This window comes from Rhinopithecus roxellana, chromosome 2 (genome assembly GCF_007565055.1).
Source record: "Rhinopithecus roxellana isolate Shanxi Qingling chromosome 2, ASM756505v1, whole genome shotgun sequence".
In the NCBI taxonomy this organism is placed as follows: domain Eukaryota; kingdom Metazoa; phylum Chordata; class Mammalia; order Primates; family Cercopithecidae; genus Rhinopithecus; species Rhinopithecus roxellana.
The window spans coordinates 132,772,609-132,916,787 of NC_044550.1; the positions used below are offsets into that span (position 1 = coordinate 132,772,609).

The following is a 144,179-nucleotide window of genomic DNA, read 5'->3' on the forward strand; positions in this document are numbered from 1 at the left end:
ATTTTATTCTGGCCAGAAATGTGTCTGGCCAAAGACTATATTTCCCAGTCTCCCTTGCAGCCAGATGTGGCATGTGACTGTGTTCTAATCAATGAGACATGGGAGAAGTTGATGAGGGTGTCTTGTGGAAAGCTCAGTAAAAAGAGGACACAGCTCTTCTTCCTCCTGCTTTCCACCTGGGATGAAGATATGATTGATGGTTGGTGCTCCAGCAGTTATTTTGGGCTATGAGGTGGTTTCCAGGTTAGAGGCCAGAACTTAGGTAAGGCAGATCAAAGATAGGTTAGTCGCTCCTGATCCTAGTCCAGTGATCAGTAGCCCAAGGATGTCTGGTAGACCGAAGCAGAAATGCATTTAGCCTTTCACATGCCATTCGGAGCTATCGTCTGATACCTATCCCCCCTACATCCTCCCCATCTGGCAATGTGCCACTATGCTCTAGTTTCTTAGACCAGAAACATGAGTGTCATCCTCCATTGCCAGCTTTCTCATCTGAAAATCCCACCAGTTGTGCCTCTAGTTCACCCACTTCTGTTTATTCCTGTCACTGGCAGTCTGGCCCAGGCCACCCTCCCCTCCCACCTGGGACACTGCACCCACATCTTACCCGCTCTCCTGGCCTCCACCCTCCTCACAGCAGCCTGATGTTATAGAATGGTAATCCACTCCTGTCTTTGCCTTGTAGCTTCCTCCTGAACTTAGAAAAGAATCTGCACTCCCTGCCTTGACCTTCCAGGACTACCTTCCCTTCCTAACCCGCTCCCACTCTCTCCACTTTTCAGATAAGAAAACTCACCTGTGATGAGCCCGAGGTCACAGAGTGTACTCGGCACAGCAGACACAGAGATGAGCAAGACATGTGTCCCCTCCACAAGCCCCCAGCCAGGTGCTGGACACAGCAGACAGAGAGATGAGCAAGATATATGTCCCCCTCCATGAGCCCCGAGTTGGGTGCTGGGCACAGCAGACAGAGATGAACAAGACACGGGTTCCCCTCCATGAGCCCCTGATTGCATGAGAAACCCAGACAAGTGAGATGGTAGCAAAACAACAGGGCTCCTTCTCTCCTTAGGGTCTCCCCACATGCTGTTCTCTCTGCCTGCTGCCTTCCTCTTCTCGCCCATCTAGCTAAGGCCTGGTTAGTCTTTTCTTTTTCTTGAGGATGGTCTCACTCTGTCACCTAGGCTGGAGTGCAGTGGTGCAATCATGGCTCACTGCAGCCTGCCCCTCCTGGGCTCAAGCGATCCTTCCACCTCAGCCTCCCCGAATAGCTAGGACTACAAACACACCTCACCACGACCACCTAATTTTTGTTTTTGTTTTTTAAATAGAGACATCTCGCTGTGTTGCCCAGGCTGGTCTTGAACTCCTGGCCTCATGCAATCCTCTCACCTCACCCTCCCAAAGTGCTGGGATTATAGGCATGAGCCATTGTGCCTGGCCCTGCTTAGCCTTTGGACCTCACTCAGAAGCCTTCGCTGGTTCCTCCAGCCCCCGAGTCTAAGTTGGTTCCTTGTTATATTCTTGTAGCCAATGGTGTGCTGCCACTGGGGGGGAAGCAATGATTTGCTGTTTGCCAATTTCCAAGGTGTAACTACTCCCACCACAGCTGATTTCAACCTGCCAATATGACGTGAACGTGGAGTCAGGAAGAGTAGTTCGTGATCCGGTCCCATAAATCAGTGAGCGCCAATTCCTTGTTATAGTACACCATGAACGCACGAATCCCCATTCCTAGTCATTTTTGTTTAAGGTCAGTGTTTCCCACTGCTCTGCAAGGTGACCCTTCCTAGGGTCCAGCACAGTGTCTGGGTCAACACAGGCTCCAGGTCAGCACTCAGAGAATGAATGAAAGGGAGAGGTATGGACATCCACTTCCTCCTGGGGTCAGCAGTGTCCTGTCAGGAAAACAGACTAATTTCTGTTTTTTTTTTTTTTTTTTTTTTTTTTTTTTTTTTCTCTGTTGCCCAGGCTGGAGTGCAGGGTGCGATCTCTATCTCGGCTCACTGCAAGCTCCGCCTCCTGGGTTCAGGCCATTCTCCTGCCTCAGCCTCCCGAGTAGCTGGGACTACAGGCGCCCGCCACCACGCCCGGCTAATTTTATTTTATTTTTTTTTGTATTTGCAGTAGAGACGGGGTTTCACCATGTCAGCCAGGATGGTCTCGATCTCCTGACCCTGTGATCCGCCCACCTTGGCCTCCCAAAGTGCTGGGATTGCAGGTGTGAGCCACTGTGCCCAGCCTGAAAACAGACCAATTTCAAAGAATTGGCTCACACAATTGTAGGTCTGACTGGGCAAGTCTGAAATCCGCAGGTGGGGGCCTGCAAGCTGGAAACTCCAGGGCAGGGGTTGATTCTGCATGATTGGCAGAATTTCTTTTCTTTTTCAGAGAAACCTCAGTTTTGCTCTGAAGGCCTTCAACTGCCTGGCCGAGGCTCACCCACATCAAGGAGAATCCCTTCCCTTAAAGTCAACTGATGGTATATGTTAAGCACAGAGACAAAACACCATCACAGCAACACCTGGGTTAGCGTTTGATTGAATACATATGAGTGGAGCCTGGTTAAGTTGATACATAAAATCAACCGGCACATTCCTCTTAGGTGAGGATTCTTTCCCTCTCTCTTTGAGGATTCCTGCTGGAGTAATTCTCCCCAGAGCTAAGTCCACTGTCTTTGGAATGAGTGTTTGGGGGGTGGCCAGTCCCCCTGCCACCCGCCCAGGCCAGGGAGCTTGCCAATGCACGATGGGCTCACTCCTATTCCCTCCTCACTCATGAGTCTGGTGGGACAACCCACCCGGTCAGTCATGGCACTGAAATCTCTGCTGGGATCCCCTGCCCTGAGAGGTCCAGATGGGCTCAGCCTCATGGCACCAGAGCAGAGGGCTCATGAGCAGCCCCAGGGGACCAGCAGGTCACTGGCAACTGTTAAGCTGTGAAGCACTTCTCAGGGCCCAGCTGGCATTCCCACCTCCTTTGCTTCCCACGGGCCTGGGCAGGGCCCCTTCCTTTCGTCCTCAGCCAGCCGCCATTCTGTCCTCTACTGGGAGTCCCTGCCCCCATTACTGCACCAGCTCCCCTCCCCCCACCCTGAGGACACCCACCCTGTTCATTATAAAGGAACACAGGCACAGATAACAAGGAACAATTGTGGGCAGAGTCCAAAGTTCAGGGTTTTAAGGACACTGTTCCCGCCCCTGGCCTCGTCTCTGAGATGATTCTGGGCCCATCAGAAGCTTCCGGCTTCTCCTTTTATGACCCTGAGCTTGTCAGTCTCCCCATCCTCATGCCCCCTGCCCTTGGAGAGACCCAGCCTTCCTTCTACAAGATCCCCTGTTGAGGGAGAAGGAGCTGGCTGGGGCAGGGCTGTAGGCTCAGGCTACATGCCCCAAGTTCACTCTCAGCTCAAATGCTTGAGACATTGTCCTGGTGCTCAGCCTGCCATCCAGGAGGCCCCTCCCAAGCTCTTGGGCTTCTGTCCTCAGTGATCCAGTGGCCCTGGTTCCCAGAGCTGGGTGGAAAAGGGCCCCTTGCCTCTGGGATGGGAGGAAAATGCTGAGTCCTCCGTCAAGCTGGTTGCAGACTCTGACGAACCTTTCCAGGGCCATGAGTCATGCCGTTTTCTAAAAGAGGAAGGAGCCTCAGGGAGAATAAGTGTCTTGCCCAAAGTCACACAGTGGAGTCAGCACTTGAATTTAGCTCTGACTCCCAGGGCACCTGCTGAGTCCCTGACCTGACCCCTCCATCCCCCATGACTTGCCTGCTTCATGGTGCAAGGATCACCTCAGCTGTCACAGCTTTAGAAGTGAGCTGTGCATGAACCCCTGAACCCCAAAGCATCAGGGAGGGTCACACAGAACCCCATACCTGCTGGATGCTGAAGTCATGCCAAATAAATGGGACAGCCCTACTCATCATGCAAAGCTCCAGTGATGCTTTAGCTTCCCAGGAAATCGCTCTTGTAATGAGCACCAGTAGCAAGTGACGGCCAGCAGGCCCCACTACAAGCCTGACACTAGGAAGAGGTGTTCCCAGCCCACCACAGATGCCTGAAGAATCACTGATCTGCTGCCCATTCTTGCTGGGAAGAGAATTTTCTGGGAGAAAGGGCTTTGCATACTCTATCTCACTTAACACACCTATGAGAAGGAACTGTTATTACGCCCATTTTACAGATGAGGAGACTGAGGTGGTTACTGGTCCAAGGCCACACAAATAGTAAGTGGTAGAGGCAGGTGCATCTGGCATCAAAACCCTCATTCTTTGAACCATATGACAGAAACTCTTTGCAGAAGTTTGCCCCAAGCCCTTTAAAAGTGATATAATTCCAGAGGGGCTCGGAAACCTGTTCCTAAGCTCTTAACCAGAATTGGATTCTGTCCTGGGGAAGGCTGACTATGGACATAATTATTCGCTGCTGAACAGATCTGTAGCTTGTTGTTAACCAACACCCTGGCACCTAGAACTGCCATTGGGTCCCTGTGATTCTAGCCAAGGGATTCGGCCATCCAGAGCAGGGTATGGGGGGCCCTCTCGGAGCTTGAACCTCTAACAGGATGGGACCCATACCTGGGTGCAGCTGTGGTCGTGGGGATACCTCTCCTGAGCAGCCGCTGCCTCTGTGTGCTCCCCTTCCTCTCCCCACCCCCACTCTCTCCCCAGGCTCTCTCTGCTTACTACCCAGCATGGGCAAAAGCAGCTGCACCCAATAGGGACCAATAGGGGCACGCCCATTTTGAGGTGCTAAATGTGGTGCTGATAACAGAGTCCCCAGGCCTGGCCTGGCCCAAGGATGGAGCACCCCAACACCCCAGCTGTCTCAGGAGCCCACTGCTCAGCGTGGCTCACTACCCGAGGGTGGGTGGTCTCTAAGTGCAGCTGGTGGGCTTGTATGCGGCGGTGGACGGAGTCTGGAGTTTAGCAGGGTGACTGCGGCCAAGCTGTTTCTCTCTGGAACTGTTCCTTAGTGTTACTGATGTTGTTGACAGCTGACCGGTCCTGTGCTAATCATTTTACAGGGAGAAGGTCCATGTACAGCTTCTAGATTGTAATTCTCATCACAACCCCGTGAGGTAGCTCGTATTATCACCTCCATCCATTTTACAGGTAAAGAAACTGAGGACCATAGAGCTCAAACTGATGTGCCTTAGATCACACAGCTAGTGAGCAACTGAGCCAGGCCTTGAACCCAGGCAGTCTGGCTCCAGGACAAGCCCGCACAATATCTGCACAGAAACAGGACCTCATACATTTTAGGGTTGCTGTGATTTTATCTTTATCTGCAGGGGCTTTTACCTCTGATTTCATTTGCCCTATGACCTGTATGGTAGGTTTTATTACCTTGGTTTTATCACACTTTCACCCTCCTCCAGGGCAGAATCAGCTTACAGATGAGGTAACAGGTTCAAAGGGGTTAAGCAGCTTGTCTGGTGTCCCACAGCTGGTACGTGTGACAACCTGAATTCAAAGAAGTCTCCTTTCACTGCAAAGCCTCCCATTCAAGAGGGACCTCGAGGTGTCACAGAATTCAGACATTCTGAACGTCCTTACTTTATGAGTCCAGATTCAAATCAGTAATAACCCAGTGTCGGAGGAGCTGAAGAATTCTTCCATATATTTGTCCAACCTTGTTCCAGACCTTGTCCTAGGATCCTGGGGGTTGCAGTGGTGGGGATGAAACCATAGAGATGAACAAGTCATAGATCTAGGAACTGGAATTTCAGCAATGCTTTGGGGTTTTCTGACAACGTGCAGGTAGGCCACCTTTCTCATATGACAGGGCAGGACAGGGCCAGCCTGTGTTCCCATTCTGGCCATGTCACTCTCATGCCGTGTAACTTAGGACAAGGTTCTGCTCTCTCTGTACATTGGGTCACCAGGCAGGGATGAGCTGCCTGGTATGGTGACTCCAGGTGGCTCCAGGAGGAAGGCAGGAGCCCTCTCAGATGAGCAGCCACATTCCTCCCTATGGCTTGTCCACAAAATAAAGGGATCTCACGGAGACAGTTCTGCACACCTGTCATACTGCAGCCTAGGAGGGACTTGGAACAAGGCTGCAGCTTCCTTGGGGTTGGATCATCACAGGGGCCATAGTCGTGAAGCCAACTGGCTCTGAGCATGGGCTGTGGGGTCCAAAGACCCAGGGTTAACTCCTGGCTCTGCCACCAGCCAGCTGTGTGACCCTGGCCAAGTTACTTAGCCTCTCTGAGCCTCAATTGCTTCATTCATAAAATGGGGAACCTAGCACAGTGCCTAGCAGCTGCTCAATTACGCAGGCACAGTCACTGAAGCTGAGAATTACGAGGCTGATGAGGATAGAGGGTCCAGCATAGAAAGTGCCACCTACAAGCACCTACTATGTGCCAAGACAAGGAGATAAGAAGGGGACGTGATTTACTCCTGGGCACACAGCAAGAACATGGCAAAGCTGGACCTGAGCATCGGATGCATTTGCGCCTGCCGTGCCTGATGGCTCTGAGCCTGTAGCTAGCTCCCTGGCTAAGGTCTGGGGCTGTGCCCTAGAGGAGGAGCCCCTATGGCCACTCCTGCAGGCCTTTGGCTGGGGCAGCACCAGCAAATGTCTTCAGTCCGTCTGGCAGGTCTCACTTGCTTGGTCTGAGAACCTGCCCCACAGGCCTGAGCTCTGCAGGGAAAAGAAATAAAAATAGCCAGGTCTGAGAGGGCAGTGGCTGGGCCGTGGGCAGCAATGCGTGCCTTTCCCATGACTCCTGCTCTGCAGAGCAGAGTCCTTCCCTGAGCCGTCCTGTGTGCCAGGCCCTGGGCTGGGCGCCCGGGAAGCAGAGTCATGGCAGGCAAAGCTGCTCTCCAGAGTAGCCCATAGCTTGGTGGGTAGGACAGGTTTGTCCAGCACGGCACCTTGGGGTGGGTGCCCGAGAGGGCTAGCAGTGGAGCATGCAAGAGAGACCCTCACCCACCTGGAGGACCACAAGGTAAGCTTCCAGAAAGAGGACCCACTGGAGAAAACAGTTGTTAAGCAGAGTGGCAGGGCGGGGGGGCAGGCATTCCAGGTAGTGGGACCAGCATTTGCAAAGGCAGAGAGGTGTGACAAGCACAGCCCACTGAGAGAAGTGTAAGTACCTGGGTACATCCAGAGGCTGGGGTGCCTATAGGGGCAGGATACAGGGTCAGGCTAGGAAAGCCGGGAGCCTGGGACTGTGGGGACAATGGGGGAGCCAAGGGAGGTTATAAAACAGGGGGTCACGGTCTCTCCTTCTCAAGATCCATAGCCTTAATCCCATCAGCAAAGTCCCTTTTGCCAGATAAGGTAACATAGGCGCTGGTTCCAGGGATTAGGAGGTACACTTCTTTGGGGGGCATATTCTGCAGACCCTATCTCTCTAATAAACTGCCCTGAATCCTCGTCCAAAGGCTTCTAGGGACTCCAAACTAAGATACTCCCAACCTTAATTCTGGTCCCTGGGCTCCCCATCATGGCACCCCAGCTCCAGATCCTTGGCTCAGCCTCTCCAAAAATCTTGGCAGGTCATTCTCTAAACAGGCAGAGCTGGGTTCAAATCCTGCCTCTGCTGCTTACTTGATCTGTGACCTTGGGCACCCCACTGGTCTCTGTCAGAGCCTTGGTTTCCTCATCTGACAAAGGGGGTAAGGGGCCCAAGAGATTACTAAGCAGGTTAAAGAGTCAATAAGTGCCTGGCGCATAGTAGGTGCTCCAGAAACAAGAGCTGTTGTCAGTTACCAGGTAGTTCTAACCCTTCGTTTCCTTCCCCTGTGCAGAAAGTAATCATCATAATTACACGCCCTGCTGTCACCCTGACCTACCAACCCTCCTAGGGGCAAAGAAGTTTGTTTTGTTTATTTGTTTCCTGGATGCAGAGAATCTGTTGATTTCTCCAAGCCTGGCGCTGGCTGAAATTGTCCCAGGCTACACTGACGCTGCCTAGACGGTGGCTGAAGTTTTGGGGTGGCACCGGAAAGGGCTCTTTTATGGAGCCACCAGCACCTTCACCTCAACATCAAGAACAATACCAGGCCCCGTGCCAGCCACAGGAGTAATTAGGCTAGATGGTTTCAAGGCAGAAATTCCAATAGTCCCTGAAATGCTATAAATCTAGCCACAGACTGGAGGTGTGGTGACTTGACAGCAATTTCTCCCTAAGGCAAGGCCTCCGCGGCATCAGCAGCCAGCCTCCCCTCCATTTGACGGCAGAAATAAATGAAATGATGGATGGTGGTGGTTCTTTGCGTTGAATGAAATGGATTCCCTGTGAATGCTGTTTGATATTCTTCTCGATCGTGTCAACTAGACAGACTGTGTTTTTCTAGCATTTGTTTTTCAAAAAAAAGATGTGCGAAATAGGAATTTTCACATAATTCCTGAACAGGTTTTGGTGGCGGTGGTGTTTGTTTTCCAAAAGCCGGGACAGGAACTGCAGAGCCTTCTAGTGCTTTCCTTCATCATCTCCCCAGGGCAGCCAGAACTCGCCCCTGGGGTGGCCGACTCTCCCCACTGGGAGCAGCAGAGACAGCCAGCAGCACAGGCTCGGGCTGTGGGCTGGCAGAATGCTCCCCCGTGAACTCACAAGCACACATTAGGTGCTCTGGATACAAGAAGCCCAGTCATATGGACAGTATGTGGTTGGGCGGCCAGGCTTTGGAGCCAGTGGCCTGAGTTGTTGTCCCAGCTCTGCCACTTTCTGGCTTTGTGACCTGAGGCAAGGTTGGTATTTCTCTCTGCTTCCATAAGATGGGATAACAATGGCACCCACTTCATAAGGCAGTGACAGTTTGATGCATACAGACAGGTAGTCTGTAGAAGGTCACCTGGCACACAGTGAGCACCCAGCAAATGCTAGTAATTTACCTCTGCTGATAAAGCCCCTTGTTAAGCAGATGACAGGCAAAGTGAATCACGTATACACCTGAGGACAGGAACACCATTTTGCAAGTGAGGAATAAGGCTTAAGAAAAAAAGAACCAGGCTGGGAGTGGTGGCTCACACCTGCAATCCCAACAGTTTGGGAGGCTGAAGTGGGAGGATCACTTGAGCCCAGGAGTTGGAGACCAGACTGGGCAACACAGTAAGACCCCATGTCGATAAAAAAAATATAAAAATTAGCTGGGAGACCTGTAGTCCCAGCTACTCCTAGGCTGAGGCAGAAGAATCTCCTAAGCTCAGGAGGTCCAGGCTGCAGTGAGCTGGGATTGCACTACTGCACGCCAGCCTGGGGGACGAAAAAGACTCTGCCCCCACCGCCGAAAAAAGAAAAGAAAAGAAGAAACGAACGATAGCAACATTAGGCCTAGAAGCCGACAGGTGGAGGCAACCGAAGTGTCCATTGATGGAAGAATGTATACACAAAATGTGGTCTATCCTACAATGAAATATTACTCAGCTTTGAAAAGGAAGGAAAGTCTGACACATGTTGCCATGTGGATGATCTCTGAGGACCTGATACCAAGTGAAACAAGCCAGTCACAAAAGGACAAAGACTGCGTGATTATGCTTATATGAGGTCCTTAGAGGAGCCAAATTCATTGAAACAGAAAGTAGAACGGTGGTTGCCAGGGAGGGAGCGGGGAGGGGAATAGGGGGTGAATGTTTAACAGGAATAGAGTTTCAGTTATGCAGGATGAAAGTCCTGGAGATGGACGGTGGTGACGGTTGCACAACGATGTTAATGTCCTTGACACTGAACTGTACGCTTAGAAATGGTTGAGATGGTAAATTTTATGTTATGTGTATTTCATCACAATTAACAATTTAAAGGAAATGAACCAACTTGGCTGGGTGCAGTGGCACATGCCAGTAATCCCAGCACTTTGGGAGGCCGAGGTGTGTGAATCACTTGAGTTCAGGAGTTCAAGACCAGCCTGTCCAACATGGTGAAACCCTGTCTCTACTAAAAGCACAAAGATTAGCCGGGTGTGATGGCGCATGCCTGTAATCTCAGCTACTTGGGAGGCTGAGGCAGGAGAATTGCTTGAACCTGGGAAGCGGAGGTTGTAGTGAGCCAGGATCTGACAAAAAAGAAAAAGGAGAAGGAGAAGGAGAAGGAGGAGGAGGAGGAGGAGGAGGAGGAGGAAAGGGAAGGGAAGGGAAGAGAAGGGAAGGGAAGGGAAGGGAGGGGACGGGAGGGGAGGGGAGGGGAGGGGACGGGAGGGGAGGGGACGGGAGGGGAGGGGAGGGAAGGGAAGGGAAGGAACTGGCCCCAGGTCCCTCTTCTGGGAGGTATGAAAAGCAGAATGTAGACCCAAGTTTGAGTGACTACCCAACATGAAAGCCCCTTGCCTTCTAGCTATTGGATGGGTAAAATTTAGCAGAAGCGGGTGGCTTCAGGAAAGAAAATACTTTACCAAGGGAAGACAAGAGGAGACAGAAAGAGATGAGAGATCCGTAGGCATGAAGCCAGGAGAATGGGTGTCAGGCTACTTCCGCTGTGTGACTTTGGCACACCACTAACCCTCTCTGGGCTTTGGGTCTCCACTCTTACATAAAGGTTAGGATGGGAGGGCATCCAGGGCCTTTCAGCTCTAAGGTCTAGGGTTTGGTGGGATGGGATGCCCAGGCATGCTGTGAGAGCTCCACTAGGCATGAGTACTCACCCCATCCCAGGATCCTTGGTGAGCCCACAGTTGGAGGGGAGGGACAAGTTACAGACAAGCACCAATTGACAAGTGTTGGCTGAGCACCTACCACGTACCAAGCTCTGTCCTAGGCTAGGCTTCTGCTCTGAGGCTGACATCCTGCTGGGGAGGACAGGCAATAGAGAAGTAAGCAAATCGGAATAGATCACACGGAGAAACAAAGATGGGTAAAGGGGTGCAGGTGCTCAGGGTGGGGCTGCAAGAGTTCCTGGTGGATGAGAAGGCTGTACTCTGGTTGGTGGCCCCTGGAAGGCACCCTGGAAGAGGTGGCATCTGGACCAGGCTTTGAGCCTGGTTCCCCAAGTATTTACTGAGCACAGGTGCTAGAGATAGAGAATTCATGGGCCCATCGTTGTGGGGAAGACAGACATGGCAGCAAACACATCACAGCACAGCTCAGGACTCGCCACCATGGAGTTTGCCTAATCTATGGGGCAGGAGAGATGGGGACAGAGGAGCATCTCATGGGAGATTTTCCTGTTGAAAAGGACACATGAGCGGGACTTGAGAGGATGAATACATTTCTCAGAGCTGGGAAGTGTGCCCCAGGCTTGGGGAACAGCTGGTGTGAAGGCACGAGGGTGTGCGGCAGAGGTTTGGTGCGACTGAGGGCTTTGGGGTCGGCTGACAGGTTTGTATGCAGGTGGTTCTGCAGGTTTGTATGCAGGTGGCTCTGAATAAAGCAATTAGCTTCTCTGAAGGCAGGTTTCCTACTTTTCTCAATGAAGGAGAGTAATAATGCCACCTGGTGAGGGGTGTTACTTTTGTGAGTACTTTTGAGTATTAAGTGGTGTAGGGCCTCTTGTTCCTCCCCAGTTCTGCACTGCTGGATCACATGGCGTCAAGAGGACAGAGATGCGGAGTGAAGTGAACTGCCTCCATTGTACTCTGGGTCTGCCCCCTTGCTGTACATTGGCTACCCACCGCTCTTATAGAGAATCCCCCTCTGGGACCTCAGTACTCCACAGGGAGCCCACCAGTCCCCAAACTCTAACTATCTCAACCCAATCCATCTAAAGCCCCGCCATCCTGAATGTCATATTTTGGGGGACCTTCCGTTTCTGAATTTGGTGTCCAGGGATGAGTGAAATGCCTACCCAAGGCTAGGGACCTTGAGGGGGCTGCTGTGTTACAGAGACCCCAAATCCTGGTGGTGGCGAAGCCGCCTCTCATCAGGAGAGGTGGGGCAGATGGACATTCCGGTCACCAAGGTCTCCCAGTCTGAACTGAAGAGGCCTCAGGGATCTGCCACCCAGTCCAACTTTTCCATGCAGGAAATGGAGACTCTGAGAAGCAATTCGCCTGCCTTTGACCTGGTGCTTGCTCTAAGCAGGCTCCATGCCAGGAGCTTTCCCTGAGGGGTCTTCTCCCAGTCACTTCTTCCTGGAAGATGCCAGCTTCCTGCCATTGCCATCAGACTATGAAATAATTATGGCATGTCAACATAAATATAATACCCATTTTAATAGCCATCATTTATACCTGTTTCCCCTATAAACCCTGTGGCATCATCAGCTGTTACTAGCAATCCTGTGTTTTAGGAACGACCCAAATAGGGCTGTAAATCTTCAGCACTGTCTGATCTTTATTTATTCATTCAATGTATATGAATTTTGAGCGCCTGCTGTGTGTGAGGTCCTGTGCTAGGAGCTGAGGAGGCAGCAGCGAACAAAGTAGACACAGCCGTGCCTGTCTTCCTGGAACTTACAGTTAGAAGGTGAGCAAAGCCATAGGTAAATACATATATGACACAGCATGTGTTGATTAGTGCTAAGAAGAAAAAAATCAGGTGGGCATAGTGGTGCATGCCAGCAATTCCAGCACCGTGGGAGGCCAAAGTGAGAACACTGCTTGAGGCCAGGAGTTCAAGACCAGCCTGGGCAACAGAGGGAGACCACACTCCCGGTGCCTCCGACCCCCTACCCTCTTCTCTAAAAGAATTTTTAAAAATTAGCTGGGTGTGGTGGCACACTTATAGTCCCAGCTACTCTGGAGGCTGAGGCAGGAAGATCACTCGAACCCAGGACTACAAGGCTTCAGTAAGCTATGATTGTACCACTGCACTCCAATGTGGTGACAGAGTGAGACCCTGTCAAAGAAAAAGAGAGAGAGAGAGCATAAGAAAAAAAGCAAGAAGGAAGGAAGGAAGGAAGGAAGGAAGGGGGGGGAGGAAGGGAGGGAAGGAATGAGTCAGGTGACACAGAGGGGTAGGTGTTGTGCTATTTTATTACCACAGAAGATTTTTAAGTATAGTGGGTTGAATGTTGGCCGCCAAAACATACGTCCATATATTGATTTAAAAAATCATTCCTGGCTGGGTGCAGTGGCTCACACCTATAAATAAATAATCATTTCCAATTCCTTCACATGCTAATTGTCCAGACGCAGGGTACTTCTGGGCAATGCAGAGGAAGCCTCGTGAACGGTTTGTGTGGTTATAATGATGACAGTAAGTCAGAAGCCAGGAGGGAGGTCGGGTCAGGGTCTGGCCTTCAGGCTCCGTGGAGTGAAGCCTTCTTTGCTTGGGTAAATCCCAAAAGGGACAGGGATTCACCAAACATAGGAAGGGGCTTCGTATACTTGCAGATGGATCAAAAGATGAGTGTTCACTGCTGGAGGGTGCTCCCACTGTGTGCATTTTAGAGAGATGCGAGCCAGCCCGGAGAGAGGAAGTGACTTGTTCAAGGTTTCACTGTGCCACATGGCCGTGCTGGACTCAAACCCAGGTCTGTTTGAGCTCAGTACGACTGTAAGGTCATTTCTGAAACAAATTCACCAGGTCAGTGCACTAGGGCTCTAGCTCAGGCAGCCAGGGAGAGGCTGAGGCTGTAAATACAGCGATGAGGGAAGGGGCACCTGGGTGGGAAGGCAGTGAGTCAGCCATGAACATGCTGGGGCCTGGGGAGGGTCCTACCAGCGAGGCGGACAAGCCCAAGAGGCAGTTCTGGGCCTTGGAGAAAGGCCGGGGTAGGGGAGAGATATTAGGTGTCCCTTCCATCTTCATGTTACTTAACGGCTACTGGAGTGGAGGAGACTGCCCTAGCGGCATGCAGAGCGATCAGAAAGGAGGGAATGGGAGGGACAGAGGAAGAGAAGGACCCGGAGATGGGCAGTCCGAGCTAAGTAGTGAGGGCTTCAAGGAGGGATGGTCACGGATGCTGGTATTTACTGAGTGTTTGCTGTGCGTCGGGTACCCTCTGTGTGGATTCACTTACCCCTTCACCACAACCCTCTGAGGCAGATACTGTTATTATGATGCCCACTTTACAGATGAGGAAACTGAGAGGCTAAGTAATTTACCCATGTCAGTGAGCTGATCAGCCAGTGTGCTTAATCACCGGGCTCCCCTACTTCTGGGATAGAAGGTTGCTGATGATGTTGTTGATTTTCCATGGAGTGGGTGGAGGGATAGAAGTGAGGAACAAATTTGGAAGCAGGAGACAACCACACCTCTGATCTGGTTTGGCCCTGCGGGGACAGGCAAGCGAAACAGGCGTCATTCCTCCGTCATTTCCTGCACTAGGAAGCCAAAGCCCTCAGAAAGTCGCACCACGAGGCTATGCCAGAGGCTTGAACTCAACTCTTTCGGCCTGGAATGATGTTACTACCCCTAAGAGGAATGGAAAGCCACTGAGAGGAGAGGCTGCCAGGATGCAGGTGCAGGCCTGGGGTGGTCAAGAGAGAGGGCCATGACGTGGGCCACCCTGACTGACAGCATCTAAGCTGAGATGCCCAGTTAGTATCCCAAGTGAGGGTCTCGGTCCCATGGGGAGGCCGTGGAGAGATTATCTGGTTGTGGTTTTATCTTGGCCTCATTCATTTAAAAGTCGTCTCATGATGGAGTTTAATGATACTGTGTGGCCCAGGAGCAAGCACACGGCTAAAATGAAATCCTGGTGCTGCCTTTTAGTAGCAGTGTGGCCTGGGCAAGCCATCTAAAATCTCCAGAGAGGCCTTGGCTTCTGTGGCTGCAAAATGGGGATCATCTCTTCCCTGCCTGGTATTGTGGGAGTTCAGGACAATGTGAACAAAGCACTTGGCATGCACCTGGGGGTCCGTAACCAGGAGCTGGCATTGTTCATGTCAGGTGACAAGTGAGGGTTTGTACATCTTTTATCAAAGTGTAGCTTCATTGAAATTTTGTTTCTAAATCTCTCTCTCTCACACACACAGGCACAGAACAAAGGAGATATCTGAAATCTTCCAGCCCAAGTCCCTTGTTGTGCAGATGAGGAAACTAAGGCCCACAGACGGAGATTATGTACCCAAGATCACAGAGTCAAAGAGGCCTGGCCCCTGCCTGCTGTCAGTCCATGTGCCACACGACATCACAAAGCGTTCTGAACCCAGCCTCATCCCTGCTGTTCACTAAGCATGCACATTACACAATCACTGCCCCAGATGGCAGTTGCCAGAATCCTCGCTGGCATCGAACATCCAAGTCAGAGGGCACTCAGAGTCGTCAGCTTTCTCCAGCATTGCCTCACCTGGCTGTAGAGGCTACAAAGCTGTGGCAGGTGCTCCTGAGACTGGAGAAATGAAATGAATGATCTCAGACATACACAGGAGACAATGATTTCTTCTTAGAAAATGCTGAAGGGGAAGTCTACCGCCTCCACACCAACCCTGCCTTAACGCAGGAGTCCTCTGGCCTCATTTGCATACCCAAGGGATCTTAGCCCACAAGAGGGAGAAAGCTAGTGTTCTCCTGTGTTTAAGTTGGCTGATCTCTACCCGGGAGCTTTAAGGAAGGTCGTGGGCAGTGTGGCACACTATGGGGGTAAGGGGCTCATGCAGAAGAGGCCTGTTCCTGATTGCTCAAGGGAAGGTGGGATTGTTTTCTCCCTGATGTCCACTCTGACTATATCACAGATGATAGTTCAGTCCTACACCTACAAACTGGCAGGCCCCGTGCTGGGCTCTGGGCATATGAAAATAAGCACCACAGGCAAGATGCCCGCTCTTGTAAGATACAGGTCTTGAGTGAGGAGGCTGAGATGAATGAGGACACATACAAACGAGATAATCTCAGATACTGATAAGAGCTGTGAATAAAGAAACAAAACAGAGCAGCGACATCATGACTAGAAAGGTTGGCTACTCCAAATTGGGCATCTAGATGTCTCTGGGCAGGTGACATTGTATCTGGGCCCTTAACATGAAGGAACAAGCTACGTGCTCTGGGGAGGGAGTTCCTCAAAGAAATCAGCAGATGCAAAGGCCCTAAGGCTGGAGTCAGCTGAGACTCCTAGGATTTTTATCAAAATAATTTGGAGGACAGGGGGCTACTTCGTTAAGAAAACAAAGTAAACGAGACACTTTCTTTCCCTAATCTGTCATCTTTCCCCACCAGCTCCAAATCCTATTAATACAAGATAATTCCTACTTAAACACCTCTTCTTCCAAGAACCCTTTAGGTTCTAGTAGTTCATGGTAGAACTAGTATAAAAACTGGTCTATGGCAAAATAAAAAAAGGTCAATAAAATGTGTGTGTGTCACTATACAGGTGCCAACTGTGTTTCCTTTCTTCAGAGACTGAGATATACCATTATTACTTTTCAAAAAATTTTGCTGTTAATACTCTTTTGTAAAATATGATGTAGATGACATGTCACCGATGTAGCAAAAATCAAAAGTTGACCATCCTTTACAAATCCCCCATACTTTGGTCTGTGAAATCCTGGAGCCTGGGGGCATCTGTGAACTAGGCTCTGAAGCTCTGCTACTCTTCCCTCCTTTACTCCCAAGTGGCCCTGGATTTCCCATACCCTTTCCATTCTCTTCCCTGTTTTTAGAGTTTGAGTTCCAGGGGCACTGGGACTGTGCGTTCCTGGCACTAAGCCAGGTCCACAGCAAGCACTCAGAAGACTGACTGACTGAACGCGTGATTTATGATGATATACGTTCACCTGAGAGAATGCTCAGAGAATCCAATTAGGAGCAAACTGGTGAAGGGAGACCGTAGGGTAAAGGAAACGAAACCCCATATGTCAGAGCCAGGAGCCTGGGTTCACATTCTGTCTCCTGCAAGAGGTGGTTTAGCAGGGTCAGAAGGCCCTGTCCACTCAGCAGCAGCCAGGCTTGGGTGAAGTCACTTTCTTTGAGCCTCAGCTTCCTCACCAGTTAAATGGGGATGACAAAGCTTTGTCCCACGATTTTTGTAAAGAACAAAAAGATATGTTTGCAGAAAAACACTCTGTAGAGAGTATGTAAGCGACAGTTCCTCGGTTTGTCCTTCCATGGATGCATGGAGCATCCAGCCAACTCAGCAGATGACCTCCTTCCAGTGTTTCAGCATCTGCTTCTCCCACAAGCCCGTGAGGTGGTGCAGGAACTTCTCCTACAGGTTCTGAACAGAAAAGCATAGTGCCTGGCACCTAGTGGGTGCTACATAAATGAACAATGAGCCCAGGTAAGTCACTCCTCCCACTGGACCTGTTTCCTCTAAGTAATCTCCCTTCCGTTTCCAGGTCCATGATACTTATCTGCCTTTTTAGAACAGGCCTAGGAGTCACATTTAGGAAAGGTAGGTGGGTGTGAAGACACTTTGATTAAAAGGTTAATGCACATTTTTGGTTTCCACTTTCGAATCTTCCAGAATTTATTTTTGCTTACTTAATTAAAGAGCCATGTCACATTTCTTTAGCTTGTGTTCTGGGTTCCTTAACAACAATAACAAAAAATTAAAGTCTTTACTTTAAACCGCCTACTCCAGCCATCCCAGGACACGGCGAGGAGGGGGCGCGGTCAGGTGGCGCGCGTGCCCGGGAAGGCGGGGGCTGTACCGGGCCGCGGGCGGGGCCGTGCACTCCGAGCACCACTTCCCCAGCGCGGGCCGGGGGCGGGGCGCGGCGGCGGAGTTTAGGGGCTTCCGCCGAGGGCAGTCCCACCTGCCCCTCTGCGGGCGGCGTCTCCTCTCCGACGCCCAGCACACGGGGGGGGTGCTCCCGCTTCTTGCCTGGCCCCTCTACTGCCTGCCCTCTCACCTCCCAGCGGCTTCCGCCGCCCCCGCCAGGCTGCACGGCGCGTCCCGGGCCCTAGACCCCCACCCACTAGGCACCAGCCCCGGCGTGTCCCCCGGAGTCTTCAGCCCGCGACCCACCGCCCGCGCGCGCCCGGGGCCCAGCCGGAGGGAGGGGCAGGGGAGGGGCTCGGCCGGCGCTGATGTAATCCCGGCACCCGGGCGGAAGGATATGGAGCGCGCCCCTGGTTGGCGGGGCGCTGAGGCCAGTTGCCGGGTAACGGAGCGGAGCGGCTCCCGGCGCGCCGCCTCCCGCCCTCCGCCGAGTGGCGCTGGGGCCGCCGCCGCCGCCGCCGCTTTACGTAAGGCGCAGGCCAGGGCCGCCCTGCGCTCGGCAGCCGCCCGCAGCCCCTCGGATCAAGAAGAGAGGCGCCCCCGCCGGCCGCCGCGCCGCCCGGCAGCCTCGGCAGGTACCGCGGGCAGGCGGCGGGGAGGGAGGGCGCGGGGCAGCCCCTCGGCCGGGTGGGCGCGGGCCCAGGCAGGCCGGACGCTCGCCGCCGTGGGGCTCCGGGGCCAGCGCGAGGGAGGCCGGGCCGCCGCCGAAGGCTTTGGGGCCAGCCCGAGGGAGACCAGGCGGCCTCCGGGGGCTCCGGGACCAGCCTAAGGGAGGCCGGGCCGCCGCCGAGGGCTTCGGGACCAGCCTGAGGGAGACCTGGCCGCCGCCGGGGATTCCGGGGGCAGCCTAAGGGAGGTCGGGCCGCTGCTGATGGCTCCGGGGACAGCCTAAGGGAGACCGGGCCGCTGCTGATGGCTCCGGGGTCAGCCGAGGGAGGCCTGACCGGCCCCGACCCTGGTGGTGCCCAGGCGTGCGGGTGACCTGTGGGCCCTGGGACCCCCGCCTCGACCCCAGGACGCCGGGACCCCGACTTGCGGCTCGTGCGCCCGGGTGGGCAGCGGACGATGAGTCCGCACAATGGGTTGCCGTCGGTTGCCTCCTGCCTGGGGCAGGTGTCTCCGCGCCGGGGCAGCTCTTTTGAGAGAGACGAGGCGGGGGTGCTTAGACTTGAGGATAGGACGCGGAGCCCCGAAAGCGGGCGCGGGAGGAAAGCTTCGGCTGGCGGGAGGCGCCCGGCGTCCCCGGCAGCGGGGTCAGGCCGGCAGGCTGGGCCGCTCGCTCGCGTCCCCTCCGTTCCCCTCCCCTCCAGCATTGTCCTTTTGGGGCCCCGGGAAGGGAAAACCGCGGGGCGGGGGAGGAGGGCAGCAGGCGGGCGGGGCCGGGAGGCCGGCTGAGCGACTGGCGCGTCGGCCTATGGCGAGGGGCGCGGCGCGGGGGGCGGGCCTGGCGGGCGGGGCCGGTGCTGCGCAAGGTTTGGCGAAGGTTACAGCTGAACCTAGGAGTGACAGGCCCACAGTCACCTGTGCGCCGCCCGGCAGACCCGGGCGCAAGGCGCGCCCCGAGTTGCTGCGGGGCTTGATCCGCCTCCTTTCCAACAATACGCGTCTCCAGCCGGCATTTCCAGAGCTCTGCTTCTTCCCGCTGGAGAAACCAGTGTGTGTCGTGTTGGAATGCTTCGTGTTGCCCTAGAATTCAGCTTGCATTCAGGTGCGCAGATGACAGGACCTGCCGAACTCTTGGTACAGACCCCTAAATCATGGCAGAACTGTCTTGATTTCTTTTTTGCCACCTTTCTGTTTTTGTCTTCTATAGGCAAGCCATGAAGACTTAACGCAGTTAAAAACAGGAGGGAGATTCAGCAGAGAGGAGGCATGCGAGATTCTTTGGAAAAAAAAAATAAATGTGGTTCTTGCTAATAATTACCTGGGTTGGATACTTCGACTTATTGCCCAAGTTCCTAAGAAGGGGTTTTACATTTCTGGGTCTTGTTTTAAAAACTCTTAGAAAGCTTGTGAGGGAGTAGGGACAAGTAGTTTTGATAATAGGCGATGCTGTGGATAAAACTGTATGGTAAAATGCCCAAGCTAGATTCTTCCTGTGCAAAATAAGACCCGTTCCAGAACACTTTGACCATTTCATGGACTTAGAATTTAAAGGCGGGGGAGGAGAGGGGAGAAATCTGTCACTGCATCCTCAAGGTCAAATATTCTTCTATCAGTTATTTCGGATTGAACCATTCTTAAATAGGTCTCAGAATCTCTATGTCGCTGCCTTGTGATGGAGCCTGTTTCCTAGATTGTGCCTTTGCATACCTATAGAAGCTCCTTTCAATTAATACATCTTATAACTCAGATTCAATTGCTGTACTTGCCAAATAATGCATTTTTAATCAAGAAGTCGTTTACGGCTTCCATTTTGGGTATAATGGTTTTTATGTAAGCCCGTTACATCAGTGATATGCCAGTTTTTAAACATTGAAGAGAAGGGAGAATATTACTTAGGTCCATGGGAAGTAGAATTCAAAGTGCAGGTGCTTTTTTGTTTGCTTTAGAGAAAAAGTATAGTTCTTTAACGACGTTAACATAAGTCAAATCCAACTGTTGTAAGGATGATTAGCTCGTTTTACAAGTTGCAAACATTTAAGAAAATTAGATGATTTTTTCTTTTTAGACAGAGTCTCGTTCTGTCGCCCAGGCTGGAGTGCAGTGGCACGATCTCGGTTCACTGCAACCTCTGCCTCCCAGGTACAAGCGAGTCTCCTGCTTCAGCCTCCTGAGTCGCTGGGACTACAGGTGCGTGCCACCATATCCGGCTCATTTTTTGTATTCTTAGTAGAGACGGAGTTTCACCATGTTAACCAGGATGGTCTCGATCTCCTGACCTCGTGATCCGCCTGCCTCAGCCTCCCAAAGTGCTGGGATTACAGGCGTGAACCACCGCGCCCGGCCGATTAGATGAATTTTTAACACTTCCAGTGATAATATAGGGTAATATAACCAGCCTACTCTCTGCTTTATTGTACGGTAGCACTCTTCAAAAGAAATTAGATTGTTCTTGTTCTTTATTTTTCATTGTGTGGAAAAGTACTGAGCCTGGGCTTTGTCCTTGTTTTTGTAGCATTTGACTTGGCAGTTAATGGCTTGTGAGCTAGTTTCCTCATCTGTAAAATGGGAAGATTGATGACACCTGTTTCACAGAATCGTTGGGATGATCACGGGAGGGAAGACATGAAATTTCGTCAACATTCCAACCCTTTTAAAATACTCGAGTAGTGTAATTATTAAAACCTCAGATTGCTTGCTTGGCTTGAAGCCTTTAACTTTGTCTTCAGGCTCCTCCCCACCCCTTCCTATCCATGCTTTGCCTGACTGCCAGAGTCATCTTTCCTGAGCTCAGATCTTGTCAGCCTCTGGCTCAGCAAGCTTCTAAGACTGCCTGTGGTTTGGACCTTAGAATTCAGAGATACCAGCATCACAATGCAGGCCTCTCACAGTCTGGCCCCCAGTCATCTCTGTACTTTATCTTGTCCTCTTTGTCCCCTTTCCACACTGTCCAGTGTGAAACCAAGACTGCTCTTGGTTCTCTGAACATGCCAAGCTATTTCAGACCTTCTTTGCTTATATTCTTTTCTCTTATTGGAATGTCCTGTCTCACTCCCACTCCCTCCAGTCCTTAAAAGTTCATATCAAATATTCTCTTCTCTCTGGAGTCCTTTGGAAGTCGTATTACAATGAATGATGCCTTTCTGCAATTATAGTTCTCTATTCTTCCTTCATTATTATCTGTATCATGTTGTATTATAAATTGGTCATGGTAAACTCTGGCTGTGGTGTCTATCTCATCATTTTGCCTCCAACACCTTGCTCAGGCGTTTAAACGTAAGTGCTTAATGTTAAACGTAAGTGTTTAAATGTTTGCTAAATAAAGTTAAAGTCTGTAATCAATCTTAAAGAGTATGTTAATATTATAGAGTATATTTATTTTTATTTTTTCTGACCCTGGCTTAAGTCTCCGCATGCAGTTTTTTGTTTATTTTTTTATTATTATTTATTTATTTTTTTTTTGAGATGGAGTCTCGCTCTGTCGCCCGGGCTGGAGCACAGTGGCCAGATCTCAGCTCACTGCAAGCTCCGCCTCTCGGGTTTACGCCATTCTCCTGCCTTAGCCTCCCAGTAGCTGGGACTACAGGCACCCGCCACCTCACCCGGCTAGTTTTTTGTATTTTTTAGTAGAGACGGGGTTTCACCGTGTTAGCCAGGATGGTCTCGATCTCCTGACCTCGTGATCCAGCCGTCTCGGCCTCCCAAAGTGCTGAGATTACAGGCTTGAGCCACTGCGCCCGGCCGTTTGTTTATTTTTGAGACAGGATCTTGCTCTGTCACCCAGGCTTGGAGTGCAGTGGTGTGATCACAGCTCACTGTAGCCTCAACCTCCCAGGCTCAAGTGATCCTCACACCTCAGCCTCCTGAGCAGCTGGGACCACAGGCGTGTACCACCACGCTCAGCTGATTAAAACCATTTTTTTAAAATAGAAATGGGGGTCTCCCTGTGTTGCCCAGGCTGATCTCGAACTCCTGGGCTCAAGCAATCCTCCCACCTCAACCTCCCAAAGCGCTGGAATGACAAGCATGAGCCACCACACAAGACCCAGATGAAGTATTTTTGATAAACATCAGTACCAACAACAACATCAGGAAACGCAGTTTTACTATGTTGAGTGTCGTTACTATTTAGAACATTTCATGTTGAGTGTCGTTACTATTTAGAACATTCCATGTTGAGTGTCGTTACTATTTAGAACATTCCATGTTGAGTGTCGTTACTATTTAGAACATTCCATGTTGAGTGTCGTTACTATTTAGAACATTCCATGTTGAGTGTCGTTACTATTTAGAACATTCCATGTTGAGTGTCGTTACTATTTAGAACATTCCATGTTGAGTGTCGTTACTATTTAGAACATTCCATGTTGAGTGTCGTTACTATTTAGAACATTCCATGTTGAGTGTCGTTACTATTTAGAACATTCCATGTTGAGTGTCGTTACTATTTAGAACATTCCATGTTGAGTGTCGTTACTATTTAGAACATTCCATGTTGAGTGTCGTTACTATTTAGAACATTCCATGTTGAGTGTCGTTACTATTTAGAACATTCCATGTTGAGTGTCGTTACTATTTAGAACATTCCATGTTGAGTGTCGTTACTATTTAGAACATTCCATGTTGAGTGTCGTTACTATTTAGAACATTCCATGTTGAGTGTCGTTACTATTTAGAACATTCCATGTTGAGTGTCGTTACTATTTAGAACATTCCATGTTGAGTGTCGTTACTATTTAGAACATTCCATGTTGAGTGTCGTTACTATTTAGAACATTCCATGTTGAGTGTCGTTACTATTTAGAACATTCCATGTTGAGTGTCGTTACTATTTAGAACATTCCATGTTGAGTGTCGTTACTATTTAGAACATTCCATGTTGAGTGTCGTTACTATTTAGAACATTCCATGTTGAGTGTCGTTACTATTTAGAACATTCCATGTTGAGTGTCGTTACTATTTAGAACATTCCATGTTGAGTGTCGTTACTATTTAGAACATTCCATGTTGAGTGTCGTTACTATTTAGAACATTCCATGTTGAGTGTCGTTACTATTTAGAACATTCCATGTTGAGTGTCGTTGCTATTTAGAACATTCCATGTTGAGTGTCGTTGCTATTTAGAACATTCCATGTTGAGTGTCGTTGCTATTTAGAACATTCCATGTTGAGTGTCGTTGCTATTTAGAACATTCCATGTTGAGTGTCGTTGCTATTTAGAACATTCCATGTTGAGTGTCGTTGCTATTTAGAACATTCCATGTTGAGTGTCGTTGCTATTTAGAACATTCCATGTTGAGTGTCGTTGCTATTTAGAACATTCCATGTTGAGTGTCGTTGCTATTTAGAACATTCCATGTTGAGTGTCGTTGCTATTTAGAACATTCCATGTTGAGTGTCGTTACTATTTAGAACATTCCATGTTGAGTGTCGTTACTATTTAGAACATTCCATGTTGAGTGTCGTTGCTATTTAGAACATTCCATGTTGAGTGTCGTTACTATTTAGAATATCTCTTTACAGTGCTTTTGGCCTTTCACTTCATCACATAGTAAGGGGTATTTTATACAAAGTAAAAATCGTCATCGTTCCCATCTGTATCTGAACTTGTAGGGTCTAATGCAATAGATTCAGCACCTGCATTGCTGACTGTAAATCACCGGCCTGTTTTTTGGGTAGAGGGAACCAGAGCACAAGGTTCAAAATATTCCTTATATTGGCCAGACGCAGTGGCTCACGCCTGTAATCCCAGCACTTTGGGAGGCCGAGGTGGGCAGATCATGAGGTCAGGAGATTGAGACCATCCTGGCCAACATGGTGAAACTCTATCTCTACTAAAAATACAAAAATTATCTGGGCGTGGTGGAGCACGCTTATAGTCCCAGCTACTTGGGAGGCTGAGGCAGGAGAATCTCTTGAACCCAGGAGGTAGAGGTTGCAGTGAGCCAAGATCGTGCTCCAGCCTGGCAACAAAGCAAGACTCTCTTTAAAAAAAAAAAAAAGTTCCTTATATTTGAAGTATAATTTAATTCCCAAGAGATTACATGTTTTTTCTTTAAAAGTTTTTTTTTTTTTGGAGATTGATTATATGCATCAAAAGCAATTGTGTTTGAGGGGGCTTCTTAAAAGAGTATTGGAACTGGATTTGAAAGACTCAGGTTTGTTCTTGGCCGTGGACACATTTGTTAAATCTCTCTTGGAAGTCAGTCTTTATTTGTGAACTGAGAATAGTTACTCCTTTTGCTTTGTAGTACATTTGAAGTGGCTATGCTTTGTGTACTGCACATCCTTACACAGATATAAGGTAACAAGGTATTTTGCTTTATAGCATTTTTGTCCTGCTTGTTACCCAGCCTGGAAACCTTTAGAGATATCCTTTCTTGAGCAGATTTTTACCAGGTTTGCTTCCACGAGTCTTTTCCATCAGTCTTTCTCTTGACTCTTTTCTTTCCTGTTTCCTCTGCCACTACCCTCCCTGGAGCTCTTACTCCTTTTGAAGACAGTTGCTGTAGTCCTCCAACTGGCCTCTCTTTTTTCTGGTCTCTCTTCCTCTGTTCTATTGCCAGAATTATTTAATATGCAAATCAAATCATATTATGGCTCCTCTCCCAAATATACACCAGAGGTTCTCAACATTTTCCCCTGTTCCATCACACCTGAGGGATGTGGCAGTTTTGTTCATAAGGTTATAGATGGGCTTTCTCCTCCGAAGATTTTTACCTTGGAAGTGCTACCACCCTCCTCCCCTGGTTGAGAATTAATGTTAAAGAGTTAGGAAATACTCTAAGATCTTTGCTGTCTGGCCTAATTCTTACTTTTAGCTTAATCTTTTATTGGATCTCTTTTTAGTTTTTGTTTTTTTGAGACAGGGTCTTGCTGTGTCACTCATGCTGGAGTGCAGTGGTGCCCTCTTGGCTCACTGCAACTTCCACCGCCCTTCCTCCTCCTGCCTTGGCCTCCTTCGTAGCTGGGACTACAGGCATGTAACACCATGCCTGGCTAATGTTTGTATTTTTTGTAGAGATGGGGTTTTGCTCTGTTGCCTAGACTGGCCTCGAACTCCTGGCCTCAAGCAATCTGCCCGCCTTGGCCTCCCAATGTACCGGGATTATAGGCATGAACCACCACGCCCAGCCTGCATCTCTTCTTGTCACCTTATATTTCAACACAAGACCTCTGGCCACTTCCATTATTGGCAGACTACTCTGAAATATTCTTTCCACCTTTCTCTCTCTTTCTGAATCTTGGAGTCTTGGCTTAAATACTGCTAACTCTACTTCTGTAATCTGATTTTCAGAATTAACTCATTATTTTTCTCTCACACAGTGCTAGCCTGATACCTCTACTTATCTATTTTTTCCTTATACCTTTCTTGTTTATATACATGAAGGTTTTTCCTGGTTTATAAGCTCCTTGAGAGTTATAGAGGAAAATCTTAATCATTGCTAATTTCCTCTACTGTGCAACATAGTCTTTTACATAGTACTCATTTGTTAAATGTTTGACTGAATTAACTGAGAATTTATAGTCTCTGATTTCAGGAGGAGGAGGATAGAGTTGGAATAACTTTATATGAGAACTTCATGAATCCACGTGACATACTCAGAACAGGGCCCAGCATATAGTAAGTGCTCAGTAAGTGGCAGCTTTTAGCTATTAATTTGGTTTTTTTTGGAGACGGAGTCTCGCTCTGTCGCCCAGGCTGGAGTGCAGTGGCTGGATCTCAGCTCACTGCAAGCTCTGCCTCCTGGGTTTACGCCATTCTCCTGCCTCAGCCTCCCGAGTAGCTGGGACTACAGGCGCCCGCCACCTCGCCCGGCTAGTTTTTTGTATTTTTTTTAGTAGAGACGGGGTTTCACCGTGTTAGCCAGGATGGTCTTGATCTCCTGACCTCGTGATCCGCCCGTCTCGGCCTCCCAAAGTGCTGGGATTACAGGCTTGAGCCACCATGCCCGGCCTTAGCTATTAATTTGAACAGGTAGAGAGAACACTAGTGGTTGAATACATTGGTTGATTGTATATGCTAGTTTATTATGACAATGTCCACATACTTATTTCTGGTGTGTGTGTAAATAAAAAAAAAAATCTAATTTTCTTTCTTTCTTTCTTTTTTTAATTTTTGTTTTGAGACAGAATCTCGTTCTGTCGCCCAGGCTGGAGTGCAGTGGTGCAATCTTGGCTCACTGCAAGCTCCGCCTCCCAGATTCACACCATTCTCCAGCCTCAGCCTCCTGAGTAGCTGGGAGTACAGGCGCTTGCCACCACGCCTGGCTAACTTTTTGTTTAGTAGAGACAGGGTTTCACCATGTTAGCCAGGATGGTTTCGATCTCCTGACCCTCGTGATCCACCCACCTTGGCCTCCCAAAGAGCTGGGATTATAGGCCTTAGTCACTGCACCCGGCCTTTGTATTTTTTTAGTTTTTTTTTTTTTTCTCTTGAGACCAAGTCTTGCTCTGTCGCCCAGGCTGGAATGCAGTGGTGTGATCTCGGCTCACTGCAACCTCTACCTCGTGGGTTCAAGTGATTCTTCTGCCTCAGACTCCCCAGTAGCTAGGATTACAGGCGCGTACCACCATACTCGGCTACTTTTTGTATTTTTTAGTAGAGATGGGGTTTCACCATGTTGGCCAGGCTGGTCTTGAACTCCTGACCTCATGATCTGCCCATCTTGGCCTCCCAAAGTGCTGGGATTACAGGTGTTGAGCCACCACGCCTGGCCAGTCATCTCATTTTCAACTTGTACCTATGTTCTTTCATTAATTTTGTGAGTAAGTTGGAGAGGGCTTTTGCATAAACAGATTCATGATGGTGGTCCTAAATTATTCTGAAGACAGGCAAACCTGTCTGTAGATGAGCAGGTTTTTTGCATATGGCTTAAGAAGATCTGGAGAATTGGCCAGGCATGCTGGCTCGCCTGTAATTCCAGCACTTTGGGAAAGCGAGGTGGGAGGATTGCTTGAGCCCAGGAGTTTGAGATGTGCCTGGGCAACATGGTGAAACCCTGTTTCTACAAAAAAATTTTAAAAATTAGCCAGATGTGGTGGCACATGTTTGTAGTTCCAGCTACTTAGGAGACTGAGGCAGGAGGATCACTTGAGCCCAGGAGATCGAGGCTTCAATGAGCCATGATTGCACCACTGGACTCCAGCCTAGGTGACTGAGCGAGACCCTGTCTTAAAAAAAAAAAAGTGGAAAATAGAAATTGTCACTTTTTCAGTATACAGTATGTTATTTTCAGGAAAGTGAATGTTTTCACTTTAATCTTACATCTTGTTCTATACATTAAGCAGTAGAAACCTCCTGTTTGGTATTTGGAATGACTATTGAAATTCTGTTTCTGACATCTTCCCCAAGTGCTTCCATGTTGCTAGGGTTTCTCCATATCTGCCTCTTCCTCAGTGTTGCCCCTGGTTGAATAGGGAGAAGATAAGGAAAACCAGCTATAATTATTTCAAAATTGTTTGCCCAGTTTGGAGATTTTTTGAAGCCCTTCCTTTTTTTATTTAATTTTTTTTTAATTAAAAAAGGTTTTTTTTTTTTTTTTTTTTTTGAGACACAATCTGACTCTGTCACCCAGGCTGGAGTGCAGTGGCGCGATCACAGCTCACTACAGCCAGGACCTCCTGGGCTCAAGTGGTCCTCGGGCCTCAGCTGGGACTGCACGCTCATGCCACCACTCATGGCTAATTTTTCTTCTTCTTTTGTAGAGACAGGGTTTCGCCATGTTGCCCAGGCTGATCTCAAACTCGTGGCCTCAAGCAGTCCTCCCGCCTTGGCCTCTCAAAGTGCTGGGACTGTGGGTATGAGCCACCATGCCCAGGCAAGCCTTTTATTTTCTTAGATGTCTGATTAGTATATTGCTCCTTGCTTGCATTTTCCCTGAATATTTTAATGGAGAGAAAGTTGAAATAGAGTAGACACGTTTTTAATTCTTTCTTTGGTTGTTTTCCTTGCCACTGCTTTCTTTGGTTACCATCATAGATAATTGAGTCCTGATTGTATTTTTCTTAATCTTTTGCCAGTACCATCTGAAGGAGTTTCTTGTTTTTATATACTTTTTTTTTTTTTTTTTTTTGAGGCAGTCTTGCTCTGTCGCCCAGGCTGGAGGCACAATCTTGGCTCACTGCAACCTCCACCTCCCGGGTTCAAGCGATTCTCCTGCCTCAGCCTCCTGAGTACCTGGGACTACAGGTGTGTGCCACCATGCCTGGATAATCTTTTGTATTTTTAGTAGAGATGGGTTTTTGCCATGTTGCCCAGGCTGGTCTCAAACTCCTGAGCTCAGGCAGTCTGCCTGCCTTGGCCTCCCAAAGTGTTGGATTACAGGCGTAAGCCACCGTGCCTAGCCTGTTTTTGTATACTTTAAAGTTTAAATTAAATTTGTTAAAGTATATTTTGTATGATTTGCCAAAACATTGGAACTTAAATAGCTGTTATAAAGCCTTTTTTTTTTTTTTTTTTCAAGATGGGGTCTCATTCTGTCACCCAGACCAGAGTGCAGTGGCACATTTATGGCTCACTGTAGCCTTGGCCTCCCAGGCTCAATTGATCCTCCCTCCTCAGCTTCCTGAGTAACTGAGACTACAGTTGTGCGCCACCACACCCAGCTAGTTTTTAAATTTTTTGTAGAGATGGGGTTTTACCACGTTACCCAGGCTGTTCTGGAACTCCTGAACTCAAGCAATGCTCCTGCCTCCGCCTCCCAAAATGCTGAGATTACAGGCATAAACCACTATGCCTGGACTCAAGTCAGTTTTTTAACATGAACATTAAGTCTCTTTCTTCATCTCCCTTCCCTTCCTGTACTCATCTTCCCTTGAAGACCACAGATAAATTGTAAAAAATGGAATCATGGTAGAGAGTGTTTTTATGTCATTATTTAAATAAACACTGACCTTTGTATCTTGGAATGCGTTCCATATCAAACATACAGATTGATATGGGTTGGCTGTGTCCCCACCCAAATCTCATCTTGAATTCCCACATGTTGTGGGAGGGACCCAGTGGGAAGTGATTGAATCATGGGGGCAAGTCTTTCCCATGCTGTTCTCATGATAGTGAATAAGTCTCACGAGATTTGATGGTTTTAAAAAGGGGAGTTTCCCTGCATAAACTCTCCTCTTTTGACTGTCACCGTCCATGTAAGATGTGACTTTGCTCCTCCTTGCCTTCCGCCATGATTGTGAGGCCTCCCTAGCCATGTGGAACTGTAAGTCAATTAATCCTCCTTCCTTTCTAAATTACCCAGTCTTGGGTATGTCTTTATCAGCAGTGTGAAAACAGACTAATACACAGATCTACTTCAGGTACAGATTTGCTTTACCATGTTCTTTTTTTAATGTGCCTAGTATTACCTTGTGTGAAGGTGCCTGAATTTATTTAATTAGTTGATATGAGGAGTTTCCACGTTTTTGTTGTTTGTAACACAGTGCTACCGTAAACTTTTTTGTACATATGTCATAGTGAACTTTCTTTTTTTTTTTTTTTTTTTTTAAGGATTCATAGTAGTCTTTTATTTTTTTATTTTTATTTATTTTTTTTGTGTGTGAACTTTCATGAGTAACCACCTTACCCTCAGCAGCCTTAAAAAAATTGACCAACAAGTTTCTAACTACTCTGAATAATCATTTGTCATGTTAAAAATTTTCTTGGTGGCTATATTGGTTTTACTACTTTCATTAAGGCTGGATATTTTGTTCTCTGAAGTAGTCCTGTGATATAATTTCATACAAATAAGGAAGCCCAGATTTTTTATATTGCACATAGAATATTAGGTTCATAAAGTTTATAAAGGCACAGGGTTGGCTTTATGAGCCTGTAATTGTATCATACAGGGCCCTTGCTTGGTTCAATGATCTGCTGTTGTAGTTGTAGTCTTGATATTCTTCGTTTTTTGTTTTTGTTTTTGAGACGGAGTCTTGCTCTGTCACCCAGGCTGTAGTGCAATGGCACAATCTCGACTCACAGCAAGCTCCACTTCCCGGGTTCATGCCATTCTCCTGCCTCAGCCTCCTAAGTAGCTGGGACCACAGGTGCCTGCCACCACACCAGGCTAATGTTTTTGCATTTTGAGTAGAGACGGGGTTTCACTGTGTTAGCCAGAATGGTTTCGATCTCCTGACCTTATGATCCGCCTGCCTCAGCCTCCCAAAGTGCTGGGATTACAGGCGTGAGCCACCGCGCCTGGCTGTTCTTAGTTATTGTTGAACTCAGAACCCACATTATTGTTCTGCATTGGGTCCCACAAATTTGGTAGCCAGTCCTGTAAAGACTTCATAAAAACTCGTAGTAAGAACCCCTCATCCTCTCACCTCCTACCCCTGTTCCCTGTGAGTGACTACCATTAACATTATCTAATGTTAACTAATTAACTAATTACCGTTAGTTTATCCACTTGGAGACTTTTTAGAATGTGTGTATAAACAACATTGCATATTATGCTTGAGCCATTAAAAAGAAAAAACTATTTTAAATTCACACAGAGTCAGTGTGTATTTTCCTGAAATACTCCATAATGGATCAAGAATACTACAGACTTTCAGAAAATAGAGGCTCTAAAAAACTTAGCCTTAAGAAGTTGGTACTGAACTGTAGTTTTGGATTTTGGTTTGGTTTTGAAAAAGTATGCTTAACTTGAAGCTTTAGCGAAACAGTCTAAGTTTCAGTGTTAAGATAGCTATCTCTGAGATTTCACCTTCTAAAATGAAGTAAAACCTTAAGTTCGTCATAGGTGAGGCAGGAATGAAAATAAAGTTTATTCATCAGTCAGGTTCAATTGAATAAGGGATTCGCTAGGATTATTTGGTGCTGTCTTAAAAAGTGGTTAGAATTCTTGGTGAAGTAAAAGGGCTGAGGATTCTTAGAAGTAGCTGCAGAAAATGGGTAAGAGGAGAGTGAGCTATCACTAGTTAACAGTTCTAATCTGTTAGGGCATAGTGTTAGGGACCTTAGATAAACCATTTCATTTAAGCCTCCTTCACAACTCTGAGGGAGATGGGATGATTGTCATTTTACAAATGAGGAATCTACAACTCAGAGAGATCCCAAAAAACTTCCCTGTGGTCACAGGTAATATATGGCAGAGCAGGAGCCCAGACTTCCATCCTTCCAACTTAAAGTTCATGTTCTTTCCACTGCCCTACTCTACCTAGAGATTTATTCATTCACAAAATATTGGTTGACTGCCTACAGTGGGCTAGGTACAGATGCCAGGATGGATTAGACATCCAGGAGGTTTACTGGGGAGTAAGGGTAAGGCGAGAGGAAGCAGGAGTAGTATGTAGTAAAAGCCTTTTGACTTCCACTCGGTCTGATTTCTGTGAAAGGAGAGAGGAGAAGAATAGTGCATAGGAGCAGCCTCAGATCACTGTACAGTTCTGAGAAAGTCTTGACCAAGCTGATAGGAAATTCTCATGCTGAAGCCGTGCATCCTTCTCCAGGCAGAAAGGCCTGAGTCTGTTACCCTTTTGGATTAAACCATTAGTTGGGGGCAGCCTGATGGAAGCACGGCTTGGTGTCAGTGCTGTTGCGACTCTGAATATGTAGCAACTTGAGGCTGTCAGCTTGATTTCCTGTAGCAGCTTCTCTTGAAGGGTGATCTGAGCAGGGCACCCTCATAGTAGCTGCACACGGTCCTGTCCTGGTGTGTTTGGGTGGAAAGACTGATAATACAAATAAGCAAGTAGATGCATATATGAAGTGAAAAATTAGTGCCAAGGGGAAAAACAGAGCAGAAGATGGGGTGTTGCATTGTATGTGGTGGACAAGGAAAGCCTCTGTTGATTCTTGAGCAGAGACCTGAAAAGTAAGAAAGAAAGATGTGGAGACACCTGAGGAGCAGAGCATTTCAAGGGGTAGGGGAGAGCAAATGAAAGACCTTGGTTCTGCATCCATGATGAAGGTACGCCTAAGAGGGTTTGCTGATGGATGAGATGTGGGATGTGAGAGGAGAAGCCATCGTAGTGTGGAGTTGCCCTTTACTGACATGAGGAAGGTCATGGCAAGGGTAATGGTGGTGAGAAATGCGGGTTGTGTTGTTTGACTTTAGACAAGTTATAAGTTTGAGGTGCCAGTTAGATACCTCCTTGTCTAGTAGCGTAGTAGCATTAGAATTCTGGAATTAAGGAGAAAGAAGCAGGGTAGAGGGAAAGGGTGGAGCAGTGTCTGCATAGGTAGTATTTATAATCATGGGGCTAGAAGAGGTAAGCCAGGATTTTGCTGTTAAATAAGGCAGACACAAGCCACATGTGGCTTTTGAACTTTGCATGTGGCTAATCTGAATTGAGATGTGCTGTGTCAAATACACACCAGATGCCAAAGACAGTGTGAGAAATTACAGTGTAAAATATATCATTAATAATTTTTATCTTCATTATATTTGGAGTGATATTATTTTGGAAATATTGGGTTAAATCAAACATTATTAAAGTTAATTTCACCTGTTTCCTTTTTAATATAGCTACTAGAAAATATATTTATTTATTTTTGAGCTAGGGCATCACTCTGTCACCTAGGCTGGAGTTTGATGGTACATTCACAGCTTCTTGCAGCCTTGGTCTCCCAGGCTCAAGTAGTCCTCTCGCTTCCGCCTCCTGAGTAGCTGGGACTATAGGCATGCGCCACTACATCCAGCTAATTTACTTTTTTTCTTGAGACTGGGTCTCACTATGTTGCCCAGGCTGAGCTCGAACTCCTGGTCTCATGCAATCTGCCTGCCTTGGCCTCCCCAAGTGCTGGGATTACAGGAATGAACCACTGCACTTGACCTGGAAAATTTTAATTACATACATGACTGGCATTATTTTGCTGTTGGAGGCACTGGTGGAGGAAGTGAATGGAAATAGAGAAGTCCAAGGACAGAGCCTGGAAAGCTGGGAGGAGGAGGAGCAGCCAGCAGAGGATCCAGAGAAGATGTGGACTGGGTGAGGAGAGGATGATGAGAGGTGTGGTTTGTGTGTAAGTGAGCTGCACTAAAATTTCTTTAGAACTTGTGTAAAAGGAAGGAAAGTATCAGAAACTAGGTCTACTTAATATGTAGTATGTGGAATTGGTTATTCGTAGAAGTGAACAAGTCCTGGAGATGGTCTGTAGGATCAGAATAAGGTCGGGATCCTTCCCTATATTGTGTTTTGTTTTGTTTTGTTTTGTTTACAGACAGAGTCTTACTCTGTCATCCAGGTTGGAGTGCAGTGGCACAATCTCAGCTCACTGCAGCCTCTGCCTCCTGGGTTCAAGCGATTCTTATGTCTCAGCCTCCCAAGTCACTGGGACTACAGGCGTGTGCCACCACCCCTGGCTAATTTTTGTATTTTTAATAGAGACAGCATTTTGCCATGTTGGTCAGGCTGGCCTCAAACTCCTGACCTCAGGTGATCTGCCTGCCTTGGCCTCCCAAAGTGCTGGGATTGCAGGCGTGAACCACTGCACCTGACCATATTTTTCTTTTTTAAGTGATTTTCATGCCACTTGTTTAAAGAAAGCTCTAACGTAGCCTAACTGAGGAATCAATCATGATAGTAGAAAAGAAAGCACACATTTATAAGATTTGACACAGTTAGTGCAAGAAGGTGACTCTTACGGCCCTTAAAACTTTGGTCACAGGGTTTTCTTTCATCTTGTAATCTTCACTTAGTAATAACTACCATAAGAATATCTTACCTGCCTTTTGCCATTTCTGAGCTCATAGGATTTCTTTGAGAATGTTCAAGTAGGCTCCTTGAGTGGACTTAGCTACCATGATAGGAGGGCTTTGTTTCCATTCTTAGTTTTCTGGTTTATATGTTGGTCATGTGGTTACGTTAGTCAGCATCCTTTGGCACTGCCTTCTGTCCTGATCATCTCATAGAGTACAGGAACAGACTTAGGGACATTTACTGACAACGGTCAGTTGGAGAGCCTTCCTCATGCAGCATGGCGGATTCTTTTTAATATGTTGGTAGCTATATCCGTGTAGTATCAGGCAGATTTTTTTTTCTTTAGACATTATACTTTTTTCCTCTGTATTTTATTATTTCATTTCCCAAAAAACACACTTGCACATTTAAGAACAGTGTTTTAACAGTTTTTTCCCAAGCCATGAGATAGAAACTCTCATGGAAACTGAAGCTCCTCTGAGTGGAACTTGCTTGGGCCTTGCCAGGGTGGGCAAAAGATGACGTTGGAAAGGATCAGGTAGCACTCTGCGTTTTGCTGTTGGCTAAAGTGGGGTCAGAGCTGGTTGCCATTTTCTCTCCGTCTTGAGGTTCAGGCCTGTCATCTTCTTAAAATGCCTCCAGGCCTGTTGGGACAGTGAACAGTAATGGCCAAACTAAAAACTTTAAGGGTATTATAGGCTAAATGCAGGGAAAAAGGCTTCGCTTTAACCGTCAGCAAATGTATAAAGAGGGCCGGGTGTGGTGGCTCACATCCGTAATCCCAGCACTTTGGGAGGCCAAGATGGGAGGATCGCTTGAGTCCAGGAGTTTGAGACCGGCCTGGGCAACATAGCAAGATCCCATTTCTTAAAAAAAAAAAAAAGCTTAGCTGGGTGTAGTGGTGTATGCCCATAGTCCCTGCTACCTGAGGCTGAGGTGGGAGGATTGCTTCAGCCCAGAAATTCTAGGCTACAGTGAGCCAAGATTGCACTACTGTGCTCCAGCTAGCCTGGGTGACAGAGGCAGACTGTGCCTCTCAAAAAAAAGAGAAAAGAAATAAATAAAATTGTATGAAGGAAGGGCTACAAGTTAGACGAGGAGTGAATAGTATGATAGAAAGGGCACCAGCTTTGGAGATAGGGCACATACCTGGTGGCCCTGGTTTTGACTCTCCACGGGACCCTGAATACCTGTCTAAATTTCTTAATCCATGAAATGGAAGGTTTGGCTTAGTTCATGCTTTTTCATGTGAATGCAACGTTTGATGCTGAGTAGGTGCTCAGATGTTGATTGAATGAACAAGGAATAAAATAATTATAGAGAGCCTAGGCACTTAAGGCATGAGCTAGGGATCAAGGTGATGGGGAGATGGGTATTGGCCACCCCTGCTCCTCACCTGTCCCACCTTCACCTGTGTAGCGTAGCATTGGCATCTACTACTTTAAGACATGTTTGAACAACACTAGATTAGATGATCTCTTTCTAAGCTTAAATATGTCATGCTTCTGATGCTGACACCAACTCTTCTCTTTCTTCTCGCTTAGGTGCTTTATTTTTGAGACAGGGTCTCGCTGTCGCACAGGCTGTAGTGTGGGGGCATGATCATCGCTCACTGCACCCTTGACCTCCAGGGCTCAAACGAGCCTCCCACCTCAACCTTCTGAGTCTCTTGGACTACAAGCATGTGACATTATGCCTGATTAATTATTTTTTTGTAGAGATGGAGTCTCCCTGTGTTGTCCAGGTTGGTCTCAAACTCCTGGGCTGAAGCCATCCTCCTGCCTCAGCCTCCGAAAGTGCTAGGCTTCCACACGATGCCCAGCTTCTGTGTCCTATTTACTAAGATAAAAGTTGCACGAGAAAAAATGCAGTTTCGTCAGGTGTAGGGGAGGAAGTCAGAGGTGCTGTGTTTGTTTCCTAGGGATGCTATAACGAAGTATCACAAACTTTGATGGATGGCTTGTAACAACAGAAGTGTATCTTCTCACAGTTCTGGAGGCCAGAAGTCCAAAATCCAAGTGTTGGCAGGGCTGGTTCCTTCCAGAGGTTCTGAGAGAGAACTTGGTCTATGCCCCTCTCTTAGCGTCTGGTGGTTATTGGCAATACTTGGCATTTCTTGGTTTGCATTGGTACATTACTGCAGTTCCCGCATTTGTCTTCATGTGGGATTCTCCCCTGTGTGCCTCTGTGTGAATTTCCCTCTTCTTATAAGGACATCAGATCAATGAATTTGAGTCTCTCATCCAATTTAAGTGGCTCATAATCCAGTGTGACCTCATTTTAACTTCATTACATTTTCGCAGACACTATTTTCAAATAAGGTAATATTCACAGGTGATGGAGTAAGGACTTGAACATATCCTTTTTGGAGGAAACAGTTCAGTCCACAGCAGGTGTTAAAGTTGGGGGTAAACAATGTCTTAAAAATTGTGACTCATGGCCGGGCGCAGTAGCTCACGCCTGTAATCCCAGCACTTTGGGAGACTGAGGTGGGTGGATCACAAGGTCAGGAGACCGAGACCATCCTGGCTAACATGGTGAAACTCTGTCTCTACTAAAAATACAAAAAAAAACATTAGCCAGGCGTGGTGGCGGGCGCCTGTAGTCCCAGCTACTTGGGAGACTGAAGCAGGAGAATGGCGTGAACCTGGGAGGCGGAGCCTGCAGTGAGCTGAGATCGCGCCACTGCACTCCAGCCTGGGCAACAGAGCGAGACTCCGTCTCAAAAAAAAAAAAAAAAAAATTGTGACTCATTTCCTCAAATTCATTTCTTTTCATTAGAGCCAGGTCTGTCAGAGGAATTGGGATGAAACAAACCAAAAATTCATGTCTGCTAGGAAGTATCGATTTGGCCTCAAGTCAAAATGGTGGATGGCATTGCCTTAGACTATGTAACTATTAGAAAGACTCTTATAGAGACTAAGAATTCTGTTTTTTACACATCGGGTTTTTGCTTTGAGATTAGTTGTTTCGTTTTTGTTTGTTTTTTGAGACGGAGCCTCGCTCTGTTGCCAGGCTGGAGTGAAGTGGTTTGATCTCGACTCACTGCAACCTCTGCCTCCCAGGTTCATGCCGTTCTCCTGCCTCAGCCTTCTGAGTAGCTGGCACTGCAGGTGCCTGTCACCACGCCTGGCTAATTTTTGTATTTTTAGTAGAGACGGGGTTTCACCGTGTTGGCCAGGATAGTCTCCTTTTCCTGACCTCATGATCCCCCCGCCTCGGCCTCCCAAAGTGCTTGGAATACAGGCATGAGCCACTCTGCCTGGCTGGCTTTTGTTTTGCATATGCTCTGCTTTCTTTTTCTTTCTTTTTTTTTTTTTTTTTTTTTGAGATGGAGTCTCACTCTGTTGCCCTGGCTAGAGTGCAATGGCATGATCTCGGCTCACTGCAACCTCCATCTCCTGGGTTCAGGTGATTCTCCTGCCTCAGCCTTCTGAGTAGCTGGCATTACAGGCGCCCACCACCATGTTCTGCTAATTTTTGTATTTTTAGTAGAGATAGAATTTCACCATGTTTGCCAGGCTGGTCTCGAACTCCTGACCTCAGGTGATCCGCCTGCCTTGGCTTCCTAAAGTGCTGAACCATCGTGCCCGGACTTACATATGCTCTGTTTTCTTGATGTGTTCTGATTTTATTATATTTGAAAATTTGGGGCCGGGCGTGGTGATTCATGCCTGTAATCCCAGCACTTTGGGAGGCCAAGGTGGGCAGATCACCTGAGGTCGGGAGTTCAAGACCAGCCTGACCAACATGGAGAAACCCCATCTCTACTAAAAATACAAAATTAGCTGGGCGTGGTGGCGCACACCTGTAATCCCAGCTACTCAGGAGACTGAGGCAGGAGAATTGCTTGAACCTGGGAAGTGGAGGTTGCGGTGAGCTGAGATCATGCCACTGCACTGCAGCCTGGGTAACAGAGGGAGACTCCGTCTCAAAAAAAAAAAAAAAGAGAAAATTCGGAGGAAAAGACTTTGCTCATTATATTTGTTTGAATTCTGTAAATGAAGTAAGCAGAATGGCAGAAATGTCATTTGGTAACATTTTCTATAGTTTTGGGTCACACAGAAGATGCAGAGCCCGGTTGGCTCCTGGGCTCATCACTGTGAAAGGTTATGTGAGGGGGGTGATACCAAGAGCCCCGTTAGGAAGGGCAGGCAGGTTCTTAAGGGTTTGTTCAGTTCAGCAATGCTTTTCCAACAGCTTATTAACGGAGTGTAGTGGGAATACAAATATAAATATAGACAGAGTTCTTGATAATTTGGTCATAGGATAATTTGTAATTTTCTTAGTTTGTAGAAAATTAAGTTCAGCAGCTGGGTATTGAACCAGGATGTGGAATTGTCATCATTTCACCAAATCTTGATGTGTTAGACCTGTTGTGTCCAGTAGAACTTTGTTTGATAATGGAAATGTTCACTGTCTTTTCTTTTCAGTATGCACTGGCTACATGGGGCTATTAACACTTGAAATGTGGCTTGTGCCATTAAAGAACTGAATTTTCAATTTTATTTAATTTTAATAATTTTAAATGTAAATAGTCACTAGTGGCTACCATATTCATTGGACAGTGCAGTTCTAGAGATTCAGTTCACCTTTGTTCAAAGAATAAGTGGATAGTGGTTATAAGAGACTGAAGAGATGCTACTAGGCCAGGCATGGTGGCTCATGCTTGTAATTCTGGCCCCTTGGGAGGCTGAGGTAGGAGGGCTGCTTGAGCGTAGGAGTTCGTGACCAGCCTGAGCAACGTAGTGCAACCCTGTCTCTACCAAAGAAAAAAGCTGGACTTGATGGCCACACACTTGTCGTCTTAGCTATTCTGGAGGCTGAGGTGGGAGGATTGCTTGAGCCCAGGAGTTCTGAGCTGCAGTGAGCTATGATCACTTCACTGCACTCCAGACTGGGTGACAGGACAAAAGAGGAAAAAAAAGAGAACGGTGCTATTAAGTGGCTTACAGTGCTTAGGACTTTAGTTAGCATATCCATGTTTTTAAATGTAGAACATAGGGTTTTCATAAAGTAGAAATGTGGATTCTGGTTTATTTGCAGTACAAAGAAAAATACAGGGCCTTCGAGGATGGTCATTTTGTGCGTGTGCTGAAATCACATTCTTTTAGCTCTGGAAGTTATTTGTAAACATGCCACCATTACCTTCCAGATTAAGTTTGTGTCCCTCACTGTGTATTGCACATAGTAAATACCCGCTAAATGCTGGTGGTTTCTGCTGTTTATATGCAGTAAAGGGGCCGTTGATCCTGAGAGGGCTGTTAGTTCCTTCATGAGTGTCACAAGTTGAGTTCTCTGGGAAGGCGGGAACTTTGGGAAGCAGATGCAGACAGTTTAGCTTGCAGAATGTTGATTAGGGCTTGCCTGTAGGGTCCAGACTCAGGGAATGGAGAAGTTGAGCTACCTTGCATGCCCAATTATAGCATGGCCTTGGCCAGCCCTGTTAGAATAGCCCTTTGGAGCTGTCCTGGGTTGGGTTGGGTAGCCAGGCCTGTACACTCTCTCTGTCAGTCAGGATGACTTGCCTGGAAGAGGGCAAGATGTCGGGTGAGGCAGTTCTCTGTAGCCACAGCAGTATTTGAAGGGGCTGATGGAGCAGTCTGGTCCTTCAGTTGAGGGTCTGGGTTGTACATCACAGCATGCCACAGTTAGACAATATTTTTCTTAGAAATTTTTTTGATTGATTTCATTTGACTCATTGGTTGACCTTCTGGAGAAATATGGGGTAAGTCTCTTCCTCTTTCTCTGTGACTCTTCTCGACTCCCCCACCCCACCTCCCCACTTACTAAATAACTATGTGTGTGTGTGTGTGTCTTATGTATGAACAGAGTTACAGTGCACAATTAGCCTTTTCTTCTGGTGGAAGCTGACTCCAACCAGAATGCTTCATCTTTACCTCTTCCCCAAGGACATAAAAACAGAAAGGGGATTTTGCTATAACATAGAATACAGAGGGGTGATTCAGATATAGAGCAAGGTGTGGTATGTTGGTGATGTAAGGAGCACAGAAGAATGAAATTAATTGGTATGAAGTTCTCTCAAGGAAGGAAAGAATGACAGAAGATGGAAAGAAGAGTAATAGTCAAATATGAGTGCATATAGCTGGGAACAGTGGCTCATGCTTATAATCCCAACACTTTAGGTGGCTGAGATGGAAGGATCACTTGAGGTCAAGAGTTCAAGACCAGCCTAGGCAACATACTGGACATACTTGAGCAAGATACTCTGTCTCGACCAAAAAAAAAAAAAATTTAGCCAGGTTTGGTGGGTGCACACCTATAGTCCCAGCTATTGTGGTGGGTGAGGTGGGAGGATCACTTGAACCCAGGAGTTCTCAGCTGTAGTTAGCTATGATTGTACCACTGCACGCCCAGCCTGGATAACAGAAGAATACCTTATCTCTTGAAAAAAATAAAAATGAGTGCATATATATATATGTATGTGGACTTTCTCATATTAATTGAAGCCCAGATCCCTTAAGTTCAAATGGAGATATTCCATGAGTACTTGGAAATATAGACTGAGAAGACAAGGTAAGAGAAAGATTTGTAGGGGGTGACTTTTTATACATTGCACAAATCTTTGACGTTATCAAACATGAATGTCAAACATTGAAACATGAATGTTTAAGGGCCTGCAACACAGCTCTCAAGTTATATAGTTACTGGTAGTTAGGTAATAGTTGGAAGATTCCAATAGTTATGTAGTTACTGGTAGTTAGAAAATACTCGAAAGATTCATTTGCATAAGATTACCCTGATTAAAATTTCAAATATAATAATTTCTTTCTTTCTAGAGTTGTCTAATTTCATATTCACTTACAGAGAATGCTTTTTACTAACCTCAGAATCAAGTATTTCATGTTAGAGAACTTGACCAGAATTTATAAAAAAGGAATAACCAATTTTATATCTGACATGAGTCATTTAGTCATTTGGAAGTGGATTTTTATGTTTAATGTTTGGATTGTTAGCTATTTTTCTTCCATGTTTGTTTTTGCTTCTCTGAGCCATACAGTTTGTATTTTTCCTAACTATTTTCTTCCTTTACATTTACGTGTAACATGGTATTGTGACTTGAACATATCTGAAATTTTAAGGCAGTATCCTTGTAGGGCTCTACAGACAGTCTGAGGGGAGAGGTTTTAATTAACATAAAATTCCAATCCAAAATGTGTCACCTTTGTTAAGTATGGTACTTTGCTGAGTATTTAAAATGTGTTTTTGAAAATGTTACATGTTAACCTGTCTTTAAAGTATTTGTATTTGAGGTTTTGAGAAATTTATCTGTTTTATTAATTTAGGGAGAGTTCCGTAAGATCAACATCACAGCTAGCAGGAATTCTCAATGTGTTTCCCAGATTCAAGGATGCCTTAAAGTACAATTAAATTTGGTAGCATTTCTAACACTTTTAGTAGCTGTGCCTAATACTTAGCAAATATTTGTTAAATACAGGTATTCCTGCTCTGGCAGGCCTCCCTCCGCCAGCCCCTGGAGTGCTCCCTCTTGTTCTGGTCCATGAACCCTAGTGTGCCATACTCTGCCATCCTCAGTTTAGAGCCACTGACCAGTTGGGTTCATTACCAGTGGAAGCTTTGCCATTAACATCCCATTGTCAGACAGCTGTCTTTTAGTCCATTAAAAACTGTGATTGCTTTGTAAAGTGTAAAGAAACTTAAGATCACTTTAATGATGGTAAGTACGTTTTTGATACTAAAATGCCTGCTTCACTGTTGTGTAAGTAGTGTGCACTGATATAGGTAGGGCGTGGTGGACTCTGCCCTTGTAACCATTCCAGAGAATGCGTTGAGAATGAAGACAACCAGTAAGTCCCTAAGTGTATGTGGGAAATGGAAAAATGTGGAAGTTTCTGATACCATTTAAAAGGGAATACTAATTGATTTGCTGTATAGAATAGTACAATTTATGCAAGTTATTTAAAGGAAAGAGAAGGAGAGGGATATAATTAATGATCTTATTCCTAAATTACATCTTCAGTTTAACTTTTTAATCCTGGGAATTCAGGATTTAAAGACCTCAGGTCAGGTGATCTATACCTTGCTTATATTAATAACTTGGGCCTTGGGGAAAATTCTTTCTGATTAGAATGTCTCCTGTTTCCCAAACTGTGTTCCAAGGAAGCAAAAGGGGTCAATGAATGAATGAATGAATGTTCTCCACTACTTTGTTTCCTTCTTGTAGGTTCCGAGTGCATATTAGCCTGTTAAAGGTTTCAAGATGTCCTGAAATAAACCTGCTCTCGTTTCAGCTTTGGTATTTCCCTAATTTATGCAAAATGAAGAAGTTTATAGCAAAGGAATATATATATATATATATGTATTTTTTTTTGAGATGGAGTCTTGCTCTGTCCCCCAGGCTGGAATGCAGTGGCTCGATCTCCGCTTACTGCAAGCTCCGCCTCCCGGGTTCACGCCTTTCTCCCGCCTCAGCCTCCCGAGTAGCTGGGATTACAGGTGCACGCCACCACGCCCGGCTAATTTTTTTGTATTTTTAGTAGAGATGTGGTTTCACCGTGTTAGCCAGGATGGTCTCGATCTCCTGACCTAGTGATCCACCCGCCTTGGCCTCCCAAAGTGCTGGGATTACAGGCTTGAGCCACCCTACTCATCGAGGAATATATTTTTATGTCACCCAGAATGTACTTTGGGGAAACTGTAGCAAGTTATCCTTTAAATGATGACACTGTTTATTTAAATATCTTCTTAAGGTCCAGAAGAATTACTATAGTTATCTTCAGAACCATATCTAAAGACTTGATTTAATGTTGGAAGCATACAATTAATGGATGAGAAATGAACATATGTACTACTTTGATCCTATTCTGAGTTCTCTAGTGTATATCTTTTTGCATAAACAAAATTTTATTTGGACTCTTTAAAATTTTTAACTATTAGGATATGAATCAGATAATCCATATAAACTTTTTGTATAGAATTAGATTATTGACAGATATAAACACATTATTGAAGTATTGCTTCTTACCTAAGTCCATTTTGGAGAACTATAATTTGTATTACTTGGCTATGGCATTTATAGTAATTTTAAAAAGTTAACTCACTGTCTTACCAGTGAGTTACAGAATTTCATGCTACCTTTCCCCCACTCATTGAAACTCAGAAGATATTTGTGGTTTTGAGTTTAGTAGTTGAAAGCTATAGAATTTATATGCCCAGACATTTTGAGGGCCAACAGTATCACGTTGTAAAATTATTTTGGTACACTATGATCTAGTATTTTATATGATGAAATGTTTCAACGTTGACAAAGTGGGTTTCATCATGCTGGAGCTCTTTGCATTTTCAAAAAGTGTAAAAATTATTTATTTTAGTTTTTTTCCAAGTAAGCTTAGGATTTTTGAAATTTTGCATTTCTTAATGTGTAGATGTTTCGGTTTCTCCTAATTGAAATTTTTAAATTTCTAAAATTTAGTTGTTTCATCCCTTTTCCAACAATTTATCTAAAAGCTTTCAGAATTTCATAATAATGTTTTATCTTGTTTTTGCATTTTGTTTGGTAGCTATTTTGTTATCTTTTGCAAGGAAGGAGGAGGATTTGCTTCAGTTGTAAGTATATACATTTTCCCCTTCCCCTTGGGCCCAAATGTTTTATCCTTTGTCCTGTAAAGCGTCTGATGTGAGGTTTACCCTTGCTAGGTAAAAAAGGCATTTTTTGTAAATCTCCATAACCTTTTGAAGGCATAAAAACTGCCATTTTGTAGCCCTGCTAAAGAATTTTGACATCTAATTGGTCTAAATGAACTAAATGTGTACATTGGTTATTATAATTTGATAACTTGTAAAAAAAAAATTTAATACAGCAGTCCAGCTTTTCAAACCAGAAATATTAACAGATGAATAAGAATCATCAAATAACTGGAATCAAGTAAAAATTGACATAAAACAATGTAACTTTGCATAAGCAGTTCATCTCCATAGTACAATTAAACAATAAGTTCAAACAGTAAGAATTAAAGCAATAAGAGGCTGGGCGCAATGGCTCACACCTGTAATCCCAGCACTTTGAGAGGCTGAGGCGGGTGGATCACGAGGTCAGTGGATCGAGACCATCCTGGCTAACACGGTGAAACCCCGTCTCTATTAAAAATACAAAAAATTAGCCGGGTGTGGTGGCGGGTGCCTATAGTCCCAGCCACTCGGAAGGCTGAGGCAGGAAAAAGGCGCGAACCCTGGGAGGCGGAGCTTGCAGTGAGCCGAAATCGCAACACTCTACTCCAGCCTGGGTGACAGAGCGGGACTCCGTCTCGAAAAAAAAGAAAGAATTAAAACAATAAGAACATACAGGCTGATCGAAACTTTCAGGTCTGTGAGCATTTGACAGTAGCATGGTCAGTAGAGGAAAGTTTATCCAATGTGCATAGAAAGCTTTTCCCTTTTATTTAGTCTCATTACACACTAGTCAAATTACACTCTCATTTGTTTTGTTTTAATAGAAGTCTGTTTAGTACCTGTCAATCTATGTAGAACTGATCGCTTTCACCTACACTTTATCATCATAAAATTGGTTTTTTCTTTTTATATATGTATCCATTTATTTATTTATTTAAGACAGGGTCCTGCTATGTTGCCCAGGTTGGCCTGTACACCTGGGCTCAAGTGATGTTCCTGCCTCAGCCTCTCCAGTAGCTAGGATTATAGGCACACACCACAGCGTCCAGCTTTTCTTCCTTTTAAACATAAAGATTAACCAAATGTGTTACAGGCTTGCAATTTATGAAAACATTTCCTAGTTCTCTTGCTATCAAGTAGTAATCTTGTCTGTAAGAACAATCCTGTTTATGAAAATATTAATAATTCATTTTAATTGTCACTGGAGAATATTATGTGATTTTATTTCTGATAACTAGTAAGGATGGAATTTCTCAATCTTTATGCAGTTTTTCCTCTTTTCATAGAAAGAACTCAAGTCTCATACTAGTTTTGTTGATTACATTACTTTTTTAAAAACCTTATTCATTTCCTGGGACTTGACACACTTCTAGAATGGGGAAGAAAACTGTAGGTCTGATTGTCCATTTCTACATAGCTTTTCAGAAACCTAGAGTAAACTAGTTTACATAATTTAGTTTATAGCCCTTGGTTCCTGTTTTCAATGTTTGAATTCCAGTTTGGGTTGTAGATTCTTTATGGATTTTCTTTTCTGGGTGTAAATTGGCTTTGGAGCCATGTTACCTACTGAAGAGAATAAGCATTATCTTGGGTTCCAAATTCGTGTGCTGAGATCAGAAAATAACAGACAAGGCCAGGCACAGTGACTCATGCCTGTAATCCCAGCACTTTGGGAGGCCAATGCAAGTGGATCACTTGAGGTCAGGAGACCAGACTGGCCAACATGGTGAAACCCCATCTCTACCAAAAATACAAAAATTAGCTAGGTGTGGTGACGTGCACCTGTAGTCCCAGCTACTCAGGAGGCTAAGGCAGGAAAGTCGCTTGAACCTGGGAGGTGGAGGTTTCAGTGAGCTGACGTCATGCTACTGCACTCTAGCCTGGGCAACAGAGTGAGACTATGTCTCAAAAAAGAGAAAAAAAATAACAGACAAGAATTATGTATAAATGTATAACTACTTAATTGTGTGTTCGCACTGCAGGCAAATATTATTTAGGATTTTGGTGAAAAGTAATAGAGTCCAAAAGCCAGAGTCTTAATATTTCAGATGTCTGTTTTCTTTATTCTCTTTTCTATATTCTTTCTTTTACTTTATGTTATATATCCTTTATGCCTTCCCCCTCAAGGCTTTTCCTTGTGTGAAAGTCCTATAAACACCCAAACTGAATAATTATGAAAAGACAGTTGCAGGTAATGCTGAGTCTTGGGTACCGAGCACATCAACAATGTGAGTACGAACTTTGTAGTGAGAAAGGACCAGTTAAAAATAGAGTTCAAGCATGACTTGCAGAAGTACCGTACTAGATCAAAGGGAATGGTAGAGGGCTTCAGTGGGAAGAGTACAAGTTGCTTTACCTAAGGTGAAAGCCTGCTAATATAGGATGGGAAATACCTGAAGGAAAATTCCGAGAATTCCGAGAGGGTTGTGATTGTCTCGATATCACTGACACCGTGCACAGTGCCTTGTACACTAGAAACCTCTAGGACATGGGATTGTGAGAGAATGAGTTAAAATTCCTATGTTAGTTAGTCCCTGCCTGTGGATTCAGAATGTGATTGGAGTTGGGTTTTTTCCTCCCACCTGCTAGTATTACGAATATCGTTTTATTTACCAGACTTCTCTTTTTCAGAATTTACTCTCCATTTAGATTTGGGAAGTAGTTAGTTCAGCACAGTTTTGATCACCTGCCAAGGCCTAAGCATTCTACTAAATAGTACATGTGGAGTATGTCACAGTTTGACCTGAAGAACTTTAAGCCTTATCTGATAAGGAACCCATTCCCAGGAGGCAGTTAGAGAATAGTGTAAAAGGACGTCATCACAAGGCAGAAGGCCATGAGGACAGCCAGCATCTGTAAGTGTTGGGAGGAAGACCATGGTATGCCCTTAAATAATTAGAAAGGGCTTCTTCAGAAAGGCAGGGCAGGAATGATTCCATTGCCAGTTGGGTGTTAGTGTTTCAGCCATATCTGTGCTTTCTGAAACTTTTATGATCCTTTTACTTTTGTCCCCGATAGTTGTCTATGTTTACCAGAATGATAGTTTCAATAATGTTAGATTTCAGAGTTGTTTCCTATTAACAGCCCCATATTCTACCCCTTGAAGTGGTCATTAGGGCTAGTGATACCTGCCCTATTGAAGTGAAGTGAGGCTAAGAGACTTGCTTTGACTCATAAAATGTGAGTAGCTCACTTCCAAGAGGAAGCTTTCGAAGTACCAGTGCCAGCTTTGGTTCAGATCTTATTTTCTCTGGCCCCCTGGACTAGCAGGGTTCAAGATGATGGCCATTTTGTCACCCTGTGTCCCAGAATGATTATAATGAGTGATTACCCTGAACATTTCTGCCAATCCAGGATGAACACATAGTATGAGAAGGATATAAACCTTTGTGGAAGTCCTAGCAAGAGAAATTAAGCAAGAGAAAGATATAAAAGGCATCCAAATCGGAAAAGAGGAGGTCAAATTATATCCCTATTTGCCATTGATATGCTCTTATATCTAGAAGAACCTAAAGACTCCACCAAAAAACCTCCTAGATTTAATAAATAAATTCAGTAAAGTTGCAGGATACAAAATCGGCATACAAAAATCAGTAATGTTTCTATATACCAATAATGATCTAGCTGAGAAAGAAATCAAGAAGGCAGTTCCATTTACAATAGCCATAAAAAAGGTACCTAGGAATACATTTAACCATGGAGGTGAAAGATCTCTACAAGGAAGACTACAAATCACCAATAAAAGAAATTATAGATGACAAATAAATGGAAAAACATCCCATGCTCATGAATTGGAAGAATTAATATCATTAAAGTGACCATACTATCCAAAGCAATCTACAGATTCAACGTAACCCCTATGAAAATACCAATGTCATGTTTTACAGAATTAGAAAAAAAAATCCTAAAATTCATATGAAATCAATAAAGAACCCTAATAGCCAAAGCAATCCTGACCAAATGAACAAAGCTGGGGGTATCACATTACCTGACTCAAATTATATTACAAGGGTATATAGTAACCAAAACAGCATGGTACTGGTGTAAAAATAGATGTATGGACAATGGAACAGAATAGAGAATCCAGAAATTAAGCCACATATTTATAGCCAACTGATCTTTGACAACGCTAACAACAACATACATCAGAGAAAGACACCCTCTTAAAGAAATGGTGCTGGAAAAATTGGATTGCCCTATGCATAAGAATGAAACTGGACCCCAGTCTCTCACCATATACAAAAAATCAACTCAAGATGGATTAAAGACCTAAACGTAAGACCTGAAACTATAAAAATACTAGGAGAAAACCTAGGGAAAACTCTTCTGGACATTAATATAGGCAAAGAATCTGTAACTAAGACCTCGAAAACACAGGCAACTAAAGCAGAAATAGACAAATGGGACTTAATGAAACTAAAAAGCTTCAGCAGAGCAAAAGAAATCATTAGCAGACTGAAGAGACAGTTCCATTTACAATAGCCATAAAAAAGGTACCTAGGAATACATTTAACCATGGAGGTGAAAGCCTGTAGAATGAGAGAAAATGTTTGCAAACTATTTATCTGATAGAGAACTAATATCCAGAATATACAAGGAATTCAGACACTTCAACGGCAAAAACAAAAAGATCCCATTAAAAAGTGGGCAAAGACATGAATAGACTTTTTTTTTAAAAAGAAGACATACGCATGGCCTTACATGTATATGAAGAAAAGCTCGGCATCACCAGTCGTCAGAGAAATGCAGACCAAAACCAGAATGAGTTGTTGTGTTACCCCAGTCAGAATGGCTATTATTAAAAAGACAACAAAACAAAACAAAACAAAACACCTTTTTGCACGGATACAGAGAGAAGGAAACTCTTAAGCACTTTTGGTGGGAATGTAAATTAGTATAGCTTCTATGGAAAAGAGTATGGAGATTTCTCAAAGAACTAAAAATAGAATGAGCATTCGATTCAGCATTCCCACTGTTGGGTATCTACCCAAAGTAGATACTCAAAGGAAAAGAACACGTCACAAAGATACCTGTACTCATATGTTTATTGCAGCACTGTTCACAATAGCAAAGATGTAGAATCAACCTAAGTGTCCATCGGTAAATAAATGGGTAAAGAAAATGTGGTCTGTGCACACTATAGAATGCTATTCAGACAGAAAAAAAGAGTGAAATCATGTCTTTTGCAGCAACGTTGATGGAACTGGAGGTCATTATCTTAAGTGATAAGGCACAAGCCAGACATAGCCAGATACTGCGTAAACCCTGACTTACTGTGCAATCTATGCATGTAACAAAATTGCCCACGTACCCTATAAATTTTTCTTTTTCTTTCTGAGACAGGTTCTCACTCTGTCACCTAGGCTGGAGTGCTTTGGCACTATCTCGGCTCACTGCACCCTCTGCCTCCTGAGCTCCAGTGATCCTCCCACCTCAGCCTCCTGAGTAGCTGGGACTCCAGGCGTGAGCCACCATGCCTGGCTGATATTTGTATTTTTTTGGTAGAGATGGGGTCTCACCGTGTTGCCCAGGCTGGTCTTGAACTCCTGAGCTCAAGCAATCTCCCTGCCTCGGCCACCCAAAGTGCTGGGATTATAGGTGTGAGCCACTGTGCCTGGCCTAACGTTTCTTTCTTTCTTTCTTTTTTTTAAGATATAAACCTTTGTGTTAGGCTACTGTAATTTGGGAATTGTTTTTGCTGCATAATCTACCCTATTTTTAACCTTTTCCCTCAGTTTGTTCTTGACCACATATCTTAATTATTCTCAGTTCTCTCTTTGTTTTGTCAGTAAGCTTTAGTTGTTCTTATTATTCCATACAGTCTGACCTTGTCATTGAACCTTCCATGATTACATTGAAATGTAAGAAATTTGACCTTTTGAAATTTGATGCCTATCAAACATAAAGTAGATGTTTTCCAGTTCTCTCAAACAATTCTTTCTGAGCTCATTGTGTTATTTCAGAGTAGCTGTGATTAGTAGCCTTCCTTCCAGGTAGTGTCTTGGACAATCTACGGGAACGTGCGGGAGGGGCATAGCTCTGTTGAAAGAGCTAATGAGTCTTTGTTAAGCTCAACGCAGTCATTTACTAGAGAGGAGAGAGTCAAAACCAGTGTCGTTTAGTAGAACTTCTGTGATTATGGAAATGTCCTATATTTGCGCACTAGCTACATGTGGCTGTTGAGCACTTGAGCTGTAGCTAGTGTGACTGAGGAATTGACTTTTAGTTTAAAATAGCCACATGTGACTAGTGGCTACCATATTGGTCAGTGCGATAAGGGTCTTAGAACACCATGGGGATGACATGATGCCAGGTGAAAAAGGCAGAATATGAAAGTGTATGTATGTTATTATTTAATATATAGAAATAATAAATTTAAAGTTCTACGCAAAGGAAAAAACACTAATAATAAGCACACCAAAATACTCACAGTGAATATTAGGTGCTGAAATTATGTATGAGTGTGTGTTTCTATTTTTATATTTTAAAAATACTTTAAAACTTTGCTAATAAAGGTATATATGATAAACATAAGAAAGAAAGAAGTGCTGTGATACTAATAAAGACCACTTCAGCAAGTGAATATATTGGTTGAATAGAACTGCCCAGATTTTTCTCCATAACATCCACATTATTTTACATTTTGCCCAGAGAAGCCCAGTTTGTAACTGTTTACTGTGTGATGCTCTTTTTGATCAGTTGTGCTGTAACAAAAGTAAATAGAGAGAACAGTCCGCAAATAGTATTTATGCAGCCGTGTTCAAAAGACAGTATGCTTTTTGAAATCATTTTCATATGTTGTAATCACACCTACAATTATTTATAGTGTATTACGAAACAGGGAAATATCTTAATATTTAAATTAACTTGGCCACATGTCTGCTGTACTTGAACATTAAAGAAACTAAACTGTAGATAGTATGTCACTTATAGCTTATAAATAATTAGGAACACCAATGGGAGTTGTAATTTGAATTATTTTTAGTAATATATGTCATATAGAGTATAAAAAGATGGTTCCATGTTTCCTGGAATATTATTACATGAAGAATGAGATTTTGGGAAGATTTGTGAACTTCTTCAAAACAAGTGCTCACTGCTCCAAAAAAGCCTTCATTATTAAATTACTTGTGTGAAGTGTGGCATTATGTTTGGTCTGCTTCTTGGAAAAGGGTTTACTTATATAATGATTTAAGTACTTTGATCTGGTTTCTTTTTTATTATTATTTTTTATTTTTTGAGATGGAGTCTCGCTCTGTCGCCCAGGCTGGAGTGCAGTGGCGAGATCTCGGTTCACTGCAAGCTCCGCCTCCCGGGTTCACGCCATTCTCCTGCCTCAGCCTCCCAAGTAGCTGGGACTACAGGCGCCCACCACCTCGCCCTGATAATTTTTTGTATTTTTAGTAGAGATGGGGTTTCACCGTGTTAGCCAGGATGGTCTCAATCTCCTGAGCTCGCGATCTGCCCGCCTCGGTCTCCCAAAGTGCTGGGATTACAGGCGTGAGCCACCGCGCCCGGTCACACCCAGCTAATTTTTTTGTACTTTTAGTGGAGACGGGGTTTCACCGTGTTAGCCAGGATGGTCTCGATCTCCTGACCTATGATCCGCCCGCCTCGGCCTCCCAAAGTGCTGGGATTGCAGGCATGAGCCACCGCGCCCGGCCTGTTTCTTGTAATCTTTATTGGCTTTTGGTATCAGCTTAATGCTGTCTTCATAACATGATTTGAGAAGTATTGGGAGAGTTTGTATAGAATTGGAATTAGGCTTTTCTTAAATATTTGGTGGAATTCACCTATGAAGCTATATGGGCTTAGCGATTTCTTTGTGAGTTTTAAACTATAAATTCAGTTCCCTTTATAGATACAGGACTATTCATTCTGTTTCTTCTTGAGTAAGCTTTGGTAGTTTGTATCTTTCAAGGAATTTTTCCATTTCATTTAAGTTGTTGAATTTATTGGTATAAAGTTTTTTTAGTATCTCTTATTCTCATTTTTATACCTATAGAATCTGTAGTGATCTCACCTCTCTCATGCCTGATGTTGGTAATCTATGTCTTCTCTCTTTCCTGATCAGTCTGGCTAGAGGTTAAAGAACCTGTTTTCGGTTTTATTGTTTTTCTGCTTTCTATTTCATTGGTTTCTGCTCTGATCTTTTTTCTTTTTTCTGCTTAGTTTAGGTTTTGTTTGCTCTTCTTTTACTAGCTTCTTAAGGTGAAAACTGAGATCATTGATTTAAGACCTTTTCTAATATAGACAGTGTTCTACTTTTCTTTCTCAGTACTGCTTTTGTGGCATCCTAAAAATATTGATAGGTTGTGTTTTCATTTACATTCAGTTCGAAGTATAGTAACTACTAATTTCTCAAATTTCTTCTTTCTCCCCCCCCCTTTTTTTTTTTTTTTTTTTTGAGATGGAGTCTCGCTCTGTTGCCCGGGCTGGAGTGCAGTGGTGCGATCTCGGCCCACTGCAGCCTCCGCCTCCCAGGTTCAAACGATTATCTCGCCTCAGCCTCCCGAGTAGCTGGGGCTACAGGCACCCGCCACCACGCCTGGTTAATTTTTTTATATTTTTAGTAGAGATGTTTCACTGTGTTAGCCAGGATGGTCTTGACCTCCTGACCTCGTGATCCACCCGCCTCGGCCTCCCAAAGTGCTGGGATTACAGGCGTGAGTCACCGCACCTGGCCTCCCCTATTGTTTAGAAATATGTTTTTAGTTCTCATATATTTGGAAGCTTTTCCAGACATCTTTATGTTACTAATTATAATTCCGTGTGGTCAGAGAATATGCATGTATGATTGAATTCTTTTAAGCTTATTGCACCTTTTCTGTGGCCAAAGATACAGTTTATCTTAGGTCAAGTTGGTTGATAATGTTGTTCTCTCTATATCCTTATGGATTTTTTTGTGTATTTCTTCTTGCAGTGACTGACAAAGAGGTTTTGAAATCTAGTGTAATTGTGGACTTGTTTATTTATCTTTGCAGTACTATCAATTTTTGTTTCATATATTTTGCAAATATGCTATTAGATGTATAATACAAAGGACTGGTACGTCCTTTTGATACATCCATCCCTTTATCATTATGAATTGACCTTCTTTATTTCTGCTAGTATTTTTTGCACTGAAATTTACTTTTGTCAGAAAGTGATGTAGACACCCTAGCTTTCTTTTTATTAATGTTAGTGTAGTATTTTTTCTATCCTTTTACTTTTAACCTATTTGTGTCTTTATATTTAAAGTGGATTTTATACACCTATAACATTCAGACCAAGAACCAAATTAAGAATACATTCCCAGGTTGGGCGCAGTGGCTCATGCCCGTAATCCCAGCACTTTGGGAGGCCGAGGCAGGTGGATCACAAGGTCAGGAGTTTTAAGAACAGCCTGGCCAAGATGGTGAAACCCTGTCTCTACTAAAAATACAAAAATTAGCTGGGCATGCATGGTGGCGGGCGCCTGTAATCCCAGCTGCTTGGGAGGCTGAGTCAGAGAATTGCTGGAACCCAGGAGGCAGAGGTTGCAGTGAGCCAAAATCGCACCAGTGCACACCAGCCTGGGTAACAGAGCAAGACTCTGTCTCAAAGAAAAAAAAGAATACACTCCCTGTACTGGCAGTAGCTCAGTGGTTCCTTCAGCAGAGAACACTTCCATTTACAATAGACAACGCGCACGCGCGCGCACACACACACACACACACACACACACAACCTAGGAATACATCTAACGAAGGAGGTGAAAGATCTCTGTAAGAAGAACAATAAAATCATAGATAACAAAAATATGGAAAAATATTTCATGCTCATGGACTGGAAGAATTGATATTGTTATGATGGCCATACAGCCCAAAGCAGTCTACATATTAAACACTGCTCCCATCAAACTACTAATGTCATTTTTCACAGAATTGGAAAAAAAAAAACTATTCTAAAATTAATATGGAACCAAAAAACAGCCCGAATAGCCAAAGCAATCCTAAGCAAAAAGAACAAAACCAGTGGTTTCGTGTTACCTGACTTCAAACTATACCATAAGGCTACAGTAACCAAAACAGCATGGTACTGGTACAAAAATAGATAGGTAGACCAATGGAACAGAATAGAGAACCCAGAAATAAAGGTGTACACCTGTAGCCATCGAATGTTCAACAAACTTGACAAAAGTAAGCAACAGGAAAAGGACTCCCTGTTCAATAAATGGTCCTGGAATAAATTACTGGCCATATGCAGAGGAATGAAAATGGACCCCTACCTTTCAGCATATATAAAAATTGACCCAAGATGGATTATAGATATTTAAATGTAAGAAAACTATAAAAACCCTAGAAAAAAAACTTGGAAACACCATTCTGGCCGTAGGAAGGAATTTGTGTTAACTAAGTCCTCAAAAGCAATTGCAACAAAAACAAACATTGACAAATGAGATCTAATTAAGCTAAAGAGCTTATGTATAGCAAAAGAAATTATCAACAGAGTAAACAGTGTACCGTATTGATAGATACACCATTTCGTATACAGACTACTTACAGAATAGGAGAAAATATTTGCAAACTACATCTGGATATTGGACACAGGTCCTGTGTCCAATATCCAGAATCTATTGGAAACTTAAACAATTAAACAAGAAAAAAAACAACCCCATAAAAAGTGGGCAAAAGACATGAACAGTTTTCAAAAGAAGACATACAAGCAGCCAACAAACGTATAAAAAAAAGTTCCACATCGCTGATTATCAGAGAGATGCAAATCAAAACCACAATGAGTTACCATCTCACATCAGTCAGAACGGCTGTTATTAGAAGTTGAAAAACAGATGCTAACGAGGCTGCAGAGAAAAGGGAACACTTATGCACTGTTGGTGGGAATGTAAATTAGTTCTGCCACTGTGGAAAACAGTTTGGAGATTTCTCAACTTGAAACAGAACTACCATTTGACCCAGCAATCCCATTACTGGGTACATCTCAGAAAAAGACACATGTACTCATATGTTCATCATGGCACTATTCACACTAGCAAAGATATGGAGTCAACCTGGGTGCCCATCAACAGTGGATTGCATAAATAAAATGTGGTACATATATACCATGGAATACTATACAGCCATTAAAATAAAAGAATGAAATCTGTCCTTTGCAGCAACGTGGATGCAGCTGGAGGATAATATCCTAAGTGAATTAATGTAGGAACAGAAAATCGAATACTGCATGTTCTCACTTAAAAGTGGGAGTTAAACATCAGTTACTCGTGGATGTAAAGGTGACAGCAGTAGCCACTGAAGATTGCTATAGTGATGATGGGGGGAGGCGGTAGGTGTTGAAAAAACTGTTGGGTAGTTTTCGATGGCTACAGGTGTACACCTTTATTTCTGGGTTCTCTATTCTGTTCTATTGGTCTACATATCTATTTTTGTACCAGTACTTGGGCAATGGAATAATTCATACCCCAAACCTCAACATCATGCAACATACCCAGGTAACAAACTTGCACATGTATCCCCTGAATCTAAAATAAAGGTTAAAAAGGGAAAAAAAGAAGCTGTATCTTACTTGGGTAGAGCAGGTAGAGAAGTTTGGGGAAAAGCTGGCATGTTTAGGCTACATCTACCAGATTGACATTTAGGAAAATAAATTTGAATTCTGTGGAAAGAATTAAGTGGAGGGTTTTTTTAATAAGCAGCATATAATTAGGTCTTGCTGTTTTAAAATTCAGTCTATCTCTGCCTTTTAATTGATGTGTTTAGGTCATTTACATTCATTATTATTAACAGCTATATTATCAGAATTTGTCTTCAAGTGATAGTAGATATACCATTTTCATACAAGAACCTTGTAATAGTATTCTTACATTTGTCCACTCCTGGCCTTTATGCTACTGTTGGCTTACGTTTTACTTATATGTATGTTATTAAATAAAAGCTCTACAATGTTTTGTATTATTTTTGTTTATAAACAGTTATCTTTTAAAGATATTTAAATAATAAGACAAATGTTGTTATTTCTGGTGCTCTTTGTTCCCTTGAATGGATCCACATTTTGTTCTGTCTTAGTCTGTTTTCTGTTGCTATAACAGAATGACATAGATTAGGTATTTATAAAGAATAGTTTATTTGACTTACAGTTCCTGGAGGCTGGGAAGTCCAAAAGCATGGCACTGGCATGTAGTGAGGGTCATGCCATGGCAGAAAGCATCACATGAGGAGGAGGGTAAGAGCAGGCGAGAGTGCTTTAGACAGAGAGAAATGGGGCTGAACTTATCCTTTTATCAGGAACCCACTCCTGTGATATGAGGTTGGAGCCCTCATGACCTCTTAAAGGTCTTACCTCTTAATACTATCACAATGGCAGTTAAATTTCGACATGAGGCTTGGAGGTGATATTTAAATCATAGCATTTGCTGGCAATAAATTCCTTCAGTTTTTGCATATTAGAAAAAGTCTTTGTTTCACTTTCATTTTGAAAGTTTTTAATTTTTTGCTTTTTATTTTTATTTTTTATTTCCATAGGTTTTTGGGGGAACAGGTGGTGTTTGGTTACATGACAAGTTCTTTAGTGGTGATTTCTGAGATTTTGATGCACCCTTCACCTGAGCAGCATACACTCTACCTGGTTTGTAGTCTTTTATCCCTTACCCATCTCCCCCTTTCCCCCCGAGTTCCCAAAGTCCACTGGTATCATGCCTTTGTATCCTCATAGCTTGGCTCCCACTTGTGAGTGAGAACATACAGTGTTTGGTTTTCAATTACTATATTACTTCACTTAGAATAATGGTCTCTAGTTTTATCACGGTCACTGCAAATGCCATTATTTCATTCCCTTTTGTGACTGAGTAGTAGTCCATTGTATATGTGTGTGTGTACATATATACACACACACCACAATTTCTTTATCCCCTCATTGATTGATGGGCATTTGGGCTGGTTCCATATTTTTGCAATAGCAAATTGTGCTGCTATAAATATGCGTGTGCAAGTATCTTTTTGAAAGACACTTTCAGTGAGTATAGAATTCTAGGTTGACAGTTTTTTTTTCTTTCAGTACTTTAAAGTTTTTGCTCCATTATCTGCTCACTTGCATTGTTGCCAACAAGAAAACTGATGTCATACTTATCTTTTGTTTGCTATATTTAATGTTTCTTTTTTCTCTGAGTGCTTTAAAAATTTTCTGTTTATCACAAGTTTGGGTAATTTTTTTATAGTGTTCTAGGGGTCATTTTCTTCATATTTCTTGCACATCTCCAGAATTGAGTGTATTATTTAATTAACAATCTCTCTGGCATCCTGAGATCCAAACGTTAAATGAATTATGGAATGTTTTGAAAGTCAGTTGGAAAAGTTCAGCTGGTGAAAGTTACAGAAAATCTTTGCTTTAATTTATCTAGTTGTCATAATTCAGATAAGAGTGTAGTAGAGAGGATTTCAAAAGTAGCAAAACATGTATTAGTGACACATTAATTTAGTAACTTAGTCCTGTGGTGAACTTAAAACTGCTGTCTTTATATTTAATGTGTGTAAAATTTACCATGTAGCGATAGATAAATTTAAGAAACTCAGTTTTAAATCTTTGGGTAATAGTATTTGTCTTTCTGACTTGATGCTTTTACTAACATTTATTAACAATACTTTGAAAGTAATTTTTGATAACCCTCTTATTGTCTGTTAAAATTCATGCAAAAGTTGAGTTTAGGAGGTTTACCTTTCATTACATTAGTTTTCATTTTCTAGTGGTTTGTAAATTAGAACTCTAATATAAATAATGTTATGATTTAATAAAGCAATTGTTAGATTACTTTCACATATTGAAAGTATGTTAATTTGGGGGAAGCTATTAAACTAAAAGTGTGTCATCTGTCGTAAAAGCTAAGAAATGCAACCTAGGTATATAAGAAGAAAAGTTGCAATAGGTATAAGAGTATAGCCTGGCTGTAACAGACTGGTGCTCCACCTTTATTTGTGTGAAATCAGAGATGACCAGTCCTAAAGTTTCGAGCCTTACAAAGTAATTAATTACCTGTGTAAAACATAAAGAACTACTTTTTTTACTCATGTTTCAATGAAATTACTCTTCATCTACTGATTTCCGTTATACTTAGTTATGAACTAGTGATTTATTAGTTAAGTTTTTCAGCATTAAAGAAACAAAATTTTACTAGTCCAATCTCTTGAGATAGCAAAAAAAAAAAAAAAAAAAATTAGTATAATTGAGCAGGAGGAGAGCATCAACTTCTGAATTTTTATTTGTTTTAAATGATACTCAGCTTTTTAAAAGTTCACAATGTTGTTTTAAGTTTTTTAAACATTTATTTTTAAAGACATGATCTCAATATATTCCCCACGCTGGATCGCAGGGGTTATTCATAGGTACAGTCATGGTGCAGGGCAGCCTGGAACTCCTGGGTTCAAGCAGTCTTCCTGCTGCAGCCTCCCAACTTGCTGGTATACAGGAAGGTACCACAGTGCCTGGATTCATTTTAGAAGTTTAAAATGTCAAAGATTGTAGGGGGGGGGATATCAGTGTTCTAAGAAACCAAAAATATTTTAATAAAGAGGGACATTTGATTCATTTGATTTTTATTCTCAAAAGGTCAATAATTTATTATTTATATATAATGCATATTTTTTTTTCCTCTCTCATTTTTGTAGGTTCTGCCGGAGACTTCCATTTGGCCTCAATGTGAAATTAAAGTAGAAAATCACATCTACATGTATGTTGCTATCAGGATGTTGATTCATTAGTCATGCCTGAAGAGGGAAAGTCTGTTTTAGGTGGCTGACTACCAGCAAAAATAAATGCTTATCCTACATGTCAAGCATCTCTCCTTATTACTGGAGTGAAAATCCCCTCCAGATACCAACAGAATATCAACTGCAGAAAATGCTTCACATTTTAAGGATGTCGGCAACCTAAATTCATGTACCCTATCTGTACAGTTGTTGTGGATGGTTTGCCATCTGAAAGCTCCTCAAGTTCTTATCCAGGCCCTGTGTCTGTTTCTGAAATGTCTCTGCTTCATGCTTTGGGTCCAGTGCAGACCTGGCTGGGACAAGAGCTCGAGAAATGTGGCATTGATGCCATGATTTACACTCGGTATGTCCTCAGTCTTCTGCTGCATGACAGCTATGACTACGACCTGCAGGAACAGGTATTTACATATTTTAAGTGTTTTGTGAAAACTGATTGTATCTGTATGTATACATTCCTCTTAAACAAGCACTTTCATACTTTAAAACTGGGCCATTCATGTGTGTCTGCAAACATTTAACCTGTCAGTGACCAGATGGTAAGATTGCCTTGGAGTGTCAATCAGCCTGTGTCACTGAGCACCCTGTTAAGTGCAGTTATTTTATTCATGGTTAGACTTTCTCACTGTTGATTACGTTTTGGCATAGACTCCAGATCTTGTCACGGATTGGTCATAGTTTGATGACCTGCTACCTTTGAGTAGCAGTGCTCTAGAATGTTGATTTCTACTATTTAGAAAACTCACACATTATGAATAGATATGTAAACATTGTATCTATTATACTTCTTACCATTCCAAATTTAATATTATATTTTATCTGCAAGAAAGATATTTAACTGCTTATTAGTCAGTATGTATGACAAATCAGTAGACTTAAACTTCAGTAAAGCACAGTTTTGCTATAAGTCAGTGTGTGTCACCTTGTAAGTTGGTCATTACACATTTTACTTGACTTTGCTGCTGAGTTTATAGTGAGAAATTGGGCTGGGTGTGGTGGTTCACATTTATAATCCCAACACTTTGGGAGGATCCCTTTAAACTGGGAGTTTGAGACCAGCCTTGGTAACATAGAATCCAGTCTCTAAAAAAGTATTTAAAAATTAGCCAGGCATGGTGACACGTGCCTGTAGTCTGTAGCTACTCTGCAGGCTGAGGTGGGAGGATCGCTTGAGCCCAGGAAGTTGAGGCTGCAGTGAGCCATGATTGCGCCACTGCACTCCAGCCTTGGCAACAGAGCAACACCCAGTCTCTCTCACATGCATACACATGAGAGAGAGAGACAGAGAAAGAAAGAAAGAAAGAGAAACCAAATACAGGTTCTTGAAAAAAATCTTAACCTCAGTCTCATTCTTAAGAGGAGCTACTGAAAGTGAGGCCTGCCAGAGGGAACCAGAGTCATCAGTAGTGAATAAATGGCCTCTGGGTGACTTCTGTGTACAAATTTCACGTAAAGTCTTTTGGTTTTTATGGACAGTAAAAAGAAGGAGGTATTTTGTGGGCAGTTTTTGTTGCTGTTTTAAACCATCGTTAACCACACTGAAAGCAAAGCAGGAAGAGTTTCATTGTCAGAAGAAATTGGCTTTGCCCCTCCAAACCACACAAAAAATCCTCAAAGTCCTATAAATAACACATACAGAGGATTTCACCAAGATGCTTTTTTTTTTTTTTTTTTGAGACAGGGTCTTGCTCTGTCACCCAGGCTGGAGTGCATTGGTGTGATCATAGCTCACTGAAGCCTTGAACTCCTGGGCTCCAGCCATCCTCCCACCTCAGCCTCGCAAAGTGCTGGCATTACAGATGGGAGCTACTGTTTCCAGCCAGCTTAACATTCAGTTGTACAGAGCATGTTTGATGAGATGGTTTCCCATCGTGTCTAGCTGGACGTGATGGACGTGTCTTGCTTCCAGGTTGCTTGCTGCCTTGGCTGGCAGTAGATCCAGTAAGGTTTTGAAGCAATTAACTTATAACCTAATAATCAGCGAGTGTGTTATTTTGGTGGTCAGTATTTTGTATAATTTCCTTACCAGAGCTCTGTTATTTGCCATCATCTTTCTGGTAAATGTCAAATATACTCCTTTACAGGCAAGTAAGACGTTAAATCTACAAACATGGAAGGACTTTCATTTCCAGAAATGAGGAAAATATTTCTCATCATTCAAAAATTATGTACTTCATTGTAAGCATGTACTCATAGGGAATGATTTTTTTTTTTTTTTTTTGAGACAGGGTCTTGCTGTAGATGCCCAGGCTGGAGTGCAGTGGCGTGATCATAGCTCACTGCAGTCTTAACCTCCTGGGCTCAAGCGATCTTCCTGCCTCTGTCTCCTGAGTAGCTGGGACCACATGCGTGTGGCACCCCACCCAGCTAATTTTTTAAAAACTATGTCTCTCTCTGTTGTTACCTAGGCTGGAAAGAATAGTTTTTTAGTAGGACTTGAACTTCCTATTTCTTAGAGTTGTATGTCAGCAATATCAGTCTAGAATATTTAATCAACACCAATACATTTACTAGCACAAAGTATGTTCTGGGTGCTATAGGACATACAGGATAAAACAGGCCAGATGTTAATAAGATTATAGTCAATCACATCTCTGATCAGACTTGTGAATCCTGTGGTTTCTTTACTAGCTCTAGGGGGTTGTGGTCAGAGATAAGATGAACTATCAGTATCTGCAGCTGTGTTTGATCCTCCCTCCAGAGTTCTGGTTCATTCCTCAGGACACAAGACAGATAAAGGTTAGGGAAAGCATAACATGTCTGGAGTTACAAGGAGAATCCATAGGGAAATAAAAGGCCCTAAAATACTTTTCTACTTGGTCCAGAATAACAGCAGTGTGTGCCAAGTCCCATGCCGATGAAGAAGGTTAAATTTTAAATGATATCTGTTTTAATAAGACATGACTTGAGAATCTTTTATCCCCTACATTACTATTCCATGAAGTTACAGTCTCTCATTAAAGGTGGCAAAAGCCAGATGCCTGACTCAAAGGGAGGATGTGCTTACTGTTTCCCCAGGCAGAGAGGATGCAGAAGCCAAGGATGGTTCTCTTCTAGCAAGAGTAAGGAGAGTGGAAGGGCCCTTAGCTTCTGTCATTCAGAACTCCGGCTAACAGCAAGGCTGACAGACCTGGGTGAAGATGTGTGCCACCTTTCCTGATCTCTGGCTCATGCTTGTGATAACACAGCCCCTCAAGTGGAGGCCAAACCACTCTGCTCCTGGGTGTTCATTTCCTCACATCTTCTCTCACCCCTTTGTCCTTGAGTTAGTCTAGCCTTGAGCGGCCAGTTTTAAGACCCATCACTTTTCCTGGTTTAGGCTAAAGCAGACACACAGTGCTCTTGAGTTCTGAAACAGATTGGATGCCTCAGTTTGGTCTCAGCTGTGCAGGATGATAAGGAAGTAAAGCTGATCAGATCCTAGTCTTGTTTAAGGCTGAGTCACCTATAAACTTCTAATTTGGGCAGGGTTTAAACACAGTTGTGGTGGTGGACTGGTTACAATGTAGTTCCAGAGAACAACTGCCTTGTAATATGGAGATATCACTGTGCCAGTAGTTTTATAGTTTTATTTCCACAAATGTTTCTTCTTCTTTTTTTTTTTTTTTTTTTTTTTTGTCGTGATTACTCTGTCTGGGAAGTATATTCTCAAATAATCAGGAAATCACTACATACCACTTTTATTTTATATAACCGCTTTTCTTCACCATCTTTCAAAGCCCAGGTCACCTGTCTCTGAAACTTTTTCTGATAATTTCTGATGAAAGCAATGTCTTCTACCAAACTTGATAATATTTTACTGTAAAGCTTTTCATTAGTGTTACCGGAATGTATTCTGTTTCTCAGTATGTTATAACATCCTTATGGGTAGAAATCATATATTAATCTTTTTTAAAAAGTTTAACCAGCCTGGGCAACATAATGAGACCCCATCTCTTTAAAAAAAATTAGCTGGATGCAGTGGGGTTTACCTGTAGTCCCAGCAACTTGGGAGGCTGAGGTGGGAGGATCACTTGAGCCTGGGGGTTGGAGGCTGCAGTGAGCAGCGATCGTGACGCTGCACTCCAGCCTGGGAAACAGAGCGAGACCCTATCTCTTAAAAAATAAATAAATGTAACTTTTTAAAATGAAGTAATTTCAGACCTCAGAAGTACAGCTAGGATAGTACAGAGAACTCTCATGTTCTCTTCAGTCACCAATTGTTAGTATTTTCACACGTTTGCTTTCTTTTTTATTGATATATAATAGGTGTACATATTTGTGGAGTATTGTAATGTTTTGATGCATGTATATAAGACGTTATGATCAAGTCAGGGTATTTGAGTTATAACCTATCTCCTTAAACATTTATCTTTTCTTTGTGTTGGAAATGGTCCAATTCTTTTCTAGCTATTTTGAAATATACAATAAGTATTGTTAGCTATAGTCTCCCTACCATACTGTTGAATACTAGAAGTGACTCCTTCTGTTTAACTGTATGTTTGTACCCTTTGTACCCTTTAACCCACTTCTCTTCATCTTCTACTTTTGCTTTATTTCTGTCTTCTCTTCATGTTGACCTCTCTAACTAGCATGTTCTTTTTAAGATCAAAGACTTTCCCTTGATCATATTACAATTACAAAATTCAGGAAAATTAGGATAAAACTTTATTGTCAGATATACAGTCAATACTCAGTTTTTGTCACCTGTCCTGATATTGTTTCTCACTGCAGTTTTCTCCCTCATCTAGTATCTAGTTTGAGATTATGCATCGACTTTAATGGCCACATCCCTTTAATCTCCTTTCATCTGGAATAATTCCTTGTTTGTCCTTTGTGTCTCATGACATTGACACTTTTGGAGAGTCCAGGCCAGTTTTGCAAAACATCCCTTAATTTGGGTTTGTTGGGTATTTCCTCGTGTTTAGAGTTGGCTTGTGCGTTTATGGTAGTAGCATTGCATAATGATGTTTCCTTTTTTTCTGCATATCACATCAGAGGGCCAGTGACAACAGTCTTTTTCATTCTTGGAGACGCTGACTTGGTTCCTCGTGGTTCAGATGGTGTCCACCAGGTTTCTCCTTGTAATGAATAAGCGATCTGTGCAGGGAGACTTTGATACTTTTACCATCCATTGATGTCCTTGCCTGAATCAGTTATTAGTTGGGTGGTTGAAAAATGGTGATTTTTCGGCCGGGCGCGGTGGCTCAAGCCTGTAATCCCAGCACTTTGGGAGGCCGAGACGGGCAGATCACGAGGTCAGGAGATCGAGACCATCCTGGCCAACATGGTGAAACCCCGTCTCTACTAAAAAAATACAAAAAACTAGCCAGGTGAGGTGGCGGGCGCCTGTAGTCCCAGCTACTCGGGAGGCTGAGGCAGGAGAATGGCGTGAACCCGGGAGGCGGAGCTTGCAGTGAGCGAGATCCGGCCACTGCACTCCAGCCCGGGCGACAGAGCGAGACTCCATCTCAAAAAAAAAAAAAAAAAAAAAATGGTGATTTTTCTAACTCAGTTTTTCCCTCTACATTTACTAGTTGACATTCTACTACAGTGCCTTCCATCTTTTAAAAATCAGTAGCCTAGTCACATAAGGAACATTACAACATGTAAGATGCAGCGCCAGCCACTTCATATATAAGGATTGCCTTATTCAGTCTGCAAGCCAAACCTGGAAAGTAAGTATTAAGCTCCCACAGCCTGAAAGTGAATGGCATGGCAATGTGCATTGACTGGTGACCTGGAGCATTAAGCCTAGATCCTGTACATCTTACAACACATCTGTTACATTCGTTTAAAACATTTTACAGTTTTACTCAAAAATGACTAAACGGAGAACTTCAGTAACATTATAACTTTAAATGGAATTAACTTTTCCTGCCTAGAGGTTGTGCTAGATTTATAGTCAGCAGCAGATCTCCCCATGATCTGTCACAGGTGGGAAGGGATACACTAGCAGATGAGGGTGGCTTTCACTGTTGTTCTTATAACCCCAAATATGCTTTCGTTTCCTTCATAGCTAATTAAACTACCAATTGAGAGTTTATTAAACTTTTTCTTGTATTGTTATACATTGATGTTCTCAGCATAATGCATTCTTTGTTTATTATTATTATTAGGAGTCTGTGATGATAACAGAAAACCCAGCTCGGTCTGGCTTAAACAGAAGTAATAGTAAAAGCAAACACATGTATATCATGTGCTGTGTGCCAGCCGCTGTTGAAGGCACTCATTTTCCGTTCACAGTAACTCATTTAATCCTCCTTACACCATCCTGTTATTATTTGTATTTCATAGGTGGAGATACTGACAGTGGTTAAATAGCTTGCCCAAGGCCACACAGCTAGTAAATTTTGGAGCATTTACTGAAATATCTGGGAATCAGCGCTGACCCCAGTGGCAACTTGATCCAGGACCTACAGTAAAATCAGTACCCCATCTTTTAGCTTGCCTTCTCTGTTGTCTTTTTTTTTTTTTTTTTTTTGAGATGGAGCACTCACTCTGTTGCCCAGGCTAGAGTGCAGAGGCGACCTTGGCTCACTGCAGCCTCCACCTCCTGGGTTCAGGTGATTCTCCTGCCTCAGGCTCCTGAGTAGCTGGATTACAGGCATGCATTACCACGCCTGGCTAAATTTTATATTTTTAGTAGACACAGGGTTTCACCATGTTGGTCAGGCTAGTCTTGAACTCCTGGCCTCAAGTGATCCACCCACCTTGGCCTTCCAAAGTGCTGGGATTATAGGTGTGAGCTGCTATGCCTGGCCTGTTTTCTTTATTCTCAGGCTTCACCTCTACCCTGCCTGCTGTGAGCTCAGACTCACACCCTTTTTTTGTGTATGTGTGTCCAGCAGAAAGAGCAGGCTTCTCATCCTAATAGGTCAGCTTTGCTATGGAGCTGTTCCTGACCTGACCTCTGCAGTGACAAGACTTGGGTGGCTAGGGTACAAGCACCTGGAACCACAAGGACTAAGAATTGGAGAGGATGATTCTCCAAGGGAAATACAGAATACTGTGCTGAACCACCCCAAAAAAGTCCTAACTACCTTTGTACAAAGTAGTGCTTTCTTTCTCTCTTCTCCTCCTTCCTTCCTTCCTTCCTTCCTTCCTCCCTCCCTCCCTCCCCTCCCTCCCTCCCCTCCCCTCCCCTCCCCTCCCCTCCCCTCCCCTCCCCTCCCCTCCCCTCCCCTCCCCTCCTTTCTTTCATTTGTGAGACAGAGTCTTACCCTGTCGCCCAGGCTGGAATGCAGTGGTGCGATCTTGGCTCACTGCAAACTCCGCCTCCCGGGTTCAAGCAATTCTCCTGCTTCAGCCTCCCAAGTAGCTGGGATTACAGGCGTGCGCCACTATGCCTGGCTAATTTTTGTATTTTTAGTAGAGACGGGGTTTCACTATGTTGGTCAGGCTGGTCTCGAAATCTTGACCTCATGATCCGCCCGCCTTGGCCTCCCAAAGTGATAGGATTACAGGCGTGAGCCACCATGCCCGGCTCTCTCTTTTTTTTTAAAGACAGAGTCTCAGTCTGTTGCCCAGGCTACAGTGCAGTGGCACAATCATTGCTCACCAAATTCCAGGGCTCAAGCAGTCCTCCCACCTCAGCCTCCCAAGTAGCTGGGACTATAGGTGTGCACCACCATGCCCAGCTAATTTGTGTTTTGTAGAGATGAGGTCTTGCTTTGCTGCCCAGGTTAGTAGTACTTTCTTTTTCTAATCTATTACTAGTTTCTAAGTTGTAGGATGTATTCCCTGATTGTACTGCATTCTAGGTTACAGTCTTCAAATAAACTGTTTTCTAGTATTATCCCTTCTAATGATTTTGTTGTCTTTCTTTCTTTTTTTTTTTTTTTTTTGAGATGGAGTCTCGCTCTGTCACCCAGGCTGGAGTGCAGTGGCGCCATCTCGGCCCACTGCAAGCTCTGCCTCCCGGGTTCACGCCATTCTCCTGCCTCAGCCTCCCGAGTAGCTGGGACTACAGGCGCCCGCCACCACGCCCTGCTAATTTTTTGTATTTTTAGTAGAGGCGGGGTTTCACCATCTTAGCCAGGGTGGTCTCGATCTCCTGAGCTCGTGATCCACCCGCCTCGGCCTCCCAAAGTGCTGGGATTACAGGCGTGAGCCACTGTGTCCGGCCGATTTTGTTCTCTTTCTCTAGGAGTTTTTTTTGCAGATCACCTCAAAAATTATCCTTTCATGATGGCCCCTCCATCTGAGTGATGGCTTTAGGTGTTGTTGGACTGTTACATTTTCTTTTTTAGATCTTAGGACTCCCAGAACTTTACTAACTGTTCCAGATAGAGAACAACCATGGATTCTGTACGAGAATAAGAGGTTTTTTCCCTTAAACTTTTTTTTGAGGCATAAAATGCATACAGAAAAATGTACAACTTGATGAATTTTCGCAAAGATCACATCCCTGTAACTACAACCACACAGAGAAATAGAAGATGACTGGCAACCCAGAAGCCCACCTCGTGTCCCACACAGCTTCAGAATTCCTCGCATGATCAGATGGGAGTCCAGCAAAGTGGCCTCTGCTTCCGACCCCTTCTTCTTCCTTGGCTCCTGGCGTCTGTGTCTCGGGCTCTCTCCCTCTTCTGCTGCTTTCTTTGCCTCTTTGAAGGGCCACCTTTTCCTCAGCCTCTTGGCCTGGACCAAGGTCAGCACATTTCCCCAGGAAGGAAGCAGCTGCAGATGTCAGTGCCCTGTGCCCACACCTACCCTGCCCTTGGCATTCACTGTCTTCCCAAGGCCTGGCACCTCAGCAGGGCTCTGATGCCCTGGAGCAGGTGATGTGGGTTTGGTTTGGCTTTGTGTCACTACTGGCTTTTCTAGTTAATCTGGGCAAGAGAGTTGTGCTGCCACCAATTACTTTTTAACAGAGAGTATTTATTTGTTTAATGGCATAGTTTGGTTTTGATATGTATTTTGTCTTATCCTCAGTCTTTCCCTGACCCACTGTATTTAAAATAGAAGCCTCCCATTCTTAACCCTCTTACCTGCTTTATTTTTCTTCATGACATTTTTTATTACCTGAAATTATATGATTACTTGTGATTTAACTATGTCTCTCCTACTGGCATATGTAATTATGTAATTCTTTTTTTTTTTTGGAGAGGGACTCTTGCTCTGTCGCCCGGGCTGGAGTGTAGTGGCGTGATCTTGGCTGACTGCAACCTCCACCTCCTGGGTTCAGGCAATTCTTCTGCCTCAGCCACACGATTAGCTGCCATTACAGGTGCCCGCCACCATGCCCGGCTAATTTTTATATTTTTAGTAGAGATGGGGTTTCACCGTGTTGGCTAGGCTGATCTCCAACTCCTGACCTCAAGTGATCCGCCTGCCTTGGCCTCCCAAAGTACTGGGATTACAGAAGTGGGCCACATGGCCAGCCAAAGTTGGGGACCTTTTCTGCTGTTTTCTGTTGGATTTCCAGCTCTTAAAACAGTTCCTGGAATATACAAGAGGCTCAGATACGTATTAGACAAATGGATAGCCATATGCTTCTTTCTCAGGCAGTGACTTATGCATAGGAGGGAAGCATGATAGGAGTGGGTGTAGACCCCATAATCACACACTGGGGCCTGCTCTGCAGAGAAGTTACTGTTGCTAGTTTTAAATCCCCTAATCAAATTGTATCTTCTAGCTCAGAGTCCATCCTTCTAGAAACGTAACTGGATGATTACATTATCTGTACTTGCCCACAGGTTGTATAATAATAATCCTGATTGCTAGGCGAGACTCATCCCCTCTTCACTCAGCGAAGCTCATTTGCTCCTTCAGCCTATTTGTAACACACTCCTGTAGTGTGTCCTGTTCAGCGTTTTGCTTTTGGAAAGCTAGCATCTGCGGTGTTTCCTGTTAGAGTTTATTAGAATCTGTAACTATAGGAACTATAAAAGTCTGACCATAAAGCGCTCCTCGTGTGTGTCACTGCATACGCTGTATTTCAACAAACATTTATTCAACAGACTTTAATTAAATACTTTCTACATCACAAGCATTGTTGTTTGCATTTAAACAACACTTCCCATTTTTATTCTCTTATTTCAAATCAGCATTTCAGAGCTCCAGGAAGGAAGCCAGGAGTATCTTTCTATAACCTTCCCTATCCCTGAAAACTTCCTAAGAATTATTCCATGCTATTGCTTGAGCCCAGGAGTTTGAAACTAGCCTGGGCAACATGTAGAAGCCCTGTCTCTACAAATAATACAAAAATTAGCCAGGCATGGTGGTGTGTGTCTGTAGTCTCAGCTACTTGGGAGTCTGAGGTGGGAGGATCACCTGAGCCCGGGGAGGTCGAGGCTGCAGTGAGCCATGATTGTGCCACGGCACTCCAGCCTAGGCAACAGAGTGAGACTCCATCTCAAAAAAAAAAGAAAAGAAAAAGAATGTGTCTATGCTACTGATGGAAGAATATATACATGCCAGTATTCGCTTTGACTCCCATAGTGACAAAACCATTCTGGGTGGTGGGTATGAAATAGCATATACATCACTGAATAATTCATGAAGAATTAAGCAGGAGGTATCAGAAGGGTTACAGGGTGAAAAAACTTGTACCACTGACCCAGACCAAAATTTCCTTTAATAGCACCTTGACTTGGGAGGCTGAGGCAGGAGAATGGTGTAAACCCGGGAGGCGGAGCTTGCAGTGAGCTGAGATACGGCCACTGCACTCCAGCCTGGGCGACAGAGCGAGACTCCGTCTCAACAACAACAACAAAAAAAAAAAAAAAAAAAATAGCACCTTGACTTTTATCCCAAGCGACTGTCAGACCCCCAGCCTCCTGTTCTCTCTCTCCCTTTTGAGATTCCCCCCCTTACTGTAAGTCAGTATCACATTGTTAAGAACGTAGGCCTTGGATGGAGTCTGAAGACCTGGGTTCTAACCCCACCTTCTTTACTTTCCAACTTAGACCACTGACTTGGACAAGTTAACATCTCTGTGCCTGACTCTCCATTTCCTTATTATTATTATTATTATTATTATTATTATTATTATTATTTTAGAGATAGGGTCTTGCTCTTTCACCCAGGCTGGAGTGCAGAGTCTCTCAGAGCTCACTGCAGCCTCGATCTCTTGGGCTCAAGGGTCCTCCTGTCTCAGCCTTCCAAGTAGCTGGCACTACAGCTGTCTTTTCATTTATAAATTGTACAAATTATGTGCATATCTGATATCATTACTGAGGATTAAAGGAGATTCATTTATTGACCATATAGGTGCCAGGCATCATTTTATGTACTGATAATATAGTTAGAGGAATACTAGACATAAAGTAAGTGCTCAGTAAATATTGACAACTATTGCTATTATTATTGCTATTCATACTATTCATACAAACCTTTCCTTCAAATAGTTATTTTCCTATTAACTACTCCTCTTCTAGCAGGTAGGCTAATGCATTTATTAGAGGCAGAGATAAGCTGCTGATATGGTATTTCCAACATTTACCCTAACAATCTCAATTTGAAATATTTGGCCCTGCCATATATCCTAATTATGTGTTCAGCAAACATGGTCACTATAATATTTCTGGATGTAATTGTTACCTTTGACGCAGTTGAGTCCCTTGAAAGGGTATTCTTTAAGACTGACAAATTCCAGTGGCAATTACTGTTACTTTTTGTGACATGATGACCAGGTTAAAAAAACAAATTTTAGGAAACTAAAGTAAAAATCTTTTGATGGTGCATATAGATAGAATGAACCTGGATTTGTTCACTGTAAAAGGTATAATGGGAGGCTAGGGGTGATGCTCTTGAGTTTAAAAGAGAGTTGTTTAGTACAAAAGAAATACTTTTATTTCTGATAAGAGTGTTGTTGCCTAAGAAACTACCCCAAAACTTAGTACCATTAAAACAACAACAACAACACTATCACATGACAGAATCTGTAAGTAAGGAATTTGGGCAGGGCTTAATTGGGTGATTCACCCAAAGTCACTCATTGGTACTCAGCTGACAGATGGGCTGAGCTAGAAGGCCCAAGATAGCTTTACTGACATGTCTGTCACCTTGGCACGTGTGCTGGAGGGCTGGATGCAGCTGGCATTGTTGACCAGAGCCTCTTCATGTGGGTCAGGAAGTAGCTAGGCTTATGTGGTTGGCTGGGTCCCTCAAAGCGAGTAGCCCAAGAGAATCAGGTAGAAGTTTAAGGCCTTTTTACCACCCAGCCTTGAAAGTCACTTAGAATCACTTCCATTGCACTCTGTTAGTTGAGCCGACTGGAGCCCACACAGGTTCAAGGGGAAGAAGCATCACTCTCTTGATGATAGAACCACCACTCTGTCAAGGTGCTTCGTTTTGAAATTTCCAAGGACAAAGAAGCAGCTACGATTTTTCCAAAGAGAAAACAAGCCTTGCCCAACGAATTAGGATTTGTTTTTATTAGTAGTATACTTTTAAGTTCTAGGGTACATGTGCACAACATGCAGGTTTGTTTCTTAGGTATACATGTACCATGTTGGTTTGCTGCACCCATCAACTTGTCATTACATTAGGTATATCTCTAATGCTGTCCCTCCCCCAGCCCCACACCCCTCATCAGGCCCCAGTGTGTGATGTTCCCCTCCCTGTGTCCACGTGTTCTCATTGTTCAACTCCCACTGATGAGTGAGAACATATGGTGTTTGGTTTTCTGTCCTTGTGATATTTTGCTGAGAATGATGGTTTCCAGCTTCATCCATGTCCCTGCAAAGGACATGAACTCATCCTTTTTTATGGCCGCATAGGATTCCGTGGTGTATGTGTGCCTCATTTGCTTTATCCAGTCTGTCATTGATGGACATTTGGATTAGTTCCAAGTCTTTGCTGTTGTGAACAGTGCTGCAGTAAACATGTGTGCGTGTGTCTTTATAGCAGCATGACTTATAATCCTTGGGGTATATACCCAGTAATGGGATGGCTGGGTCAAATGGTATTTCTAGTTCTAGATCCTTGAGGAATCGCTACACTGTCTTCCACAATGGTTGAACTAGTTTACAGTCCCACCAATAGTGTAAAAGTGTCCCTATTTCTCTACATCCTCTCCAGCACCTGTTGTTTCCTGACTTTTTAATGATTGCCATTCTAACTGGTGTGAGATGGTATCTCATTGTGGTTTTGATTTGCATTTATCTGATGGCCAGTGATGATGAGCATTTTTTCATGTGTCTGTTGGCTGCATAAATGTCTTCTTTTGAGATGTGTCTGTTGATACCCTTTGCCCACTTTTTGATGGGGTTTTTTTTTCTTGTAAATCTGAGTTCTTTGTAGATTCTGGATATTAGCCCTTTGTCAGATGGGTAGATTGCAGAAATTTTCTCCCATTCTGTAGAATTAGGATTTCTAACTTACAGTGTTGCATTTGAGAGTATATGGAGCCATACCTTTCAGATTCTGAGAAAAATTATCTCCATTCTAAAAGATCTTACCCAAACTAGTAAGTATGAGGATAACAAAGATAGCTTTTTTTTTTCTTTTTTTTTTTTATTTTGAGACAGGGTCTTACTCTGTCACCCAGACTGGAGCACAGTGGCCTGATCTCTGCTCACTGCAGCCTCCACCTCCCAGGCTCAAGCAGTCCTCTCACCTCAGCCTCCCAAGTAGCTGGGACTACAGGTGTGCACCACTATGCCCAGCTAATTTTTGTATTTTTTGTGGAGTCAGAGTTTCGCCATGTTGGCCAGGCTGTTCTCAAACTCCTGGGCTCAAGTGATCTGCCCACCTCTGCCTCCCAAATTGCTAGGATTATAGGCGTGAGCCACCATGCCCAGCCTAAAGATAGCTTTTGACACATGAGGCTTCTAAGGTTACTGGGAGTATTCTAGGTCTGACTGTTACCTGATAGATACATTATTATTCTTAAAACTGTACATTTACATTGTATATGCTCTGCTATGTGGGATAAATTCCACATTTAAAATAAATCTGTTGGCCGGGTGCGGTGGCTCACGCCTATTATCCCAGCACTTTGGGAGGCTGAGGCGGCGGATCACAGCTAAGGAGATTGAGACCATCCTGGCTAACACGGTGAAACCCCATCTCTACTAAAAATACAAAAAATTAGCTGGGCGTGGTGGCAGGCGCCCATAGTCCCAGCTACTCTGGAGGCTGAGGCAGGAGAATGGTGTGAACCCTGGAGGCGGAGCTTGCAGTGAGCCGAGATGGCGCCACTGCACTCCAGCCTGGGCGACAGAGACTCCGTCTCTAAATAAATAAATAAATAAATAAATAAATAAATCTGTTAAGATATATGCCAACTGTTGACAGTAGTTACCCCTGAGGATTGATGTTGGGGTGGAACTGACTTGTACTTTCAAAGCAGCTTTCTTTTTTTTTTTTTTTTTTTGAGAAAAAGTCCATTTCAAAATTGTTATAAAGGTTGCTTGAAGCTAATAACATGTTTTTGATAGTTAATGAATTGATACATTTAAAATAAAGCTGGCCAGGTGAGGTGGCTCACGCCTGTAATCCTAGCACTTTGGGAGACCGAGGCAGATGGATCACTTGAGACCAGGAGTTCAAGACCAGCCCGGCCAACGTGGCAAAGCCCCATCTCCACTAAAAATACAGAAATTAGCCAGGTGTGATGGCGCACGCCTGCAATCCCAGCTACTCAGGCTGAGGCAGGAGAATCTCTTGAACCTGGGAAGCAGAGGTTGCAATGAACCAAGATCACACCACTACACTCCATCCTGGGTTACAGAGCAAGACTCTGTCTCAGAAATAAAAAATAAAGCTAAGAATTCTTCCTCTCAAGCTTCTAGGAATGACCTTGATTAATAAGATTAGTTTTAGTTTTTATATGAAAATGGATTAAATTTTTTTCCCATTGCCATCAGGTTTAGATTTTGCATTAGCACTTACGTTAGGCAGAAGAAAATATATAAAATTATACACATAAGGAATATGAAAATAATTTCAGAGTGAGAATTGGTGCTAACGATTGGTACACAAATTCATATACTTCCCAAGACACCATTAATACTTTGTGTGTGTGTAAAATGTTCTCATGGAATAGAGAAGTTTTGAATATAATATTCCATGTTTAAAAACGGACATTTCTGCTTTTATGTGCAAATGTGAATGCATCAATACAGAGAAAACTAGGGATGGTCCCTGAGTGACAACTGCCAGTGTAGGAATCACCTTGAAGGAAGAACAAAGGAATCGTGTGTACAAAGACACAGAAGTAGGAGGGGCCTGGTGCTGTAAGGTCAGGAGTGGGTAGTCGAAGGTCAGAGTGGGGCAGGCCCGCGGGAAACAGACCCTGAAGAGACTGATGTGCTGTGCGAGGGCATTTCTAATTATGTCCTAGAGACAAAAGACCTGTAGATCTATTTAGCCAGCAGGACTTAATGGCATAGCAGTGGGCAGATGGGCTTGGGCCACTGAAGGCAGGGAGGTCAGTGAGGAGGTCATCACTGTGGGCTGAAGACCTAGTGGGAAAAACAGGAATATAGTTAACCTGAAATTATGCTTGTTTGATTGGAGTGGCTCATCTTTTAGGGGCAAATAGGGGTTCTTTTGAGTAATAGATTAGTAGGTTATTACTGAATGCTCTCAGAATCTGACTGTATCTAATTCACAAGCCACCAAAAGTTTTGCCTAAATTGGCTGAAGGGGGAAAAAAGGCTTCAATAACTAAAAGTCCACATGTTGGGCTGGCCTCATTCAGAGCTTCCCAGTGTCATTCAGGCTTCTGCTCTGCCTCTCTGCCTACCACTTTTTGTCAGCTTGGTTTTGCAACCAGCTCCTTATAGGGTAAAGGGCAGTGACAATGAGCATGTTTCTGGGATCATATTCTCACACACTGTCCAGAGGTCATGTTCCCTACATTCCCAGCAAGAACCATGAAATGTGCCTCTCTCTGGGCCAATCTTTGTGGCCCAAGGGGGATGATGGGGGTAGTGTTAATCCCATGCGGACACATTGTGGTTTTGGTCATTTAGGCACTGCTAGGCAGGGGCGTACGCTCAGCAGCGAGCCTCCAGTGACTGCTGATGGATTTCCAAGTGGCGTGTCCTTTTTCTCCCCCAGTTCCCAGTCTCCCTTTTGATACAGACAGCATGGGAAAGTCAACCAGAACGCTAGCCTTACGTGACCTCCCTGTAGTGTCTAGAAAAGTACCTGATAAGAGACTCTCGTGCTGGGGAGTTCTTTAGTTGTATCCGCTTTTGGTACTTGATAATTATGTTCTTTCTTTAAGATTAGGATTTTCTGAGTAACTATTTGAGAAATGTCTCATATTTTATATTTATGTATAAGCAGACTTTTTTTTGTTTTGAGACACTCCTGACCTCGTGATCCACCCACCTCTGCCTCCCAAAGTGCTGGGATTACAGGCATGAGCCATCGCCCCCAGCCATAAGTAGACTTTTAATAGTACAGGATAGGAGACTACAAGGATAACAATAAGTGAAATAGAAACATCTCGGCTCTTTTTGTACTCATGTCTTTAAACTGTGATTAACAATTCAGTGCTGTTAAATTTTGGTTATGATACATTAACACAGTACCTTAAGCCAGAAAAAAAATAGCATGAGGGGCCTCTCACATATAAGTATAAATAACAGAATGCAAAAACAAGTGTGTATAATCTACTATTGTTTATGTAACTTTTGCTACCGATTTGATGTTTCTTAATTCAACCTAAAAGTACAAGGCAAAACAGAACTTGTATACAAAATTTATAATGTGATAAACTCACTCTAACGTTGTTTGAATCATAAAAATGTCAGGCTGCTTCATACTTTTTTTATTCTGTCAAAAGTTAAAACAAGAAGTGAAATCTCCATCCCCACGCAAATTTATCATGAATAAGTTGTCCAGGCTCCAACTGCTGTTCCAGCAGCACTTTTCATACCTTGATACACAGTGCAAAGGAAATTTCTTTATCTCAAAATCTGTTTGCCTACTTAAGTTAGCAAGGAGCTTTCATTAACTTTCATTCCTTAGTATTAATCTACAATATACTGACATGCTAGAAGGCAAATATCAAGATATGAATTTAAAAGAATTCTGTAAATGCCTTCTAACCAAATTATGTTCAGTTAAACTCATGCTTGTGGATTAATACCAGCATTTGGCAATTTCTATTTGTGTGAAGACATTTTCAAAGATGAAATACACAAAGTTTTATTATAAATCAGCATTAACAGGGCAGTTAGGTAAGGAAAAGACATCCAAATTGAAAAGGAAGAAGTAAGACTCTAGTCACATATGACATGATCTTGTATAGAATATAGAGAAAATCCTAAGGAATGAAATTAAGAAAAAACTCCATTTGCAATAGTATGAAAAAGAATATAATGCTTAAGAAAAAATTTGACAAAAGTGCAAGACCTGTGCAAACTATAAAGCGTCTTTGAAAGAAATCAAAGAAGACCTAAATAAATAGAAAACATCCCATGTTTGTGATCAGAAAACAATACTGTTAAGATGGCAGTATACCCCAAGTTGTTTTACAGAATCAGTACAATCCCTCTTGAAATCCCAGCTCCCTTCATCGCAGAAATAGACAAGCTGATCCTAAAATTCATATGGAAATGCAAGAGGCCTTTTTGTGACTGAGTATGTGTGGTAGGTGGAATATAGTAGTGTCCATGTTAGCCCTGGTCATTTAACCTGGTGCAATTTCATTGCAGGAGAATGACATCTTCCTGGGCTGGGAAAAAGGAGCTTATAAGAAATGGGGAAAGAGTAAGAAAAAATGTTCAGATCTAACTCTAGAAGAAATGAAAAAACAGGCTGCTGTCCAGTGTCTTCGATCTGCTTCTGATGAAGTAAGTTTACATTTTATTTCTAACACTTAAGATAATAAAAGAAGGGGTGTTTTAAGTTTACAGATAGGACAACTTGACCTCCAAAAATTGGGAAAGCAAACTACTTATTTATCTTACAAAGTAACGTGAACATTACCACTTTTCCTTTATAGTATTTTTCCATATTTTCTGAAGTTTTATAAGCTTTTCTTTTATATGTGCTACTCTAATTAAGAGTATACACAAAATTTTATATCCTTTTTCTGACTTGACTATTTCATCCTGTTATTACATTGTCTTTATTCTTTTTAGCGGCTAAGATGCATTTCATCAAATAATATTTCAACAGCAGTATAATATTATTACTGGATGTTTACCTTGTTCTTGATTTTTTTTGTTTTGTTTTGTTTTAAGACAGCGTCTCACTCTGTTGCCCAGGCTGGAATGCAGTGGTGTGATCTCACTCCACTGCAACCTCCGCCTCCCAGGTTTAAGCAATTCAGCCTCCTGAGTAGGCAGAATTACAGGCACGTGCCACCATGCCTGGCTAATTTTTTTGCATTTTTTAGTAGAGACGGGGTTTCACCATGTTGGCCAGGCTGGTCTTGAACTCCTGATCTCAGGTGATCTACCTGCCGTGGCCTCCCGAAGTGCTGAGATTACAGGCATGAGCCATCACGCCCGGCCTGCTCTTGATTTTTTTCGTTATGCTGTCTAAAATATTTTATGTGGGGTTTTTCTGTGGTCTGTATGATTACATTTGAATACATTCCTAGAAGGGAATAGCAGTTCAGACACTTCAAAAGTACTATATTGGCATATGATTTATATTTTTTTTGTTTTTAGAAAATATTACAAGATTATTTTATTCTTTTAACATTTCATATAAAATATTTCTTATGTCTTTCAGTTTCCTGAAATAACAAAATATCTTTTGCAGTTAATATTATGAATTATTATTTTATTATTCACTCTAAGATGTAATCTGTGAGATCATGACTACTGAAAGAATTATTTTGCTTTGACCATGCTATTTAAGATAGTATGGTTTAAGTACCTTTATGATGCAAGGCCAAATTGAGCGGACTCCGACCTCCAGAAACTTCCTTCCTGAACTAATTGTTGAATGGTCTAGTGTTGCCATCGTTGGCTTTGTTATCTTTGCAATCCACAGAAGTTTATTCTCTCTGGCTGCCACTGATGCAAATGGTTTTTAACGCTTATTTGTTTAGTGTTTCCCACCTTTCTGTTCTCATCCAACTCCCAATTATCTCTGAGTCTAGGAACAGTGGCTCAACACCTGTAATCCCAGCACTTGGGGAGGCCAAGACGGGCGGATCACCTGAGGTCAGAAGTTCGAGACCAGCCTGGTCCAACTTAGTGAAACCCCATCTCTACTAAAAATGCAAAAATTACCTGGGCATGGTAGTGCATGCCTGTAATCCCAGCTACTTGGGAGGCTGAGGCAGGAGAATTGCTTGAACCTGGGAGGCAGAGGTTACAATGAGCCAGGATCGCGCCACCATACTCCAACCTGGGCGACAGAGGGAGACTGTGTCTCAAAAAAATAAAAAAAGAATTGTCTCTGAATGCCTGACTCCCCTGGCCGTATACTCATGATACATTGTGTAGACCCAAACATGGCCCTCACATCCTAAATTGCAATTACTCATTTGACTGTGCTCACTGGGCGCAAGGACCACGAGTTCCCCATCTTTTTTATCTCCTACCGCCTAGCACAGTGAGTGCTTATCATATGAAGGGTACTGATGTTTTTAAATGAATCTAACATTCATTTTTTAAAAGGCTACCCTTTCATCTGATTATTTTTTCTCTTCCTCGCTGTTTTCTTCTCCCCCACTTCTGATTTTTTAACTTTAACTTCTTAATTTCTTTTTTTTTTTTTTTTTTTTTTTGAGACGACAGAGTCTTACTCTGTCACCCAGACTGGAATGGAGTGGCGCCATCCTGGCTCACTGCAATCTCCACCTCCTGGGTTCAAGTGATTCCCCTGCCTCAGCCTCCCAAGTACCTGAGATTACAGGCATACACTACCATGCCCAGCTAATTTTGGTATTTTGGGTAGAGATGGGGTTTTACCATGTTGGCTAGGCTGGTCTCGAACTCCTGACCTCAGGTGATCCACCTGCTTCCGCCTCCCGAAGTACTGGGATTACAGGCGTGAGCCACCGCGCCTGGCCAACTTCTTAATTTATCTTAAAGTTGCTGCTTCATACAGCATGGAGTAGGAGTTTGGAAGTTACCACTTATACATACAGCTATCTCAGGCACCATTTCATTACAACAATTAGGAACATAATTAACCTGGTTTAAGGAAAAATAGAAATATATGTAAAGGATACAAGGATGTCTTACTGAAGCCAAGTGCTAGAAGTATAGCAGCCTCAGGAGAGAGCTGAACTGGGAATTATGTGATAGACAAAGTCACTTTCAGTAACAGCCAACCTGCAACCTCTCATTTCCTTCTGTACCTGAGTCGGGGTGATTCCCTCTCTGTCCAAACTCTGGTTTTCTCTGCTTTAGCACATAGTGAAGAATGGCCATTCCAGCTTCCAGCCCAGCCATGACCATGGAACTCTACTGTCCAACACCATTCATCTAGAGAGAGAATCTGATTGGCTGGGCTTGAGCCAGGTGATTGAGCCTGGGCTTGATCAGGCTTGAGCCAGCCTGATTTGATAAGCCCTGGTGAGGGGGCAGGGCTGCCTGGAGGTTCATCACTTCAGCAGGGACTGTGAGTGACGTGCCCAGAGAAAATTTGTGGTTAAAATAGTGGGTTTTTTGTTTTTTTTCTTTTAATTTAAAAAAATATGGGGACAGGGTCTCCCTGTGTTGCCCAGGCTGATCTTGAACTCCTGGGCTCAAGACATCCTCCCGCCTCGGCCTCCCAAACTGCAGGGATTACGGGCCTGAGCCACCATGCCTGGCCAAAATGGCGTTTTCTTTATGACACTGAAGGGGAGTAAATTGATAATTTGTAGATTGATAAAGTAATTTAGAGCTTTTAAAGGAATTCAGAACGCAGTTTTTTTTTTTTTTTTTTTTTTTTTTAACAAATGAGAAGTTAATTCAGGTCAATTATTTGAGTAAAATCCAAAGAAACTGCTGAGTTGTAGTCGGAAAGAAAATATGGGTAGTGCAGTTTCAAACTGAGAAAGGATCTTATTTCTTCTTTGGACTAAAGTTGCTGAGAAATGAGCCTAGCCTTTGACTCAACGGTTAAGCTGAGGAAATGACAAGGGCAGCTGAAATCAGCTGTGAAAAGATGAAGAGAATAAAAGCCTTGTATGAGTCATGCAAGACCCTTCTCCTGTAGCTTGTTGAATTTGCGTGTAATTCATACTAGCCAAGTATGTTGTGTGAGGTGAAGAACTTAGTATGAGGTAGAAACAGTGCAAGGGAATAGTTGTGGCTTACAGAGATCTGTGATTCTTTAGGTTATTGCTTTGGGAAAATGCTTTCCTTTGCCTGGCTGTCATAGGCGGGATTTTTATTTTCAACCCCAATAAAGCATATTTGTACTTCCTTGCTCTTTCCTTCTCATTTTATTAAAAAAAAAAAAAAAAAAAAAAAAAGTTGGATTCCTTTTTCCTAACAACGATTTTTTAAAATCTTACCAAATTAAAATTAGCTGAGGAAGTGAATGTGCCAGGCATAACCAGATGCTCAGTAATTACTTATGGAATGAATGAGGAGAGTCTTCAAGTCCCAGTCCCTGCTCCAGAGCCATGTGCTGTTGTTTGTGCATCAATCTATAGACCCTTTAAACCAGGTGTCCCCAACCCCTGGGCCGTGGACAAGTACAGGTCCATAGCCTGTTAGGAGCTGGGCTGCACCGCAGAAGGTGAACAGCGAGCAAGCTTTAGCAAGCTTTACTGCCTGAGCTCCACCTCTTGTGAGATCCGCAGCGGTGGCATTAGATTCTCATAGAAGCACGAACCCTTTTGTGGACTGAGCATGTGAGGGATCTAGGGTGAACTCTCCTTATGAGAATCTAATGCCTGAGGTGGAAGTTTCATCCCGAACCCCAAGCCTACCTGCTGGGTCTGTGGAATAATTGTCTTCCACGAAACCAGTCCCTGGTGCCAAAAAGATTGGGCACCACTGCCTTAAACCAGCTCACCCGCCTCTTGGGGAGCCAATGAAAAGAACCCTCTTTAATTATTGCCTATTGCAATAGAAAGAATCAGTGTGTGGTAGTTTAGGAATGGTAGGCCATCTGTGTGTCCCCTGGGTTTCTTTTTATAATCTGTCTATTGGCTTCAATGGAAAGAAAGGAGCAAAGAGGACCTCCATCAAAAATTATAATGCAAAATTTTATGTTTTTGACATGAGTGTTTGCATATGAAGTATGCTAATTTCCTGAGGATGGTCATGTTTGTGGTATTGTGTGTGCTGTGCTTTCCCATCCAGTCCAAATGCCCTCTTTTTTTTTTTTTTTTTTTTTTTTTTTTTGAGACAGAGTCTCGCTCTGTCACCCGGGCTGGAGTGCAGTGGCCAGATCTCAGCTCACTGCAAGCTCCGCCTCATGGGTTCACGCCATTCTCCTGCCTCAGCCTCCGGAGTAGCTGGGACTACAGGCGCCCGCCACCTCGCCCGGCTAGTTTTTTGTATTTTTTAGTAGAGACGGGGTTTCACCATGTTAGCCAGGATGGTCTCGATCTCCTGACCTCATGATCCGCCCGTCTCGGCCTCCCGAAGTGCTGGGATTACAGGCTTGAGCCACCGCGCCCGGCCCCAGATGCCCTCTTAAAAGCGCTTTTCAGTACAGCTCTTTAGACAGTCACTACCAATTGGTCATAGTCAAAAACCACTAACAATTCAAGTTTATAATCTAGTAGATTGAAATGTTAATGCCAAATAAAAGACAATGATGTAGGTTATATTATTATATTAGATATAAGTGTAGGTAGGAAGTAGTGGTGACGTTATGCATTACATGTGAGGTGAATTATTTTCTCATGTGTATGTGACTATTACATGTGTATGTGACTATTATAGTTACAATGTGAACTGTTTCTATAAAAGCATCCATAGTTATCAGACTGTTCACTGGTGTCATGGTTTAAGGAGAATGGCTTACTTCTCTGGCTCCACTTACATGCTTGTGATACTACACTGTGCCTCCACTTTATCCTTGTAACAAGTTGTACCCCACATTATAGCACTTCTCTTGGCCTGCTCAGCTCATTATTTTATGAGAGACATTGCCAAAACAGAGGGCAATTCAGTTGCATCAGAATGTAATTTTATACATTGATTAAAATGTGGCTGTCCCCGTGTAAAGGTTGGCTGAGCAGTTGGTGAAGATTTACTTCTCCAGGGAATCATGACCTTTGATGGGCTTTATTGGTTGTTAGGTCCCACTGAAAACTGCCTTGGCTAATTCCCTTTCATTTACGTGTGCAAATAACATGCATGTCTCTGGGTGTTCGTTTTCGTTAAAATATTTTGCACATGCTTTGATTGCAGTTAGTTATGGGGTCTGTAAAGAGGAATGGTGTTATGAATCAGTCATAGGCAATTCAGCCCTCCCCTAGATGCATATTTTTTAGGTGATTATTATCCTAAGCTGTCTGTTTCATTCCTGCTATCAGTGGACCTGGCATATACCTGATATTTGTTAAATGTATGCAAACCTCTCTTCGTTTCCCCCTTTAAAAAAATAACTACTTATATTTTTTTTATTGAGCCACTTAAAACTGAATCAGAACTAGTACTTTATCTCCCACTTTGAGGGTGGTTAGAAGATTAAAAACTTAATGAGGCCCTGTTTGGGGAGTGAATAAAGTTAAAATGCAATAACTCTTTCATAATACCATTCATCTGGGGTTGTTAGTTTTGAAAGTAGCAGCACTGCAGCTTACCCTGGGAAGCTGACCAGCCCCATTGTTATTTAAAGAGCCTTAGAGAGGACTTACACCCTAAGTAGGTGGAGTCCTAACATTCACTTGTTTATATTCTCACATTGAGCTAAGTCTACCAGTAAAATTCTTTTTGCCAGTAAAAGTATAGAGTGTATCTTAGTATTTTGTATATGCATTATTTATATGCTGTACAGGGTTATATGTACAAAAAACCATGAAAAGTATGTCATGGCAGTGTTTACCTTCAAGGTTAATTTTGACCGTATACAGTCGGCCCTTCATACCCGTGAGTTCTACATCTGTGGAGATAACCAACAGTTGATCAAAGATATTTGGGAAAAAATGGATGATTGTCTCTGTGCTGAACATGTATAGACTTTTTTCCTGTCATTCCCTAAAAAATGCAGTATAACAACTACACCCATAGCATTTACATTGTATTAGGTATTACATGTCATTTAGAAATAATTTATATAGGAGGATGTGTGTAGGTTGTATGCAAATATTATGCCATTTTATATAAGGAACTTGAACATCTACAGATTTTGGTATCCTCAGGGGGTCCTGGAACCAACTCAGTATAGGGATGACTATATACTGTGTCTTGACACATGGACTGTTGAGCCCAACATTTTCTGGGTAATACTAAGAGCATCATACAATGATAACATTTATTGAGCGCTTACAATGTGTGAGGTGCCTATCTGAATGCATTATGTACATTGCAAGAAGTGATGCTGTGCTCTCTACAGACCAGAACCCCTCAGAAGAAGCCAGCGATTACTAAAGCTGTGAACGCTCACAGTTGTGTGATCATAGCCAGTCCTGCCTGAGGAAGCCTAAGTCCTATCTCTTTGGGTATATAGATGGCAGTGGAGCTGGAGCATCTGAGGAAACTCACGGGCCATACTAGGGACTTGGGCTTTTCCCCTGAGCAGCTGTGAAGTGTTAGGGTTTGGAGAGGAGTAGTGCAACCTGACTTACTTGCCAGTCAGATACTGATCAGAGAGCATACTGGTTGCTGCACTGAGACTAACTAAACAGGGTGAGTGAGCTGTGCTGGAGGGACAGAGGGCAGATTGCGAGGCCCCACTGAAGATGCAGTTGCAGGGCTCCAGAAGGCAGATGGCTGGAGGATTCTGCATCTGTTTTTGAAGATGGAACTGACAGGATTGGATGTGGGGTAGAGATAAGAGGAGGAGACAAGAAAGACAGCCAAGGGTTTTGATCTGAGCAACTGCAAGAATGTCATTCCCAGCCGGGCACAGTGGCTCATGCCTGTAATCCCAGCACTTTGGGAGACAGGCAGATCACTTGAGGTCAGGAGTTCGAGATCAGCCTGGCCAACATGGCAAAACCCCGTCTCTACTAAAAATACAAAAATTAGCCGGACATGGTGGTGCCCGCCCATAATCCCAGCTACCTGGGAGGCTGAGGCAGGAGAATCACTTGAACCCAGGAGGCGGAGGTTGCCTTGAGCCGAGATCGCACCACTGCACTGCAGCCTGGGCGACAGAGCAAGACTCCATCTCAAACAAACAAACAAAAAATTATCCGGGTGTGGTGGTGCATGCCTGTAGTCCCAGCTACTTAGGAGGCTGAGGTGGGAGAATCGCTTGAACTGGGAGGTGGAGCCAAGATCATGCCACTGCACTCCAGCCCAGGTGACAGAGCGAGACTTCGGTCTCCAAAAAAAAGTAATTTTCATTTACTAAGGAAAAGGAACCTAGGGAAGGAATTCTTTGTGGTATGAATAAGGATTAACCTATGAGATGCCTCCTAGGAGATAGCTAAGTGGAGATTTTTGAACAGGCAGCGGAATAAACTTGAATATGCATGTCTAGGGTTGGTGGGGTAGAGTGGTTTATGAGGACCAGGCATGAAATAGACCATTTTCTTTTTGTTTATCTAGCCCAATTCTTCTGATATCTTTTTAGAAAAGGTAGAAAATTGGGATTTTTTTAGAGGAAATGTTCTGATCTTTCAGATGTTGAAAAGTGAGAATATGAGAACAGATACAGAAGTGGAAGGGGCTGCTGTAAAAATTTGAGAGGCAGGCACTATAAAATAGACACGTGTGGGGTTAAGGGCTGGGGTATGAAAACGGATTGAGAGTTTGAGGAGCAGAAAGGGCCAAATGATGGCCCAGTGAATCCCTGTGTGTCCATTGAAGTTGAAGCCAGGTGTTGGGAGCACAGCTGGAGACCCATGTGCCCTTTCCTCATGACTTCCTCCTCATCCCTCTCAGGTTACCACTATACCCAGCTTGGTGTTTGTCTTTCCCATGCTTGTTTTCGTATGTTTACTAAATATTGTTTGAAGATGTACACAAATACTCATAGCATGATTTTGCATGTACTTAAACTTTCTATAAATTATACCATACTCTATATGGTTTTGTAACTTCTTTTAGTTAAAAGTTTTAAAATTTTATCTATATTGATAACATGATCTTATAATGTCTTCATTCCTAAATAGTTGTCCATTGTGAACTATGTAAAATTGTTTATTCTCCCGGTAATGGGCCTTTTAATTGCTTCTCATTTGGGGCTATTATGAAGAATGTAGAAAGGAACATTCTTGTTTTTTGTTTTTTAGATGGAGTCTCGCTCTGTGCCAGGCTGGAGTGCAGTGGCGTGATCTCAGCTCACCACAGCCTCTGCTTCCCAGGTTCAAGCGATTCTCTGCCTCAGCCTCCCGAGTAGGTGGAACTACAGGCACACAACACCATGCCCAGCTAATTTTTGTATTCTTAGTAGAGATGAGGTTTCACCATGTTGGCCAGGATGGTCTCAATCTCTTGACCTCGTGATCCGCCCACCTCGGCCTCCCAAAGTGCTGGGATTACAGGTGTGAGCCACCGCGCCCTGCCGAAAGGAACATTGTTATACACTTATCCTTGTGTGTGTGTGTACGGTACTTTTTCTTGCGTGTATACTTAGGCATCAGATTACTAGATTGAAGTCAGTGGCTTTTTTTAACTGTTACACCCTTATAGACTGGAGTATGTGATGAAAGCTATGGACCTAACCAGAATGTTATACTTAAACTTTTCTTGTATGAATGACTTTGTTACGTGCCCACTAGTGGCCTCCTTAAGAGCTCATGCTTCCTAGATTAAAAATAACTGGTCTAAATTCTGACTATTCTTAATTGAACCATGAGGTGAAACAAATAATATCCAGATATTCAACTCATAGCTTTCTGAGCTTCTGTAGCCAAATGTCCTTCAGGAAGTTTACTTGTTAGATATCTAAAGGGAAAAGAAACTGCCATCTTCATATGAAAGTAAGATACAGGACTTTTTTTGCATATAATAAAAAATAGGGTTTGCCTGGGCGCGATGGCTCATGCCTATAATCCCAGCACTTTGGGAGGCTGAGGCGGGTGGATCGCTTGAGGCTGGCAGTTTGAAACTAGTTTGAGATGGGGTTTTGCAGAAATCACGTCTCTGCAAAAAGAAAAGAAAGAAAAAGGAAGCCAGGTGTGGTGGCACACGCCTGATTTCCAGCTACTTGGGAGGCTGAGAAGGTGGGAGATGAGTCCTTTAGGTCAAGGATGTGGTGAGCTGTGATCGCAACACTGCACTCCAGCCTGGGTGACAGGACAGAGCAAGATCCTATCTCAAAAATTAAAAAAAACAAAAACAAAAAACGGGGAGGGGTTTGCCTAAATTGGTAAGATGCTATAATGAACTGGGAAACTTGAAGGACTTAAGTCAAGCTGAAGTATTTTCCTCTTTTTGTAAAATGATGAAATGGAGGCTCAGAGAAGTTAAATAACTTGTCCAGCTTCACACAGCACAGCAGGTCTCGTGAGTCTAGATCATGTTCCCTTTATGTTACATCACCCTGCTAAAGAGCAGGGCTACCTTTTTCTAAGCTTCGATTGATCACGTTATTTAATCATTGTAACAGTTTGCTATCCTCTACTTTCTGTTGCAGATTTTTTTCAGCATTCTAAAGAGTACATAATCTGCACCCTAGATCATGTTTGAAGATACTTGTCCGTTGGATACTTCTCTCCTACTCTGTGTCATTTTCTAGAGAGCAAATGTGCATGAGAGCTGGAGGCAGGCCAATTTCTGTAGACCATTCGGTGATCAAGGATAGGAATCTCAGCTCTCATACAGGGGCCTTGGCAGAAACAGCTGTTTATTTGGGGGAGTTTTTTTTTAACTTTGTATTACTTCTCTGGCTATTGAAGGCGTGAGTTTGTGAACCCTGGTACATATTCTCAGTCTTCTCGCTTGGTGCTCTTTTGTTTATTTGCTTAACATTAACTTAGTTCTAAATTTTAAAAGGGTTTTTTAAAACTTCTAGTCATTAAAGTATGGAATTGATCCTTTACTTTCCAGTAAAATGATTACTGTGATCACCAGTAGTCATTCTATCAGTATCTAGTTGGGTTTCCTACCACTAATCTTCAACTCCCCTTTAAACTGAAGACTAAGATCTGAAAAACTGTAAAAGCCCCATGTGCAGGGTTGGGCTGAAAACAGGAGTGTTTGAAAGCCTGTGCTTCAGTTATTGCTGCATAACTAAGTACCGCAAAACTTAGTGGCTTGAAACAACTATTTTATTTACTCACAATTCTGTGAGTTAGCTACAGCTCAGCTGGGAGGTTCTTCTGCTGTTCTTGCTTGGGGTCTGTGAGGGCAGGTGGAGCTGAAACATCCAGGATTGCTCTCCTCATGTGACTGGTGCTTCAGCAAGCATGGCTGGGAGCTGTGACCTCCCCCCACATGGCAGATGGAGAACACTCAGAAGGTAGCATTCCAGGAGGGCATCTGTCACACTCGGCAACATCTTATTGTGAAACCCAGTCACCGTGGGAGGGGCCCAACCTAGAGGCAAGTGCTGGGAGGTGCAGTTCATTGGGGGCACTACAGTAACAGCCTTTCCTCTGACAGTTACTTTCTGGAGAAATTGAGTAGACAGGTTTTGGACTTTGGGATACCAGGCACCCCTGAGGGAAAGCATGAGACACTATAATGAAAATTGGGGACTGATTCCCCATTCCCTTTCTGGTACCTGACTGACAAATAGGTTTATATTCCAAAGATAGAAGTGTGGAAGATTTCTTAACGAGGAAGTGGTTACTGTAAAGAAGAAACATTTGAGGGACGAGATGATCTTTTAAAAATTATAACCATGATAATAGAAATGAAAAACTCAATAGACGGTTTGGAAGACAGCTCTGGAAATCTTCCAGAAAGTAGAACAAAAAGATGAAGAAATGGTGAACAGGAGACAAAAGAAATTAGGGGACCAGTACAGGAAATTCAGTAACCAGCTATTAGGAAATGTGTCCATAATACTAGCACCCTTTTCCAGATGTAGAAACTGAGGCTTTGATAGGTAAATGATTTATGTAGGGTCATGTGGTTGACCCTAGGGTGAAATTTAGAACCAGCTCTCTCTGATTCCATTGAACCATGTGCAAATGGAACAGGCAATTAACACTGAGTATCATGTAGGTTAGTCATCACACTATGGCAGCACCTGTCTGGCATTTAGGGAATATCCAGTCTAAATGAACCCTCCATAAAAGATAAACCTGTAAGGTGAGTAACATGGCACAGAAACCTTTTGAGTATGGAGAGGAGAGGTGAGGCAGCGTAAGTCCAATTGCCTTTCTTTTTACTTTACACTCACTAGCTAAGGTCCAAGTTGAGAAGGATGGGAAGTATGTAGCAGATGGAGGAATACTGGAAATGTTGTAGGGATGGGAAGTGATAGGGATTTGTCAGGGAACAAATAAGAGCCTCATGAAGTAATAGGACCCAGTTGCTGTGTTTGACCGAGGCTCCGTCTCCATCATCATGTAACCCTTCAACCCCACCCCCCCAGCCAGGAGCAGAGAGCACAGCCGTGGCAAGAACCTAGTGTGTTGGTCAGAGAGAGAAGGAGCAGCCCATGAAGTCCATGGAGAATCCAGAGGGGTTTGGGTGGTATGCATTAGGTTAATTATCTTTTACTCCTCCAGCCTCCAAATCAAATCATAGCAAAAATTAAAGGCATTTTTGAAGTGATGAATCAAAAAACAAGATTGTAGAAAATTAAAAACGTACAAAATCTAGAAATGACACCAACACTTAAGTGACTAAGATGACAGGGACTCCGGGTGCCTCACATGTGTCATGTTAGCTTTTTCTACTGAATCTTCGGAGAGAAGTGCTGACGTTCTTGGGTCTAGAGAGAGGAAGTGGCACACGTGTCCTTTGCTGCCCGGTGAATATAGCAGGGCAAGAATTCAGACCCAGGCCAGCGTGACTCCAAACCCCAAACCCAAATACATTCCACTGAGTCCTCAGAGAAATCCTCTTCTCAGAGAAATTAGAGTGGTTATCATGTCAATTGCAGGAGGACAGGGGTCCTCCTAACCGTGTGTTCACTGGGGGTATGAATGAGCCAGTTTATGGTAAGCAAGTGGCCGGCTGGCCATGCGTTCGGAAGGTTGCTCACTGAGCGTGCCCTGAAGCTTGCCAGTGTCTGCGTGTGGCTCGCCACTTTGCAGGTTTAGAGTAGTGTAATTTGGATTTTAGAGTGCTCTTACAGTTTGCAGAGTGTTTTACATGCATTGGATACTGGAAGGTGGGTGATTATTATCCATTTTACAGTTAGGAAAAGCAATTCATGAGTTCAGTGGTGGAGTGGTAGCATTTTGTTCACCTACAGTTTGTGCTCTCTTAGAGTTATTAATATATAACTTAATCTTTCTTTGTGTTTTAGGATGCTATAGGCTCTCAAAATATTCTTGAATGGCCTTATGGATATGCTATACTACTGAAATTTGATTATTAATATTTTCTAATGGTTTATATAATTGGGAAAGTGAATAAAAATTTCTCATTAAAGCTGTAAATTAACACTTTGGAACGCCTGCCAGGAGACAACAAAGGGCGATGACAGCTTCTGCTGTGCCTCTATGCTTCCCAGCTTGCTGTGATGGTGACCTGGGGTTCTCATGATTTTTTATTTTTTATTGATTTATTTATTATTTATTTATTTATTTGAGATGGAGTCTCGCTCTGTCGCCTAGGCTAGAGTGCAATGGCGTGATCTCGGCTCACTGCAACCTCCGCCTCCTGGGTTTAAGCAGTTCTCCTGCCTCAGCCACCGAAGAAACTGGGATTACAAGTGCCCGCCACCACGCCCAGCTAATTTTTTGTATTTTTAGTAGAGACAGGGTTTCACCATGTTCACCAGGCTAGTCTTGAACTCCTGACCTCAAGTGATCCACCCACCGTGGCCTCCCGAAGTGCTGGGATTATAGGTGTGAGCCTGGGATTACAGGTGTGAGCCACTGTGCCCAGCCGACTTTTTTAAAAAATATAAGATGCTACAGGTAGTCAGAAGAACAAAAAAACCTGGTTGGTAGAGCTTGCTTTTACACAGAGAGTAAGGAGTAAGCTCTTAGTTTATTTTGCTGTTTAAACATGAGAGCAAAAAATATATATATATATATATATATATATATATATATATGTTTATATATGACAGCAAATATATATATATCACTCATATATATAGTATATATTTACTCAGATATTAATAAATATATGTGTATATATGAAAATCTAAGACAAAGCATGAAAAAATATGCAGTAGCCAGGTTGTAATGACCATTCTGATTAAATGGGACCCCATTTTAGAGTATTGGAAAACATTTAATAAGCGATCCCTAGAGGTTCGGTGTTCTGCATTGGAGACTAGCCCTACGTTTAAAAACCTAGTGACATAGGCTTGCTGTACAGAACAGTATGCAGTGTGTCAGCTGACACTGGTGTTGCTTTCACGATCCGAAGGAAATGGAATATAACTGCCGTCCTTGTCACACCTTGAGCATTATGGTAAGCAGATGCTTTCTGGTGCAACTTTTTGTGGTTGAATAGTGTTTATGACTAATATCTGCCATGGTTTTTAAGAGTGTTTCTAAAGGAAAGGGCAACTCTTGTCTGGCCTATTTTTCTATCTTCCTATTAAAAACTGTGGTATGACGTGGACAGAATGTAGCTCTAGATGTTTACAATTAACTGTTTTCATTGTAATCTGTTTCTTGCTACTCAAACTGTGCAACTGTGGGATTTCTTATGTAGGATATCTGTAATATTTGTGCTGAGTCATTTTGAGTTAAGTGAATGCGGTAAAGTTCTATTTTTAGCCCGTCAAGGCCTAGTGAGGGCACTGGCTTAGCAGAACTCTCCATCACGCGCATCTGTTTGGGTTATGCCCACCAATAAAGACTTGATTCCAGTTTAAATAGGACTTTGCTCACTGAGTAAATCTAAAGTTTTTGAGGAATAAGTTCACTTTTTTTGTCCACTGTAAAAAAAATTTTTTTTCTTCCTGTGAGAAATTGAGACTCTTAAAAGTTAAAGTCTACATAGTGAAAGGTTATTTGCTTGTGCCTGTTTTCAACATTCATTTTTCTTTAAAGGTTGACTCTTATTTTTACCCTCCCAAATCCAGACTCTTCTATGTACTCTCCTTAAATTTTAAACTCCCAAGCTTTGTATAGAAGTCGCTAATCTGATCCAGATGCTGAAAAGGAGATAAAGCTTTCACACTTGCAATATTGGCTTCGTTTTCTGGACCTTTGTTGTTGTTGTCGTTGTAATCATGAGTGTTCATGTTTCTTTAAAACAGAAAAGGAAAAAATCGGCTTTTTTTTTCAGAGTGTGAGCTCCTAGAGAACTAAGATGAGGTTTTGTGATTTTCCTTCATTTTAACTCTGGTATAAGACCTTGCTCACATAAATATTGAATACTCTTTTTGATGGTGACTGACTTTTGGTCATATGATGGACATTTAGGCCCTTAAATCTGCCCCATGAACAAGATGACACACCTTTGAAAAAGCAGAAGCTATTCTGGGAGGTACATGAATATGTTCACATTTTATCACTAAGTTTCATTTAGTATGCTTTATTAGTAATAAGCATGTATACTAATTTGTATCTACAAACCTGTAATTTTTAAACTGTAGTATTCACGTAGATATTGGTAATGTATTTATTTTGGAACATGGATGATTTGTAAAACCTATGTATTAAAACAAAAGTCTACAAATACCTGATGTGTACATACCTGGCTGTAACCTAATGTGTCTTTTTGTTGTCATGCAGAGCTCTGGTATCGAGACTTTAGTGGAGGAGCTCTGCTCCAGACTGAAAGACCTTCAGAGTAAGCAAGGTGAGGTCAAAAGCGCTGTGCACACACATGCCAGGATTACATTCCTGAGGAATCTGGATTGGGGAAAATCTTAGAACTGATCAGAAAAGAAAACCAGAACAAAGTCTTTGTGTCCAGTGTGTGTCACTAGGCCAGCCTCATGCTCCATCTGCAGCTCTGTTAGTGGCTTCTGTGTCAGTTCCAGCAGTCACTCATAGAGAGTCCTGCAACCAAGGGAGGGACTTTGTCCACAGGTGCCTCAGAGATAGGAAACACTTCATGTTTTCTGTTTTTTGGGTTTTTTGTTGTTGTTGTTGGCTTCAAGTTGAAGCTCAGAGATCAGGAACAATATTGTCTCTTTCCTTTCGCCATCTTTGCCCCTCTGTTAATATCTGCCTGTTGATGTTAAGACTGCTAAATTAAGACATTAAATTAAGATGTTAAGACATGAATTACTTCAGGTTTGGAAGGGACTTCTGTTTTGACTCAACTTTTTTGGAAACACAGACTTGGCAAGTTTATTTAGTCATTTCGATATATGAACCCTCCTCATACTTTTTCTAACTTTTCTGCAATCTCTAAGAGTGAGGCCTTCATATTAAGGGTAAGGATCCTTGTTTCCTTACCCTCTTCATGGTCATTTTGCTGCCCACCAAGCCTTGAGCCTGCCTCTTAAGGGCACAGTTTATTTGTAACCTAAGACAGTATCCTAGGCTAAACTAAAGGTATAGCCCTTTTTCCTATTTTAGTTGAAATAGCCCTTGCTTACCTACATGTTAAGTAATAGAGCAAATTGTAAGAAAGAATATTCTTTACAGATTAGTTTTAGTCAAGATGAGTCAATGTAAAGTCTATGAGTGTAGAATTTTGTAAAAAAATATTTTTGGAATCTAAACAGATGTTCTGTCCTTCTGGTCTAATTAATAAGTACACAGGGGACTTCAGTCTCTTAATTAAGTGCCTCTAGAGCACTGTATCAGTGACAGGATGAACAGCTCTCACCTCTTGGCCTAATGCTAATGTGGTTAACCGGAGAATTCCCTCTGGCACACTGAAAAAATAGATTTTTATTAAACAGACAGATTGGTCTCGAGTTTGCCTTTTAAACACCAAAGTCTCTATTTCTTGTTAAAATTAGTTGAGAAACTTTGAAATACATGGGCATTTATTAACTAGATATAAGACAAATCTTTCTGAATTTTTGTTTCATAACAGAAGAGAAGATTCACAAAAAGTTAGAGGGGTCTCCCTCTCCAGAGGCAGAATTATCCCCTCCAGCAAAGGATCAAGTGGAAATGTATGTAAGATTGTATTCAGTAATAAAGTGTGCATTTGTTAAAATCAAATGAATAACTGCTACATGGTTTCCATTTTCTGTTTGTCATCTTGTTTAGTTCCATTATATATAATTTAAGACACATTTCTCAAGCGCTTATGTGCTTGACGCTGAGAATTCAAAGGTGAAATAAGATGGTTCGATCCTTAGTGTGCATATTCAATCAATATTTGTGGAACAAATGAGTGAAGCAAAGAAGGTTATTATTTGCTAAGTCTGTGTATGTACTATTACCTTTAATATTCACAACAGCCCTTTGAAACAGCTGTAAGAAATTACGATTATCAGCCAGGCACAGTGGCTCACGCCAGTAATCCTAACACTTTGGGAAGCCAAGGCAGGTGGATCGCCTGAGGTCAGGAGTTCAAGACCAGCCTGGTCAACATGGTGAAACCCTGTCTCAAAAATTAGTCAGGCATGGTGGTACACGCCTGTAATCCCAGCTACTCAGGAGACTGAGGCAGGAGAATTGCTGGAACCCCGGAGACAGAGGTTGCAGTGAGCTGAGATTGTGCTATTGCGCTCCAGCCTGGGCGACAGAGCGAGACTCTGTCTTATAAAAAAAAAAAAAAAAGAAAGAAAAGAAAAAAGAAAGAAAGAAAAGAAGTGATTGTCCATGTTCACAAGCAAGAACACTGAGTTCCCACTGTTTACTGCAAAGGGAACATAGGCAAATCCTTGACCTGCCAAACCTGCTTCCTAAAGATACTTTTCTTTTTTCTTTGTAAATAATTAGTCTTAAAATAATCTGCATTATAAACAGACTTCCCTATTATACATTTTATTTTAATCTTCTGAACTTCTGACACCTAAGAAAAAAATGGCATTTCCTTGGTTTGTATAGACCTGTATTGTCCGCACAGTAGCTGCAAGCCATGTGTGACTACTGAGCACTTGAAATAGGGCTGGTTCAAACCGTGGTGTGCTGTCAGTGGAGAATTCTCATTGGATTTCAAAGACTGTATATGGCTGGGCACGGTGGCTCAAGCCTGTAATCCCAGCACTTTGGGAGGCCGAGACCGGCGGATCAGGAGGTCAGGAGATCGAGACCATCCTGGCTAACACGGTGAAACCCCATCTCTACTAAAAATGCAAAAAACTAGCCGGGCGAGGTGGTGGGCGCCTGTAGTCCCAGCTACTCGGGAGGCTGAGGCAGGAGAATGGCGTAAACCCGGGAGGCGGAGCTTGCAGTGAGCTGAGATCCGGCCACTGCACTCCAGCCCGGGCGACAGAGCAAGACTCCGTCTCAAAATAAATAAATAAATAAATAAATAAATAAATAAATAAATAAATAAATAAAGACTGTATATAAAAAAGAATGTAAAGTAGTAAACATTTTAAAATACTCATTACATGTTGAAATGATAATATCAGGAGTTTAGTTGAATGAAATATATTACTGGAGTGAATTTCACCTGTTTCTTATGTTTTTAATGTGCCTGCTAGAATACTTAAAATTACCTGTGAAGCTCAAAATACATTTCTGTTGGTCAACTCTTGATGTAGACTGACAAAGAGAATCAAGTTCAGGCCCTTTGAAAACATGGCCTTTTACCACTTCATGTGTGACCTTGAGCATTGCCTCAGTAGCCAATGTGACATTAAATTCTTCCTTTTCGCAGTGTGTTCTGCTCTGAAATCTTCAGTGGCTCCCAGTTTCCTAGCAAATCAAAAACACTTTCTCATTTTCAAGCCCCCTGAAAACAGCCTCCCTGGCTTTTTGTACCCTGCATTTCTAGTGATCGCTGCTCTAATGAGTTCTCCATTCTGTGAGCATAACGTGTGTCTTCGTGTCCTCACACAGGTTCTCAGGCCTCCCAGGTAGTACTCACTAAACTTGTGGAATAAATCTGGAATTCCAAGGCTTAGTTAGTTGTGGCCCACTTTAATTGTTTTAGACCTCACCAATATCCTCTTTCTGAATACTTGAATGTGGTCATTCCTACCATTTCGGAGGGCCTGCTTCAATGCCAGGCAGTATGCTAGCAGTTAAGAAGCTGCTTTTCCGACTCATTTTGCATATTAATTCCTTTACTCCTCAGAACTCTGAGAGGTAAATACCACTAGCTCTATTTTGTAGGTGAGGAAACTGAGCTATGGAGAGGTTAAGTAATATGCCGAAGGTCACACAGCTAGTGAAGTAGGCAGAGCCAGGATTTGACCTCAGAGAATGTGCCTTTAGAGCCCATACTCTTGGCTGATTTGCTGCCGAGCTTTTCAACTGCGTGTATTTTCAATGCTCACAGTGACTTCATGAGGTAAGTCATAGGATCACCATTTTGCAGTTGAGGAAATAGTCCAAAGCAGTAAATAATGAGCTTAAAGTCGCAAGCAATAGTGACAGCTGAGATTCAAATTCAGATATTGCTTACTGAAGAGACTGCATTCTTTTTTCTATTATTTGTCCTTTTTGACTTCTTCATTCAAATGCAAACTTTGAAGACAAAAACTGTCATCTTACATATTTTCTCAGTATTCTTAACAATGCATATCACAGTGCTGAGCAAAATGGTGCTTGATGCATGGGACTAATCTTAAGCATATTTTACTGTATTATAAATTATTGTAAAGTTAATGATTCTTGGATGATGTGAATGTTGACACTGCTAAAATGAAATATTCCATGATTTTGGTTGGTAGTGTTGTTTTACTGTAACTAAAAAATCTGTATACTCATATTTTGAACTCTTCACTCTGTTTTTTAGGTACTATGAAGCATTTCCACCGCTTTCTGAGAAACCAGTTTGCCTGCAAGAAATCATGACGGTGTGGAACAAGTCTAAAGTCTGTTCTTACTCTAGCTCTTCTTCATCATCCACAGCCCCACCAGCTAGCACAGATACTTCCTCCCCTAAGGACTGCAACAGTGAAAGTGAAGTCACCAAGGAAAGAAGCAGTGAAGTGCCCACCACTGTCCATGAGAAAGCCCAGAGCAAAAGTAAAAACGAGAAGGAAAACAAATTTAGTAATGGCACAATTGAAGAAAAGCCTGCTTTGTACAAAAAGCAAATCCGACATAAACCTGAAGGAAAGATGCGCCCTCGCTCATGGTCTTCTGGCTCCAGTGAAGCGGGCTCAAGTTCCAGTGGGAATCAGGGAGAATTAAAAGCATCCATGAAGTATGTTAAAGTAAGACACAAGGCACGAGAGATTCGAAACAAAAAAGGGCGGAATGGGCAAAGCAGGCTTTCTTTGAAGCATGGTGAAAAGGCTGAAAGAAACATTCATACTGGAAGTAGTGGCAGTAGCAGCAGTGGTTCTGTCAAACAGCTGTGCAAGCGGGGTAAGAGACCTTTAAAAGAAATAGGGAGAAAAGATCCTGGGTGCACTGAAGGAAAAGACCTGTACATGGAGAATAGAAACGACACAGAGTATAAAGAGGAGCCCTTGTGGTACACCGAGCCAATTGCTGAATATTTTGTTCCTCTGAGCAGAAAAAGTAAACTAGAGACCACATACCGAAACAGACAAGACACAAGTGATCTGACGTCAGAGGCAGTGGAAGAATTGTCTGAATCAGTGCATGGTCTTTGTATCAGCAACAATAATCTTCATAAAACATACCTCGCAGCAGGTACTTTCATTGATGGTCATTTTGTAGAAATGCCTGCAGTTATAAATGAGGATATTGACCTCACTGGGACCTCATTATGTTCTCTACCAGAGGACAATAAATACCTGGATGATATTCATCTATCAGAATTAACGCACTTCTATGAAGTGGACATTGATCAATCCATGTTGGATCCTGGTGCCTCAGAAACAATGCAAGGAGAAAGTCGGATTTTGAATATGATTCGACAAAAAAGCAAAGAGAACACAGATTTTGAGGCAGAATGTTGCATAGTGTTAGATGGTATGGAGTTGCAAGGGGAACGTGCAATATGGACAGATTCTACCAGCTCCGTGGGTGCTGAGGGCTTATTCCTGCAGGACCTTGGCAATCTGGCTCAGTTTTGGGAGTGCTGTTCATCCAGCTCCGGTGATGCGGATGGGGAGAGTTTTGGAGGAGACTCTCCGGTTAGACTCTCTCCCATCTTAGACAGCACAGTGCTCAATTCACACCTGCTTGCTGGCAATCAAGAGCTCTTTTCAGATATTAATGAAGGATCTGGTATAAACTCTTGTTTTTCAGTGTTTGAAGTGCAATGCAGTAATTCTGTTTTACCATTTTCTTTTGAAACACTCAACTTGGGAAATGAAAATACAGATTCTAGTGCTAATATGCTTGGGAAAACACAGTCTAGATTGCTAATATGGACCAAAAATAGTGCCTTTGAAGAAAATGAACACTGTTCTAATCTTTCAACAAGAACTTGTAGTCCATGGTCCCATTCGGAAGAAACACGTTCAGACAATGAAACATTAAATATTCAGTTTGAAGAATCCACACAGTTTAATGCCGAAGATATTAATTATGTAGTTCCTAGAGTCTCGTCAAATTATGTAGATGAAGAACTTCTAGATTTTTTGCAAGATGAAACTTGCCAGCAAAACAGTAGAACTTTAGGTGAGATTCCTGCATTAGTTTTCAAAAAAACATCTAAACTAGAATCCGTCTGTGGTATTCAGCTAGAACAAAAAACAGAAAACAAAAATTTTGAAACTACACAAGTATGTAATGAAAGTCCACATGGAGATGGCTACAGCTCAGGGGTTATTAAAGACATTTGGACAAAGATGGCAGACACAAATTCTATGGCTACAGTAGAAATAGAAAGAACTGATGCTGAGTTGTTCTCAGCAGATGTAAATAACTACTGCTGCTGTCTAGATGCTGAAGCTGAACTGGAGGCCCTTCAGGAGCCTGACAAGGCTGTGCGGAGGTCAGAGTACCATCTGTGGGAGGGACAGAAAGAGAGCCTGGAGAAAAGAGCATTTGCTTCTAGTGAGCTATCCAACGTGGATGGTGGTGATTATACAACACCCTCTAAACCCTGGGATGTAGCCCAAGATAAAGAGAACACATTCATTCTTGGAGGAGTTTATGGAGAACTCAAAACCTTTAATAGTGATGGGGAATGGGCAGTCGTACCACCTAGTCACACAAAAGGAAGTCTGTTACAGTGTGCAGCTTCTGATGTAGTGACGATAGCTGGTACAGATGTCTTTATGACCCCGGGAAACAGTTTTGCTCCTGGGCACAGGCAGTTATGGAAACCCTTCGTGTCATTTGAACAGAATGATCAGCCGAAGAGTGGGGAAAATGGGTTAAATAAGGGATTTTCTTTTATCTTCCATGAAGACTTACTAGGAGCTTGTGGCAACTTTCAAGTCGAAGATCCTGGACTTGAATACTCATTTTCTTCCTTTGACTTAAGCAATCCATTTTCACAAGTTCTTCATGTAGAATGCTCATTTGAACCTGAAGGGATTGCATCTTTCAGCCCCAGTTTTAAACCGAAATCAATCCTCTGTTCTGATTCAGACAGTGAAGTGTTGCACCCCAGGATATGTGGTGTTGACAGAACACAATACAGGGCTATTCGGATCTCTCCTAGGACTCACTTTCGCCCAATTTCTGCATCCGAACTGTCCCCAGGAGGAGGAAGCGAGTCAGAATTTGAATCTGAGAAAGATGAAGCAAATATTCCCATTCCTTCTCAAGTTGATATATTTGAAGATCCGCAGGCAGATCTCAAACCTCTGGAAGAAGATGCAGAGAAAGAAGGCCATTACTATGGAAAATCAGAGCTTGAGTCTGGAAAATTCCTTCCCAGGTTAAAAAAATCTGGGATGGAAAAGAGTGCTCAGACATCACTGGATTCCCAGGAGGAATCAACTGGGATTCTGTCAGTAGCAAAGCAAAATCAGTGTTTGGAATGTAGCATGAATGAATCCCTGGAAATAGATTTAGAAAGCTCAGAAGCAAATTGTAAAATAATGGCACAATGTGAGGAAGAAATTAATAATTTTTGTGGTTGCAAAGCAGGTTGTCAGTTTCCTGCTTATGAAGATAATCCAGTTTCTTCGGGACAGCTGGAAGAGGTATGTGTCTGCGTATTGGTATTTGACAAAAGGATTTGATCAGAGTTTAACCAAAGAACAGACATGTCAGGCAATGAAAGATAGGGTTAAATTATTGGGAAGTTAGCATAAATGTCTTAAATCTATAAATTTTTCTAATTTTACATGTAAGGACTTAAAATGGATTTGATATTTATAAATTTGAACTAGACAGTAGAGTTTTTCTGGAGAGAAAAAGCTTTTAAAAATCACAGGATGTAAGATTCCTATGTGTTGTCTTAAGATACATGTTATTGGCCGGGTGCAGTGGCTCACGCCTGTAATTCCAGCACTTTGGGAGGCCAAAGCGGGTGGATCATTTGAGGTCAGGAGTTCAAGACCACTTTGGCCGACATGGTGAGACCCCATCTCTACTAAAAATACAAAAATTACCCAGGCGTGGTGGTGGACACCTGTAATGCCAGCTACTTGGGAGGCTGAGGCAGGAGAATTGCTTGAACCCGAGAGGCAAAGGTTGCAGTGAGCTGAGATTGCATTCTGCACTCCAGCCTGGGTGATAGGGTGAGACGGTGAGACTCTGTCTCAAAAACAAAAACAAAAAACAAACAAAAAAAAAAACCCATGTATTATGCTTAAAGCAAGAACCTAACATATAAGTGTTCCAACATTCAAAGTTGATGAATCAGGAAGTGGCTGCTATTAACGTGTAGCAAGCCTGTCTAACTGACTCTTAGAAGTTGATCATTTTATCAAAACTTGTGTTTTCCATATAAAACAAATTATATTTCTATGGAGTTCTCAAAAATACATTGTGATACATGTAGAAATTCACCCACACCCCAAATGCAACAAAATTGCTTCCAAAGAACCTATAAAGAGGTATCTTGCTTTATACAAAGTCCATTTTCCAGGAGCTGTGCGGGTTATATATTAAGGCTATGGAATGAGGATAATATTAAGTTTTGTTAATGAGAGTCATTGTACCCCTCCACTGTATGCCCAAGAAATGGCTTGAAGTTAAACTGATTGTACAAGAAATAACACTTAAGACAATAACCTGTTTCACAAAAAAAAAGCGTAGCAGTCTGCCCACTTTTCCACTGTTTCCGATATGTGAGTGCCTGGCCTTTCTCCAGAAGCAGCTTATTTAATTTTGTTTTTGTTTTGTTTTGGGGACAGTGTCACTCTGTCGCCCAGGCTTGAGTGCAGTAGTGCGATCTCAGCTCACTGCAACCTCCACCTCCCAGGTTCAAGTGATTCTCCTGCCTCAGCCTCCTAAGTAGCTGGCATTAAAGGCATGCACCACCACGCCTGGCAAATTATCTGTATTTTTAGTAGAGACAGGGTTTCACCAGGTTGACCAGGCTGGTCTCGAACTCCTGACTTCAAGTGATCCACCTGCCTTGGCCTCCCAAAGTGTTGGGATTACAGGCGTGAGCCGCCACATCCGGCCCAGCTTATTGAAAAAAAGAGATGGAGGTGTTTAGAAGTCCTGCTACCTGTGGCCAGAGAGCAGATGAGTGTTGCCCTTCCTCCCAACTGCCCTGCACACCCTCCCACCATTGTACATCCAAATCCTACCCATACCGTGAGACTTCCTTCATATGCCACCTCCTTCACTGACACTTTTCCTAATTCCCTCTCTCCCCTGCTCCAGCCCCACTCTGCATCAGAATTAATTTCGCCCCTCTCTTAATTTTCATGCACTTTATGCCTCTTTTTGATTGCATTTTCCATTTCTCATGAGTTATTTATATCCTGGACTATAAGCTCCTTGTGGCTGTGGACCATGCCTTACTCATTTGTCGCATCAGAGTGCCCAGGTGTGGGGCTGCTTGCCTGTGATTCTAGGAAGCCCCCAGGTGACTTGAGAGTCATTGCTCTAATCAGCTACCTGGAGACCCGTAGAGGATGAATTTAATCCTATTGAAACACTGCTAAGAAAAAACCCAGTAATGCTGTTAGCCTTTATCTGTTTGTTTATTGCCCCATTTTTCATCCTTAAATATTCCTTCATGTACTTTGTATTTCACCTGGTTCCAGATTGGGAAGAAAGAAAAAGAGGAAAGAAGCAAGATTCTACATACCACTACCATATTCCTTCGCTTTCTAGTATGTTGATGTATTTATGTGTTATCAGAATTCTGGGTTTCCTTGAAAGGTCTTAGCTGCCAAAAACATTCCCAGAGGACATTCTGGGATGGTCTGATAGTTTAGATGTTGCCAGCACTGCTCTCTCAGCAGCGTTGTTACAGTTCAGAAGCCGGGTTCAAGCTTACTTCATAGATTCATCTGTGATATGGAAGAGGCTGAGAGAGTGACCTGAAGGGACAGTTTGGGGCCAGCCTGGTACTAGAACCTGTATCTTTCTGTTCTGTCACATTGTTTGGTCAGTTTTAAAGGTGCTTTTAAGAGGATGTGCTTCCGACCCTTTTCCTGAGTCAGTCCAGTCTTTTCAGAAAGCAATCTGGGAGGCGTGTTTGAAGATCAGTAGAACCCCATCTATTTCAGACCTAGATGATGAAACTGTAGGATTTCCAATAGAACTGGTGTCTAACAGCATGAAAATATGATTATTTTCCGAAGTTTCGTGTAGTTCAATTCAGCAAACATTTAGTGAATAGCTGTTTACATGCCTGTTGCTAGCGTAGGTGTTCTGGGTGAATGAGACTTTGTCCTTGCCCATACGGAATTCAGCGTAGTGAAGATGACCAAGTTGTACCATGTTACTTCTTTTAATTGAAGTAAGTAATTTATTCATGTGGTTCAAATTCAGAAGTTACAAGTGTATATGTACATACACAGTGAGAGGCTCCCTCCCCAGCAGCAACCACTAGTGTGAGGTCTGATGTATTCGCCAAGGATATTTTTTGCACGTATAGACAAATAAATGTTCACATGTATTTCTTCCTATTTTTTCTTTTTACTGAAATAGTACTTTATTGTAATCACCCTTCCTTTTTTTATTTTGTGCATACTATGCCATTGTATGGATATACCATAATCTGCCTAGTCAGTTCTTTATCTTTTAGGGCATTTGACCAATGCAGTTTTAGGTGCTGTAGGTAGAATGGCGGAGGGGAGCACAGAATGCTGTGGGAACCTGCAGGAGAACCCTCCTAGCCTGTGAAGGTTGAGGAAGGCTTCTTGAGCATACCTGAGTGTCCAGAGTAGAAGGAAGGAGGCAGGGCGTCCAGGCAGAAGGAACAGCAGAAGCAAGGGTAAAGAGATTTGAGTCTGCTGATGTGTGCAGGGCAGCTGTGAACAGTTATCTCATGGTCTCTGGAGTATAAACCGTACAGTTAAGAGTAGCACAGATCAAGCACAGTGTGCCTTGGTATCTGTACATACATTGGTGGTGAAAATATTCTTGTTTCCTTGGTTGCCAACTTAGTACCAAGCACCTTGAGGCACAGAAAATAAGCAAAAGACTTAGTTGCTGTCTTCAGGGAATTTCAGTCTACTCAGGAGAGGAGCTCACTGTGCTGTGGAGGTCAGCAGGTCTGGAGGGACGGAAAGGCTCTGATGAGTAAAGAAGGAGTGGGGGTCAGGGGTCTTCCTGGTGATGTGCCACCCAGCCCATCTATGTTGAGGCTTCTGTCACCACTGTCCTACTGGATGCCCATGTAGACCTCATGCAGTAGGTGATTTTCCCCACTTCTGAAGACACATAGGCTCTGACAGGTGAGACAGCTGCCCCAGATCCCAGTGTGAGGGACAGACAGAGCATCTTCCGCCGCTCGGCACCTCTGTGAACTGAGGAAGGCTCACACCAGCGGTTCTGCATTTCATTTGTCTCTGTTGCACTCAGCATCTCTTCATTGATGTTTCATTTCTTCCTTCCCGGAGAACAAGGTACATGGAAGTCTTGCTTCTCCTGGTGTGACCCAAATGAGAGCTGATTGTGGCAAAGGGGCAAGATTCCCAGAGTCAAACTAAAACCAGGCACCTTTCTCATTACCCAAACTAGGAGTATTTGGGGAGAATGTAAAGCTTGGAGCCTTTGTTTCCTTCACCCAGCTTCCACCTTCTAAAGAATTTCTGAATTTTACTTCTGTTGCTAAAACATTTCTGGTTAGGCTTTTTGGATTAAGTTTACGTCTTCTTTTCACTGTTTCATTCATTCATCAACTATTTCCTATGTACCTGCTCAGCCAGGCACTGTTGTTGGCGCTGGGAATAAGTAACAAAGCTCTCGGTGCTGGCGGCCACATCCCAGCTTGGGGAGCTGACAATAAACATGTTAAGTTACATAGTGTATTACAGTATAAATGCTGCTGGAAAGGAGGAGAGCTGGGCGAGGGGCATTGGGGTTGGGGGTGATTGCAGGAGTTGGCTGTGTTATGGGCAGTATGAGAACAGGCTTCCTCGCCAACGTGCAATTTAAGGAAATACTTAGAGGTAAGAGAGTGAGCCGAGAGGATGCCTGGCAGGAGAGGGAGGGCAGCACTGAGGCCGCTGCTGTGCCTGCCTGTCCATGACAGCGACGACGTTCTGATCTGCTTTCAGCTTCCTCCATTGTCTCTTCATTCTTTTCATTCCCAGCTACACCAGAAGTTGAATTAATACATTAGATGGTGTATTAGATGAACATAGCATGATCCAGCCTAGAAGTTACAAATGACTGAGAGGAGAGATGTCATGACAAGATACATATTCCTTGAATGTGTTTACTGAAGTATAAAACGGGACAAATAAGTCCCTGCCATAGGAATTGACATTCAAATGGAGGATGCAGAAAAAAGACCCCCAAATTTATGGTAGAAACTGGTGTGCTCTTCACAGTGGTTTCAGCAAGAGAGAGAGAAGAAATGATGTATGAGATAGTCAGAGACTGTTGGCCTGGGGAGACTTTTCTTTACGTCAGCAGACACTGAGTATCTACTTTGTGCGGGGGGCCCTGTACTTGGAGATGCAAAGATGAAGAAGACATGGTCCCGCCCCTCAGGAAGCTTACAGTCGGGTTCTGCTGGGATCTAAACTCCTCTTGGTTCATGCTGCCCCTGCTCCCCAGGTGCCTGGCCCCTCCAGCCTGCTTTCCCTGACCTGTCCCATCCCCCACCGTGAACTCACTTCCTTTCTTGATGTTAATCCTCAAGAAAGGATGAAAAGATAAGCAGTATATTTAAACTGATCATTCCTGCAAAGAGCCTTTTCTTTCTCAAATAAGAGACTGTTAACCTCTAAATCCATTTATCTTCAATAGCACCTGAGGGAGCTGATGGAGAGAGTTCTGACTGGGGCACCTTCCTTGCTCCCCCTTAGCAGCACTACGGAATCTCACAGGACAGGCTCGACCTTTCTAGAGGTCTTAGAGTGTAGGGAATCGCGTGCCAGGTGCTGTCAGCCACCTTGGAAGAACTGCAGGCCTTGCGTGGTGCCGCCTTGTTTGCAGGAAGCCCAGCCCTGTCCATTCCCCTGGCCCTAGCATCTGTTGTCCCAATTTTTATTGTTAGGATAAGCTGTAGGAGAAAATAGCAAAGGTTAACTTGACTTCTCTGGGTAGATAGTACAATTCTCCTTCAGTTTCTGACTTAAGGAGTGTTTCCGAAAAGTTAAGTGAAAACAAAAGGTGGAAGTGTTCCCCTTTTAGTTACATGACAGACACTCATTACTGAATTGAACAGTTTTAGACCCATAAATAAGTTAAAAGTGTAACAAAATCCTATTAGGAAATTGATGATCCATTTGTTTCTAAAACACTTTAGATTTTAAACTTGAACACGTAATGAAGTGTCTTTTAAAGCAGTGAAGATGGGTGTGGTGTTCACAGACCTCTCCACTGAGCAGACGTCTGCTGGGAACGCAGCATTAGGGGATGTAGGTGGTATAAAGATACAGTGGCCAAGCCTCACCCTGGGCGAGCGAGCTGGTGGCAGGCTCACCCTCTCAGGCGCAGCGAGGAAGGCACACAGAAGGGGGTTGCCCTGACTGCCAGCATGCCAGGTGTACATGGTGACTGAGGCTGCCACAAGGCTTCTATTGACCACACTACAAGGACTCTCCTTGGTCACCAATGATAGCTGTTGTCTGTCTGCCATTGGCCACACTATCCAGTTCTCACTGGCCAGGCAGGTGGGGCCCAGCCAGGACTTGAGAATCCCACTGGGAAAGGACGGATCCTGGGTTCAGGCTGGGTCCCTCTCCTGGGCCTGGGCAACTTCCAGATGTGAAGGATGTGAGTCTCTCCTGCTCTCAGGAGTCATTCTCATCTCATTGGTTGGCTGTCTCCTATTTAAATTTGAATCACGGAATTTGAATTTGTAATTTGGTTTTAACCTTAGTTTCCTTCTGGTTCACACCTAAGCAAGATAATTTTAAGACATTTAGGTCAATAACTCTGCCTCTAAGAATTTCCATTGGGCCAGGGTTGGTGACTCACGCCTGTAATCCCAGCACTTTGGGAGGCCAAGGCAGGCAGATCACCTGAGGTCACAAGTTCGAGACCAGCCTGGCCAACATGGCAAAACCTTGTCTCTACTAAAAATACAAAAATTAGCCAGGGTGGTGGTACATGCCTGTAGTCCCAGCTACTCGGGAGGCTAAGGCACGAGAATCATTTGAACACAGGAGGCAAAATTTGCAGTGAGCTGAGATCGCACCACTGCACTCCAGCCTGGGTGACAGAGTGAGACTCTGTCTCAAAAAAGAAAAAAAAAAAAGAATTTTCTTTTATTCCATTTCTTCTTTTACTTACTTCTGCCTGAGTATATGAGGGAGAAGAGGGTTCCCCCTGTTCTCTTCAGAGCACCTCCTGCCAGTAAAGGCTCAGGGCTTCCCCGTTATCTCTGTGCACTTGTGGAACCTAGAAGTTTGCCTTACCTGGGAGCGTTTTTATTACGTTATATTTTTGGCTTGTAAGAGTTTTTTGGTTAAGATTTTCAAGTCGCTTCCCATCTAAGTACTTCTTAAGCAATACTTTATACACTCTGAACACGCTGGCTTTTAAAATGCACCTTTTTCAGGATTGTATAAAAACTTAACCAGTTGACTGGGCATGGTGGCTCATGCCTGTAATCCCAGCACTTTGGGAGGCCAGGCTGGGCAGATTGCTTGAGCTCAGGAGTTCGAGACCAGCCTGACCAACATGGTGAAACCCTGTTTCTACAAAAAGCACAAAAAATGAGCTAGGCATGGTGATGCCCGCCTGTAGTCCCAGCTACTTGCAAGGCTGAGGTGGGAGGATCACTTGAACCCTGGAGGTGGAGGTTGCAGTGAGCCAAGATCGTGCCACTACACTCCAGCCTGGGTGACAGACCCAGACCCTAGCTCAAAAAGAAAGAAAGAAAAATCAAAAAACCTCACCAATGTAAAAGTTCTGGGTTTATAATCTATAAATAATGCTTGAATATTCTTCCTCTAACTTGAGAGTTTATATGCTTTTTCTATATTTGGTTTAATCTAAACAGTTCCCTGTATTGAACACTGATATACAAGGAATGAATAGAAGTCAAGAAAAACAGACCTGGTGGGAAAAAGCCTTGTACTCTCCTCTTTTTCCTGCATCAGAGTGTGAAGGTAAGGAGACCTCTTCAGTTCATTTATTCATTCCAATTTGTAATTTATTAAGAGCAATAATTTCTCTTTCTATGAACATCAGTCCAAGAAACATTTACCAAGAGGTTTCTGTGTGGGTGGCACTGTGTCATGCACTGGGACACAGACGAATGAGAACTGGGTCCTGCTCTCAAACAGCCACAACCTGATGGAGAGGAAAGGCATGGAAATACATCCAAGCATTACTGACCATGGATGAGATGTGTATAAGCCACCATTGAGTCACAGAGGAGGAAATAGCGGACAGTCCCTGTGAAGAGAGTTGCCTGCACAGAGGCAGGAGGGTCACAGCCAGGGGAAAGCACAGGGCCCCATGGCTTAGCTGAGGCGGGAGAGACAGACACGGCAGGAGCCTGTCAGAAGGTTTGAGGGCTTGGCTAAGTTAGGTCCGGAGAGACACGGCAGGAGGCTGTCAGAAGGTTTGAGGGCTTGGCTAGGTTAGGTAGCATCTAACATGCAGGAAGGGAACGCCGTTCACAGAATTTAAATTGGAGGTTGTCAAGGTCCAATGTTGTTGAGGACAATTCTAGTAACAGAGTGGAAATGGAATTGAAAAACTGAAGGGTATTGGCCAGGGTTTTAGGCTCTTGCAGTAGTTTGGGAGCCATAAGCTAAGGGCTGGACTGAGGTAATAATCGCGGGGACAGAGAAAAGGAAACAGGACCGAGAGGTTTTGTAGAGGAGGAGCTTGTTGATGACTTTCTGTGAGGAGTAGTTATGGGAGTGTAGGTAAAGAGGGAGACAGGAGTGGGCGCTGATAAGGCGAGGAAGATTTTAGTTTAGGGTATTTTTGAATGAGCAGTCTGTGAGGCCTTCCAGGTAGACTCCCAGAAGTTATTAAGAAACCCTGACTTGAAATTTTGGGAGAAGTAGGAACTAAGGATGCAGCCAGAATTGATTAGCTCAGGAAGTTCAGCTTGTCCAGATTGTGGTCTCCTGGGCTTCTGTTGGCTACCACATTATTCAACAACAGCCTCCTGTCAGAGCCCTGAAGGGGTTATGCAAATCTCTTGCATTTGAATTTATGGGTTCATGTTTGTCCCATGCCCTCAGGTAATTTGTAGTTAGTGTGGAGCCAAGTGACTTCTCTCCCTAGCCACGACTCCCTACACACGCCTGTGCTGTCCTCAGAAAGCCTTCCTGGCATTCCTCGGCAGCATGAGCTGTAGCTGATGGGATGGAAGGCCAGATCGGCCAGGTTGACTCTTTAGGAGTGGAGCGTGTGCTCTTCTCTGGTCTGTAGCCACAGACAGCTTTCCAAGACCCTGCCTTCCTCCTTCCCAGAGGTTCAGCTGGGTCACAAGGAAAGTGTAGAGCTGAGTCTTCACTGTTAACATCTTTGTTGATTGAACAGCATTTATTAAAGGCCCATTGCTGCTGCCGCCCTACCATTGGCTCATATCTGGACAGCCTTGATTACGTGCAAGGTGCTCTCAAGCTTTTCTTTTATGTAATTCCCACAAGAACCTTAGGAGATGCCCCCCGCTGGTTTTCAGATGAGGAAGCTGAGTCTCAAGTTTAGTACTGTAATTTGCCCGAAATCACAGTGAACTATTAAGCATGGGCTAGAATCTAGGTTGTGATTCTTGTGGTCCAGAAGTTTTGCCCTGTACAGCAGCTCCCTGCGCTTGGTACCAAGGTAGATGCCAGGGCAGTAGGAGCACAGACCTTCCCTTCATGTGTGTCCAGTCTGGTAAACTGGGCAAGTGTAAGACATAGAGACAGTTAATGGAATGCAGGTGGGATGTGGGTGGCCAGAGCTGGGCCACAGAGGGCCTCTGAGGAAGAGCTAGCAGGGAGAGGAGGACGCCACTTTGTGGCGAAGAACCAATTCCTTGCAGTGGCATAGGATGATTTTCAAACACAGAGTTCATGTTTCTTTATAAAGGGCAACCTTGGCACCCTTAGTCCAGCTTTCTGTCATTAGTTAGTAAAGAATCCAGTTCCAACTCTTAGCGCTAGGTTCCTGGTTACCTGTACATCTCTTAGTAGATACTGGTGTTTGTACGTAATACTTTTGTTTTTACAGTGAAGTGGTATATAGAGAGACTTTTCGTGCATAAATGCTGGTAATTATTTCTTTTGAATGACCTTTAGCTCGCAGTGTGAGTTAAGTCCCTGCATATTCGCCCTGTAGCATCATGAAGTATCCTTCTTTAGCTTATGTGGGTTGGGGTATGTAGTCTCAGAAGGATAGCCAAGAAAACAGGTAGTCACTTACCCACTCAGCAGAAGTGGGGGGACTCCTGATGCTTCTAACGTTGCATATGGTTCGCCACAAGCAGGTGCTGCTCTGAGCCAGGGGCTGACCTGGGAGCTCACAGCATCTCTGGAAAGGAAGAGTAGCATTGTCCCCTTTACAGTAAGGCGGACAAGAGGCCCAGAAAAGAGGCAGCTTGTTGAGGTACCCATATAAGAAAGCCCAAGCTTTTTGCAGTCTGCCACCTGCTGGCCTTGCTGTGTATTCGTGTGTGCATCCATTCGGCACTTGGGTTAGGCACTGCTCTAGACTCTGGGGATGCATAGGCAGACAGATCGTGTCCCTGTCCTCCTCCTGCTCAGGTACCTTCTCAACCGGGACTTAAGGAAATAGGTCACAGACCATGTGACAGCTGGGGCTGCCTGCAGGGAGAGGTGCCAGGCAGCAGTGGCTTGTGCAGGGGCAGGAATGCATTGGGTATGCCCCAACATGACTGGCAAAGAGGGGATGGCATGGGAGTGTGGTGGGGATGAGGCCAGCCAGGCAGCTGGGAGCCAGACCACAGAGGGCCTTACAGACTGTGTGCACCAGCAGTGCTGTCCCAAACAGCAAGTCTCCACAGCTCACGCCCCTGGATTTTCAATGCTTTCAAGACTCAAGTAATGTAAGTGTCTGGATGATTTTAGCATTAAAGACAGAGAGTCCTGCAGGGAAGCAGTATAGACAGTCGGTGAAGGGCTCAGGATTGAGAACTGTATTGGAATCCAGAGTCTCTTTCCCCAGCTGTTAGGCTTTGGGTGCTGACTGAACCTTTCTGTGCCTCTGTAGTCTGTATGTATAAAAGGAGGCTAGAGGAATGCCTTCGTTGTAAAGTGCCTAGAACAGTGCCTGGCATGTCATCATAGCCTGAAACAGGGTGGCGGTCAACTTGAGCATCATGAAAACTATCAACAGCAGTTCAGCATCACCTTTTCCAAGTACCCTGTGGCACAGTAAAACCCTCTTGTATGTACAGAATTCCTAAAGCAGGAAGAGAAAATGAAGGAGTGGCATGTGGAAATGGGCCTGCCTGCCTCTGAGCATATCCTCATCAAGGAAACCATGTCCTCCCCACTCCATGCCCCTCAGCCAGTATAAGTGGTGGCCAAATGGAGTGGGCCATGGAGTGAGAGGTCAGCCAAAGAAAAGATGCCTCCTTAGGAGAGATGAAGCCAGCCTCAGCAGAGGACACAGGGCACCCTCCCCAGCTGCCCTAGGGTGGCCATGCCTCCAAGCCTGTGGCTTTGATCAGCAGTGGTCATAGGTGCAATGTGTGCCAGGTACTGTGCTGGAGGCTTCACCTCTTTGAATTTGCACAGACATGTAGGAGGGAAAATGGTGATGTTCTCATCTTAGAGGTGAGGATACTAGGGCTCAAAGAGGTTAAATAATTTGCACAAAGTTACATCACAAGTAAATAGCGTGACCTGGAATTGACCGAAGTCTGTCTAATCCCAGAGCCTGGGGTATTCTCATGAACTTCAACTAGTAACTTGGAATTCTTGGAGCCATCAGAGTGAACAGAAGCTTGTGGAGAGTCTTCCATGTGGCCAGTGCAGCTGCAGGCAGCAGCCCAGCAGGGTCCAGGTGGTCTTACCCTTGGCAGAGCCTCGCTACCCTGTGCCAAGTAGAAGGGCGCAGCAGTCACTTGCTCCAGCCTTGTCCTTTGGGGTGTTGTGCAAGGGGTAGGCATGCCATCTCATCGAACTGCCTTGTAGTAACTCTGTGGCAGGGGATGGGGGGTGTGATCTGCTTTTGAGGATGTAGATGCTCAAGGGTGTTAAAGGACTTTTGCACCATGAATGTCAAAGCCAGAGTCCAAAACCCTGGCCAAGTTCCTCCTTTTCCTCTGCACTGTGCCTCTGCCCCAGCTGTGTTTCTCATGGAGGTAAGGGAGTAAGAGGCTGTTCTGGATGAAGACCAGCAGTTCTCAGTGCATTAGAATTGCTTGGGAGCAGTTCTGCCTTTCAGAAAGTGCCCAGCCCCTGCCCGGGACAGTTCATTTGGAATCTCTGGCAGGAATCTAAGCCTCTCTAAAGCCCCCAGATGATGAGAATATGCAGCCAGGATTGAGAACCACTGGGCTCATTGGATTTATTCGATTTCTTCTCATCCCAATTTCTTTCCCGTTTTGTGGGCCATTTGCCTGACGGAATCACTGGCACCATTTCTTTTCCGTAGTCATAGATGAGATACATGGTTCAGTATGTTGTTGAGCTGAGGAAGAACCCACAAGGACGTGACCCTGTGTTGTTTCTCCGTCGCGTTCCCTCCTGTCTGAGCTGCCTTCGTTCTTCTGTTCTCTGAATGTGCTGTGATGCACCATCTGTCTCCTCCTTCCATTTGTTGTGGAGAGCGTGGACCCTGTGGGTCTCTCTGTCCTGTGTTCCCAGGGCCGATCACTTTACAGGTGTGAATAGAAGCTTGTCCAATGAATGTCTCCTGGTAGAATAACAGGAGTATATGGTTATGCTGGCCTATTTTTTTTTTTTTTTTTAAACTCACTAAACCAAGAATTTTTGTCAGTGTAGCGTTTTTTTCTCTTACACACCTGCCTGGCTGTGCTTTCAGTGATGACTTAAAATCTCCGAAGGGTTGGGAGACCTAACTGATCTAACTTTGTAGTGAAAAATGAAACAAGAGTGTATGTTTCATAACTGTGTCTTAATGGAATTTCCCCCTTTCCCTCTTTTCCCTTCTCCATTCAAAACGATTAAGAATGTTACACAAATGCCAAGGGAGAGAGTGGTTTAGAAGAATGTCCAGATGCTAAAGAGACACCCAGTAATGAAGAGCGCCTGTTAGATTTTAATAGGGTAAGTGGACTGTCCTCCTCCTCCTCATTAACTTACAAACAGCCACCACCTCCACTTGTCCCTCTAGTCAAACACCTGGGAGTCATGTGAGTGGACCCCACCTCCCAGGAACCAGCCAGGTCTGCGGGTGCGGACTTCCTCTTCTCTGGCCTTTGAGTCTGCATTATCCCCGCCAACCCCCTTGACTGTTGACTGCCAGCACTTCCTGAAGAATCCCCAGCTCTCTCCCCACTCTTGGCTCCACACTACTGCCAGAGGGCATCGTATTACAAATGCAGAGCTGGCCCTGTTGCTTCTTGGGTGGGCACTCTTTTCATCTTTCTTTTTTCTTTTTTTTTTTTTTGTTTACCTAGTAAGTGGGAGACCCAGCCTTGTCGTCTTTGAAAAGCGTGCAGCCCGAGGCAGCCTTGCCAGTGTGCTTCTTGCCGCTGTCCTGGCTTCTGCAGAACCATCCTGCCCCTTCCGTGTCCTTGCTGCACTCTGTGCACAGCTCTTCTTGTTGCAGCCAGAGCATTTTCCTGCGTTCAATTTCTGCATGTCTCCCTCTTCCACAAGCCCCTGGGCACCGTGAAGGCGGGTGCAGGGCCTGTGCCTGGTTTAGTGTAGTCTTAGACCTTCCCCAGTTAAGCAGGCAGGCAGGCAAATGAACCTAAGGAAAATTATTTTTCTTTAGTATGAATTGTCAGTGTATTAGGGTTCTCCAGAGGGACAGAACTAATGGAATAGGTATATATATAAAGGGGAGTTTATTCAGTATTAACTCGCACAATCACAAGGTCCCACAATAGGTCATCTGCAAGCTGAGGAGCAAAGAGAGCCAGTCCTAGTCCCAGAGCTGAAGAACTTGGAGTCCAATGTTCGAGGGCAGGAAGCATCCAGCACAGGAGAAAGATGTAGGCTGGGAGGCTAGGCCAGTCTAGTCTTTTCACGTTTTTCTGCCTGCTTTATATTCTAGCTGTGCTGGCAGCTGATTAGATGGTGCCCACCCAGATTGAGGGTGGGTCTGCCTTTCCCAGCCCACTGACTCAAATGTGAATCTCCTTTGGCAACACCCTCACAGACACACCCAGGATCAATACTTTGCATCCTTCAATTCAATCAAGTTGAGACTCAGTATTCACCGTCACATGTCCACCCCTTGTCAATTTGAACCCATCTCCTGAAATTATACATAATCTTCAAATAAAGACAATAATAAGGTCATAATTATACCTAACAGAATACAGCTATCCTTCATACAACCAGAAAAGCACCAATCCCAAACCCAAATACTATTACATAGAGTTAACAATACTTAAATGCTGATATGAAGTCAATAAATCTTATGTCAGCCGGGCACAGTGGCTGACACTTGTAATCCCAACACTTCGGGAGGTTAAGGTGGGCGGATCACCTGAGGTCAGGAGTTCAAGACCAGCCTGGCCAACATGGCAAAACCCCATCTCTACTAAAAATACAAAAATTAGCTGGGCATGGTGGTGCACACCTGTAATCCCAGCTACTTGGGAGGCTGAAGCAGGAGAATTGCTTGAACCCGGGAGGTGGAGATTGCAGTGAGCTGAGATCATGCCACTGCACTCCAGCCTGGGTGATAGAGCAAAACTCCATCATTCATACATACATACACACATGCACACACACACATACATACGCATACATACACACATGCACACACATACATACATACGCATACATACACACATGCACACACATGCACACGCATACATACACACATGCACACATACGCATACATACACATACACATACATGCACACACATACATACGCATACATACACATGCACACATACATACGCATACATGCATACACACATACATACGCATACATACACACATGCAAACATACATATGTATACATACATGCACACATACGCATACATACATGCACACACATACGCATACACACACATGCACACACACATACACATACATGCACACACATACATACGCATACATACACACATGCACACACACATACATACGCATACATACACACATGCACACACATACGCATACATGCACACACATACATACGCATACATACACATGCACACACGCATACACATGCACACACACATACGCATACATACACACATGCACACACACATACGCATACATACATACATGCACACACACGCATACATACACACATGCACACACACATACGCATACATACATACATGCACACACGCATACATACACATGCACACACACATACGCATACATACACACATGCACACACATACATACGCATACATACATGCACACACATGCATACATACACACATGCACACACACATACGCATACACACACACATACACGCATACATACATGCACACACACACACGCATACACACATGCACACACATACATGCACACACATATGCATACATACATGCACACACATACATACGCATACATACATGCACACATACGCATACATACACACATGCACACACATACATACACATACATATACATACATACGCATACATACATACACATGCACACACATACATATGCATACATACATACATGCACACATACATATGCATACATACATGCACACATACATACGCATACATACACACATGCACACACACGCATACATACATGCACACATACATACGCATACATACACACATGCACACATATGCATACATACATACACATGCACACATACATACACATGCACACACACATACATATGCATGCATACATACATGCGCACACACATACTCATACATACATGCACACACACACGCATACATACACACATGCACACACATACGCATACACACATGCACACACATACACATACATGCACACACATACATACGCATACATACACATGCACACATACATACGCATACACATGCACACATACATACATGCACACACGCATACATGCACACACGCATACATACATGCACACACATACATACGCATACATACATACACATGCACACACATACGCATATATACATGCACACACACATACATACGCATACATACATGCACACATACATACGCATACATATATACACATGCACACACACATACGCATACATACATGCACACGCACACATACGCATACATACACATGCATACGCATACATACGCATACATACATACACACATGCACACACATGCGCATACATACACATGCACACATACATACGCATACATACATGCACACACATACGCATACATACACACATGCATACATACACACGCATACATACATGCACACACACACGCATACATACACACATGCACACACATACGCATACATACACATGCACACATACACACGCATACATACACACGCACACATACACACGCATACATACACACATGCACACACACGCATACATACATGCACACACACACGCATACATACACACACATGCACACACACACACGCATACATACACACATGCACACACTCGCATACATACACACGCACACAGACACGCATACATACACACATGCACACACATACGCATACACACACATGCACACACACGCATACACACACACATGCACACACACACGCATACACACACATGCACACACACACGCATACATACACATGCACACACACACATACACACGCATACATACACACATGCACACACATACACACGCATACATACATGCACACATACACACGCATACATACACATGCACACATACACACGCATACGTACACACATGCACACACACACACGCATACATACACACATGCACACACACACACATACACGCATACACACATGCACACAGACACACACGCATACATACACATGCACACACATACACACGCATACATACACACACATGCACACACACATACGCATACATACACACGCACATGCACACACACACACATACGCATACATACACATGCACACATACACACGCATACATACACACATGCACACACGCATACATACACACACATGCACACACATACACATGCATACACACATGCACACACACACACGCATACACATACATACACACGCATACATACACACATGCACACACACACACACGCATACATACATGCACACACACACATACACACGCATACATACACACACATGCACACACACATACACACGCATACATACACACACATGCACACACACACATGCACACACACGCATACATACACACACATGCACACACACACATACATACGCATACATACATACACACATGCACACACATACATACGCATACATACACACATGCACACATACATACACACGCACACACACACATACATACGCATACATACATAAATCGTGTCCCATTATAAAGGACAAAGCAAAATGAGATTTTCTTAGTACAAGTGTATACATGCACAAACATGTTTTTAACAGAAGGAGGAGGAAATACTGAAGACAATTACAGTCCTGGTTTCTGCAGCTGGTCACATGGTCGGAGCTGGTGTTGATGCCTACCTTCTTCTACTACCCGTTCTGTATTCCCTTTACCTTCAGCAAGCACCTCAGCAGGTCGTGGTTTTTTCCTGGTGGAGTGACCTAAACCTTCATTCCTGAAGAGTCTGGGCCGTTTGTATCCTGTCTGGATGGGGCTGTTGTAGTTTCCCATTAACTTTAATCACAGGGCACGTGATCCAGTGGACACTCAGTATTCACCACCAGTCAGTGTCCATTCAGGTCCTGTAAGAACTGACTGCCCAAGCACCTATAACATCACTGTCCACGTCCTGCTGCCCACTGACCTGTCCGGCTCCACACATCAAGGCAGACGTTTGAGGCCCCCACCAGCTCTCTCCTCAGTGACTAGTTCACATCATCCTCCCAGCCTCAAACCCCAAACCAAGACGTGTTCCCCAGTCCTCTCTCTCATCTTCCACACACAGTCCGCCTGCCAGTCCTGACTGTTCCACCTCTCAGCCACTTCACATCCTCCCACTTCTCTTCCTCTCCATCATTACCACTTTGTTCAAGCCACTGTCCCTGCTCCTGAACAGCTGCCATGGTATTTTCATTGTCCTTCCTGCTTCCGTCACGCTTTCCAGCCTTCTCTCTGCACAGTAGACAGATTGACCTCACGAGCAGTAGCTTGTTTAGTCCTCACAACAACCCTGTGAGGTGGGTACTGTTGTCATGCCTGTGCTGCAAAATAGGAAACCGAAGCACAAAAACATCAAGCGCCGTGTGTCCAAGGTCAGAGAGCCACAGATTCAATGTGGACCGGAACTCTGAACCTCAGCAGTCTGCCTCTAGGACCCATACCGCTAATAACCATGATGTCGCTTTGCTGTTGCATTTGAGACAGATCCAAACTCCCCGCCACGCCTCTACAGCCCTGTATGTTTTGCCCCCATCTGCCTTTGATCTCATCTGCCTCAGCTCTCCCCTTAGTCTGTGTGGCTTTTCTGTGCTTCTGCCTCAGGGGTTCTCAACCAGGGACAGTACTGCCATGTGGAGATGAGGTGGCAGTGCTGCTAGTTACTATGGCACGGTGAGGGGAGCTTTGGTAATGACTGTGACTGGGGAGGGGCTACCACTGCGTCTAGTGTCCTGGGGTCCAGAGATGCTGACCGTCTGGTGTAGGGGGACAGTCCCACACAACAGAGTGTTGGCACCTCTGCATGGCTGGCTTCTCAGCTGAGCAGGCCTCTTCTCAAAAGAACTCCCTTCCCAACCACACCCGTCCGCAGTGCCCCCCTTGCCATCTGTACCATGTCACTGCAGAATCCCTTCCCAACCACACCCGTCTGCGGTGCCGCCCTCACCATCTGAACTGTGTCACTGCAGCTGGCGCGTGTTGGTTTGCTTGTTCATCTCCCCGGCGGGCCTGGCATGTCCCTTGTACTGCTGGAGTCCTTGTGCCCAGTAAAGCTCCTGGTACGGAGCAGGTACTCAAAGACTTCTGAAAATGAAAGCGTTCTTTATCCTCCCCTGACATGGCTAACATTTTGTCCAAGTGACTGAACAAGTGCAGTTAGGATTTTGGATCCTTCATGGATCAGAGGAGAGAGGCGGTTTTGCTCTGAAACAGTGAAACTCTGCATTTTTCTAACTCCACAGGAAAACATCGATGATTTGTGATTGCCTCTCTGTATATAAATACAGTATCTCACCCTTTTGAAAAAAAAAAAGGTCTTTTTGATCTGTTGAAAATTGTTTTAATCTTAGGTGTCTTCTGTTTATGAAGCAAGATGTACAGGAGAGAGAAATTCTGGAGCTAAGTCAGATGGCTTCCACGGAAAGATGTGCTCCAGCGCCAGCTCCACCTCGGAAGAGACAGGCTCGGAAGGCGGAGGCGAGTGGGTGGGCCCTAGCGAAGAGGAGCTCTTTTCTCGAACTCATCTCTAAACCTGCAAAATAGTACAAATTATTGTTTAAAAATGATATGTGATGGAAAATTACTCTTCAGTGAGACCTGTTAATCTAAAACACCAACTTAGATTTCCTCTTCAATTAACTGATTCAGATTGGTAATAATTATCTTTCTCTTCTTGCTTATTTTAGAGTTGAGGACAGCTATCCTGTTAAAAGATTTTTTTTTTCCCAGCTGTTAAATTCTTGGCTATTTGAAATAGACTAGATTGTGTTGTCAAATCAAGAATGGGTGTGCATGTGCTTGTCTTAGAAGTATCACTGCTTTTTGCATCTTAGCTGCAGTTAATTTTCCTTCTAACTGCGGTTACATCACTATGACCTTATTAGCACTGCAGTGTCAACAACCACTTCTGCTCTTCAGAGACTTTAGCTTTGGAGCATTTAGGCTTTGTTCTCCAAGAACTGGGAAATCCGTTCTTACCCTGCGGTGGCTCGATGCCTTTCTGAAGGCGAGAGGGAAGCGTGGGTGACTCAGCGGTGGTCTCCATTCAGCAAAACCTCATGTATATTTGAAGTAGGAACCACAAGGGTGTGCTTTTCGAGACTCACAAAATACTGTGTTTTCTATCTTAGGATTTCTTTTACCCTAAAGTATCATGGAAGATACTATGGTTTGTGACTTTTCTTGCTAACTGAAGAAGCCAAGGATTTGGGGTGTGGGGTCGTATGCAAGACACAGTAGGGTAAGGGTGCATACCCCACCCCTTACCTGTTCTCATACTGCAGTTACATTTACACCAAAACCCTATGCAGGGTTCTGTGTGGTGAGTGTCACATATGTGGTAAGGACCTTAGTTGCAGATTGTTATTTTCTGGTGACCTGTGTTGAATTGAAGCCCCCAAAACTTGAAATTGTGAACATTTAACATGCAGTAAAGGCCACCTCATCACCCAGAGAAATCTTTGGCTGCTGCAGCTAGCCGCTCCTTGGCTGTGATGTAGTATAGCTTCGATCTCATTTTGTGTTTGAGAGAATGTTCTGGGCAAGTTCTGTGTGTGGTGGGTTGGGGCGGGTAGAGTCATGAGTTTTCCACGTCCCTGTGTGGTGGCTGTGCTGACTGTCACTCTGTGGGACTGGCTCCCAGTTCTCCTTGGTGAGCCCGGGGAGCCGGCGCATCTTGTGAGTCGTGTCTGTGCATGGCGATCCGCTCCTCCAGCTCTCATGGCATTGTGCCACAGGCTGAAGCCAGGAGGAGCAGGATGTGCAAAACCTAAACATTTTACATTGTTTTTCTTTTTTAACCAACTCATTGTTTAAAAAAAATAAAAAAAAAACACCTAATCTGTGAAATCAATGTAGCATGTCCGGAACATCAGGAATGGCAGAAAAGTCTGATATGGTCTAGACAGCTTCACCACTAATTTTGGCAGGCAGTAAACACACATATAATTTATTAGCTGGGAGCTGAACTGGCTGTGAAATCTATGATTTGCTTTGAACATTTGGGTTTTGTTGCCTTCTTCTTAATTGATAACACAGAAAGTACCATCAAAGACTGTGGAGTCATTGAGGTTCTGTGTGTCCTCACCGAGAGGGACCTGGCGTGCCCGCCGGGTTGATCTTCCCACATGTTAGGGTTTATTTTTATACAACACATCTTTTGACACTTTAAGGTGTGTGTGTGTGTGTGTGTGTGTGTGTGTGTGCATGTGTAAGGTTTTATGTTGCTGTTATTTATTTACAAACTTCAGATATGTTTTTATGTATTTTTCATTCTTCTGGAGCTTCCTAAAAATTGATAAGCATCTGCACTGAAATATAATTTAACAGCAAAGATAAAAAAGGATTGAAAGTTGTAAATTCCTCATATCACTATAGTGACGATTATTCTAGAAATCGTTGCTTATGTAGCAAAGACCAAATAAATCGATTTCAGACACAACCTTGAGCACAGTTGATTTTGGACAGCTGCTGTTTATTAGGAAAGGGCTCCAGGTGGCCAAGGTGCACACTTCCTTAGACGCGCGTGAGGAGATGCTGCACCTTCCACAGGTGAATGGGACGGATTCGAAGTGAGCAAAGGGATTCACAAATTATGTATTTATTTGTTTTCATAGTTAAGTAGCTGAAGCTCAGAGGCTTTCAGCAACAGAGATGAAAGTGTGGTTTTTTAGTTTTGTGAATGGATGATCACAAAGAAAAAGCATTTTTAAAAAGTTGGCAAACGCTGAAACGCACTGTGGTATGAAGCGCATTGCATTTCCATTAGCACTGAAGCAGCAGTTTCCATTCCTGGGCTGAGATTGCTTTCCTCGTGGTTGTATTGTTCTGATTTCACGTTCACCAGAGTAACTGATTTTTTTTGTTTTCTTGTGGAGTTAACACCAAATAAAAATTGTAAAAAACAGTTTGTTGTTTTTATTTCTCATAGCAAAGCTTCTTTTGTAAAAAACTCCAGCTTCCTTTCACTCATGAGCATCTGTGGAAGAGCGAGGGCCCAGGTTACATTTGTTCTAGATGGAGGTCATTTAGCTCTCCTTGCAGATGCTGCTAAACACATTGTGCAGCTTTGCTAGAGAAGAAAGTGGTGTGGCCTGCTGAGAAATGAGTGACCCTCCCCATCTCACCCCCGGCACACGCAGGGGCTGCTGCCAGAGTCTGCAAAACACATAGCATTTTTGTCCGTAGATGGTACACAAAGCTCAATCTTTTTGTTTCCTTCTGGGGAAAAAAGTAAATCTTTATATGTTAATATGATTGATATTCATTGTGGAAAAAAAATCAGTGTGTTTTTAAAGAAGTCTAAGGGAAAAGGAAAACTGGTATGTCCTTCTGTTCTCTGAGACATTCACTGGTAACATCCATGCGAGCCCCTTTCCAGGATGGTGAATGTACAGTATATATGAATGCATACAGAGAGAAATTTACATTAAAGAGTATACTATACTTGTTCTTCTGTAACATCAGAAATAGGTTTTTACTCAGATGTCTTTTCATGTCAGGAATTATAGAACTACATAATTATTTTTATAGCTGTATTATGTAGATTTAACAGGTTCCTCATTGATAAAACAATGTTTTTTTGGTTGTTTATTCAGTAACTGAATAACGTTTCTGTGGACATCCGTAAACATGTTTGAGGGGACTTTTAAAAGTTCATGGAAAATGGAATTAAAAGAAAAATAAAAAAATATAAACTTTATTTCTCAACATAAGTTCCATCAAGTTCAAGATACTACTATAAGACATACTACCATAATACCAACCATTAGTCTATCCCTAAAGAACTGAGGGTCCTGGAAATTTCACCATGGCAGTGTAGTCTCTACATTGTGAACTGAAGAAAAATGGGTGCCCTTTACAGACTTCTCAGTAGGAAACAAAGTCAGAAGAAGCCAAATCAGGACTGTAAAGTGGATGCCTTATGATTTCCCATTGAAACTCTTGGAAAATGGCTCTCATTTGCTGAGAGGAATGAGCAGGAGCATTGTCGTGGTGGAAAAGGACTCTGGTGAAGCTGTCCGAGGCATTGCTCTGCCACAGCTTTGGTTAACTTGCTCAAAACACTCATAATCTCAAAACACTCTTTGGGCATCTAGAAAGCGCGCGCGCGCACACACACACACACAGTGCCTTGAGCATCCCAGAAAACCTTGGCCCGGCTTCTGCTTTTGACCAGTCTGCATTTGCTATGAGGAGACCCCTCCCACCTGTTGGTAGCCAGTGCTGTGATCACAATCATGTTGCCTTCAGGATTGTGCTGGTAAAGCCGTGTTCCATCTCCTGTTATAGTTCTCAGAGGAAATGCTTTAGGATCTTGGTTCCTCTTGTTGAAAATTTCCCTTGAAAGCTCTGCTCCTGTCTCCAGCTGATCTGAGTGCAATGGTTTGGTAGCCATTGAGTGGCAAGTTTGCTCAAGGTGAATTTTTCAGTCAGATTGTGTTAAGCTGAACCATCTGACATGTCGATGGTGTTGGCTGTTGTTTCTGCTGTTAATCATTGTCCTCTTTGGTTCAGGCATGAATGAGACTAATTTTTTCCTCACAAATTGATGAGGAGGTCTCGTCTTCACCATTGTCTCATCCCTTCTTAAAACAAGTTACCCATTGGCAAACCTGATTTTGGCTGGGGGCAGGGGCATTGTCCCCATAAGCTTTTTTGTAAAAAAAGATTTCGGGCCAGGTGAGGTGGCTCAAGCCTGTATTCCCAGCACTGTGGGAGGCTGAGGTGGGTGGATCACGAGGTCAGACCATCCTGGCCAACATGGTGAAACCCTGTCTCTATTAAAAATACAAAACAAAATTAGCTGGGCGTGGTGGCGGGCGCCTGTGATCCCAGCTACTCAGGAGGCTGAGGCAAGAGAACCGCTTGAACCTGGGAGACGGAGGCTGCAGTGAGCCGAGATCGCACCACTGCGCTCCAGCCTAAGCAACAGAGCAAGACTTTTTGTTTTTTGTTCAAAAAACAACAAAAAAAGAAACCATGGATTTCACCATTCTTCAGGCCAAGCATCACCATAAGCTTGGTGTCCTTGCTTCAATCTGTAGCAGAATTCATGTTGCTCTGATAGCTGCTCTTTTCAAACAGTCGTACTCTTCTTAGTGCCTCAAACTAGATCTTGTTAAGACGTTATAAGAAGTTAGTACAAGTTTATTTTTGTGCAAAACAATTTTGAAATCTGTGCATAGCTATTTTTTGGAGACAGTCTCACTGTGTCACCGAGGCTGGAGTGCAGTGGCATGATCACTAATCTCAATACTCCTGGGCTCAAGTGATCCTCCTGCCTCAGCCTCCCTAATAGCTGGGACTCTAAGCACCCCTCACCATGCCCAGCTCATTTTTAAATTTTTTGTAGGAACAGGGTTGCCCAGATTGGTCTCAAGTACTTGGCCTCAATCCATCCTCCCCACCTCAGTCTCCCAAAGTGCTGGGATTACAGGCCTGAGCCATTGCACCTGGCAATAATAGCACAGGCCCTAAAGGATGGTGTCCCACCACCCCAATACCATTTTTAAAGTCCTTACCCCACTAATTTGAGGGAGTGCAGTGGTGTTATCTCGGCTCACTGCAGCCTCCAACTCCTGGAGCTTAAGCAATCCTTCTATCTCAGGCCAGGAATTCTGACATCACAGTTAAGTGTTTTCAGAAGAACCCTGGGGTGGGGTGTAAAGGTCTCTCTGCCTATTTCACTTACAATGCTCTGGCCATTGCCATATGACTGCTGCTGCTGCTGCCACTACAGATGCCACCCTGGCAGGTTCTGTACACATGCCCAGGAGGCCTGCATCTACCAGCAGTCCAGGAACAGAAAGGAAGCCCCCGTCCCTGGTTCCTCTTGAAAGTAGCCAGTCAGATGGCGTCATAGGCTGGGCACTGCTGTGAACACGGATTGGGAAATGAGCTGCCGTTTCAGAGCCCGCTGCTGGCCTTATGCCACTGGTGTGGTTAATTAATAGCATTTTCAGGGACAGTTGCCTCGATTATCAAGCTGGTGATGATGCTGCCACCTAATGTTTGGTTGGCGTTGCTATTGCCCGTGCTAATCATAGTAACAGCTGACACAGGGCTCGCTGGCTGCCATGCATTCTAAGCACTCTGAGTGTTAACTAGCAACCCTATGAGGGAGCTCCGGCTGCCCTGTTTACAGGTGAGAAAACTGAGGCACGGTGGGGCATTAGGCACTTGCAGTCTCACACGTGGCGGATGCTGGAGCCCGGATTCACCTTGCCTGCAGATTCTCAGTGCCTGCAGAGTCCATTTAACACTGAAACTTCCATCTCACAAAAGCCCACTCATTATAAGTTATGTATTGTATCTGGGTGCGGTGGCTCGTGCCTGTTACCCCAGCACTTTGGAAGGCCGAGGTGGGCGATCACCTGAGATCAGTAGTTCGAGACCAACCTGGCCAACATGGTGAAACCCCGTCTCTACTAAAACTACAAAAATTAGCCAGGCATCATGGCAGGTGCCTGTAATCCCAGCCACTGGGGAGGCTGAGGCAGGAGAATCACTTGAACCCGGGAGGCAGAGGTTGTGGTGGTCTGACATGGCACCACTGCACTCCAGCCTGGGTGACAGAGCAAGACTCCGTCTCGAAAAAAACACAGTTATGTACTTTTGTCTGCGCACTTGCAAGGAGTCCTGCTCTGTCAGTCCCGGCTGTGTGTCCTTGGGTGAGTTATTCAGTCTCACACCTTGGTATCTTTAGATGTAAATGGAGACCATAACTGGTATCTCTCCTAAGGGCTGGTTATAAACATGAAATAGGCCATCTGCATAAATACTAGAGTGCAAACCAAAAAGTACCTGAGACAGACCTCAAATTCAATTAGAAGAGTATTTTGCCAAGACTCAGGACACACCCAAGAGAGAGGTCTGTGCCTTTCTCCAAAGATGATTTTGAGGGCTTCTGTATTTAAAGGGGAAAAGCGGGCCGGAGGGGAAAAAGGGAGGGTGTGGTCACATGACTGAATCCACAGGTTGCGAGAGAAAAGGAGCAGGTAGGGGAATAGTCAACTAGGTATTTGACTTGTACTCAGTAAATCTTCACTTTACGTAAGATACAGTGAACATAGAGTAGCTACCTGTGGAGATAGCTGGCCTTTTTTTTTTTTTGGACAGGATCTCACGCTTACCCAGGATGGAGTGCAGTGCTGTGATCTTGATCTTGGCTCACTGCAGCCTCAGCCTCCCGAGTAGCTGGAGCCACAGGTGTGTGCCACCACACCCAGCTAATTTTTGTATTTTTTGTAGACAGAGGTTTCACCATGTTGCCCAGGCTGGTCTCGAACTCTTGGGCTCAAGCAGTGCTTCTACCTCGGCTTTTCAAAGTGCTGGGGTTATAGGCGTGAGCCACCGCGCCCGGCCTGTCTGGCCCTTTCTCTGTAGCTGTCTGCTTAAGAACATAAGGAAACGCAGCTTCTTGCATGACTCTATTCTCATCTTAACTATTTCCTTTTAGCACGGTGAATTACGGTCCCAAGTTTTTATTTTCCTTTCACACTGGACACATAAAAAAAGCAAAAACGGAAATGCAAAACAAGTTGCGGCACCGAGTCCAGTAACTAAGGAGAAAATCACCTCTTTGCAGACGGCCTCTCACTCCCTGCCCTCCCCCTGTGCTAGCAAAGCCCTCTGAGGGCCTTTGCTGGGTCTGCAGCTCCAGGCCTGCGTGGTGAGTGCAGCCGTCGGCCGGGGGCAGCAGGGCAGCCCCACAGAGGCCATTCATCCCTAAGTGCTGACCACAGTGCTGTCACCATCATCTCGCCCTGAAGGGAGGTCACACTATCCCTTCGAGACAGGAAACCAATTCCTTTGGCTGTCCCTGGCTCCCAGTGGTGGCTGAACCAGAGGGCAGGGGCCAGGGCAGCAGCAGAGCCAAGTGCGCCCACTGGGGCCGAGGGGCTCTGGCCACCGCGTCCGTCGGGGAAGATGTTGGGGAGGGCCCTGGCCTTGCAGTGAGGGGACAGGCACACGGTCTGCCACTTCCTATCACAGTCACAGGTGGGGACAGTGACCCTCCCCTTCCAGGTGAGGCTACATTTGGAGGCTGAGGAGCACATGAAATGTTGGTCCTCGGCGGTGCTAAGGCCAGGAGCCCCTGATGTGTGAGTTTGTATGGGGATGTTGCCCCTGAGGAGGGGTGATAGGAAGAGTCCCCTCCTCGTGAGCTGTGACCCGGAGCCAGTGGCTCTCTTAACTGTGAGATGGGGACCCTCCTCCCCACCAGGGCTAGGAGAGGAGAACTGGCAGGCAAAGGGTCTGCTTGTTTCCCTGAATAGAATACAGGCTCCCTCCTGAGGGTTCCTTGCCGTCCCCACATGGTCCCTCCCAGCCCTCACAGTGGGCACCGGCAGTGCTGTCGCTCCTGCCCCGAGCCCTCGAGGGAGGAGGAAGACCTGAGTCCTGGGACTGGGCAGGGAGACAGGTCAGTCCCTGCTCCAGGAGTTCCTGGAGCCCTCGGGTCTATCCCGCTCTGACCAGCTATGGGTAGAGCAGATCTGCGTATGGTCCAGCATCATTGGGTCCTTCCCAGCAGTCCCAGGGTGTCTGTCACCGAGGCTGAGAGCCCGAAGGTCTGGCCCAGGAGCACCCGGTGGCGGTGGTGAGCCAGGGTCCGCCAGTGGCTCATCTGATTCCCAGATGTAGGACTGCTTTCACACTACTGTGGCCTCCACAAACCAGCGTTGTGCCCCCGCTACCTCTGCCACTCCCAGGGGGCCAAGTCCTGCACCTTCACTCCCTCAAGATGGGAGCTGGAAGCCACCGTGGAACTGAAGTCTGGGAACCCCCCTTGGGGCGCTCAGGATTCTCCCTTACATGTGGCTGGGCACAGGCCTGTCCTCCAGGAGGCTGCACGCTGGGGACCCGGGGGCGACAGCGCAGGCTGCCCGCACTTTGTGCGCAAAAGCCAGGAGGAGCACTCTTCAGTGAAGAGGAGGCAGCATTGCAAGAACCCTGGACTGGGCGCTATGACCGCAGACTCAAGGCCAGGGCACCCCAGTTCTCACTGGGGGATTGAGTGAGCCCTGACCCTCTCCTGGGCCTGCCTGTCAGCTCCTGTGCAGCGATGGGCTGGACCCCATGGGGCCTGAGAGCACCATTTGTAGCTCTACTCTAGATGCAATTCCTGGTGATCACAAATGTCAAACATAACCGCTTCGACCTCCCACAAACTGCCAGCTGCAAGCCCCTGATAACAGAAGTGGCCACACTCGCCGGAGCTCCCACCCTGGCCTGCCCTGGCACACGCTGGTGGCTTTCCCCGGGCTCTCTGCTCAGGCCTTACCACCACCCTAGGCTGATGGACAGGGGAATTGCTCAGACAGACTGGGGACTCCGTGAGGGTGACAAAACGAACTTGCAGGTCCTGGCTCTTAGCTAGAGCGCTGCGCTGCATTCATGCAACTGGTCGCCACCCCAATGCCCTCACCGATCTTAGTGCCACAGCCCTCGCCTGGAGGTTCTGCTGCAGCCCTTGCTGCCCCATAAGGCCTTACCAGGGATGTGGGGTGAGCCCGGCCCCCTCTGCCATGACGCACAGGTGTTTTGCAGACATCTCAAGGGAGCCTTTGCTGCCCACGTCCCTGCCTCTCCTTCCCCAGCCCCACCAACCACCTGCCTCTGCCTCTTCCCAAGCTGGGGAGGAACTGGAGAGCCTGGGCCTCTGGGTGACTGACTTCCTCCTACGGAACTCAATATTCCTCCACCTGCAGACAGGTTCCCGCCTCATCCCAGGGTTGGTGGCATCACGCACTGGAGCAGGAGGCCTCATTTTCCTACTGACCTGTGCCTTGACCTTCCAGAGTCAACACGGTGGGAATGGGGACAGGTTGGGGTTGTTTGTGGTATGGTTTGACTCTGTGTCCCCACCCAAATCTCATGTTGAATTGTGACCCCCAGTGTTGGATGTGGGGCCTGGTGGGAGGTGATTGGGCCTTGGGGGTGCTCTCTAATGGTTTAGCACCATCCCCCTAGTGCTGTTTCATGATAGAGTTCTCAGGAGATCTGGTTGTTGAAAGCACCTCTCGCTTCGCTGTCTCTCCTGCTGGCCATGTGAAGACGTACCTGCTTCCCCTTCACTTTCTGCCATGATTGTAAGTTTCCTGAGGCTTTCCCAGCCATGCTTCCTGTACAGCCTGCAGAACTGTGAGTCAATTAAACCTCTTCTTTTTTTTTTCAAAAATTATCCAGTCTCAGTTATATCTTTATAGCAGTATGAAAATGGACTAATACAGGTTGTCTTCATGTTGGCATTAACCTGGTAATTAGGGAGAAAAAGAAGTCTCTAGGTCTTGGTCTCCCCAACTGCAAAATTTGTGGGTGGGCCACTGCCACTTGAGAGAGGCCTCCCTCAGCAGGGACAAAGTGAAAGCTCGTGGGGTGGTTTCTGGGCTGGGGCACTGGACCAGGCAACTGGTGGGATCCAGCATTTATGGAACAAATGATGCTGGTACCCAGGGATGCCATGGGACTACTCCCACCTGGGGCAAACGTCATTCAAAGAATGAGGGGATGCCCCCCAGATTCAAGAGAGTGCCACCCTGTATTAGGCCATTCTCACACTACTACAAAAAAAATCTGAGACCAGGTAATTTATAAAGAAATGAGGCTTAATTGTCTTATAGTTCCACAGGCTGTACAGGAAGCATGATGCTGGCATCTGCTTGGCTTTTGGGGAGGCCTCAGGAAACTTCCAATCATGGCAGAAGGGGAAAGGGAAGCAAGCGTGTGTGTTTTGTTTGTTTGTTTGTTTGTTTGTTTTTGAGACAGAGTTTCACTCTTGTTGCCCAGGCTAGAGTGCAGTGGCACGATCTCAGCTCACTGCAACCTCCGCCTCCCAGGTTCAAGCGATTCTTCTGCCTCAGCCTCCTGAGTAGCTGGGATTGCAGGCATGTACCACCATGCCTGGCTAATTTTTGTATTTGTAGTAGAGACGGAGTTTCTTCATGTTGGTCAGGCTGGTCTCGAACTCCCGACCTCAGGTGATCTGCCCACCTCAGCCTCCCAAAGTGCTAGGATTACAGGCGTGAGCCACCATGCCCAGCCTAAAGCAGGCATGTCTTACATGGCTGGAGCAGGAGGAAGTGGGGGCAGGGGATGTGCCACACACTTTTAAACAACCAGATGTCACTAGAACTAACTATTGCAGAGATGGCACCAAGCCATGAAGGATCGACCTCCATGACCCAAACACCTCCCATTAGGCCCCACCTCCAAGACTAGGGACTACAGTTCAACAAGAGGTCTGGGCAGGAACAAATACCCAAACTCTATCGTAGTCCAGAGGCTGTGTTACTAAGGTTTTGCTTTTAGTTTGCTGATGAGGCAGCAAGGAGTTTCATGGCCCAGTTTGAAAGTATTTAGAAGAATGAGGCAGTCACCATAGCCACTCTCCAGGGTTAGGCCCTAAGCTGTTGCAAATTGGGGCTGGAAACTTTCCTTTATTCAACAGCATATATCAAGGACTTCCTACGTACTGGGCCCTAACCCTGATGCTGATAGTCCAAAAATATATCTGAGACAATATATTTTATTTTTCTGAATCAGTCACCCTCCCTCGGCTCTAGTTCTCTGCCAATGATGACATCGCAAGTTCCTCTTTAACCTCTCCTAGATAAACTCCAGAGGGCCTCCGCAGTCTGCCTGCTCCACCCGCTTTCTCAGCTTCTCAGGAGTTGGAAGGATTTGGGTTGAAGTTCCACTCCCTGCACGAGCAGATGTGTCATTATCTTGCCCCCAAATTCCCCAGCCTGGTGGCCCCCCAGGAGCCTCATGCAGTCAGCGGGTTGGTCCCAGCTCTGTCCTGACCAGCAGCATGGGGCAGGGTGGGCAAGGAGGGAGGCACAGTCAGGGTTTATACACTCAGAGGGGTGCAGCCCTTCCTGCAGAATAAGTTACGCGTTTCATCTGGAGGAGACACAGCAGGGTCCGTGTCCACGCCGTGGCTCCGCAGATGGGCCGCTGACAGTGCAGTTTCTTTCTTGGCAGCGTCCAGCTCTCCCGCAAGTGGCTGCAGATCAAAGCAAGCAGCGGAAACCTCTGGGGGCCACAGCCTCCCGGGGACTATGAAGCTGAACACCGCGCGGCGGGAGGAGCCCTGGCCGACAGAAATGCACCCTCTCCCCACTTCCAGGGTCAAGCTCCACTCCCAGCCCTGTGGGAGGAGGGAGCAGGAAGAACCCAGTGTGCGGGGCCAGAGTGCCTGGCTCGAAATCAATCTTGGTTCCCCCGTGTGGCCTTTGGCAGGTGATTCGCCCTCTCTAAGCCGTAGTTTTCTCCTCTGTAAAACTGGAGTTTTAGCACCCAGGAGTGAGGGACCAGGAGTGGCACACATGGGTGCTCCACAGGTGCCAGTTTCTTCCTCAGTGGCCCCTAAAATCAGTTGCTCAAGCCATACCAGAAGTCTCTAGTGGTTTATCAGAATATGAACTTCAGTGTCACAGCTGGGTTTGGCCGGGATGGGTATTGTGATGTGGAAAGAAATGAGAATAGAGGGATGGCAGGGGCACCTTGAATGCTTCCTAGGGGCATCTGGATTTCGCCCTGGAGACAGCAGGGGGCACAAAAACACTGTAAGCAGGGGCACCATTTGCGTCCTGAGCAAGCAGTGATCTCTGAGGGTAGGGATTTTAGAATCTGCCAGTGCAGTCTGGGTGCCATGGCTCACACCTGTAATCCCAGCACTTTGGGAGGCTGAGGCAGGAAGATCGCTTGAGCCTATAAGTTGGAGACCAGCCTGGGCAACATGGCAAAATCCCATCTCTACAAAAAAAATACAAAAAAAAAAAAAAATTAGCTGGGCACAGTGGCACATGCTTGTAGTCGCAGCTACTTGCGAGGCTGAGGTGGGAGGATCACCTGAGCCCAGAAAGTCAAGGCTGCAGTGAGCCACGAGAGATTCTGCACTCCAGCCTGGGGGACAGAGTGAGACCCTGTCTCTAAATAAATAAAAATTTTTAAAAATCATGATTAAAAAAAAAATACTGCCTGTTGAACAGGTCTGGGAAAAAAATTCTACTGGTGCACGCAGAGAATCTGCTAGAATTTCTGCAGCTTTTCAAAGAAGATCACCGCGGTATTTTCTCCCTCCTCACAGTTGGATGAGCTCAGTGTACAAATGTGAATGGAGCATTGGGCTGCTGACCCGGCATGGGCTTGGCCTGGTGCAGGGATGGCTGAGCTGGGGTCCTGTGGACAGGCCACTGCCCTCCTCTGACCTGAGTCTCCTCGTCTGGAGAAAATGGAGATCATCCCCCCCCCAGCTCCAGCGTGGCAGTGAGTTTGGTTATTCATTCATGGAAGGAAAGGCCCTTTGTAACTGTACACGAGGAATTAGCAAAGTCATCATTGCTGTACACTGAAAAAAAATACCAGGTCTCACCATTGTGCAACCACAATACAAACCAAGTGCGGCATGTGGCCTTTGGACTCAGATTTAACAAACTGTAAAAAGACACTGTTAGAGAAACGCTGGGCTAGTGGAAGATATTGAGGAATTGTCAGTGTTATTAGATATGCTGGCAGTATTATGACTATGCTTCCAAAAGTCTTACTTCTAGAGACATGTATAGAACAAGCTGAAGTATCTTCATGTGAACTGACATATCTGAGACATACTCTAAAGGAATCCAGGGAAATTGACAATAGGAAGAATATGGGGAGGAGGTGAGAAGAGCAGAATATTGATCACTGCTGGGGTAGGCATCAGGGAGGGATTCATTATACTGTTCTCTCTACTGTGTATATATTTGACATTTTCCATAATCAAAGTTGTTTTAAAAGATTTTTTTAAATGGCTTTCGGAGTCTAAGGCTGGAAGATCTGTTGAGGCTAGGAATTCAAGACCAACCTGGGCAACATAGGGAGACTCCCATCTCCATAAAAAAAAAGAAAAAAAAGAAAACATTAGGCGGGCATGGTGGCTCAGAAGGCTGAGGCGGGACAATCACTCGAGCCCAGGAGTTCAAGGCTTCAGTGAGCTATGATTGCACCACTGGACTCCAGTCTGGGTGACAGAGCAAGACCTCGTCTTAAAAAAAAAAAAAAAAAAAAAAAAAAAAAAAAAAAAAAAAAAAAAGGCCGGGCGCAGTGGCTCACACTTGTAATCCCAGCACTTTGGGAGGCCAAGGCGGGCGGATCACAAGGTCAGGAGATCGAGATCATCCTGGCTAACACGGTGAAACCCCATCTTCTACTAAAAAAAAATACAAAAAATTAGCTGGGCATGGTGGCAGGCGCCTGTAGTCCCAGCTACTGGGGAGGTTGAGGCAGGAGAATGGCATGAACCCAGGAGGCGGAGCTTGCAGTGAGCCGAGATCGTGCCACAGCACTCCAGCCTGGGCAACAGAGTGAGACTCCGCCTCAAAAAAAAAAAAAAAAAAAAAGATTTTTAAAATGTTAGAGATGGAAATAGGTTTTCTGGCCAGCAATGGAGCATAATTCTGGAGACCCTGGGTAGAATCAGAAGGAAAAGTTGCAGCAGATGCTTGGATCTCATTCTCACCCCTCACAGCCTGGTGGCCATCTGGGGGAGGGAGGAGGAGACAGGGACGTTGCTGGTACCCACTGCCTCGGAAGCCCTGGTGAGTTCTCCAGGATCCCACAGCAATCCCCAGGCTGCGGGGTGCCGAGCACGCAGGGCAACCCCTCTCCCAGAGGCAGATGGACCGGGGAGGATTCTCCATCAATGCTTCCCAATAAAAGGCCTCCACTTCAGGCGGAGTGTAAACTCAGCATCCACGCCCCTCCCAGGGTTGCCGGACACCTTGCTGAACTTCACTTACCAGCTGGGCAGGTGTGGTAGAAGCACCTCTCCCACGCTTTCGGAGCTTGGGCCTCCCACTAGCCCCTGAGCTCCTGCAGAGAGGCAGCTGAGAGCTCCATGGATCTGCACAGGTCTCCTCTTGCCACCAGAGCCTCAGTTCCCTGTGCCATCCTGTATCCGCTGGGGTGCAGCTTAGCTCCTTTACGGATGACTTTCTCCTTGCCTGTCAAAGCTGAAAATCAATGCCTCCCATCCATTTCTGATTTAACCCCAACCTCAGTTAGCAATACTAGATCATGTCATTAAAAAAAGAATTGGCTGGGTGTGGTGGCTCATGCCTGTAATCCCAGCACTTTGGGATGGCGGGGCAGGCAGATCCCTTGAGGTCAGGAGTACGAGACCAGCCTGGCCAACATGATGAAATCCCATCTCTACTAAAAATACAAAAATTAGCTGGGTGTGGTGGTGCACACCTGTAGTCCCAGCTACTCGAGAGGCGAGGCAGGTGAATCACTTGCACCCAGGAGGCAGAGGTTGCAGTGAGCCGAGACTATACCATTGCACTTCAGCCTGGGCAACAGAGCAAGACTCTTTAAAAAAAAAAAAAAAAAAAAGAAGGCCGGGCGCGGTAGCTCACGCCTGTAATCCCAGCACTTTGGGAGGCCGAGGCAGGCGGATCACGAGGTCAGGAGATCGAGACCATCCTGGCTAACACGGTGAAACCCCGCCTCTACTAAAAAATACAAAAAACTAGCCGGGCGAGGTGGCGGGCGCCTGTAGTCCCAGCTACTGGGAGGCTGAGGCAGGAGAATGGCGTAAACCCGGGAGGCGGAGCTTGCAGTGAGCTGAGATCCGGCCACTGCACTCCAGCCCGGGCAATAGAGCGAGACTCCGTCTCAAAAAAAAAAAAAAAGAAAGAAAGAAAAAGAAAAAAGAAAAGAAAGGCCAGGTGCAGTGGCTCATGCCTGTAATCTCAGCACTTTGGGAAGCTAAGACTGGCAGATCACCTGAGGTCAGGAGTTTGAGACTAGCCTGGCCAACATGGTGAAACCCCATCTCTACTAAAAATACAACAAAATTAGCTGGGCCTGGTGGCGGGCAACTGTAATCCCAGCTACTTGGGAGGCTGTGGCAGGAGAATCGCTTGAACCGGGAAGGTGGAGGTTGCAGTGAACCAAGATTGCGACATTGCACTCCAGCCTGGGTGACAAGAGCAAGATTCCATCTCAAAAAAAAAAAAAAAAAAAAAAAGGGAATCATGAGGTTTCCCTTGAATGCTTTCCCTTGCTGTGGTATTTAAGAACATTCTGGGAGGCAGACAGACACTCTCCTTCCTCTAAAGATGCCTCATTGAGAAGCTAGACAGTTACACGCTTGGTACAGCTGATAGCCCTGCTGCAGGCTGAGCCCCCACTGCTGCCACTCACAGGATCTCTGGGCATTTGGAAACTGGAATTCCTGAGTTTTCAAGGCGCTCAGCCGCTCTCTGCCCTGCAGTCAGGATGATCTTTGCAAAATGCAAAGCTGATCTCATCCCCTCCCATCTACCTCCATCTCAGCTCCAAGCAGATGGGTCCTCCCCAGCGTTGCTCCCTGCTGCTATGGCCTGAATGTCTAATCCACCCCACCTCCCACCAAATTTATATGTTGAAATCCTAACCCTCACTGCGCTAGTGTGAGGAGGTGGGGCTTTGGGGTGGTGATGAGGTCATGAAGGTGGAGCCCTCATAGACGGGATTAGTGTCCTTGTAGAAGAGACTCCAGACGGGCCCCTCACCCCCTCCACCGTGTGAGGACCCAATGAGAAGGCACCATCTAGGAGCCAGGAAGTTAGCCCTCACCAGACACCCAATCTGCTGGTACTTTCATCTTGGACTTCCAGACTCCAGAATAGTGAGAACTACATTTTGGTTCTTGGTACGCTCCCCAGTGTACAGTATTGTGTTACAGCAGCCCACATGCACTAAGACACACCAGCACCTCAGGGCCTTTGCACACCCTGTTTTTGCTGCCAAGGGTGTCTTTCCTCTTCAATCCCCCTGACTAATGCCAACCAGCCTTCAGGTCTCAGCTTCCCTTATGGGGCCAACATATTATAGTCTGCTGTCACACTGCTAATAAAGACATACCTGCAACTGGGTAATTTATAAAGGAAAGAGGTTTAATTGACTCGTAGTTCAGCACGGCTCAGGAGGCCTCAGGAAACTTACAATCACAGCAGAAGGGGAAGCAAACACGTCCTTCTTCACATGGCAGCAGCAAGGAGAAGTAGAATGAACAAAAGGGGGAAAGCCCCTTATAAAACCATCAGATCTCATGAGAACTCACTATCATGAGAACAACACAAGGGTAACCACCCCCATGATGCTATTACCTCCCACCAGGTCCCTCCCATGACACGTGGGGATTACGGGAACTACAATTCAAGATGAGACTTGGGTGGAGACACAGCCAAACCATATCAGCCAACCATCTCCCAAGCCCCCAGTGTACGTTTTTATAACGTTTGTCACAGTTGCAGTATCTTTCTGATTCATGTGAATATTTGATCAGTGTCTCCCTTTCCCCCTAAGATCACAGACTTCCACAAGGATAAGACTCCACCTGCATTTTATTTTTTTTATTTTTTTATTTTTTTTTGAGGCAAAGTCTCACTCTCACCTAGGCTGGAGTGTAGTGGCGTGATCTTGGTTCACTGCAACCTCCACCTCCCAGGTTCAAGCAATTCTCTGCTTCAGCCTCCCGAATAGCTGGGATTACAGGCGCCCTCCATCTGCATTTGCTCTCCTTGTGCCCAGCCCTAAGAACTTGTGAATAGGTGAACGTGTTCTCCCTGCAAACCTGGTTTTCTGTTCTCCTGAACCTCGTTTTAGTGGAAGTGTTTGATTGTAAAGGATATAATAAGATGATAGAAAATTTGAAAATTAATAAAAAGTGTAAAGTAAACATGCTAAAAACTCTACTACAGGCTGTTTTCTGTGGACATTTTCCATAGCTGACAGCATGCCTTAGGTTTGATTTTACATCTTACTCTGTGAGCAAGAAGGTCACAGAGTTAAACAAGTCATGCCATTCATGCCAGTAAGATAATTCTAAAATCTTGGCCGGGCGCGGTGACTCACGCCTATGATCCCAGCACTTTGGGAGGCCGAGGAGGGCAGATCACGAGGTCAGGAGATTGAGACCATCCTGGCGAACACGTTGAAACCCCACCTCTACTAAAAATACAAAAATTAGCCGGGCGTGGTGGCGGGTGCCTGTAGTCCCGGCTACTTGGGAGACTGAGGCAGGAGAATGGAGTGAACCCAGGAGGCGGAGCTTGCAGTGAGCCAAGATCTCACCACTGCACTCCAGCCTGGGCGACAGAGCAAGACTCTGTCTCAAAACAAACAAACAACAGATATTCTAAAATCTTGGCCCGGCGCAGTGGCTCATACCTGTAATCCTAGTACTTTGGGAGGCTGAGGTGAGTGGATTATCTGAGGTCAGGAATTTGAGACCAGCCTGCCCAACATGGCGAAACTCCATCCCTACTAAAAATACAGAAATTGGCTAGGTGTGGTGGTGCACACCTGTAATCCCAGCTATTTGGGAGGCTGAGGCAAGAGAATTGCTTGAACCTGGAAGGCGGAGGTTGTAGCAAGCCAAGATAGAGCCACTGCACTACAGCCTGGGCAACAGAGTTAGACTCCGTCTCAAACAAATTAAAAAACTAGGCTGGGCATGGTGGGTCACACCTATAATCCCAGCACTTTGAGAGGCCGAGGCGGGTGGATCACCTGAGGTCAGGAGTTCAAGACCAGCCTGCCCAACATGGTGAAACCCCATCTATACTAAAAATACAAAAAAATTAGCCAGATGTGGTGGCAGGAACCTGTAATCCCAGCTACTCAGGAGGCTGAGGCAGGAGAATCTCTTGAACCCGGGAGGCAGAGGTTGCAGTGAGCCGAGATCGTGCCCTTGTACTCCAGCCTGGGCAACAAGAGTGAAACTCCGGCCGGGCGCGGTGGCTCAAGCCTGTAATCCCAGCACTTTGGGAGGCCGAGACGGGTGGATCACGAGGTCAGGAGATCGAGACCATCCTGGCTAACACTGTGAAACCCCGTCTCTACTAAAAAATACAAAAAAAACTAGCCGGGCGAGGTGGCGGGCGCCTGTAGTCCCAGCTACTCAGGAGGCTGAGGCAGGAGAATGGTGTGAACCCGAGAGGCGGAGCTTGCAGTGAGCTGCGATCTGGCCACTGCACTCCAGCCCCGGCGACAGAGTGAGACTCCATCTCAAAAAAAAAAAAAAAAAAAAAAAAAAAAATAGTGAAACTCCATCTCAAAAAAAATTAAAATAGGCCGGGCGCGGTGGCTCATGCCTTTAATCACAGCACTTTGGGTGACCAAGGCGGGCGGATCACGAGGTCAGGAGATTGAGACCATCCTGGTTAATGCGGTGAAACCCTGTCTCTACTAAAAAATGCAAACAATTAGCTGGGCATGGTGGTGGGCACCTGTAGTCTCAGCTACTCTGGAGGCTGAGGCAGGAGAATGGCGTGAACCCAGGAGGCAGAGCTTGCAGTGAGCCGTGATGGTGCCACTGCATTCCAGCCTGGGCAACAGAGCGAGACTCCGTCTCAAAAAAAAAATAAATAAAATTGATAAGTAATAAAATCTCTCACCTAAAAGATGTGGGTGGGTTTGTGCCCCCACGGCTCTCGACTCACTGCAACCTCTGCGTCTGGAGGCTCAAGTGATCCTCCCACCTCAGCCTCCCAAGTAGTTGGGATGACAGGCATGCACCACCATACCCAGCTAATTTATTGTATTTCGGGGAGCTGAGGTGACAGGGCTTGGCCCTCCATTAAAAAAAATGCTGTAGGCCAGGCGTGGTGGATCAGACCTGTAATTCCAGCACTTTGAGAGATGGAGGTAGGAGGATTGCTTGAGTCTCGGAGTTTGAGACCAGCCTGGGCAACATAGTGAGACCCCTGTCTCTACAAAAGAAAAAAAAAAAAACTAGCTGGGCATGGTGGTGCACACCTGTAGTAGACAAGGGTCTCGCCATGTTGCCCAGGCTGGTCTCGAACTCCTGAGCTCAAGGAGTCCACCTGCCTCGACTTCCCAAAGTGCTGGGATTACAGCCGTGAGCCACTGTGCCTCGTCCGGCCCAGCCCCAGATGGTTTACAAATGGGTATGAATTACTTTAATATGGAACAAAAAAATACAAGTTGTTTTTCAAAAATAAAATACCTTTTTACACATTCAGCTCCCCTGTACACCGAGGATGCCTAGGTTTCTTGTTTGTTTGTTTGTTTGTTTTTAGAGACAGAGTCTTGCTCTGTCACCCAAGCAGGAGCACAGTGGTGTGATCATAGCTCAATTTAACCTCAAACCCTCGGGCACACAAAATCCTCCCACTTCAGCCTCCCAAGTAGCTGGGACTACACCTGGCTAATTATTTTCTTGATTATTATTATTTTCGGTAGAGACAGGGTCTTGCCATGTTGCCCAGGTTGGTTTTAAACCCCTGGGCTCAAGCGATCATCCCCCCTCAGCCTGCCAAAGTGCTGGGATTACAAGGCTGAGGGGCTGTGCCTGGCCTGAGGAGGACTAGTTTCCGAGTCATTTCTGGGTCCTTAACATCTCCCACATGACCTAGCACACGCGAGAGACTTTGGTAAGTTTTCAATAATAATAAAAGTAAAATTTTTTAACCTGTGAAAAGTACCCAAAGAGCAAAACTCATGCCATAAACTAGTTCATGAGCCCAGACTGCCCGGGCCCTGCGACAGAGCAAGGTCTAACACGACCCACTTCAAAGCATGCAGTGCAGGGCACGTGGCAACCCTGGACTGGGCAGGTAGCTGCCACTGCTGGGCAGCAGTCTGCCACTCTCTGGCTACGTGACCTGTGCACGGTGGCAAGTCCCCCAGATCACAGCTTCCTCTTCCGTAACGCAGCGACACTCATATCTGTCAGTCAAGGAGCTGGCATCTCTCATAGAGCGGCTGCTGCCTCTGCCTTCAAGACCCTGTCCATCTCTCCGGGGGGACAGCTGGGTAACAGGTGGATGGGGAACTGCAGCAGGCTTGGTGGCTTCGGTGTCCCCATTGGGAGAGACAGCTCAGGCCACACTACCAAAATGTGGACCCGATCTGGCGTCCCTAGAACCTACCTGATCACCTCCTCTGAGAAGGTGCCACAAGTCCCTGTCCCACACGAAGACCCCCATCCTGCCACTGCCTGAGCCAACTCCAGCCCTCTTCTTCCCAGAGACCACATCTCCCAATTCCTTCTGAGAGCGTGGGGAGGTGGCAATGATCATGCCCATTTTACAGATGAGGAAACTGAGGCTTAGGGGCAAAGTCAAGATGAGCCAATGAGCCAGGCACGGTGGCTCACGCTTGTAATCCCAGCACTTTGGGAGGCCAAGGCGGGTGGATCACTTGAGATCATGTGTTCGAGACCAGCCTGGCCAACATGGTGAAATTCCATCTCCACTAAAAATACAAAAATTAGCTGGACGTGGTGGCTGGCACCTGTAATTCCAGCTACTCGGGAGGCTGAGGCAGGAGAATCGCTTGAATCTGGGAGGTAGCAATGAGCAAGTGGAGACTGTGTCACTGCACTCCAGCCTGGGTGACAGAATGAGAGACTCCATCTCAAAAAAAAAAACAAAAAAAAAGAAGATGAGCCCATGTCAGACAGGTGTCTCCAAACCCTCCCCTATTCTGGGGGAGCCACGGTGAGGGGGTCTCGCTCTCCATTAAAAAAACTGGTGTGGGCCAGGCATGGTGGCTCACACCTATAATCCCAGCACTTTGGGAGACGGAGGTAGGAGGACTGCTTGAGCCTAGGAGTTTGAGACCAGCTTGGGCAACATAGTGAGATCCCGTCTCTAAAAAAAAAAAAAAAATGTAGCTGGGCATGGTGGCATGCACCTGTGGTCCCAGCTACTTGGGAGGCTGAGGTGGGAGGATCACCTGAGCCTGGAGGTTGAGGCTGCAGTGAGCCGTGATGGCACCACTGCACTCCAGCCTGGACAACAGAAAAAAAAATGCTGTGAGGAAGGGTGGGAGGCAGTGTAGACCGGTGTGTGTAGACCACTCTTTCTGGAAGCTTGACCGTGTGGGGTTGGAGAGAAGTGGGCGCAGCTGGCAGGCCACTAGGAATAAGCCCTGGAGGGGTTTTCTCCTCCTGGCAGGGGCGGCTGAGTCTGAGTCTAGGCTGAAGGCAGGTGCTGCTGATGAGGACAGGCCTGAGCCTCGGGGGCGGAAGCTGGACGCTGGGCTGGCCGTGAGTGTGAGGAGCCTGCCGTTCCCTGGGCCTCCAGAGAAGGGGCTGGGTGGACCCTGAGGGAGGAGGCGAGGTGAGTGGCTCCTTCTTTCCCTGCTCTGAACCCCAGCCCCACTGTGTTTCCCACCCCAGGCCCACCTGTTCTGGGTTTCCACCTTGCGGGGAGGATGATTCTGCGTTTGTTGTGTGAAGCTGGGATCTTCCAGGAGGGCCAGGCCCCCGGGACTGGGAATGTCTATGGGAATGTCTGGAGATGAGATCCTGTAACCTGGACCCACCAGCCTCCAACTGTCCTGAGCTCCTGTGTGCCAGGGTGGGCTCTAATGGGGGACGCAGAGGGACAGACAGTGCTAGAGGCCATGGAGTGGGACTGGGGGAGGCAAATGTCTAGGGGGGGCGAATGTCTAAGGGCTAGGAGAGGGACACTCTTGGAAAAGACTGGCGACCACAGGGCCAGGCCCCGGCCCCACCCACACCTCCAGACAGCACCCTTCATGGTGTGCTCCTTGGCAAATCTCTTGGCCTGTTTTGGAGTTCAAAGGCGGTCCCACCCACTCCCTGTGGTGTGGGAGGAGGAGGACTGGTCATTCAGCAGACATTTCCTACTGAGACCTTCCCCCAGCCGTGCTGCGCGGGGCTGGGAGCCCTGAACTTTGCTGCTGCCTCCAGCCGCAGAGGGTCTGGAAACTCTCGAGGGGCCTTGGAGTCCCCTCTGGAGGGAGTAGCCGGCTCTGCCAGGCATGGGCAGTCAGGAGAAGGGTGGGGAGGTATGTGGTGGGGGCAGGGTCGTTGTGATGGCTGGAGAAGGTAGGAGGGAGGTCCAGGCAGGGGAACAGGACAGGGGAAGCTTGGACTGGCACATCCAAGACTGATGTGCTTGGAAACTGCACATCAGACGGGGTGGGAGAGTGAAGGATGGGGTTGCAAGGTTAGACTGGAGTCAGATTTGGGAGGAGGTACAGGAAGGATCGGGGCTGATGGCCCCACAGAACACCCTGGTGGCCTTGGTGGGTGGAAATGAAGTGGCATGGAGGTGGATGTGTTTCCATCTACTGTGTCGCCCCAGCCTGCCCCAGAAATACGAGGTCCCTCCTCCTGGGACACTGGGTGGCCCCTGCCTTGCTCCTCTCTGGCCAACTCACCCTCACCCTTCCAGGCCCGTCTCGGGAATTCCCTCCCCTTCACATCCCCTCCCACCACCATTAAAACAAGAACAGATCCTACCCTCCAACCACTCTGTGCACAATGCCTGGCACGGGGGAGGCTTAGAACATCTGTGGGCACATGGGCAGCTGCGGGGGGCGTCTGCTGGCAGGTGATTGTGGCTGAGAAGGAGGTCCCCAGGACTGGGGCTCCAGTGAAGCCCCTGGGGCAGGGATAAGGAAGCTGAGGTTGCTCCCGCCCTGAAGAGGAAGGGCAGCGGCTCTGGAGGGAGACAGGCAAGAAGGCACCCAAGAGTGTTTCCGTGGGATCTGAGAACGGCCAGCTGCAGTGGGGAGGAAGGACAGGCCGCCGTGGGGCTGCGGGCAGGGAGGTTTCCCTGTGTGAGCCTAAGTGTCCCTTCTGCCCCTCGGGTGGGTATGAAGGTGAAGAGGGCTGACGCACACACCATGCAGGGCTCAGCAAGGCTTTGCTGCCGTTCCATCCTGTGGGGGCCCTGGGCTGCCTGCCAGGGTCCAGGAACATGAAGGCATTCAAGAACGCAGGGAGGGGCTGCGGGAGCCCGGGGCAGCCAGGGGCTGGGGAGGCAGGTGAGGGTCAGGAATGATTTCCCAAGGGTCAGAGCACCTGGGGAAACCCGCCAAGCACCGAAGGAAGTAGGGATGAGAGGGGGATGGGGGTCGTGGTGGGGCTGCAGGTCAGGGCACAGCGGGTGCAAATGCAGGGATTCCAGAGAGTTCCAGGAACTTCTGGGGATCCCCGGGTGGTTCTGTGGGCCTGGGGAGACCTCAGGCCTGGTGACAAAGGGCCTCACGTGTGGCGGGGAAGTCCCCTCAGAGGACCAGCAGGAGTGGGAAGGAGCTGGGCCTGCATCCCCTGCCCGCCTCTTCTCTTCAACCCCCACGCAGCTCCACGTGAGCCCTGACTCCTGCCTGCTTCTAAATCGGGCTTTGCTTTGTGATGGTGGCGGCAGCAGGCAACTGGGTGATGCCTTTAAAAATAAGGCTATTTGGAAAATTCCACTTTGGTGTGCTGTCACATGGAGCCCCGTTCCTAAGCGCTTTTTGTTTTCTTAGCACCTAGAGCCTCATGGCCTCCAGCACTGGGTGCCTCTTAGGAATCACTAAGCCACGGCCTCAGGGGATCCCCCAAGTCTCCTCCCCCAACCTCAGGCCATGGGCTACAGTCTTTGCAGGACCCATTGTTTCATTAAAACTTCTTTTTGGGCCGGTGCGGTGGCTCACGCCTGTAATCCCAGCACTTTGGGAGGCCAAGGAGGGCGGATCACGAGGTCAGGAGATCGAGACCATCCTGGCGAACACAGTGAAACCCCGTCTCTACTAAAAATACAAAAAAAAATCTTGGCCGGGCATGGTGGCTCACGCCTATGATCCCAGCACTTTGGGAGGCCGAGGCGGGCGGATCACGAGGTCAGGAGATCAAAACCATCCTGGCGAACACGGTGAAACCCCATCTCTACTAAAAATATAGAAAATTAGCCGGCATGGTGGCAGGCGCCTGTAGTCCCAACTACTCTGGAGACTGAGGCAGGAGAATGGTGTGAACCCGGAAGGCAGAGCTTGCAGTGAGAGGAGATCGCGCCACTGCACTCCAGCCTGGGCGACAGTGCGAGACTCCGTTTCAGAAACAAACAAACAAACAAACAAACAAAAAAAAAACTTCTTTCTGGCCAGGCAGGCGCAGTGGCTCACACCTGTAATCCCAGCACTTTGGGAGGCCGAGGCAGGCGGATCACCTGGAGTCGGGAGTTTGAGACCAGCCTGACCAACATGGAGAAACCCTGTCTCTACTAAAAATACAAAATTAGCTGGGCATGGTGGCGCATGCCTGTAATCCCACCTACGCGGGAGGCTGAGGCAGGAGAATCACTTGAACCTGGGAGGTGGAGGTTGCGGTGAGCCAAGACTGCGCCATTGCACTCCAGCCCGCGCAACAAGAGTGAAACTCCATCTCATAAAAAACAAAACAAAACAAAAACAAACTGATTTCTTCCAATCAATTACTTGGGGTGCTCTGGGAATGAGTGGCCTTAGGTTTTGAGCCAGATCTACCTGGATTCAAGCGCCCCCAGTACAATGGAGGCATCGGGGCTGAGATGCTGCGGAAGAGGGCAGGTCACACAGCCCAGCAGACGCACAGCTAGACTCACAGCTGTCCTCGCTCCCAGTAACGGAGATGGCTGTTTGGCCCGGTATTGATTCCTTAACCTCCTGGAGCTTGAGTTTTCTCATTCATAAAATGGAAGCAGTTTTGTCTTGCTTCTCTCGGCCTTGGGGAGACGGCTGGGAACCCTTGTCTGATGGCCCCAGGTTCCTATGCTTCTCTAGGCCTGCTGGTTACCCATCAGTGAGCATAGCATATAGCATAAATACAGCATATGTTTGTTGGGAGCAAATTTAAAAGTAAAAAAATATAAGCAGTCTGGGCGCGGTGACTATTGCCTGTAATCTTAGCACTTTGGGAGGCCAAGGTGGGTGGATCACTTAAGTTCAGGAGTTTGAAATTACTCTGAGCAACGTAGCAAAACCCTGTCTCTACAAAAAAAACAAAAACAAAAACAAAAAACAGGCCGGGCGCGGTGGCTCACGCCTGTAATCCGAATACTTTGGGAGGCCGAAGCAGGTGGATCACCTGAGGTCAGGAGTTCAAGACCAACCTGGTCAACATGATGAAACCCTGTCTCTACTAAAAATATAAAAATTAGCCAGGTGTGGTGGTGCACATCTGTAACCCCACTTACTTGGGAGGCTGAGGCAGGAGAATCGCCTGAATCTGGGAGCCAGAGGTTGCAGGGAGCTGAGATCACACCATTGCACACCAGCCTGGGTGACAAAGCAAGACTCCATCTGAAACAAAAGATAATAATAATTAGCCAGGTGTGGTGGGGCACATCTGTAGTCCTACCTACTTGGGAGGCTGAGGTGGGAGGATCACTTGAGCCTGGAAGGCAGAGGTTGCAGTGAGCACTGCACTTCAGCCTGGGCGACAGAGCAAGACCCTGTCTCAAAAACAACAACAAAAATGGCAAATTCAGATGTGTCCAAAAAAGAAACTACATTGTACTTGTAATACCGCTTTCTAGAGGTAACCACTGAAATATGGGTACACTTCCTTTCAGTCATTGTTTTCCACGTTATGCACATCATGAGTTGGAGCTTTGGACTTCCTGATCTGCGGCTTATGAGTGGTGCAAGCAACCTCTCTGAGCTTCAGTTTTCTCATCTCTGAAAAGGAGCTTACAAAACATTCCCTAGGCCAGGCACGGTGGCTCAGGCCTGTAATTCCAGCACTCTGGGAGGCCAAGGTAGGAGAATGGCTTTAGCTCGGGAGTTTGAGACCAGCCTGGGCAACAAAGGCAGGCCTGATCTCTACAAAAAATAAAACATTAACTAGGCATGGTGGTGTGCCTCTATAGTCTCACCTACTGGCGAGGCTGAGGTGGGAGGATTGTGTGAGCCCCGGAGTTCAAGGCTGCAATGAACTGTGATTGTGCCACTGCACTCCGGCCTGAGTGACAGAGCCAGACCCTGTCGCAAACACAACAACAACGGAAAAGGCCCGCAGGCAGCAGGTACTTGCCTGAGCTGCGATGCCCATGTTGAGTTTCTTCTCATCTTCTTTGATTGCTGTGAATGGAGTGCATTCACATACTTTGATTACACTCGAGGGTGACTCTTTTAGCTTCCGCATTTCCTCAGTGTTGTCAATTCTTCTTCTTCTTTTTTTTTTTTTTTGAGATGGAGTCTCACTTTGTTGCCAGCCTGGAGTGCTGTGGCACAATCTCAGCTCACTGCAACCTCTGCCTCCCGGGTTCAAGGGATTCTCCTGCCTCAGCCTCCCAAGTAGCTGGGATGACAGACGCCTGCCACCACACCTGGGTAATTTTTGTATTTTTAGTAGAGATGGGGTTTCACCATGTTGGCCAGGTTGGTCTTGAACTCCTGACCTCGTGATCGACCCGCCTCGGCCTCCCAAAGTGCTGGGATTACAGGTGTGAGCCACCACGCCCAGCCCAATTCTTTAAAGATTTTTCTGATGGCTCCTTTTGAGTTACTCCATTCCCTTCCCTCATTGCTGGACATGTACATTATGTCCATGTTACTTTTGTAACATAAGACTGCTCCCATTTTATGAATGGTAAAACTGTGGTGAACATTTTTTGATGACAGTCTGCCTCAGTTTGGGGATAATTTTATATAAGGATGGCTCCCTTCAGTTCTGTTATGAGACCGAAGGGATTCTGTGTGTTACAATGTTTTGTTTGTGCCTCCTTTTGCGGTACCCATGCCTT

General features: G+C 45.0%; 1 protein-coding gene across 6 annotated transcripts; it reads left to right on the plus strand.

The window, feature by feature from the left end:
- Positions 1-17,832: 17,832 nt before the first annotated feature.
- KIAA0232 (KIAA0232 ortholog) lies at positions 17,833-120,358 on the plus strand. 6 transcript variants are annotated; one of them, XM_030920388.1, is made up of 10 exons: positions 43,276-43,310; positions 55,874-55,976; positions 58,010-58,509; positions 75,712-75,849; positions 90,846-90,912; positions 92,107-92,188; positions 94,933-98,215; positions 105,604-105,712; positions 110,709-110,806; positions 117,009-119,563. In XM_030920388.1, exons 3-10 carry the CDS (start codon positions 58,279-58,281, stop codon positions 117,186-117,188), a joined length of 4,188 nt encoding a protein of 1,395 aa, XP_030776248.1. In that variant the 5' UTR covers positions 43,276-43,310; positions 55,874-55,976; positions 58,010-58,278; the 3' UTR covers positions 117,189-119,563. The 6 variants fall into 6 exon arrangements, with proteins under 6 accessions (XP_030776251.1, XP_030776256.1, XP_030776248.1 ...); XM_030920391.1 differs by lacking the exons at positions 43,276-43,310; positions 55,874-55,976 and adding an exon at positions 17,833-18,061 and having other exon boundaries at positions 117,009-120,358; XM_030920396.1 differs by lacking the exon at positions 110,709-110,806 and having other exon boundaries at positions 43,265-43,310; positions 117,009-117,163.
- The last annotated feature ends 23,821 nt before the right edge of the window (positions 120,359-144,179 follow it).

Bases quoted from the DNA above. Each gene is read 5' to 3' on its own strand.
- KIAA0232 (XM_030920391.1), top strand. From the start codon at position 58,279: ATGTACCCTATCTGTACAGTTGTTGTGGATGGTTTGCCATCTGAAAGC. The intron at 58,510-75,711 runs GTATTTACATAT...ATTTCATTGCAG, and splicing joins ACTACGACCTGCAGGAACAG to GAGAATGACATCTTCCTGGG. The intron at 92,189-94,932 runs GTATGTAAGATT...TCTGTTTTTTAG, and splicing joins GCAAAGGATCAAGTGGAAAT to GTACTATGAAGCATTTCCAC.